At 44.9% G+C, this 142,813-nt stretch overlaps 6 protein-coding genes, 1 long non-coding RNA gene and 1 pseudogene across 15 annotated transcripts; 4 read left to right on the top strand and 4 right to left on the bottom strand.

Moving 5' to 3' along the window:
- Positions 1-9,094: 9,094 nt before the first annotated feature.
- Positions 9,095-13,875, top strand: LOC110503800 (high affinity immunoglobulin gamma Fc receptor I). 3 transcript variants are annotated; one of them, XM_036961191.1, is made up of 7 exons: positions 9,095-9,207; positions 9,351-9,386; positions 10,536-10,826; positions 11,785-12,051; positions 12,239-12,514; positions 12,923-13,080; positions 13,403-13,875. In XM_036961191.1, exons 1-7 carry the CDS (start codon positions 9,183-9,185, stop codon positions 13,463-13,465), a joined length of 1,116 nt encoding a protein of 371 aa, XP_036817086.1. In that variant the 5' UTR covers positions 9,095-9,182; the 3' UTR covers positions 13,466-13,875. The 3 variants fall into 3 exon arrangements, with proteins under 3 accessions (XP_036817086.1, XP_021438012.2, XP_021438013.2); XM_021582337.2 differs by having other exon boundaries at positions 9,096-9,207; positions 12,923-13,052; XM_021582338.2 differs by lacking the exon at positions 12,923-13,080 and having other exon boundaries at positions 9,097-9,207.
- otol1b (otolin 1b) lies at positions 13,867-18,581 on the bottom strand. Its single transcript, XM_021582335.2, has 5 exons — positions 18,386-18,581; positions 15,661-16,073; positions 15,469-15,558; positions 15,282-15,353; positions 13,867-15,094 (listed from the first exon to the last, which is right to left on the bottom strand). Exons 2-5 carry the CDS (start codon positions 16,052-16,054, stop codon positions 14,199-14,201), a joined length of 1,452 nt encoding a protein of 483 aa, XP_021438010.2. The 5' UTR covers positions 16,055-16,073; positions 18,386-18,581; the 3' UTR covers positions 13,867-14,198.
- Positions 18,582-36,451: 17,870 nt separating this feature from the next.
- Positions 36,452-49,685, bottom strand: nmd3 (NMD3 ribosome export adaptor). 4 transcript variants are annotated; one of them, XM_021582329.2, is made up of 17 exons: positions 49,295-49,685; positions 49,024-49,165; positions 48,407-48,479; positions 48,133-48,267; positions 47,860-47,956; positions 47,668-47,748; positions 47,023-47,151; positions 46,831-46,921; positions 46,237-46,315; positions 44,394-44,490; positions 43,459-43,576; positions 41,936-42,081; positions 40,670-40,782; positions 40,451-40,523; positions 37,505-37,611; positions 37,248-37,318; positions 36,452-37,109 (listed from the first exon to the last, which is right to left on the bottom strand). In XM_021582329.2, the coding sequence occupies exons 3-17, from the start codon at positions 48,448-48,450 to the stop codon at positions 36,976-36,978; spliced, it is 1,515 nt and encodes a 504-aa protein (XP_021438004.2). In that variant the 5' UTR covers positions 48,451-48,479; positions 49,024-49,165; positions 49,295-49,685; the 3' UTR covers positions 36,452-36,975. The 4 variants fall into 4 exon arrangements, with proteins under 4 accessions (XP_021438004.2, XP_021438005.2, XP_021438002.2 ...); XM_021582330.2 differs by having other exon boundaries at positions 49,604-49,673; XM_021582327.2 differs by having other exon boundaries at positions 49,414-49,672.
- Positions 49,686-49,761: 76 nt separating this feature from the next.
- Positions 49,762-102,432, top strand: LOC110503795 (protein phosphatase 1L). Of its 4 annotated transcripts, XM_036961283.1 has the most exons (5): positions 50,505-50,823; positions 51,543-51,698; positions 89,831-90,029; positions 97,230-97,391; positions 100,300-102,432. In XM_036961283.1, the coding sequence occupies exons 2-5, from the start codon at positions 51,654-51,656 to the stop codon at positions 100,647-100,649; spliced, it is 756 nt and encodes a 251-aa protein (XP_036817178.1). In that variant the 5' UTR covers positions 50,505-50,823; positions 51,543-51,653; the 3' UTR covers positions 100,650-102,432. The 4 variants fall into 4 exon arrangements, with proteins under 4 accessions (XP_021438008.1, XP_036817179.1, XP_036817178.1 ...); XM_021582333.2 differs by lacking the exon at positions 51,543-51,698 and having other exon boundaries at positions 49,762-50,823; XM_036961284.1 differs by lacking the exon at positions 51,543-51,698 and having other exon boundaries at positions 50,482-50,823; positions 88,281-90,029.
- Positions 102,433-102,965: 533 nt separating this feature from the next.
- LOC110503797 lies at positions 102,966-110,582 on the bottom strand. The gene is made up of 3 exons (XR_005039324.1): positions 110,045-110,582; positions 105,592-105,934; positions 102,966-103,026 (listed from the first exon to the last, which is right to left on the bottom strand). It is a non-coding gene; the product is annotated as an uncharacterized LOC110503797 (long non-coding RNA).
- Positions 109,026-122,295, top strand: kpna4 (karyopherin alpha 4 (importin alpha 3)). The gene is made up of 17 exons (XM_021582332.2): positions 109,026-109,247; positions 111,875-111,919; positions 112,265-112,354; positions 112,813-112,842; positions 112,932-112,984; positions 113,297-113,392; positions 113,681-113,766; positions 113,953-114,039; positions 114,177-114,346; positions 117,455-117,499; positions 117,672-117,803; positions 118,550-118,678; positions 119,289-119,393; positions 119,482-119,553; positions 119,684-119,846; positions 119,975-120,069; positions 120,177-122,295. Exons 1-17 carry the CDS (start codon positions 109,179-109,181, stop codon positions 120,273-120,275), a joined length of 1,566 nt encoding a protein of 521 aa, XP_021438007.2. The 5' UTR covers positions 109,026-109,178; the 3' UTR covers positions 120,276-122,295.
- A 3,152-nt stretch (positions 122,296-125,447) lies between these two features.
- LOC110503327 (tripartite motif-containing protein 59-like) lies at positions 125,448-126,370 on the top strand. Its single transcript, XM_036961069.1, has 2 exons — positions 125,448-126,106; positions 126,200-126,370. Exons 1-2 carry the CDS (start codon positions 125,792-125,794, stop codon positions 126,368-126,370), a joined length of 486 nt encoding a protein of 161 aa, XP_036816964.1. The 5' UTR covers positions 125,448-125,791.
- Positions 126,371-131,808: 5,438 nt separating this feature from the next.
- Positions 131,809-142,813, bottom strand: part of LOC110503326 — a 24,903-nt pseudogene continuing 13,898 nt past the window's right edge.

The following is a 142,813-nucleotide window of genomic DNA, read 5'->3' as shown; positions in this document are numbered from 1 at the left end:
TTAAACACTATTATTGCACACAAAGTGAGTTCATGCAACTTATTATGTGATATGTTAAGCAAATTTCTACTTATTTAAGCTTGGCATAACAAAGGGGTTGAATACTTAATGACTCAAGACATTTCAGCTTTTCATTTGTAATTCATTTGTAAAAGTTTCAAAAACATAATTCCACTTTGAAATGATGGGTTATTGTGTGTAGGCCAGTGACAAAAGATTTTACATTCAGGCTGTAACGTAACAAAATGTGTAAAAAGTCAAGGGGTGTGAATACTTTCTGGAGGCACTGTACATGTTTCAAGCAAACCACCATTGTCCCTGTGCCCAAGAACGCCAAGGTAACCTGTCTAAATGTATATTGCCCTGTAGATGCGAACGACTCACAATACCATCATTAAACCAGCATTAAGTTGGCAGACGACACAATGGTGGTAGGCCTGATGACTGCTTGGCATCTGACCGCAAGGCGCTACAGAGAGTAGTTCGTACAGCCCAGTACGTCACTGGGGCCGAGCTCCCTGCCATCTAGGACCTTTATACCAGGCAGTGTCAGAGGAAGGCCCAAAACATTGTCAGACTCCAGCCACAGGTCCCACAGTTGACCGTGCAAGTCAGGCACAGGGGATCTGGGGAAGGGTACCAAAACATTTCTGCAACGTTGAAGGTGTCCCAGAACACAGTGGCCTCCATCATTCTTACATGGAAGAAGTGTGGAACCACCAAGACTCTTCCTAGAGCTGGCCGCCCAGCCAAACTGGGAAATCGGTGAGAAGGGCCTTGGTCAGGGAGGTGACCAAGAAGCCCTAATGGTCACTCTGACAGAGCTCTATAGTTCCTCTGTGGAGATGGGAGAACCTTCCAGAAGGACAACAGTCTGAATACTTTATACTCTTTTATTCGTTATTCACTGTGTATTTATTCCTCGTCACTATTTACATTTTTTATTTAAAAAAATCATATTTTTTAACTGCGTTTTTGGAAAAGGACCTGTAAGTAAGCATTTCACTGTTAGTCTACACCTGTTGTCTATGTGACAAATAAAAATAGATTTTAAGACCAAATCCCAAGGCAAACCTAATTACATTCATCGGTGAGGCCATATAGAGGAGATCAAATCACCACACCTTAACCCTTAGCCTACAATTTCCACGCCTCTGCGGAAATCTAATTAACATACAAAAAAAATCCCCATCAAAATCCGTCTGTTTTAAGCTAGAGATATATATTGGTGAAAAGGTAGCAGAGCTAGAGCAGTATTTGTCAGACATGAGACATCTTGAAAATTGGTCTTCTCACAAACGTCTGTAGCGTAAAAAATACAAAAAAATCTAATCTCTCAGATATATGGCAGACACTTCAGAATAAACTTCCTTTTGATTTTTTTGGGGGGGGACTGTTGTTCCATGTAGTGAATCTGTTACTCAATGTGTTTCTATTGGCTAATAGCAGTAATGTTGAATTTTAAAATAAAAAAATAAAAAAGATACCTTTTTAAGGGTAAAATCAATACACTAAATAGTTGTTGGTATGACCATCGTAAAACATGTCTACGTGTTAGTTTAGAACCCTTCCCCCGGCTTAGACTCTAGAGGGTTTTAAAGACAGAACTGTTCAGATAATACAGGACAAGCCATGGTTGATGTAATTCATGTTGAACCATTTATTTGATGCGTAGCAAAAAGTAACTAGCGAAACACAAATTGCAGAAGGATGTTGTGGGAAATCACAACTCTGCAAGCTGTGCTGGTCAAGGATGAGATGAATAGAAAGCCCACCCTTGTTTTTCTGTACTTAAATCAAGCACCTAAGGAATATTGTACATACACAGGTATATCATTCCCTCCATTATAAACTCAGCAAAAAAATAAACGTCCCTTTTTCAGGACCCTTTCTTTCAAAGATAATTCGTAAAAATCCAAATAACTTCACAAATCTTCATTGTAAAGGGTTTAAACACTGTTTCCCATGCTTGTTCAATGAACCATAAACAATAATTAATGAGCATGCACGTTCTGTGTGTGATTTCCTGCAAGACAGGCATGTCAGTGTTCTGCCATGGCCAGCGAAGAGCTCGGATCTCAATCCCATTGAGCACGTCTGGGACCTGTTGGATCGGAGGGTGAGGGCTAGGGCCACTCCCTCCAGAAATGTCCAGGAACTTGCAGGTGCCTTGGTGGAAGAGTGGGGTAACATCTCTCATCAAGAACTGGCAAATCTGGTGCAGTCAATGAGGAGGAGATGCACTGCAGTACTTAATGCAGCTGGTGGCCACACCACTGTAACTGACTGTTACTTTTATTTTGTCCCCCCCACCCCCCCTTTGTTCAGGGACACATTATTCCATTTATGTTAGTCACATGTCTGTGGAACTTGTTCAGTTTATGTCTGTTGTTGAATCTTGTTATGTTCATACTAATATTTACAAATGTTAGGTTGCTGAAAATAAACGCAGTTGACAGTGAGAGGATGTCTCTTTTTTTCGCTGAGTTTATGTATCCTCCCCCCTCCCAGAATCCATCCCTGGCGAGGCCCTGTCGACCCCCAGCCCCTCAGTGAGCCGCAAGCCCTTAGAGACGGACCGCACCACACGAGAGTTCATCGACTTCCTCAAGACACTGAAACCTGGCAGGGAGATCTTCAAACAGTGCAGAGCCTTCACAGAGAGCATGGCCTACAAGAGGGTGAGTAGTACACCACAATACCATAAGGTGCTTCTGAATGTGGAGAGCCTGATGGGGGTTACCTCTATTCATTCACCCCTCCGGCTTTTGTTTGGACCATTTCACTTCCTCGTCGTAGAAGAAGGATGACAAAGACAAACGCTGAGGTTACTCTAGAGCATGGGTGTCAAACTCTGGCCCGTGGGCCAAATTTGGCCCGCGGGGTAATTATATTTGGCCCGCGAGACAACACCAAATTACTACTAGAGCTGGCCCGCCGGTATTATACAGCGCATTCACCACTAATACTACGAATCCCATAATGCTCTGCTGTTTTCGCGCGCCAATCAGGACAGGACCCAGAAACGCTCTCTCCTCTGTGACAGTAGTCATAGCAACATAGACGCTACAACTGTCAGCGAGCTAACCCTTCCCAAAAATGGCGAAAAGAAAGGCAGAAAACAGGAGCTTTCTGGACAAGTGGGAGGCAGAATATCTGTTTACATATGTAAAAGACAAACCTGTTTGTCTTGTTTGTGGAGTCAACGTGGCTGTAAGTAAGGAGTACAACATTAGACGACACTATGAAACGAAACACCATGACAAATACAAGGACCTGGACATGACTCAAAGGAGCCAGAAAGTAGAGGAGATGAAAATAAGTTTGGTTTCACAACAGAATATGTTTAAAAAAGCCACATCACAAAGCGAGGCTGCTGTAAAGGCTAGTTATATAGTGGCAGCAGAGATCGCAAAATCAGCCCGGCCCTTTAATGAGGGAGAGTTCATGAAAAAGTGCATGATGAAGGTTTGTGACCTCGTATGCCCAGAGAAAAAACAAGCATTTTCAAACGTGAGCCTGAGCAGGAACACAGTAGCTGATCGCACATGTGATCTTGCCACCAATCTGTATGACCAGCTGATGGAAAAGGGAAAAGATTTTGTTGCGTTCTCCCTCGCTGTGGATGAGAGCTGCGACGCATCTGATACTGCTCAGCTGTCAGTCTTCATCCGTGGAGTGGACTCAAATCTGTGTGTTACGGAGGAGCTATTAGGATTCAAATCAATGCATGGCACAACCACAGGAAAGGAAATCTTTGAGGAGGTTTCCAAATGTGTAACTGAAATAAAGCTGCCGTGGGATAAACTCGTTGGATTAACGACAGATGGTGCGCCAGCGATGTGCGGTAAAAAGAGTGGACTGGTGGGCATGGTTCGGGAGAAGATGCGGGAAGAGAACTGTGCAGGTGAGCTAACTGTTTACCACTGCATCATACATCAGGAAGCACTGTGTGCCAAAGCCCTAAAGATGGAACATGTTATGACCACAGTAACACAGGTAGTTCACTTTATAAGAGCCAAAGGTCTAAATCACCGCCAGTTTAAATCTTTTCTGGAGGAGTGTGGTTCGGAATACGCAGACGTGCCGTATCACACAGAGGTGAGATGGCTAAGCAGAGGAAAAGTACTGAACAGATGTTTCGAGCTGCGTGAGGAAATATGTCAATTCCTGGAAACCAAAGGGAAGGATACAGCAGAGCTCCGGGAGCAAAAGTTCCTGTGTGAGCTGGCCTTTCTCTGTGACATCTCGAGCCATCTCGATGCGCTGAACCTGCAGCTTCAGGGGCGGGGGCGCATCATCACAGACATGTACGCTGCAGTGAGGGCCTTCAAAACTAAACTGTGCCTGTGGGAGAATCAGATGCTGCAAGGAAACCCTTGCCATTTTCCCTGCTGCCAATCCATAAAAGCGCAGATCTCTACCGCCGTGTTCCCATGCGCACAGTTTGCTGAAAAACTCAGTGTTCTCGCCGCTGAGTTTAGCCGGCGATTTGCCGACTTCGATGCCCAGAAATGCAAGTTTGAACTGCTTAGTAATCCCTTCGCAGTTGATGTGGAAAATGCACCAACCAACATCCAAATGGAGCTGATTGAACTCCAGTGCAACGACACGCTGAAGTCAAAGTATGATGCTGTGGGCGCTGCACAGTTTCCACGGTTCATCCCTGACACAATGCCTCAGCTCCGCACCCAAGCTGCTCAGATGCTCTCCATGTTCGGCAGCACTTATCTATGCGAGCAACTTTTCTCCTCGATGAAGATGACCAAAACAACTCACAGGAGACGTCTGACTGATGAACATCTTCGCTCGATACTAAGGATTTCTTCAGCTCAGAGCTTGAGCCCAGACATTGATGAACTAGCATCCAAGAAGAGATGCCAGGTATCTGGCATGGGCACATCAGATTAGACCAGTGTGCAATAATTAACGTTTTCTTTATGCACTTTTTCTTGCTACAAGGCATGGGCTTGAATGGTTGATTGATTTATTATCATTTTATTTGTAAAATTATTAGCCATTGGAAAAAGTTTATTTTGGTATTTAAATCAGAAGGCTGCAAATAGAAAAGAGGCATACAATTTTTATTTAAATTTTATTTATTTAATAAATGAATGCCATTGATGTGTTTTTTCATTTGAAATTCGATTTTGCATGTCTCCACTATTAAATTATATATTGTATGGTAATAAGCGATGCTTGTTCCATATTCAATGTTAAAGCAAAACTTGTTTGGGTCCATATTAAAAGGTTAATTTGTTCAATGTTGGCCCGTGACTTTGTTCAGGTTTTACATTTTGGCCCACTGGGTATTTGAGTTTGACACCCCTGCTGTAGAGCATTGAGTGAATAACCAAATGAACTCGCCCTTGAAATGAATGAAAATGTACGACAATCCCTTCATGCTAATAGTGAGCTTGTTCCCCAGGACCTGGGTGCTGATGAGCTGTCTGAGTGCGTTCAAGACTTCTACCAGAACCTTTCAGACCGCCTGCACACACACTTCAAAGGTACACCTTTCCTTTCCTCACCTCTACTACTCTAATACTGGAACATTAAGGATATCTTGAAGTAGGGGCTTGATTATAAAGTTGCTGGTGACAATGAAGAAGAAGGAACACACTTTTCTTTCAGAGAGCTCTCCTATAGGTAGGCCTTGAATGACTCACATTTGCTGTTTTCCCATCTGTCCGTGTTGACCCCAGGGTCGTCGGAGCGCGTAGAGAGTGTGATGGACGAGGTAGAGAGGTACATGATGACACGTCTCTACGAGGAGGTCTTCTGTCCTGAGACCACAGACGATGAGAAGAAAGACCTGGCCATTCAAAAGAGAATCAGGTAAAGACATTGAAACAGATATGGTACTGAGTTTAAGTATTAAAGCTGCTGTATGCCTCCTTGTTCATCTGTTCACTAAAGTGGGTGGGGGTGGCTGGGTTGCAGGGCCTTGCATTGGGTCACCATCGAGATGCTGTGTGTCCCTGTGGATGAGGAGATTCCAGAGGTGTCTGATAACGTGGTCAAAGCCATCACAGGTCAGACTTACAATGTATTAATTTGTTTTTAGTTTTTTACAAAGAGACACAAACATTGAATGAACATGCATGTGATGTAGAATGTCATCATAGCACATTAACTACCACTCTGTTCCACCCTGACTTCCTGTAGACGTGATCGAGATGGACTCGAAGCGTGTGCCCAGGGACAAGCTGACCTGCATCACACGCTGCAGTAAGCACATCTTCAATGCCATCAATACCACCAAGAAGGAGGCGGCATCTGCTGATGACTTCCTGCCCACCCTCATCTACATCGTCCTGAAGGCCAACCCTCCGCGACTGCAGTCCAACATCCAGTACATCACCCGCTTCTGTAACCCTAGCCGCCTCATGAGCGGAGAAGACGGATACTACTTTACCAACCTGGTGAGAGGGCTGTGTCGACAAAGCAAACAGACAGACGAGCTGTACCAAACAAACTCAATTTACACATATTAAGAATGTATTTTCTGATTCCCCTAATTCCCCTCTGTCTCTCTCCTCCCTCTCTCTGCAGTGCTGTGCGGTGGCCTTCATAGAGAAGCTGGATGGCCAGTCTCTGAACCTGAGCGTTGAGGAGTTTGAGCTCTACATGTCAGGCCAGGCGTCTCCCCAGCGTCCCCAGGCTGCCACCTCCCCCACCTGTAGTGCTGCTTTCAGCCAGATGAACGAGAGTCTGGACCTATTGACGGGGCTGGGCGTGAGGCAGGAACGCGTCATGGAGGGGGCTCGCCGCCTGGAGAGTGACCTCATCGACTGGAGGGATGGGGTAGAGCACAAAGTGCAGGATGTGATGGAGAGGTTCCCCCTGGAAATGCACCCCACCACTCCCCCCACCGCCTCTTCTGCCATAGATGCTGACAACGTGGAAAACGACCACCTACCTTCTCCTCTCCAACCCCAGTTGTTTGCCGGCTGACCCCCCCCCCCCACCCACCTTCCTCCCTCCCTCTTTGGACTTGTTACTCTCTCTCCACCCTGGAAAGTGTCTCCTGTCCTTATGCACATATAGGTTCCTTCTAATGGATCCAACAAATATAACTCCAACCCTCCCCATTGTATGCACACTTAAAATAGATGCTTGCAGTCGCCTGAACCCCAGTACTCCTAAATAGCCAACTTTCTCGGTCTGTCTTCCCCACTGATTGGTAAGAGGACAAGATGAGTTGCAGGCATATTACCTTCATCCATGGTCATGAAGGAAAGGAGATGAGGAAAGGAAGCTTTAAGAGTATTGGGACACAGATCATTGATCTTGCCCTCCTTTGTCCCCTATATTACTCCTCCTGACTGAATCCAAGTCAGAGTACAGAAGCCCAAGCGAGAGGGATCTGTTGGGGTCACGTGAGTGTATGTGACCCCGACCAAATTTCCCCTGAAGATGTCTATAAATAAGTATGTGTGTGTGTGTGTGTGTGTGTAGTTTCATTTCCCTGCCAAACCTGTTCAGTCATGTGCTTAGTTTGAGGAAGTTATTTTATTTTTATATTGTTCAGGCTATAGTCTTCTGAGAGGGGATAATGATCTTTAACCTATTAAAATGGCTAGATTGATACTGTAGCTCAAAGTTTACATTTTGTCTCTAAGAAATACGTGATTTGCAATTCAGAGTATAGGAGATACTAACAGTCCCTTCTCTCTTGTTTGGCCTTGTTTGACTGCTGAACAGCTGCTTCTTCAGAAGAACAGAGAAAGGGTGCATATTTAGAATGGTTATATCTAAGAAGAGTACTTTTAGTAAGTTCTTTATATTATTTTACAGTGGTGTATATTATTTGTACAAATGTATTGGGGGTAAATGTTGCCAAACAGAATAGCCATAACAATGTTGATCTCAGCTCCATGTAGTAACCATTCATTCTGGATCAGATGGATATATGAAGGAAGAGTAGACATTGAGTTGAATGAGTAGTATCTTTGATACAACAGAAAGGTCAATTTACATACTACCTAATATATTTTCTGTTCTTTTATCATGTTTCATTTTATTACAATTGTAACTATCAGAACCGTGTACAAATGCTGGCCAAATCCTGGTTGCCAAAATCCATTCAATCCAATTTAAACACTAACTGAAATAACTAGGCATTGGATAGCACACAGCAATCAATGATCAGGTATTTTTGAAAGGAATGTTAAAAAAAATATATATATATCACACACACACACACACACACATCTGTACAACCTTGTAGGTTTGTTTTTGTATGTTGAAGGAGTAACTCAACATTGTCTTGTATTTTAATGTAACTTATTGAGACAGTTTTGTTTTATAGTGTCCATGGGTTTGTGTTGATGAATAAAATAACTCAAAAGCTGTTCTGTGTCTAGAAGGCTTTGTCACCACTGTAACATGACTATCTATGGTAAGTAGAGAAAGCAAAGGTGTGTTTGCAATGCACACAGTGTACAAAACATTAAGAACACCTGCTCTTTCCATGACTAAATGACCAGGGGAAAGATGATCCCTTGTTTATGTCACCTGTTAAATCCACTTCAATGAGTGTAGATGAAGGTTAAATAAAGATTTTTAAGCCTTAAGACATGGATTGTGTGTGTGTGTCAGAGGGTGAATGGGCAAAACAAAAGATTTAAGTGCCTTTGAACTGGGTTTTTCATGCTCAGCAGTTTCCCATGTGTATCAATGGTCCACCACTCAAAGGACATCCAGCCAACTTGACAACTGTGGGAAGCATTGGAGTCAACACCGGCCAGAATCCCTGTGGAACGCTTTCAACACATTGTAGAGTCTGTGCCCTGATGAATTGTCTATTTTGAGGGCAGAAGGAGGTGCAACACAATATTAGGAAAGTGTTCCTAATGTTTTGTACACAGGCTATATTGATTTGAGTACTGTGACACAGCTTCAAAATGATATACTTGCTGGACTGGCAAACTTTTTGCTGTTTTTTTTTTACATCACACATGAGGTTGCATCCCCGGGCTTTCGTAATTCCATCCTTCCTAAAAAGGAACTTCCCCAAAGTTATTTGTGATGTCAGGAAGAGCATTATGCAATTATTTCATAAAAAATGAGATGGTATTTTTTGCGATCGAAACTGAAAACTAGTCTCATTTCCCCTGACAATATATAGAGATTGTAGTGTAATCATCCCCATCAGAAGCACAAGCATAACATTCAACATGAAGCTGTTACTGAGCCTCCTTGGTGAGTTCCTTTCAGTCTACTTTAAGAGATTACAGACAATTATTTATGTGTATAGATGATCATTGATCATTGATTGATTGACAGAATGATCACTGGATTTATTTTTGGTTATTTTAATGATTAATGGTTATTTATTTTTTCAGTTGTTTCGACACTACCTACATGGGCTGTACCACAAGGTATGTGTTAAGTACACTACTCTCTGGCTACATTTACACTTTTTGACCAAGTATTGGCAAACGATCTGATCTGATTGGTGAAAAATACTAAATAGTGGCAAAGGACCCGAATTGGGCTGCCTGTGTAAACGCAGCCTCTGAGATTCAAATCCTTCTCTTCAAACCAGTTTTGTCTTGTATAATGGCAACATATGAAATACAGTATGTATTTCCCGAGTGGCGCAGCGGTCTAAGGCACTGCATCTCAGTGCTAGAGGCATCACTACAGACCCTGGTTTGATTCCAGGCTGTATCGCATCCGGCCGTGATTGGGAGTCCCATAAGGCGGCACACAATTGGTTTGGCTGGGGTAGGCTGTCATTGTAAATAAGGATTTGTTATTAATTGACTAGCCTAATTAAATAAAGGTTAAATAAAAATACATGTAAATTGTCTATTTTCATGATTTGAGTTACGTAATAGTTATACACTACTGAACATTAGCTGTCTTTTGTAATGTTAGATGACCATGTAAATAAGACTTAAGTTACCATTTATGCTCAGAAATTATGCTTAAGTCTCTCTAGTAGGCTGCGTTTACACAGGCAGCCCAATTCTGATATTTCTTTTCACTAATTGGTCTTTTGAGCAATCGGATCAGCTTTGAAAAATATCTGATGTGAAAAGATCTTATGTGATTGGTCAAAAGACCAATTAGAGGGGGGCCTCCCGGGTGGCGCAGTAGTACCATCAGAGACTCTGGGTTCGCGCCCAGGCTCTGTCGTAACCGGCCGCGACCGGGAGGTCCGTGGGGCGACGCACAATTGGCCTAGCGTCGTCCGGGTTAGGGAGGGTTTGGCCGGTAGGGATGTCCTTGTCTCACCGCGCACCAGCGACTCCTGTGGCGGGCCTTAACCAAGGTTGCCAGGTGCACAGTGTTTCCTCCGACACATTGGTGCGGCTGGCTTTCGGGTTGGATGCGCGCTGTTACAGGAGTTGTAGCGATGAGACAAGATAGTAGCTACTAAAAAAATTGGACACCACGAAATTGGGGAGAAATTAAAGACCAATTAGTGGAAAAAAATTTCAGACTTGGGCTGCCTGTGTAAACGCAGCCATAGTAATCTACTCAAAATGTCAGAAAGACTTACCTGTCAACATTTCTTCAAGTTCTCCCCATGAGGGCTCCGCTGACAGCCGTGGCTGAGCTAGTTAATGGGGGACCCCGGATCTTCTCAGGGGAGAGAGTACGTCTGAAGTGCAGTGTTCCTGGGAAAGTGTCGGCCGAGTGGAGGTACCAGTGGTTCAGGGGGGGAGAGCAGCTCCAGGAGTCTGAGTACTTTGTCCTATGGAAGGCCAGGCCACAGCAGAGTGGGAAGTATTACTGCCAGGGCCTGAGAACCACATGGATAAGCACACAACACACCCTCCACAGCCTGCCTATAGAAATAGAGGTGGACGGTAAGAGAACCCATATGAATATTGAGCCGTGATGACATCTATATTGAACAAAAATATAAATGCAACATGCAACAATTTCAAAATTTTTACTGAGTTACATATAAGAAAATCAGTACATTTAAATAAATTCATTAGGCCCTAGTCTATGGATTTCACACAACTGAAAGGGGGCGCAGCCATGGGTGGGCCTGGGAGGGCATAGGCCCACCCACTTGAGAGCCAGGCCCACCCAGTGGGGAGCCAGGCACAGGCCCAGACAATCAGAATGAGTTTTTCCACACAAAAGGTCTTTATTACAGACAGAAATACTCCTCAGTTTCATCATCTGTCTGGTTGGCTGGTCTCAGACGATCCCACAGGTGAGGAAAACAGATGTGGAGGTCCTGGGTTGGCGAGGTCACATGTGGTCTGCGGTTGTAAGGCCTGTTGGACATACTGCCAAATTCTCTAAAACATTCAATTCTCTGGCAACAGCTCTGGTGGACATTCCTGCAGGCAGCATGTCAAAACTGCACATTTTAGGTTGGCCTTTTCTGGTCCCCAGCACAAGGTGCACATGTGTAGTGATTATGCTGTTTAATCAGCTTCTTGATATGCCACACCTGTCAGGTGGATGGATTGTCAAAGGAGAAATGCACAACATTTGATATAAATAAGCTTTTTGTGCATATGGAACATTTCTGGAATGTTTTATTTAAGCTCGTGAAACATGGGACCAACGCTTTATATGTTGCGTTTATATTTTTGTTCAGTGTAGTTTGGTTGACCTTCTGTTAGCAGTCTGTATTAGACGACTCCTTTCTTGTTGTCACACCAAACATGTGTGACAATAGCAAAAGAAGCAGAAACAGACTAAGTTATACCTGTAGCACACCAGACCATAGAGGGTACTTGTCAACAGGCCAGACAGGGACTACACCATCCCGTTAATTAAAATGACTTACTACTCTTTGCCCAGGTGGGTGGGCCATCTTGCAGGCCCCGCCCCTGCCCATGCTGGTTGGAGAGACAATGACCCTGATGTGTCGTGTCCGTGGCAACCCTAGACTGACTGAGGTCATACTCTACAAGGACGGGGTGGAGCTTCAGAGACAGTCTGGACCAGAGCTGTGTGTCACTAACCTTACCCTGCAACACCACGGATCCTATTGGTGCAGAGCATCCTGGGATGGACTGAGGCAAACCAACTCTGTGATCTCAGTGGCTGCTTCGGTGTCCATCATAGGTGAGGTTGATAGCCAGGTGTGGTTTGTCATTTTGAGTTTGTGTAGGATGAGGAATCAGATTTCAAATTAGATTTGCCCTCATCATTCCATTATCATCACTATCATATCATATTTAATGGTAATTGAATAGCAGTAGGTATGTGAGAAATACTTTTCAGTATTAATGCTCTGTATTCTCCCCTGTAGAGGTTCTGACAGAACCCATGTTGGAGATTGTGCCCAATGACCCTCTGATCCATAAAGACCGTATGCTCCTGGTGTGTCATGTTCAACTGAACGCCCGTGAGCCCGTTTCACACATCCACTACTACTTCTACCAGGACGGGCTGAGTCTGGGGCTTGCCTCTTCCCAGGACAGAGTCACAGTACTGAGGGACTCAGGCCGGTACTGGTGCAAAGCCAGCATTCCTACTCTGGGGCTGAAGAGGCTCAGCGAGCCCGTACCTTATGGGCGAGTGACAGGTGAACACTCAGAACACACGAGAAACCAGAAAAAAATTGTAGTGATGCAGTCTCTCTTTAGGAGGATTCATAATGCTGACCAGTGGCGTTAGTTCAGCTAAACTTAGGGTATGGCAGGGAGGGGGGGGGGGGGACAGCTTCTCTCTGAGCAACGCTCCTCATGGTCCTGAAGCCAGCCAGCCAACCAACACGCTAAACAGCAGTTGCATTTTAATTGGGTTTGGAATGATTTTATTCAATTTTTTGTAGCCTAGTTTAACATTTTTGGTCTTGAGCTAGGGTATGACGCCAAAGGAGATGGCTGCCGTTCTACGATTATGCTATTGTGTATGTTTTTTATGCGTTATTTGTAACTTATTTTGTACAATGTTTCTGCCACCGTGTCTTATGACCGAAATTATCTTCTAGATATCAGGACAGCGATTACTCATCCCGTACTGGAGGAACACTTTTTCTACAACGAGTCAGACAGGAAGGTTTTACTTCATGCGCCTGACAAGGACCTCATGCCCGTCATTCGCAGGAGAAAGAGACGGAGGTATCGAGGACGAAGGTCCGGGTGCCTTGTAAGGATCCGTTGCCGAGAGAGTAATCTACCATTACCATCGATCCTATTAGCCAACGTACAATCAATCTAAAATAAAATAGACTAATTACGATCACGTATATCCTACCAACGGAACATTAAAAGCTGTAATATCTTATGTTTCACCAAGTCGTGGCTGAATGACGACATGAATAACACACAGCTGGTGGGTTTTAAGCTTTTTCAGCAGGATAGAACAGCGGCATCTGGTAAGACAAGGGGTGGGGGTCTATGTATAAATGTTATGTGCCATACTCTGACATACCCAACTGACACCCCTGATGCTGACTCTGTGTTAACAGGGATACATCAGGGACCAGCTGTCTCACTCCAACCCAGAGCTCCATCTCATCCAGATCCTATGAAAGGACCTCCCCAGACCACCACCTCTATCCAGCCTTCTGAGCCCCTTACCTTCCCCGATGTATCCGGTGATTCTCCAAACACACTGGCCCCTGGTGTTGGTTCAGATGATGGAACAGTGGTGTGGAAGGACTTCTAAATTCCTTAAGAATTGTTAATTAATATGTTATTTGTCTTTTAGGTTGTGAATGAAACAATGAATTGTATTTGAACTGTCGATTATAAGTTCAATGCAAATAATTTCAGTCAAAGTCAAACATTTACATATTGATTTTATTTCAAAAGTGTACAAAAGCTCATTTTCAAAAAGCTCCTAATACAGCGATACGATGTACTGATTCCTTAACCTAACCTGGGAAACATTGTGTGATTAGTATTCCTCGAGTAATAAACATTAACTATTCCAGTGCTATCAGTCTTACTTGCATTATTTTTCATTCTACCAGATTGACAGTCTTGTAAAGAGGCCTATATGTTGATGAGCCTATACAGGGAGTATGAAGAGAGATGGGGTGAGTGCTGCCGCCTCATATAGAGGTGTTTTACAGTCCCTGGTACTGTGGTGGTATAGTGGGCTCCATTGTCATAACTTGTCTGTGTAGAGCAGGAGTACAGATGGGCTGGTCTGTGGGGTACTGTATGGGTGGTATGGAGGACTGCCAGTAGAGATTGTTTAGGTACTGTGGAGGTACAGTAGAGTTACAGTGTAGATTGTATTAGATATCAGATCGTTTGTCAGGGCTTGTCAGCATAGAGCAGAAAGCCAGAGAACGTGCTGTCGTCCTCACTACTGGCATAGACACCGTTCCAGTCCCTCAGTGTCTCCAGCCATACCTGGTCCCCCACCGCCAGCTGCAACAGCACCAGGCTGGACGCTTGGTCGATGTCCTGGCCATAGAGAGAGTCCCGCGTCCGCACCTTCCTCACCCCATTGACTACCAGGGCGGCACGCAGGGGCTTGTTCCGCACGGTTATGTGGTAGGAGAACACGTAGACCCCCCCGTGGGCACAGGTGAAGCTGTTGGAGGAGGAGTTGTAGTGGTTCTCTCCGTTATAGAAGACCTTGTCGAAGCGGACGGGGAAGCCCGATGGAGGGAAGGACTTGCTGGGAGAGAGGCCCACACTGAAAGCTGAGCGTTTCTGAATCACCCCGTTACCCTTCGCCCCTCTGATCCCCCGAGGGCCCCTGTCCCCTCTCATCCCAGGGGGGCCTCTGTCACCCTTTGGCCCAAACATCCCCCTCCCTCCCTGGGGTCCAGGCAGCCCTCGCACCCCTGGCTCACCTTGAGCCCCTGGGGGTCCTAGATCCCCCTGGTCGCCCGCCACACCAGGGGAGCCCTGCATGCCATCCACCCCAGGAAGACCCACCTGTCCCTGAATACCTGGAGGCCCAGGGTCCCCTCTATCGCCCTTCAGTCCTCTCTCTCCAAATGTCCCACACTCTCCTTTGTCCCCCTTGTCCCCCTTCTGGTCTTGCACTCCAGCCAGCCCTGGGGGTCCTGTTGGGCCTTCCATTCCAGGTTCCCCTCTCTCACCCTTAGTCCCATTTTGGCTTTCACCCTTCTCCCCCTGGTTACCTTTGACACCAGGGGGCCCGCTGTCACCTTTTTCACCTTTGAAGCCAAATCCACCTGCAGAGCACAGTGTAAGTGGACCATTTCAGCATCTAGGCCCAGACAGAATCTATGAGGAAGACATTAATTGATTCTATGTTGATTTAATAATCAGTATATGGAGGCTTGAACAGGTACAGGTAGCCTTGTTTCATGATGTTCTATGTTGTACCGATCACATGTGTTAAAAGGAATGGCTTGTTACCTCTCTCTCCTGGTTTCCCTGGGTTACCTGGAGTTCCTGCCATTCCACGGTATCCTAGGTCACCTTTAACTCCTGGAAAAGGGAGATAGAAAACAAACAACTTTGAATAATCAATAAATATACTGTTTGCTCACACGGCCAGTAAAGTGTACATATTTCTAATTTTAAAAAATTGTGTTGTGTTCACCTCTGTCTCCTTTTGGCCCCATAGTTCCATTTGAACCAGCCAGTCCAGAAAAGCCTCTGGGTCCTCGCTCCCCCTCTTCTCCAGGTGAACCTGTGAGAAAATTGTTTCATCAAGACATCAAAATCCATGGATCACCACTACAGCACACTGGTATTGTGAAATGTCCCTATGTTGTCATAGTGATTTCAATACCTGGTAGTCCTCTGTCCCCTTTTGGCCCTCGAGGGCCCCTCTCTGGTGGACAGCACTCACAAAAATTAAAGTAGCACTCGTTATAATCCATGGTGTAATTATCATGCCCAACACCAGGGGGCCCTGTGGTTTCAGTATAGTAATCCTGGTAGGCATCGCTGGGATAGGTTGTGGTCTCTGTGGTAGCCAGAGGGTAGGGGTCCATGGGATCTGATTTCTCCACTGATTTCAGTGTCTTAGGGAGGGTTAGGGGCTGCATGGTAATCTGGGGCTGCTCGCGGTAAGGCATAGGCTTCTTGGTGTATTGGTACTTTGGCCGCTGAGTGGTCTTCGTCGATACGCTGGTCACTGTGAGTGACAGCACTGCCAAGAGTGCCGAGTGATAGGGGAGCATCCTGATGTTGAAGAAGGATCTAACGAGGGAGAAATTGAGAAATTGTCACTTCTTCTACACTGATGTAGCGTCACTGTATGTAAAAATACTACTTACTACAGCCTCTGCCAAGAGGTTTGGAGCTTTATGGCACAGGATATACTGAGTTTACCCTGCCACTGCATGGTTTTTGGTTCAAACCCAGCTGTGGTTGTTCTTCCTAAATCGCTACACTGCTCTGCATATGGGGAAATTACAATCGAGACTAGGATTGAGGAGAAACTTTGCTCCAATGACTTTAGTGAGGATCTCAGTAGCAGATTACTCAACTAAAGCCTTTTTCATGAGATGCTCACCTGTTCTGACCTGTAAAAACAATATTTCAAAACGGATTATATGAGGTGTACATCCCACGTTAATATTTACAGTAGCTCAAAAGTAACGTTATTTCAACTCAGGGCAGTGGAACATTTGAGACCGAACAACAACAATCCTCCAAAAAAACATCTATAAAACATCTTATCAACTCTTCAGATAAATTAAGTTTGGCCCCTTTCTTTTTTGCTCTCTTTTCCATCCATCTCTGTTGCAGACTGTTCTGCTTTACAGTGGCAAGAAGAAGGTATGTGAACTGTTTGGAAATACCTGGATTTCTGCATAAATTGGTCATAAAATGTATCTGATCTTCATCTAGGTCACAAAAATAGACAAACAGTCTGCTTAAACTAATAACACAAACAATATGTTTTCATGTCTTTATTGAACACACCGTGTAAACATTCACAGTGCAGGTTGGGGAAAGTATGTGAACCCTTGGATTTAATAACTGGTTGACCCTCCTTCGGCACAATAACCTCAACCAAACTTTTTCTGTTGTTGCGGATCAGACCTGCACAACGGTCAGGAGACGTTTTGGACCATTCATCTTTACAAAACTGTTTCAGTTCAGCAATATTCTTTGGAAGTCTGGTGTGAAGCGCTCTCTTGAGGTCATGTCACAGCATCTCACATCGGGTTGAGGTCAGGACTGGGCCACTCCAGAAGGCATATTTTTTTCTGTTGAAGCCATTCTCTTGATTTACTTCTGTGTTTTGGGTTGTCCTGTTGCGTCACCCAACTTCTGTTGAGCTTCAATTGGCGGACAGATAGCCTAACATTCTCCTGAAAAATGTCTTGGTCGACAGAAAAATGAATTCCCAAGTCTATGATAGCAAGCTGTCCAGGCCCTGAGGCAGTAAAGCAGCCCCAAGCCATGACGCTCCTTCCACTATACTTTACAGTTGGGATGAGGTTTTGATGTTGGTGTGCCTTTTCTCTCCACAGATAATGTTGTGTGTTCCTTCCAAACAACTCAACTTTAGTTTAATCTGTCCACAGAATATTTAGCCAGAAGCGCTGTGGGACATCCAGGTGCACTTTTTCAAACTTCAGACGTGCAGCAATGTTTTCTTTGGACAGCAGTGGCTTCTTCCGTGCAGTCCTCCCATGAACACCATTATTGTTTAGTGTTTTAGGTATCGTAGACTCGTCAACAGAGATGTTAGTATGTTACAGAGATTTCTGTAAGTCTTTAGCTGACTCTTCTTAACCTCATTGAGCATTCTGCGCTGTGCTCTTGCAGTCATCTTTGCAGGACGGCCACTTGTAGGGAGAGTAGCAACAGTGCTGAACTTTCTCCATTTATAGGCAAATTGTCTTACCGTGGACTAATGAACATCAAGGCTTTTAGAGATACTTTTGTAACCCTTTCCTTTATGCAAGTCAACCATTCTTAATCTTAGGTCTTCTGAGATCTTTTTTTTTGTTTGAGGCATGGTTCACATCAGACAATTCTTCTTGTGTTTTTTATAGGGCAAGGCAGCTCTAAAAAAAACATCTCCAATCTCGTCTCATTGGTTGGACTCCAGGTTAGCTGACTCCTGACTCCAATTAGCTTTAGGAGATGTCATTAGCCTAGGGGTTCACATAATTTAAACATTCACAGTGTCGGTTGGGAAAAGTATGTATTCAATATAAACAATAAAAAATACAATAATTGTGTGTTATTAGTTTAAGCACACTATGTTTGTCTATTGTTGTGAATTAGATGAGGATCAGATCAAATCTGATGACCAATTTATGCAAAAATCCAGGTAAATCCCGAAGGGTTCACCTACTTTTTCATGCCACTATATATGAACGACTCAATATTTCACTGTCACAGCACAGCCAGACATACCTTCATCACAAAGATGTTGATTGAGAACTTACAGGCACTCAACCTATCACCTCCCAATGGTTTGTCAAACAAAAACAGAAACCGCTTATGGAACAGAGCTCAGTATAAAGCAATAAATCCAAATGGACACTTACCTAATTATGACGGGCCCGTCTAATCATTGATCCCCTGTCTAACAGTACCATGGAGACTGCAGCAGCAGCAACACTGGAACTCTTGATATCTCTTTAAGGCTTTGATGATGGACATCCCCACCAATGAGGAGTAGAGCTGTGAGCCCAGGGGGAGGTTTGAAACATGCTAATCTAGCTGAGCCTGGAGCTGGACCAAGCAGAACCACTGCACCGCACCGTGGCCCACTCTCTGTACCCGTTGTGTAAAATGTGCTTTTGTGACACTGGATACAGTGCCTGTGAGAAGCACTACCCCGGTGTGGGCCGGGCGAGGGGAGAGGGGCGACGGGTCACCTGATATAAGAGAAATTCCTCCAGCAGCCACCCTGCTGCCCCACTCTTACTGGGAGACAAAAGCCAAGCTGGGAGGTTTCCAGTGGCCCCATAGTGGGGTTCATACACGTCAGTCTTACTACAGGTGGAGGGAATGCAGCACAATACAAGAAGGTACATTTCTCCTGGCCATATTGGTCAAGTCCTTGTGAGCATGTGGAAAGGAGTATAGGCGTGATAGTGATTACAGTTGTAAATCATTAGCTACAGGTGCCCCACTCACCCGCCTACTGAGCCCAAATCCTCTCTCTATATCTACCGCAGGACAAGGATCTGTATCATTACTATCTACTTGGTGATTGTCCAAGAAAAGCTTTAGTCTAAAGAGCACTGATAATCTCACTGTCTCACTCAACAGTTACTAAACCTGAGCTGTCGTCAAAGGAAACTGCTTATCTCTCTAGCCCTCTCTACAGGTGAACACACAGCCACACTGCACAGTCAGTGGGACCAACTATCCACACAGCCATGGAAAGACACGGTATAATTGCCAAAGACCATGTACATACATTATGGTATAGTAAGAGAAAAGGTTTACATCTCCTCAGGATATGGGTTAGGGTTCAATTTCACACTTCTCTTGTTAGAAGAATGGTCCTCCTTTCCATAAATGATATGAAACTCAATCTCACAGGGGTAACAAGACAGCTTATGGCTGATACAAATGAAACTACTACCACCAGAGGTCATGGTTCAGTAGTTAAAGACCTCCACCTGAGGGATCTATGACCAGCCAAAAACATTTGCAGGAAGAGGGGAAATGAAAGAGGGAAATAGAGAGGGGAGATGAGGTGGAGGGAGAGGAATCGAGAGAGGGGGGTTGATTCCAGGTGTAGTGAGAAAGAACTTTGTGTGTACTTACATGTTCAAGTTATTGAGTATATAAGACTGTGCTTTGACCTCCCACAAAGACATACATTTGCATATATACAATTTTCACCTGTTTCTTATTCTTTCTTTCTCCATCTTTCTCCTTCTTGCATTCTCTTATTAGCCCTCTCCCGCCCCCTGCTCTCCCTCTGTCTCTCTCTCCCTTTGCTGTGGTCTGTCCCTGAGATGGCCCGTTGAGGTTCCACCCCTCAGTCTCACTCCTCTATTCAGTCCACACAACAGAACCGGTCAGTTTACTGGCCCCACCACAGGGAGCCAAGCGCCGCTCACCTGCCCACTCACTTAACACTGGCACTGCCCGTGACCCCAGGCGCTCCCACAGTACAGCACCATGGAAAAAAACATATACAGCCAAGAGTTAAGCAGCAGCAGTGGAGCAGGGACAGAGGCAGGATGACTTGCATGGATACTTTACATGAACTAAGACTCTAAATGGAAAGAAGATCTCCAAGTGTCAGTATAGAGGATGTAGGAGTGCAGGTGGGAAGATGTGTGAGTGTGTTTGCGTGTGTGAAAGACCAGACAGTTGTTTGCCTCCTGGGTGAACATTTCCTTTTAGCCCTAGTGAGAAGGATGACAGTTGTTTACCTCCTGGGTGAACATTTCCTTTTAGCCTTAGTGAGAAGGATGACAGTCGTTTGCCTCCTGGGTGAACATTTCCTTTTAGCCCTAGTGAGAAGGATGACAGTTGTTTACCTCCTGGGTGAACATTTCCTTTAAGCCCTAGTGAGAAGGATGACAGTTGTTTGCCTCCTGGGTGAACATTTCCTTTTAGCCTTAGTGAGAAGGATGACAGTCGTTTGCCTCCTGGGTGAACATTTCCTTTAAGCCCTAGTGAGAAGGATGACAGTTGTTTGCCTCCTGGATGAACATCTCCTTTCAGCCCTAGTGAGAAGGATGACAGTTGTTTGCCTCCTGGATGAACATCTCCTTTCAGCCCTAGTGAGAAGGATGACAGTTGTTTGCCTCACAGGTGAACATTTCCTTTAAGCCCTAGTGAGAAGGATGACAGTTGTTTGCCTCCTGGGTGAACATCTCCTTTCAGCCCTAGTGAGAAGGATGACAATTGAAGTAAACTATGATCAAAATGTCAGCATTAGTTTCTGATTCAGAGAACGAAATTGCCACTACCAAAACACCAGATCATTTCCCTCTCAGATTATCCCCTCGTACACTAACCTGGCCATAGACAGCTTCTTGTTTTGCAGCCCAGCCTGCCTTATCAAGTGAAATCTAGAGACCTTGGAATTAGCAACTAATGACTTTTGCACTTGAAGTCTTGGCAAAGAAATGATACGCCTCTTATGTAGTGAGACCCAGCAATACCTTCATATTATCTTTCACACTTTTCTAGAGTTGTTCAATACTGAAATGGAAATACCAATCTAGAACAGGTACACCCTATTTTCTTATGAGATCTTGGTTGTTGGTTTGCCATTGAGCGTTACTGAAGAAGCCAGCGTAAAAAAGTATTTGCTTTTTTTCACTCAAGCACAGAGCCTAATTGTCTTGTGAGATGGAAGCTGAAGCATTGCAAGGGTATCAGAGACCCAGGTGGACTCCCCAGAGACACAGAGGGGTGTCTGTGTGGAGAGAGACCCCAGGAGAGTGATCCCTGAGTAGGGGGTTGTGGGGGCTGAGAGATGGAGGGTGGGGAGCAAGGAGCCTTAGCTACAGGGGGTGGGGTTAGTGGGGGGAAACAGGGTCCGGGGGTGGGTTACAGGGGAGAGAGGGGGGGGGGGGGTCATGGTCAGGTGAGTAAAGGGAGATGGGGGGAGGGGGGGACAGGTGGAACAAGGTGAAGGTGCTCTGGTAACACCCACTTGTTTCCCCCCACCTCCGTTCTCCACCTGTCCCATAGCCCCAGCTCCGACCCCGTCCCACGGTAAAGGTAGACTAGCATAGACTGTGATCAGGTGTAGAACTCCTAATGGACTTCTCTATGACCCCGTGGAGAAAGGACAGGCTTTAAGTCCTCAATGAACTATAAGAAAAGCTTTTAAAAACAACCTCACTTTCACGCTCTCTCTCCAACACACAGGGTTTGGTGTTCTATCCATTGCTTTTAGGCCCACATCTTACTAATAAAGAATAGCCACACACATTTTCCAGAGAATATGCCAAAACTTCATATTTTACAGAAGTTTTAAAAACCCTAGGGTCGGGATTCAAGGCAAAGCACATAGCCTACAGAATAGTTCATTCAGGCAAACATTCTACAACTTATCAAATGTCCATTACTAACAATTTTTTTTATTTTTTTAAGTTAGATTTATTTTGATGATAAACAGGCAAATGTTTAGTATAAAGGTCTAGTTCACCTAAAAATAAATGTAGTCCTATTCCACTTTGACATAGAGATACTTACTTACAAGCATGCTTTAACTTTGCTAAAAATTAGGTTATAGTCAGATTTGCCTCAATATCTACAAAAGGACGGTAAAAATGCACGTTCACCAGCGTCAGGTGTTGGTCTTGTGTCCGGACAGTCTGGCGGTCAGTATTCACTGTTGATGGAGAAGAGGAGAGAACAAGAAATGGAGCAGACGAGAAGAGGGCTGAAAAAAGTGGGAAAGAGAGAGTGACAGAGATTTTTCTAAACAGCACTGATGGTCAAATGATGCTTGTATATGTCACATTAGCAGTATGTCTATGAGAACAGATTGACAAGGGGGGGGGGGGGCATTGCTTATGGTTGAGCGATCTGTTCTACCATCATCTGTAGTGGAACACAGTGATGTCAAGCCACACACTTAATGGTAACCCTGACCTACAAACCTGACCTGACCTGTCCCTTGGGCTCCTCTGTGTTCAATCTGCTCCTTCTCTATCCCTCCCCCTCTCTCGCTGACATTAACACCCTGTTCCCACTACATAGCCACTAGGTGACAGTGTTGTTTGATCAAATAAGTCACTGAAGTACACAACTTGGAACAACAGGACCCAAAGCGTGTCTGTCCTGAGCTACTCCTGTATGTTATCTCATCATAACATAGATAGGTCTGCAGTGTGAAACACCATGATTCATATTGATTTATCTGCTGTCTTTTATCTATAGGTAGAGTACAATCTCATTATGTGATGGTGCATGACAGAAAGACAAGAAGTGGAACTGGGTAGGCAGTTTTAACCCTAACCATCTTTCCACATGAATAAACATATAAGTGGTGACATGTCCACCTCATCACTATCTTGTACTTGCTTGACTAAACTACTCTAATGCAGCCTCATTTGCCTGATCTATGTGTGCTGTCGTCATGTAAAGCTATAGGCTAGGGGCCTCCCGAGTGGCGCAGTGGCCTTCAAACCCTGTGCCACTAGAGATCCTGGTTCGAGTCCAGGCTCTGTCGCAACCGGCCATGAACGGGAGACCCATGGGGCGGCGCACAATTGGCCCAGCGTCATCCGGGTTAGGAGAGGTTTTGGCCGGCAGGGATGTTCTTGTCCCATTGCACTATAGCGACTCCTGTGGCGGGCCGGGCACATGCACACTGACACGGTCACCAGGTGTGGCTGGTTTCTGGGTCAAGGCATTGCGTCAAGAGGCAGTGCGGCTTGGTTGGGCTGCATTTCTGAGGACGCACGGCTCTCGAACTTCGCCTCTCCTAACTCCGTACGGGAGTTGCAGCGATGAGAAAAGATTGTAACTACCAATTAGATACCATGAAATTGGGGAGAAAAAGGGGTAAAAAATATATATTTAAAAAAATCACCTATAGGCTGGCTACATACTGCACTTTGTACTGAAATTAACTTCCTAGCCTACGCTTCTGGGTGACTATCGGCAGTGGTGTAAAGTACTTAAGTAGTATTTTAAAGTATTTTTACTTAAGTATTTTTTATCTGTACTTTACTAATTTATATTATTGCCAACTTTTACTTCACTACATTCCTAAAGAAAACAATTTACTTTTTACTCCATGCATTTTCCCTGATACCCGAAAGTACTTGTTACATTTTGACAGGAAACAGATTAAATTCATGCACTTATCAAGAGAACATTCCTGGTCAATTCCATTTACTTTTGATACTTATGTATATTTAAAACCAAATACTTTTAGACTTTCACTCAAGTAGTATTTTACTGGGTGACTTTCACTTGAGTCATTTTCTATTGAGGTATACATCTTTACTTTTACTCAAGTATGACAATTGAGTAATTTTCCCACCACTGACTATCGGTCCCACTCTCCCATGCCTCCTTTCCTCTTTAGTTTGAAACCAGTATTTTTATTTTATTTATTTAACTATTCAACCTATTTAACGGCCTAGCAAAAGGCAAAACGCCTCCTGCGGGGATGGGGGATTTTAAAAAGTATTATATTATATATATATATATATATATATATATATATATAAATATAGGACAAAACACAAATCACGGCAAGAGAGACAACACAACATTACATAAAGAGAAACCTAAGACGAGAACATAGCAAGGCAGCAACACATGACAACACAGCATGATAGCAACACAACATGACAACCAACATGATAGCAACACAACATGGTATCAGCACAAAAGTATTGGGTACAGACAACAGCACAAAGGGCAAGAAGGTAGAGACAACAATACATCAATAGTGATCATGTAAGGTTGAGTTTGCTCAGGGCGTAATGGAATTCTATAACTCCATGGGTCAGTCTATTCACCTAGCTCACCTGATCTCTGGAGGGGACAGCAGGGGGGCATCCAGCTGTCCACAGAAACAGGTTCTCACCTTGATCCCCTACATCTTTGCATTGTAGAAGGGAGTTGTACACCTGTTCAACCATAGATTACCCTTTCTTCCTCTCTCCCATGAACACACAGGCACGCACGCATGTACAAACACCAGTCTTGTGACTGACCTCAATGATCTCTTCATCCAACCTGGCAAAGCAAACACACTACCCTCAAAACAAACAGTAAAAATGGCGCTAGGCTTTTTTTGCTGTCTGTGATTGTGTGATTTATCTGTGTGTCAATCTGTGGGGACCAGAACACACCCAAAGAGATGAAACCGAACAAAGAGAACAGATAGATTCACTAATAAAAGAATGATCCATGAACATTGTAATTTACATGGCTATGATAGTAAATCTGTATCATGTTTAGATGTGGCTTTCTTTCTCTCTGTGAGTGAATGAAATTGGCTCCCTCTGCTCCTTGTCAATCACAGTTCTGACTAAACAAAAACTTTGCTCACTACCATGGGCATAATGTTAGGAATGCCAAACCTCTACACTCCACTAAAACTTAACAAAGCAGCGTGTGTGTATGAGTGAGTGAATAGATAGGTGGAATTACAGCAGGGTTTCCTAAACCCGGTCTTCGGAACCCCAAGGGGTACACGTTTTGGTTTATGCCCTGGACTGAGAAACACTGAGTTACAGACTCTTGGGGTGCCTTAAAAAGATAGGGGTTAGGTTGAAGGTTAGGGTGTGTGTGTGTGTGTGTGTGTGTATGTGTGTGTGTGTGTGCGTGAGAGAGAGAGAGAGCGCTTGTGTGTGAGATGCTAATCATTTTCCTGTGAGAAGCAGCAACAAAGCAAGCCAAGCGAGCTGAGAGTTTCAAACGTAAACAGTGTTACTTAGCATTGGGCCCACTGTTGATGTGTTTATTGAGTCAGCATGAAGACAGATAGCTCTCTTTGTTTACATTTGATCATTAGATAAGGGATCTCTGATTTAATCTCCTGACATAAATGAAGCATAACCAAATCTGGTGGGGAGAGGAGAGGAGAGGAGAGGAGAGGAGAGGAGAGGAGAGGAGAGGAGAGGGTTCCCGTGCATTGTCACACTTAATATACTTTATTGGAATTAAGCTGCAGCACTGAGGTGGCATATCATTTTGATCAGGTAGTTGTTTTCTCTAATTGTTTTTCTGTTCACTTCCATTGCCTAGCTCTTATCAGTAGCTCTTATCATATCAATTTATACATTACAGTGCATGGAGAATGGTGTTATTTCCAAAAATGTATGCTTTTTCCACCCTATTCATGGTTTCCTTGCACGTAAAGGGTGGTGGAATTATTAGGGAATTAAGTCCAGGTCAGACATATTTGTAGACACACAAGAAAGCCCTCTACAACCTCCGATGAGACATCAAACACACAAAAGGACAATATAGGAGGAAGGTGGAATTCTATTACACTGGCTCCGACGCTCGTTGTATGTGGCAGGGCTTGCAGACGATAACGGATTACAAAGAGAAACCCAGCCATGAGTTGCTCAGCGATGCAGAATTCCCAAACGAGCTAAATTCCTTTTATCCTCGCTTCTAGGAATATAACACCGGGCCTTGCATGAAAGCCCCTGTTTTTCCTGATCACTGTGTGATCTCGCTCTCTGTGAGCAAAACGTTTCAACAGATTAACAATCACAAGGCAGACGGAACACCAGGGTGTGTTCTCAAAGCATGCACAGACCAGCTGGCAAGTGTCTTCACAGACATTATCAAACTCTCCTTGTCGCAGTCTGTAATCCCAACATGTTTCAAGCTGATCACCGTAGTTAACCTGCCTAAATAGCACTCACAGCTGTAATTATGAAGTGCTTTGAAAGGCTGGTCATGACACACATCAACACCATCATCCCAGACATCATCATAGACCCACTCCAATTCGCGTACCGCCCCAACTGAGCCACAGATGACGCAATCTCAATTGCGCTTTACACGGGCAGAGGGGAAATAAGTATGTGAGAATGCTGTTCATAGACTACAGCTCAGTGTTCAACACCATCGTCCGCTCCAAGTTGACCCTCAAGACGGGGGCCCTTCAGGGATGTGTGCTTAGTCCCCTCCTGTTCTCCCAGTTCACCCACGACTGCGTGGCCATGGACGACTCCAACTCCAGCACCATCATCAAGTTTGTTGACGACATAACAGTGGTAGGCTCAATCACCAACGGTGATTAGTAAGCCTCTAGGGAGGAGGTCAAAGACTTGGCAGTGTGATGCCAGGACAACAACCTCTCCATCAACGTCAGTAAGACCAAGGAGCTGATCGTGGGCTACTGGAGAGAGGGGAGAGCCCCCTCACCATCCACAGGAATGTTGTGGAACGGGTCGAGAGCTTTAAATTCCTTGGCATCCACATCACTAAGGATTTAACATGGTCCACACACACCCTCATTGTCATGAAGAGGGCACAGCAGTGTCTCTTCCCCCACAGGAGGCTGAACAGATTTGGCATGGGTCCTCGGCAGTGGTGGAAAAAGTACCCAATTTTCATACTTGAGTAAAAGTAAAGATACCTTAATACAAAATTACTAAAGTAAAAGTGAAAAAAAAGTCACCCGGTAAAATAGTACTTGAGTAAAAGTGTTAAAGTATTTGGTTTTAAATATACTTAAGTATCAAAAGTAAATGTAATTGCGAAAATATACGTAAGAATCAAAAGTAAAAGTATAACTGATTTCAAATTCCTTATATTATTCAAACCATTTTCTTATTTTTATTTTATTTATTGATAGCCAGGGGGAAACTCCAACACATAATATTAAAACCAAGCATTTGTATAGTGAGTCTGCCAGATCAGAGGCAGTAGGGATGACCAGGAATGTTCTCTTGAGAAGTGTGTGAGTTAGACAATTTTCTTGTTCAGCTAAGCATTCAAAATGTAGCGAGTACTTTTGGGTGTCAAGGGAAATGATGGAGTAAAAAGTACATAATTTTCTGGAGGATTGTGGTGAAGTAAAATTAAAAATTGCCAAAAATATAAATAGCTCATACTTCTAAACATTGATCTGGTACTCCCTGTATGTAGCTCCATTATTGTGTATTTTATCCCTCGTGTTACTATTTTATTACAATGAAAACATTTTATCTCTGCGTCGATGGGAAGGGCTCGTAAGCAAGCATTTCACGGTAAAGACCACACCAGTTGTATTCAGAGCATGTGACAAATACAATTTGATTTGACCTCATTCTGGCTTACACGTAGAGAGAAAAGTGCATAAAAATTGAAAAAAGTTACATTTACACACGTATAACTCGAGTCTGAATTTCCCCCATAGAGAACAGAAAATAGGGCTGTGGTGTCTAGAAACAGCCACTGATTCTCTTTAAAAACAGGAAGGTAAACGTGAGCATGTTCACCCTCCACCAGAGGGTGGAGAGTGACCTGTATCAGTGATTTTGACAAGATAGACAGCTCATCTGCAGAGATACGGCTTTCCATGTAATCGCCTAAGATTGTACTTTTTATACCACATATCGTATAACTATGTACAATGTACCTTATTTTTGTACATATAATTATCTGCCAATGGTATACATAATATAACTGCAATACAGAACTTAGATACACTCTGAATCTACACTGAGAGCTGTACAGGTTATTTCTTGCCTGTTTGGCCATGTCCGGGAGTATCGTCAGACAGGGCCACAGGGGTCTCCTGACCCTTCCTGTCTCAGCCTCCAGTATTTATGCTGCAGTAGTTTATGTGTCGGGGGGGCTAGTGCCATGTGTACTCCCTCTCCGACCTCTAGGTCACCAGGCTGCTCATTATGGAGCACACCTGTCACCATCGTTACGCACACCTGCGCATCATCAGACTCACCTGGACTCCATCACTTCACTGATTACCTTCCCTACATATGTCACTCCCTTTGGTTCCTTCCCCAGGTGGTTCTGTTTCAGGTCTGTGTGTTGTTCATGTGTTCTTGTTTTATATTGTGTTTATTTTATTAAAATACTCACTCCATGAACTTGCTTCCTGTCTCTCAGTGCACATTGTTACAGCTAGGGTCAGTCTGTAATATCTGGAGTATTTATCCTGTCTTATCTAGTATCCTGTGTGAATTTTAGTGTGCTCCCTCTAACTCTCTTTTTCTCTCTCTCTCTCGGAGGACCTGAGCCCTAGGACCATGCCTCAGGACTACCTGGCCCGATGATCACTTGCTGTCCCCAGCCCGCCTGGTCATGCGGCTGCTCCAGTTTCAACTGTTCTGCCTGCGGCTATGGAACCCTGACCTGTTCACTGGACGTGCTACCTCTCCCAGACCTGCTGTTTTCTCTCTCTACCGCACCTGCTGTCTCTAACTCTGAATGATCGGCTAAGAAAAGCCAACTGACATTTACTCCTGAGGTGCTGACCTGTTGCCCCCTCTACAACCACTGTGATTATTATCTGACCCTGCTGGTCATCTATGAATGTTTGAACATCTTGGCCACGTTCTGTTATAATCTCCACCCGGCACAGCCAGAAGAGGACTGGTCACCCCTCATAGCCTGGTTCCTCTCTAGGTTTCTTCCTAGGTTCCAACTTTTCTAGTGAATTTTTCCTAGCTACCGTGCTTCTACAGCTGCATTGCTTGCTGTTTGAGGTTTTAGGCTGGATTTCTGTACAGCACTTCATGACATCGACTAAGCACTCTCAATGCCCTGGACCGACAGCTGTCCCTTATAAATGGAACGTGCCACCCAGGCTTTTGTTGTCATTTTGATTTGTTTTCAGTCCCAACCACTCTGCAACCCCATTTACATTATACAGTAGGTTAGAAGGCTATAATCTTTCGTGTTGTTTCATAGACTGTACACAAACATATTCATACATAATGAACTGTGCAAGTTTAAATCAATACACTCAAAACAGCTGCACACAAATCAATACTACTCTGTCCCTCTAGTTTAGGTCTTCCATGCAAATATAATTCAATGTAAACACCAAAAGATCATTCTTTCATATTTGTAAAATGTATATATTTCTGAAGAATCCAGTCATGAGAGAGAAATATAACATAGATATCAATAAATGTCTGAGGCCACACAGTGATCTATTGTCCAAATGCAACTCTGTGATCAAGCTATCATAAATGTCTCAACCGCTAACGATTAGGCTTACTGAAATGATATAAAATAACTTTCATTTGAGGAAAAACAAATTAAATTATTGTATATAGCCATGAGAAAACACACCGTTTTGGTAATTGACATTTTAACCAGCCAAGCTTTACCAGAGCATATAAATATAGTTACAAATCATATACAGACTAAATCAGGAAGCCCTTAAGCATATAAACTCAGCAAAAAAATAAAGATCCTCTCACTGCGTCGCCACCAGCTGCATTAAGTACTGCAGTCCATCTCCTCCTCATTGACTGCACCAGATTTGTCAGTTCTTGCTGTGAGATGTTACCCCACTCTTCCACCAAGGCACCTGCAAGTTCCCAGACATTTCTGGGGTGAATGGCCCTAGCCCTCACCCTCCGATCCAACAGGTCCCAGACATGCTCAATGGGATTGAGATCAAGGCTCTTCGCTGGCTATGGCAGAACACTGACATTCCTGTCTTGCAGGAAATCACACACAGAACAAGCAGTATGGCAGGTGGCATTTTCATGCTGGAGGGTCATGTCAGGATGAGCCTGCAGGAAGGGTACCACATGAGGGAGGAGGATGTCTTCCCTGTAACGCCCAGCGTTGAGATTGCCTGCAATGACAACAAGATCAGTCCGATGATGCTGTGACACACCGCTCCAGACCATGACGGACCCTCCACCTCCAAATTGATCCCGCTCCAGAGTACAGGCCTCGGTGTAACGCTCATTCCTTCGACGATAAACGTGAATCCAACCATCACCCCTGGTGAGACAGTGAAGAGCACTTTTTGCCAGTCCTGTCTGGTCCAGCGACGGTGGGTTTGTGCCCATAGGCGACGTTGTTGTCGGTGATGTCTGGTGAGGACCTGCCTTACAACAGGCCTACAAGCCTTCAGTCCAGCCTCTCTCAGCCTTTTCCTTACAGCCTGAGCACTGATGGAGGGATTGTGCATTCCTGGTGTAACTCGGGCAGCTGTTGTTGCCATCCGAACATCACCCGCAGGTGTTGTTACACATGGTCTGCCACTGCGAGGACGATCAGCTGTCCATCCTGTCTCCCTGTAGTGCGGTCTTAGGTGTCTCTCAGTACGGAGAATGCAATTTATTGCCCTGGCCACATCTGCAGTCCTCATGCGTCCTTGCAGAAAGGCTAAGGCACATTTACGCAGATGAGCAGGGACCCTGGGCATGTTTCTTTTGGTGTTTTTCAGTCAGTAGAAAGGCCTCTTTGGCGTCCTAAGTTTTCATAACTGTGACCTTAATTGCCTACCGTGTGTAAGCTGTTAGTGTCTTAATGACCGTTCCACAGATGCATGTTCCTTAATTGTTTATGTTTCATTGAACAAGCATGGGAAACAGTGTTAAAACCCTTTACAATGAAGATCTGTGAAGTTATTTGGATTTTTACAAATTATCTTTGAAAGACAGGGTATTGAAAAAGGGACTTTTTTTTGCTGAGTTTACATGTTATCACCAAAACAAATACATGTTAACAGATCTTCTAGTCACGCAGGGATAAGTACTAGGCTTGTGTTTTCTTCTCTCAGACGTTACAGTTCAACTGTAGGGTCACAAGAGAGATGAGGGTGGGTTGGCCACTCAAAGACATCGGTTTTCATTCAGGCCACTTTGACTGTTTTTGATTCATATAATTCCATTCAACTCTATGCCTTCTGAAGAATGATGGTTGATCAAGCAAAGTCAATGACGAAACAAAGCCTGAGCCAGAGAGCTAATACTTCCTCTTGCTCAACATCAACCTTCGTGACATAGCAACAGTGAAAACACTGCAGATAGGGACAGGACTGTGTACACAAGGATATGATTGTTTAGTTTGATAATGTATTTATTGAGTAATCACCGAATAAATGTAGGGTTGGGAGAAAAATTTCACAACCTTGTATTCTTTGCCAGGACTCAATATCTCAATCTAATTAGATTGTATAGCAGGATACTCTAGTCTTGGGAAATATTTGGTTAATGACTCAGTCATTGAAGTACAAGATGCCACCCATTGGTCAATGGTCATCATTAGCCATGTCCAGTGGGTTTAAGTGCATGTCAATGTGTTGGGATCAGTAATGTCTCCCTCTATATCAGACAGCCGTCAACAGCCAGTGATAAGTGTCATTACCTGCAGGCAAATGCAAAACACAGAGACGTGATCTGCACTCACACAGGATACCTGGGGCCTCATTTATAAAACGGACTAACAATCCATTTTGATCTTAAGTATGACTTCACGCAGAAAACCACGTATAAGTAGTTATTTATAAAAACCTTACTTTGACGTGGAAATTATCTTATCTCTACTCAAAGTCTAGACTTGACGTAAGTGATTTTCCTGCTGGTTATGTTGGGCTATTATTTTTTTCCCTTGCAGTTTGTCAAACCATTTATTTTTCACTTCAGCCACAGTTCTGTCTTGCTGCCCCACGTCTTTCACTGCAGCGCGACACACTCCCAAGCTACCTGTCTGGCTTGGTTTGTCAACACACTATTTAGTCCACCAAATAATATGTGTTGCCCGTCTTCAATCTCCTCTACCATCGCCGGGATCTCGTCTTCCAAAGAGTTTGCTTTTCTCTTTTGGTCCATGGCTATTCATGACGAAACCCTCATTTGTGCTAGCATTCTATAACGGCAAATCGCTGATTGTAAGGCACGTTCAGGTGCTGTCAATTTTAAATTAATTTGAGATTTATAGATCACAGGTGCGTAAATTACAAATGGGCTTCTTAGAACCTGCGTAAGCAAGTTTTTTTATTATTTTATGAATCGAACGTAAGCACACCGTCGGAAATTATTTTACGACTAAGGTCAAGTATAAATCTAAAAGCATTTTTATAAATCAGGCCCATGGCATGTTATAAAATGATTTAAAAAAAACAAGAACAAACAAGGCGTTTTACAGCAAAGGTGTGAAAGTAGTGTACAGTGATGTACAGTATAATACCGTGGGTAATGGGAGGTATACTGCCAGAATATTTCACGGAAACATCCTAAACTCAGACTTCTTTTGCTGAGTAGGTAGTAGAGTATTGTGGTTCGGGAGAGTCGTGGGTGACTGTGTGTGGGTAAGGGCTTCTCATTCCCAATCTCCCTCCCTCCCGCTATCCATCCATCTATCCATCCACTGCTTAGTTTATGAGAATCTGCATACACGCATGTCTCTGGCTGTTCCCCGCAGAATAACTTGATTGCCAGACGCACGTGGACAGGCACAAAGACGTAGGGGGTGTAGATAACCATGGCCATGGAGGAGAAGAGGACAGAGTTGAAGATGGACTGCTCCCAGGGCTCAAGCACATATATGCCTGTGATGAGCAGGTACTGGTAGTACAGCCAGCCCAGGTACTCATTTGGGTATTTAAAATCCATCCTCATGCTGCTCCAGTGGTCAGGGTGAGGAGGGGGGGGGGGGGGGGGGGGGGGGGGCTGAGAAAGGAACAGAGAGAAAGATAGAGAGGAAAGGGGGAGTGATAGGAAGAGATAGGAGACAGAAGAGAGAAAGGAGGATGGCAGTGATAATGGCAGCAGGGGACACATAATGGGCATAAACACACAAACAAATACACAAGACAGACGACACAACATCAATCATGTGGAAAGATATACAGTTAGTCGCTTCACCTGCACTACCTGATAGAATTAAACCTATTTTCCCAGGAGGAAACACCAATTGTAAAAGGGAAACCACTTAGTAGGTGAAAGATGAACTTACCATGTGTGTGGGTGTTTTGTGGGGGGAAAAAAGTAGTTCAGTGGTATAACCTCAAGTTTTTGTCGTAGTCTCATTTTAAACCCTAGTCGTCTTCAGCTTTCAGTGCACCTGCTACTATGTACTTACCCATGTCTTACAGACCTACTATGTCCTTGGGGGAGGAAACAATGGAAAATGGTGTTAGAAAACACATTACATGTGGGTCTGTGTTTATTAATGAGAAGGTCCGGGATCAATCACAGCCCATGGCCCCTGGGGGGCACTGGGGTCTCTCAGGTGGGGAGGCACTGCAGAAATTAGCTCCTGAGAGCTAAGGTAAATGAATCTGCATACACGCATGCATGAACAGTACATTCACACATAGTATCCCACTCAAACAGCACACATGGCACCTTTTTATTGTCAATGCTGTCAAAATGTCCACCACCGTACAGATGGTGGAAAGGAACAGACATTTACTCTACTTCCACACAGGGTAGTTGACATTAAGTATCTAAGGGCATAATAGGAAAGCCTCTGTCTCACAGAGTCAGTGCCTCAGTGTGCGTTGACAGGTGTCAGGTAAACTCAACTGACACCAGTGCACACTTCTTCACCAGAGTAATAGCCTACTCATTAATAAACAGTTATGGACCAAATAGTTAACGACACACTGTGGCATGTCAATAAATAAACCTGAAATATAATGTAACAAGCATGTTTGCTTGTTTTCCGGGTCCTATCCTGTCACACAAATAAGTATGGCTAAACTAATGCCGTAGAGACATTGTAACAACTGAATAAGCCTTCTCACATTAAGGTAGTCGACATGCTAGCCTACATGCCTATATGACACAATAATAATCTGTAGGACAACAAAAAACAATAAGGATCATATAAAAGTGAGCTTACCTGTCTGATAACATGCTGCTGCCCGTGCTCCCCCGGTTCAGAGAGAATGGCCTGTGTCCCACTACTGTGGTGTGAACTGCACTACCAGTTCACAAATATAGACTACCCGTAGCAGGTCATACAGTCTACACCACACCCACTACTCTTTACACTCACCCGGCGTTCACGTGGAGTTGGGTATGGGTTTTTAAGGACAGAGCGTTCGGCGCACGTGTCTTCAAACTATAAATGAGGCACGATTATTCACAAATACGACTAATCCTTAGTCATTTAGTCAGTGGAATAGTCATCAAAACTCTGTCCTGCTTTATTGTATAGGAGACACCTGAGGCGCGTGTCCGCGCAACTTATGAATGGCATCCTCATAGAGATACAGGACTCGTGTCCAAAAGCCTGTTTTAGCATGGGCAGCGCCCATTTTGAAGTAATCAACTGAGAGGAACTTCCTATGGGTTAAGGAAGAATCATATAATTGTTTATACTTGTGAGCAAACATTCCATAACTGCAGGTGTCAGTAAATAGCCAACCATGGCTTCATACCTGTTCAAACAACACTCTCCAGGTAGCAGTATGCACCCTTCCAGTTTGTTTGAGAACTCGTAGTAGAAGAAAATGGACTACTTCAAAATGGAGATGGCCTCAATAGCACTGCCCACGCGCACAGACACTGGCAAAATGACTGAGATTGCTCCAAAATGTTGAGTGAATGGATAGCCTATTTAGCTGATAGCCTTTATTCTTTTATAAATCAAATGAAGATATATTTTCAGCACATTGATATCCCAGTACTCTCTTTCATTGTGTCTATGGGAATAAAATGTGTTTTTACAACTTCTCAGCTGCTTACATTATTGATGCGTAAAGACATGGCTGAGCCGCTCTGTCAAGTTGACTGAACAGCATACAAGCATACAGACTCTGCACAGGGTGGAAGTCTGGAAGCCAAACTCACCACATGAAGGAGCATGTCATTGTCTGGGACCCTGAACCGCTGAACAGTCAGGTAGCCCAATGATCCTTCAATAGTATTCTTGGAAGAGTGGACATACGGGGTCAGAAAAAAAGGGGATGATAAAATGAGGTGAGTGGATGACAAGAACAGGTCGACAGAGACAGCATATACCGTAGGTGTGGAGGGGAAGTGGATGACAAGAACAGGTCGACAGAGACAGCATATACCGTAGGTGTGGAGGGGAAGTGGATGACAAGAACAGGTCGACAGACAGCATATACCGTAGGTGTGGAGGGGAAGTGGATGACAAGAACAAGTCGACAGAGACAGCATATACCGTAGGTGTGGAGGGGAAGTGGATGACAAAAACAGGTCGACAGAGACAGCATATACCGTAGGTGTGGAGGGGAAGTGGATGACAAGAACAGGTCGACAGAGACAGCATATACCGTAGGTGTGGAGGGTAAGTGGATGACAAGAACAGGTCGACAGAGACAGCATATACCGTAGGTGTGGAGGGGAAGTGGATGACAAGAACAGGTCGACAGAGACAGCATATACCGTAGGTGTGGAGGGGAAGTGGATGACAAGAACAGGTCGACAGAGACAGCATATACTGTAGGTGTGTGGAGGGGAGGTGGGTGAGAAAAGGGAGTCAGGGGGAGAGAGTGGGAGGGAAGGTAGAGAACCCCTCACTCTACCTTATTGTCCTCCTCTGACTCGAAGGAATCTAAAGTTACTTTCCCAAGGATCTGGTTACCCCTAACAACCTGTTTAAGTTGCCAAAAAACAAGATCCCACCTCCTCCCTCTTCAAGCAAGACTGTGAAGTGGCACATAACACACCTCTCTCTCCCCTAAAATATCTAAGCCCCCAAGATAAAGTCTCCTCAGAAGCACTCAACCTCCCCCTGCACCAACCTCTCCCCTTCAGCCCCTACTATAATTACAATGTCTACCCGGCAACAATAGAGCAGCTGTCATTGGATAAGGCTAATAGTAGGGGACATGTGCCCACAGTCCGAGTCCCAAATGATTTTTGAATTGATTCATTTCTGAAGTTTAGCAAACTCATTTCAGCTTGATGATGGGGAACCAATTTCACAAGGCAATGGCTCTGCATGTGAGTGGGGCTGGTTTTGTTAGGTAGAGAATCTAGATGCCAGTCTGCAGCCTATTACAAGCATAAGCATACCCAAGCCAGAATGCATACACGTATACCCTGGGATATCTACACATAGAACTAGCTACTCATAGAAGGTGCCCATGCATTCCCAACTGGTACATTCTACCACAGGGTTCTCATGTGGCCAGTCTCTGCTTTTAAGTGTTAGGTACCATATTGAGAGTGAGGTCCATGCTTATAGTTCAGTAACATCATCGCCACTTCCTTAATGGATACTGTGCATCTCTGAATGAAAAAGTCATATTGTAACCAGGTTATATTTTATTTGGTGTACATCACCACAAGCCACTGCCTCTAATATGGAGACAGGGAAGGGTCACACAAAGGGCAGGATCCACTCAATAATTCAGCATCCTCAGAAGTGACCCTTCTGCTACATTCTGAGTGGCTGCTGTTGGGGGGAGACTGTAAGCAATGGTAGCTGACAGCGCATGGCATTGCCATTCTTATTGGACTACTAATCACTCATGTTATTAGTAGGATTTTTATTGAACCTTTAACTAGGCAAGTCAGTTAAGAACAAATTCTTATTTACAATGACGGCCAAACCCGGATGACGCAGGGCCAATTGTGCGCCGCCCTATAGGACTCCAAATCACGACCAGTTGTGATACAGCTTGGATTCAAACACTGCACTGAGATGCAGTGCCTTATACCTCTGCTCCACTCGGGAGCCCATTTGTCTAGTCAAACATCATGTTGATGTTGTTAAGACCCTGATTGGTCTGAACAGTCATTATGTGGATGTAAGCATGCTGGTGATTGGTCTATTCGGTCAGCATGTCGGCTCCCTCTCCCCCGGTGGCATCTGTCAGGCTGAGGTCCTCCAGCATCTCCATCAGAGAGATCCGAGGGGCGCCCTCGTCATCCGTATCACTCTCCACTGGGATCTTAGACGCATCTGCGATATAAAACAACTTCATCATGAGGCTACAGCTAAAATAGATCAATAGAAAGCTATGGGTGACAATTGAGGAAAACATCCAGATTCTTGCAAGAAGAACTATAAAGACCAGCAGAAAGCTGCGGTCCCACTCACCTCGGAAGATGTTGACGTTCTTTCTCAGGGCTTCATCCTCCTCCAGGTCCTCTAGGAAGTCCTGGTATTGTCTGAAACAGGAAGAGAGGAGAACAAATAAATCACCGCCAATGTTGTAGACAGACACCTTTCACAACTTACAAAGTCATCACCTGGATATAGAGCATATCCATCCTTCACTTTCTCTCTCCTCATCCTTTCCTGCTTCTACCCCTCTACATTCCTCCTCTCTCATCAGCTCTTCCTCTCCTCCTTACCTCTCATCTTCAGGCGCCATGCCCTCTCTATCTTTGTCCATCTCCTTCAGCTTCCAGTTCCTGCGCTTCACCCTCTTGCTGCGGTTGTAGCTCTTCTTGATTAGCACCTGCAAGTCCACAACAAACATGCCCAAATGGCTTCAATACATGCATTTATTTAGTTTTGTTATGATGTATTATGTCCTTTGCAGTCATGTGCTGACAGGTATGCAGTTGAGCTCTCATTTCAAAATGAAGTGAACAGTACGTGGTCAGGTGGCCAATTTTCCCATTAAAGAATTGACATTTCAACTCAACGCAGCAAACAAAATCAAACCAATACCACAATGTCCACCAGGGGGCAATGTGATCTTATACAGACAGTACATGGTAAAAGAGGTCTGGGTTTGAGCAGGGTTCTCCAATCTTGAGCTACATACATACATACATACATATATATATATATATATATAGTGCCTTGCGAAAGTATTCGGCCCCCTTGAACTTTCCGACCTTTTGCCACATTTCAGGCTTCAAACATAAAGATATAAAACTATTTTTTTGTGAAGAATCAACAACAAGTGGGACACAATCATGAAGTGGAACGACATTTATTGGATATTTCAAACTTTTTTAACAAATCAAAAACTGAAAAATCGGGCGTGCAAAATTATTCAGCCCCCTTAAGTTAATATTTTGTAGCACCACCTTTTGCTGCGATTACAGCTGTAAGTCGCTTGGGGTATGTCTCTATCAGTTTTGCACATCGAGAGACTGAAATTTTTTCCCATTCCTCCTTGCAACACAGCTCGAGCTCAGTGAGGTTGGATGGAGAGCATTTGTGAACAGCAGTTTTCAGTTCTTTCCACAGATTCTCGATTGGATTCAGGTCTGGACTTTGACTTGGCCATTCTAACACCTGGATATGTTTATTTTTGAACCATTCCATTGTAGATTTTGCTTTATGTTTTGGATCATTGTCTTGTTGGAAGACAAATCTCCGTCCCAGTCTCAGGTCTTTTGCAGACTCCATCAGGTTTTCTTCCAGAATGGTCCTGTATTTGGCTCCATCCATCTTCCCATCAATTTTAACCATCTTCCCTGTCCCTGCTGAAGAAAAGCAGGCCCAAACCATGATGCTGCCACCACCATGTTTGACAGTGGGGATGGTGTGTTCAGCTGTGTTGCTTTTACGCCAAACATAACATTTTGCATTGTTGCCAAAAAGTTTCATCTGACCAGAGCACCTTCTTCCACATGTTTGGTGTGTCTCCCAGGTGGCTTGTGGCAAACTTTAAACAACACTTTTTATGGATATCTTTAAGAAATGGCTTTCTTCTTGCCACTCTTCCATAAAGGCCAGATTTGTGCAATATACGACTGATTGTTGTCCTATGGACAGAGTCTCCCACCTCAGCTGTAGATCTCTGCAGTTCATCCAGAGTGATCATGGGTCTTTTGGCTGCATCTCTGATCAGTCTTCTCCTTGTATGAGCTGAAAGTTTAGAGGGACGGCCAGGTCTTGGTAGATTTGCAGTGGTCTGATACTCCTTCCATTTCAATATTATCGCTTGCACAGTGCTCCTTGAGATGTTTAAAGCTTGGGAAATCTTTTTGTATCCAAATCCGGCTTTAAACTTCTTCACAACAGTATCTCGGACCTGCCTGGTGTGTTCCTTATTCTTCATGATGCTCTCTGCGCTTTTAACGGACCTCTGAGACTATCACAGTGCAGGTGCATTTATACGGAGACTTGATTACACACAGGTGGATTGTATTTATCATCATTAGTCATTTAGGTTAACATTGGATCATTCAGAGATCCTCACTGAACTTCTGGAGAGAGTTTGCTGCACTGAAAGTAAAGGGGCTGAATAATTTTGCACGCCCAATTTTTCAGTTTTTGATTTGTTAAAAAAGTTTGAAATATCCAATAAATGTCGTTCCACTTCATGATTGTGTCCCACTTGTTGATTCTTCAAAAACAAATACAGTTTTATATCTTTATGTTTGAAGCCTGAAATGTGGCAAAAGGTCGCAAAGTTCAAGGGGGCCGAATACTTTCGCAAGGCACTGTATATCAATATATATAAATATACACCAGGGTCCTTGGTGTACAAGATATCTGTTTTCTGTCAACATACCTGGTCAAATAATGGTTGATAAACAGTATTTGGCATGACAGGCCCCATAAAATTATATTTGATATTTTCCAGAATTGTATTTTTCCTGGTTTTGGATATTTTTTATGTTTTCCACTCTCAATATTACAAATATGTCCATGTTTAAATCACATCCGAACAACATTTATGATGTCTGGAAAAAGTGTGTAATTCCCCTTTAACTGAGCATCAGGCAAGAGTGGAATGTGTCGGTCTAGCGATGTTTCTGCTGATAGGCCTACTGCTGAAGCACATGCCATGGCAGAGTTTGAAAAACAATGGCCACCCAATTCAAACAAATAATCATGATTTATAGTTCTGACAGGTAAGCTTACTTTGAGGTTAACATTTAATAGAGAACGTTTTTGGGGAAGTCTGTCCACCCTACTGCATTAAAATGTGCACAATGTACATTATGTGGGGTTGAACCTCAAACACACAAACCAATTGAAAAAAAAACTTTATCATTAGCGTCGCTAAATGGCTACATACGGAGTAAGACAAATGCACGTACAAAACACAGACAGGGGCAACATTGCTGGAAATGAATATGTAGATGTTATATTACTTTAGGCTTTTTAAGCCAATAGTGGCTAACCAGGGGTGGGAAAATGGCAATGTGACTGATTGAATAGTAGCTGGGAGCTTTATGTTTATGACAGTTTGTGATGGAAAACTGAATGTACTTTCAGAATTGATTGGCAGCTACTCATATGTGGGCTGCGAGCTACAGTCTACCTGTTGGAGATCCCTGTTTTGAAGGATACATGAGTGTGTCCACACAGTAGTATGTACTGGTTCTTACCACGTCAGGAATATGACTCGGGCTCATCTTGTTCAGAAACTCATCATTAACGTTGGAATTGGCAAAGTCAAAGCTAGAGTGAAACAAAAGTGAAATCATATTTTCTCTAACTTCACAATCAAAAGAGTAAGGTATTGTTTTGATTCTCTTATACAGCAAGAAGTTAGATGAACATTTAAGAGTTTAGTAGCTGTATAGCAGCCCATGACAGTCACCTACCCCTGAACCAGGTCTCCTATGTTGAGCAGGTGGCCCAGGTGGGTGCGACAGTGGTACTGCTGAGCCGTGTCCATCTCTGAGGTCTTCTGCACCCACACCTCAGCCAGGGTGTGCTGGAAACACACAAATCAGAACACATACACACAAGATTTACACTAGCACCACCATTACTTCTATTTCTTTACACTAAACGGATGAAGGGTGTTTCGTTGTCCAACACCCTTAGATGGGGGAGGGGACATTATCGTACCGTAGCAAACCCATTTCCTGTTTCATTTTACAGAAACACTTCCATTTATTGTGGAGGGTTTCTCTCTTATCTGATGTGCTGCTTCAGGAATAATGTAATGGTTACCCATTGACATTTCTTCCAAGAAAAGAGAAATGATCCCCATAACTCAATCTGTTTCAAAACACTGTCATTAAAGCCACAAACACATCAAAGCCCCGCAGTCAAGTGGGAAGTTGCACGCATGAATACACACAGTGGTGTAAAGTACTTGAGTAAAAATACTTTAAAGTACTAATTAAGTCGCCTTTTGGGGTATCTGTACTTTACTATTTAAATTTTTGACAACATTTACTTCACTACATTCCTAAAGAAAATAGTATACTTTTTACTCTATACATTTTCCCTGACACCGAAAAATACTCATTACCTGTTTTGAATGCTTAGTACAGGAAAATGGTCCAATTCACACACTAATCTAGAGAACATCCCTGGTCATCCCTACTGCCTCTGATTTGGCAGAATAACTAAACACAAATGCATCTTTTGTAAATAATGTGTTGGAGTGTGCCCCTGGCTATCCGTACATTTTGAAAACAAGAAAATGGTGCTGTCTGCTTTGCTTAATATAAGGGATTTTAAGTGATTTATACTTTTGATAATTAAGGATACTAAAAACCAAATACTTTTAGACTTTTACTCAAGTAGTATTTTACTGGCTGACTTTCACTTGAGTAAATTTCTATTGAGGTATCTATACTTTTATTAAAGTATGAGAATTGGTGGGCCTCCTGAGTAGCGGAATGGTCTAAAGGCACTGCATCGCAGTGCTAGCTGTGCTAATAGAGAACCTGGTTCGAGTCCAGGCTCTGTCGCAGCCGGCCGCGACCGGGAGACCCATGGGGCGGCACACAATTGGCCCAGCGTCATCTGGGTTAGGGGAGGGTTTGGCTGGCAGGGATGTTCCTGTCCCAACGCGCAGTAGCGACGGGACAGCCCAATTCTAAATCACTGGCCATTTCCCTCAGAACTCCTACCTTATTGGACCTTATGCCTGCTCCCGCCCCCAGCTTCTGGTTCCTGATGATGTCAGTATCCATGACGATGAACTCCTCCAGTTGCCGTGGGCTAACGAGGCTGTTGAAGGGGTTGCGCCAGTATGTGCCCCCATCCACCTCAGCGACTGAGAGAAATAGAATTAGATGTTTATCTCTATGGACAGTCCAGAGTTTCAATTTTCACTGCTCAAAACCCCAAAATTTCTTACACATGCTTGTGTGCACACGCAAGATAAATTGATTTATTTGAACTTCACTCCCTCTTGCAGTCGAGTGATTTGGCTCGCATGGATCATTGTTCTGCCCAGAGGCTGGGGTTGAGACTGGAGCAAAAATATCCTTTCTTTGAACACTAATTAAAAACATGTGCCCTGCCTTTCGAAATATTCAAATTAAACAGAGGGATTTTTATTTTTTTACACACACAGCACACAGGCAGTAGTGACAGCAAATGAGTGTGTGTGTCATGTGTGGAATGCCCTGATTAGACAGAGGGAAGCTGTGGAGAGTGAAGGGAGGGTGATGAGCATGTGGTGAACAGACACACTGTAAACGATACTGGGTTCAGTTCAGTACAAAAGACTTAAATCAAGTGGAATATAATCACATTCCATCAGTCTAATCAAAAACTGATGCTAAACATTTGGAACAGATGGTAAACTGTTGATGCTTTACCACACAAGCACAAACTCATGCACACACTCTCATCCAATCGCCTTGAAACATTGACTTGTCAACACATCAGCAATACATCAATCAAAGAAGCAAAGCATATCTGTAAAATACATTTTTCAGTAGTCATAAAATCATGTGTTGAAACAGCCTCTGTCCCCTGGCAGCTAGGGGCCAACAGTAGAGGTGGTGCTGGTGTGTACTGTACTCACTTTACAGGGTGTTGGGGTCAATGAGGTGGATGGTGCTGGTGTTTACTGTACTCACTCTGCAGGGTGTTGGGGTCAATGAGGTGGATGGTGTGTACTGTACTCCCTCTGCAGGTTGTTGGGGTCAATGAGGTGGATGGTGTTTACTGTACTCCCTCTGCAGGTTGTTGGGGTCAATGAGGTGAATGGTGTTTACTGTACTCCCTCTGCAGGTTGTTGGGGTCAATGAGGTGGATGGTGCTGGTGTTTACTGTACTCACTTTACAGGGTGTTGGGGTCAATGAGGTGGATGATGCTGGTGTTTACTGTACTCACTCTGCAGGGTGTTGGGGTCAATGAGGTGGATGGTGTGTACTGTACTCACTCTGCAGGGTGTTGGGGTCAATGAGGTGGATGGTGTTTACTGTACTCCCTCTGCAGGTTGTTGGGGTCAATGAGGTGGATGGTGTTTACTGTACTCCCTCTGCAGGTTGTTGGGGTCAATGAGGTGGATGGTGCTGGTGTTTACTGTACTCACTTTACAGGGTGTTGGGGTCAATGAGGTGGATGGTGTTTACTGTACTCCCTCTGCAGGTTGTTGGGGTCAATGAGGTGGATGGTGCTGGTGTTTACTGTACTCACTCTGCAGGGTGTTGGGGTCAATGAGGTGGATGGTGCTGGTGACTCGGGCGCACACACACACCTGGCCCATGTTCCCCAGGCTCTGAGCCAGACGCGGCGACAGACACACCACGTTGTCCTGGGCAATGAGATGAAACATACCAGGGGTCAGACTGAGGTCAGGTCAGAGGGAACTTTGAAACCTCTTCCCAATGCCAACCTTCCCACCGGATTATTCCCCAGAGAAACCCACAGTAAACTGTAGTACAGCAGAGATTAACATTCAACTCTGGAATAGGCTACACCTTCATGAACAATCTGAATAACAGAGGCTGTCATTGCCAGTTTGGTTATACAAGGGGTCGGCTATGTTCTCTTTGTTTCATCAGCGTGATTACAATTTGTCTCACAATGCAAAAGAAAATAAGATGCTGATTAGGAACGCATTTCATTGATCTTGAAAATGTTAAGTCATTCAGTCATTGGATAGAAATGCATAAAAACACATGGATAGAATTGGATATTAACTAAAATCACTCTTCACATGTATGGTCAGAAGCCAAGCATCGATACGTGTGTACTCAGTCTACATGTTAGAACCTATGAGTAGATGAATCTACTACATGAATCCAACAGAAGAGCATTGACAAGAAACCTTCACTCAACAAAAGCGTTTGCTTAAAGACTTGCGTAAAGACTTACACACCCAGATTGATTCAAATTTAGTTTCCATTGGACAGTTCAAAATCATCTTTTAAAACATTACAGTTCTATCCAAGGGAAGCTGTGTCTGTTATGATAAGAACGGGGAATCTGTATAGGTCTGCCCTGGCCTGTTTGGACCTGAGCATTTGAGTAAAGGTGCACTCTGTTCACCTATTCAACTAAATGTTCAGCCCCTTGAGATACATGTAGAGCATTTGACCTTCAATATTTTTGAGGAAAATGCTATATACCTTGCAAACAGGAACAATCTCAATGGAGTAGGTGCTCTTGTAGTTGAATGTGTTTGAGTGGATGTCGTGGGAGATGAGGCGCTGGGAGGTCTTGGACCTAAACAAGACAGGGTGACAAAGAAACCATAAAGAACACTACAAGAATATATCTTGTCAGAGAGAAAATAAGCAACACTCTCGAGCATCTCCATGCAAAGCTAAAAATAAATATTGAAAAAAATGATTTACAGTACCAGTCGAAAGTTTGGACACCTACTCATTCAAGGGTTTTTCTTTATTTTTACTATTTTCTACATGGTAGAATAATAGTGAAGACATCAAAACTATGAAATAACACACATGGAATAATGTTGCAATCAAAAGAGTTTTGAACAAATCAAAATATATTTTAGGTTCTTCAAAGTAGCCACCCTTTGTGCAATGCTGTCATCAAGGCACTCTCGGGATTCTCTCAACCAGCTTCATGAGGAATGCTTTTCCAACAGTCCTGAAGGAGTTCCCACATATGCTGAGCACTTGTTGGCTGATTTTCCTTCACTCTGCAGTCAGTGCCAACTCATCCCAAACAATCTAAATTGGGTGGAGGCCAGGTCATCTGACGCAGCACTCCACCACTCACTCTCGTTCTTGGTAAAATAGCCTTTACACAGCCTGGAGGTGTGTTGAGTCATTGTCCTATTGAAAAATAAATTATAGTCCCACTAAGCACAAACCAGATGGGATGGCGTATCACTGCAGAATGCTGTGATAGCCATGCTGGTTAAGTGTGCCTTGAATTCTAAATAAACTGACACTGTCACCACACCATCTCCTCCTCAATGCTTCACTGTGGGAACCACACATGCGGAGATCATCTGTTCACCTACTCCGCATCTCACAAAGACAGGGCGGTTGGGATCAAAAATCTCAAATTTGTACTCCAGACCAAAGGACAGCTTTCCACCGGTCTAATGTCCATTGCTCGTGTCTCTTGGCCCAAGCAAGTCTGTTCTTCTTATTGGTGTCCTTTAGCAGTGGTTTCTTTGCAACAATTCAACCATGAAGGCCTGATTCACACAGTCTCCTCTGAATAGTTGATGTTCAGATGTGTCTGTTACTTGAACTCTGTGAAGCAGTTTTTTGATCTGCAATCTGAGGTGCAGTTAACTAATTAACTTATCCTCTGCATCAGAAGTCTGGGTCTTCCTTTCCTGTGGCGGTCCTCATGAGAGACAGTTTCATCATAGCGCTTGATGGTTTTTGCGACTGCACTTGAAGAAACTTTCAAAGTTCTTGACATTTCCCGCATTGACTGACCTTCATGTCACAAATTAACAAGGCACACCTGTTAATTGAAATGCATTTGAGGTGACTACACCTCATGAAGCTGGTTGTGAGAATGCCAAGTGTGTGCAAAGCTGTTATCAAGGTAAAGGGTGGCTACTTTGAAGAATCTTAAATATATTTTGATTTGTTTATTACTTTTTTGATTACTACATGATATGTTATTTCATAGTTGATGTCTTCACTATCATTCTACAATATAGAACAGTAAAAATAAAGAAAAACCCTGGAATGAGTAGGTGTGTCCAAACATAAGTCTATAGACATTGAATAATCATAGCACTAGCCACACAGACTGCACTTACTGTGGTTAGTGCAGTCTAGTTCATCACTGTTCAATTCAACATTAACATGTCTCAACACCAAATGAACATTGCATGGGCATTATACAATAACCATGAAGGCGCCATCCGGAGTAAGATGATGTTACCCCCTAGACACTGACCTCAGGTCAGACAGTTCTGTCACTACAGGGCAACCTCTAAACGTAGTGGAGGGACTCTGGTGAACTGGTTCCTACCTGCAGGGGACTGTGCACTGGAGGAAATCCACCATCTTCTGAGCATGCTGCTTGGTGGCATAGTAGAAATCAATACCCTCTGAGAGAGGAGAAAGATTAAAAACCAATCAGTCTTCAATTGATAGATCAATCACAGGCACACACACCACACGTAACCGCCGTCATCACCATTCCAACACTTAACACGCCAGCCTCAGTAATATAGCCCAGATGGGCACCGCGGGGGGAAATATGGCCACCACATGTTGAAACCTCAAGGCTTTTAACTCAGGCTAGAGGGAGGTCATTTATATTGAACTGTCAAAGGGCAGCTTTTCCCTTACAATCTGGTCCAACCACACTGGGTGCTGTTTCTGAAATATCTCTCACTACACAGTGTGTGTGACTGAAAATAGGACTGAGTCCAAAGCATTGTTGGCATGGTAAATGGAATGCTCAGTACTATGATCCTACCACAGTGATTATAAACACATGGCCATGTCGTTCTAAAGCCCAGGATAGGAAAGCTTTTAGAAAATCATCAATATCAATGGTCTGGTGTCTCTTCCTGGATGAAACCCCACTTTAGAGCAGTATATTGTATCCCAAACCCACCATGGATCTCCTTGATGTTGAGTGCGTTCTGATGGAGTTTGTGCTTGAGAATCAGCTGCTCCAGGTAGTAGAAGGTCTTTTTGTGAGAAGTCTAAAAAGGACCAGCCCAATATTAGGTTACCAACACAACATGTTAAAAATGATTGTTGTGGTGAGCAACATGAATAATATAATTCTAATCATCAGTGGTACCTTCTGTCTGACTTGCACCACAGAGTTCCAGAAGTCCTTGGCCTCGACACGGTGGCAGTCGTCACACATCTGGCCCTGGATGACAAACTCCACCACAAACACCTGCTGCAGGATGGCTCCGTTCATCACCTGGACAGGACAGGCCAAACTACCATCAACCACTATTCTCTTATATGACCGACTAATGCGACACACCAGGTAAACACTTGTTTGTTTAAAAAAAATACAGAACTAGGCTAGAAAGCTGTGACCCACCAGCGGATCATTACCCACCCATCATTTGGGAAACACTGATGTGTCAGACTTTATTCATCAGGGTTTTGTGCTGCTATTTCTGGTGACTAAAGGGTATCTAGATACAAGATCACTGGTCACACAAAACCTCCCACACTCCAGGCTAAGGCCTGGGCCCTGAGGAGCTCAGATTCCTCTGAAAGGTCATGAAGTGAAGATGACAGCCACTGGTTAATCTTCACCCAATCACTGTGCTCTGAAGTCAGCCCTTTACCCCTTTACTGTCACCTGGATTAAATAATGACAACATGGAAGTCAGTGGTGGGACACGTCCACCTAATCAGGTTCCTAATCCACACTAATCTATTCTATTAAATATCACACACTGACGCCTCTTATTTCTCCTCTCACCTCTTTCTGTATGGTCACCTTTAACTTGATCCGCTTGGAGTGGGGTTCCGTCCACAGGAATCCAGCATCGATCAGACGCACCTGGATTGGGAGGTCACGAGTTTCTGAGGTGAATGGCTACAGCCCTGTTGAAAATGTTGAACAAGTGTATGTTTGAATGTAAATAGAGCAGAGTAGGGAAGGGATACTCACTTTGGTCATGTTGCCCTTCAGTTTTTTAAGGCAGAGGGCGAGCAGTTCCCTGGACTCCAGAGCACACTGCACCCAGGAGGCTGGAGGCTGCAAGTACCTGCATGGAAGAGAAAGAGGCGCAATCAATCCATCTGAACTAATGTTGGAGCCTTGCTAAGATCCCACAGTTTACTGACTAATGAACCTTGGGCAGTAAGAGCACAAGACTGGGATTTAAACGTCTTAGCTGTGGCACTAAATTTGACAGGCTTGTGATGGTGGTCTGGGCAGTACCGTTCACACTGCTTGCAGAAGTGCAGATTGACTTGCTTGGGGATTCCCTCGGAGATGTCCACTGTGGTCCGGAGGCAAGACACACACATGTTGGCTGGGTTTGGGGGGATGGGGATGCCACAGGTGCAGCACAGGCTAAGGAGAGAAACCATTCCTTGATTAGTACTGTGTACCAGCTGATACCTTTGAAAAGGTTAAGAATCTACACCTTCACACTGAAGGTAAAGGACAATTATTTGTAGCATTTAGGAGGCTGAACATATATTCTACTTACATGTTCCCCTGACTGCTTGTAGCAGGAGCTTGCATGTACTCCATTATAAATGGTGTGGGTGTTGTAGTGAGATCTAGAAAAATGACAGATCAGATTGATGTTATGAATCAGATAAATATTTACTTTTTAGGTGATATACAAAAACGTAATGCTATTAGCATACAACACATCCACATGGGTAATGTGTATTGATTATGGTCAATACATGGTAGCCAGCTAACGTTATCTAGTGCACTAACTTCACTGGTAAAGATGTTTACCCATACGACACTTAGCCAGACTTAGCTACAATTCTATGATATCGCTCAGGTAGTTAACCATTTATCACAATGTCACAACTCATCTGACAAAGCACCTTTTGCTGCCAGTTGTCGTTAGCTATGTATACAATTGGATTAACTTCACCAAACAGTAACCGTTAGATAGAAAAGGGCAGATTTAAAAGGCCGGTAACTTTACTTGCTAGCCAGCATTAGCCTAGCTAACAGGGAACAGCTTTCCTTCTGACTAATTTGCGATGGTCGTGACAGTTTTGTCATTACATAGGAGGCACCGTGTTAAAAGGTTTCGGGGGGGCTTCGTGCCATTTAATGAGACAACTGATAAACAACACGTACTTGCAGAATGTTTTTCCAAGCCACGTTGCGGACCTCCACGTTTCACCACCACAAACTGGAAAGGAGGAGCAGGGTGATGACGACACACCACTTTCTGGTGAGAAAAGGACCCAGTCCCCTCTCGTTTGCCTGAGTGCAGTAGCTTCAGAAACCATTCAAATTAAATACAGACAGAATAAACTACACTACCGGTATGATTGACACATTTTGATATACATTGGACAAGAACGCAATACGTATTTTAAAAAATATATAAAGTCAATAAATTTACCCAAAGAAGATCGATTTATCGAACCAAAGGCATTATCAATATCTATACCTTCCTCCTCTATCTTTCTTCATCGCCAATATTAAAAACAACAACAAACACAGTAGAATTTTACAAAGTACCTTATCCATAGAGTTTCTAAACCTTTGCCTTATCTGTTTTATAACCGAACTGGGGTCATGTCTAGATACAGTTTTTGTCCAATTGACGTCAAAGTCGATTTTTTTTTCGTGCATTTTAGTTTACGCTAACTCTTTTCCTGACCTTAACCCAATTCTCCCAAAACCTGTTAGGTTCATTCTCATAACCTACTGCGTAAATTCTCCTAACATGCTTCGACCGAAAAGTCAATTTTCACCACAGCTCTATCCCTTAGTAGACAAACCCCTGGTCTGATCCTCGGGGCTTGCCGTAACAAATATAAACAGGTGGGCTCAGATTTTAAAAATCCGCTGTGGGGGGTGCGTGCATCCGTCAATAAATTACGTAGGTCAAAAACGAATTTACCCAAATTCTAGAAATGGTCTATTCAGCCAGTATAAAGTTGCAAATGACATTTAGTTTGCCACTCCAGAAATATGATGTATGTTATCCTAAACAAGGTTGAATGGTGCACACCTCACGTGCTCCAATTGGTTCGGTCCTGAAAAGGAACACTTCCTCGGCTTCAAATTGAGTGCACTATTTACAACTCAATCGCAACCTCGCTGCCAAAGGTTGAGGGAGCATGCAGTTTGTTTTCAAGTCAGCGTTAAACGAGGTACTTCAAAGTGGGGTCTCTCCTATTGAGGTTTAATATAGCTACCATTCTCCTCCTTGCAACGGTTGTGATTCACTGCCTCATATGGACAAGGGACAATCGCTGGTTCATGGGGCTTTATGCTAGAGTGAGCCAGCCAAGGCAGAGTCTTACACCCCGCAGTGTCTAACGTTACGGATTCTCCAATACATCAAGCCGCATTGCTACATTGAGCTATCAGTGTTGGTTTGAATTAATTCAGCTTTTCACACCAGATGTGCTGTAGACTACGTTTGAATTTGGTTTCGCTGATTATTTACTCTAGCGTCGATAATAATGGACTGAAAGTTGCGGGTAAACAATAACAACCTGCAGTGATTTCTTGTTTGTATAAATGATAGAGGATACGATGACACTGTTGTCTCTTTTGGGTCGGATCATGCGTTATTTTCTGCTCAGACCAGAGACCTTGTTCCTCCTATGCATAAGCCTGGCTCTGTGGAGTTACTTCTTCCACACTGACGAGGTGAAAACCATCGTTAAGTCCAGCCGGGATGCTGTCAAAATGGTCAAGGGGAAAGTGGCGGAGATTATGCAGAATGACAAATTCGGTGGTCTCGACGTTCTGGACGCAGAGTTCTCCAAAACCTGGGAGTTCAAGAGCAACAATGTGGCGGTGTACTCCATCCAAGGCCGGAGAGATCACATGGAAGACCGCTTCGAGGTCGTCACTGACATCGTGAACAAGAGTCACCCTTCTATATTTGGGATATTTGATGGACATGGGGGAGAGGTAAGACAAATGGGCTAATATATTTCATTTGTTGAGAGGCTATAATTGTTTTGGTTTGGTCAACACTTGCACATGCACGTGCTATGCATCAAATGAATCCCTCTCCACAGGGACATGCAGAAGGCACTTTAGCACTTTACTTTGTGAAGTTGTGCCAAACATAAGAGACCATCATTCATGGTCTTACACGTTTAAAATACTTATAGACATAACAAGATTGTGTAGTATGCTGCAGGTAAAGTCTAAACGGATTGTACAAGAGAGCTGATCATTTCCAACCCCAGTGAGAGGTGCTTTCAGATATGGGTCATATTCTGGTCTGAATACAGTAAATCACTGGTGTCCTGTGCATGACCATAACTTGTCATCTGATACCCATGCACCTGTCACCCTCTCCATGTTCTGGTCACAGACAATTCCCTGGCAGCTGTAGGTCTTTGACTCCATGACAAGCATTGAGTGGCACAGATCGAGCAGCTTGTCTCACAGAAATAAACTTCCTACTTTCATCAGCCAGATGTCCCTATAGAGGGGCAAAGTGTGTGTGTGTGTGTTAGAGTGTAATAGTCAGTCAATGTATTGATCATACTCCATGCAAAAGATAGAAAGTGGTATACTGGTCTTGTTACTTCTCGACCTGACCAGAAGTGAAAATGTGTGTATTTTTTTAAAAATATATATATTTTTTTTTTGGGGGGGTTTATCTCCATCGTTGGCAGGGTAACAACACTGATTGATCGTGATGGCCAGGCCTGCCTGAACAGCGACCTTGTCTCCGTGGGCTGCAGCTGTGGCCACGCGGGCCTGACAGCCCAGTATTGACTGATGCCATGGAGCTACGTGAAGAAACTCACTGGCAAATTCTTTCTGACAAGGTGCCCCTCTCTCTCCCCCCCCCTCACACCGCCTCTCTCCCAGACCCAGTCTATGGGCTGCCAGTTTTTTTTCTAAGGAGCTCTACTGCTCAGGCCTGCTCTAGTCTGTTTAATACAGAAGTTGACTATTCTGGCCTGACCCAGGCTGAAAGATAACATTCTAAAAAAAGACAGCGATGGAGGATAACCATTATTTTCAGGGTAGATTAAACTGTGGGCTCTAGTGCTGCAGCTCACTGCTTCCCTTTGATCAAAACTAGCCATTTGTCTGGTTGTCCCTGCAGCATGTTTGAGTTTGGGCCTTCATTTGTCCTTCCCTAGATTCCTTCTAGAGGATGGTAAACCAAGCTATAAAAGCCATCCTCTGCTCTGTGAGGGAGAGCAGAGAAAGAGGGTGTTCACTTCAGATTTGCTCATGTAGGCGAGGGGATTTTTTGCCCCCCTCGCTTTGGCCTTGGGTGACAATTTTGTGTGTTTTTATTCCTTCACTCTCTATTGAAGTGTGTGGAACTGTTGCCAGACACCAGCTTTTCAAATGGTTCTGCTGCTACAGTATGTCATTGTTTATGTATTCCTGGCCGGGGGCGGTGCGTCAGCAGAGAGCTGCAGTGTAGACCAGGCCTGGAGGAGGACTCAGCCTATTGGTTAGTTCCCTCTACCTCTCTAAACAGGTCAATGATTTGTCGATCTTTTGGGCCAGATAGCCTCTCTCTCACTCTCACTCTCACTCTCTCAAAACGAAGTTGACATGATTCGCCAAGCCCTAGTGGCAGGAGAGGGGTTGAAGGCTGAGGTAGGATTGTGGGAGGTGGGTGAGCGGGTTGGTAGCCAGAGTTACCAGCCAGAACACCTTGTCCTAGCTCTGACACAGGCCTGGAACGAACCGATTTACCCACAGAAAGATACATCGCTTCTCGGAGAAGAATAGTAAGCTAGACACACACGACATGCAATACCTTACAAGGATACCTTGCAAAGAATGAACATGTCTTTCCTTAATTGCTGGTTATTTGGTATGCATGCATGTGGATGTGTCTGGAGATGGCAATTAATGATGTTTAAGTAATCTATCCATTCCAGGCTGTTTGTTCTATAAAAATAACCTGACTAACATTCATCCCTTGTTGATATTCTGTAGAGAGAGATGCTCTCTACATGGGCGATGGTCTTTTAGATTTTACCCTGGGGGTCTGGCTGAAGAGCCTGTGATGAATAGTCCTACTACTCCAAGCTCTACACAATTACTGTATGTCCCCAATAGAATACCAAGTGGAGACATTTAGAACTCCTTACTTTCCTAATATGTTATCTTTCCTTTTCTCTGAATGGCTCAATGGAGAAAGGCAGTTCTGAAAATGAAGTCATCTTTTTCCTTTTGTGCTGATATTTCCTCTCCCTCACTCCCCCAACTCTGCCTTCTTCAAGTTCAGTTTAGAGGAGAGTGGTGTGGCTGCGTGTGCGTAAGCAGTTTCTGAACAGGAGAAGATGGAGAGAAGTATTGTGTTGAGGGATGAGAGGAAAGAACACAAGGCTGACCTTTTTTAAGTGGGTCTTTAAAAAAATTTACTCGTTCCCTTTCTTACCTTGGCCCTCACCGGAGTTCACCTTCCTTTCGCACTAACAATAAAGGCCTCTGTTAGTGGAAAGGGCACCGTTTGCATTTTAATCCTGGGGAGGGACAGAGTATGTGTGTAAGAGAATGTGAGTGTCTGAGACGGTGTGAGTCGAGGGCATGCGTGAGAGACTCTTACAGAGGGAAGCCCTTTCCTTGCAGTTAGCTGAACCCTTGAATTTTATAGTTGACCTGCTTTCATTCTCATCCCTCTCTCTCTCTCTCTTTCATTTTCTTCTCTCTTTTATCCTCTCAGGTTGTCAGTGTGATTACAGCTCAGTAACTGCAGTCTGATTACTGGAGCACTATTTGAGGAGCTTTCAATTGAATTCCTTTCATTCCCATCTCACTACTGCCATTTTCTCTCACTTCATCTCTATACTGTGGCCCTGGTGCAGAATGGCTCCAGTGTGTTTCTCTGCATCAGGCTCATGGTTCCCTCCCCATGGGAATAAACCCTCTTCACCTGTTATGGAGGGCTGCTGGGCTCAGTTGGCTGGTCTCCAGGAGTGTGTCTATTTGTTATTGTGGACAGTTGTGTCTGCAGTGGTGTATGCATTTGTGTCAGGCTCTGTGTGTGTGTGTTTGTGGTTTAGATATTCAGCCTCCTGGATCCCTCTTGAGCCCACTCACACTGGAGATGAAAGAAGCAGCATGACTAATTGTAGTGTCAGCATTCTAGAGGATTACTTCGTGTGTGTGGTGTGTTCCCTCGTGCAAATCTAAAGTAATGGATTTCCAGGGGACGTTAAATGATGTGAACGACCAGCAGCGATGGCAGTGGCATTTCACGATAACACGCCAATCTGGGCTTCACACACCTGCTCCAGACGATGTCATTTCCTGCCGATTGTCCCCCGCAAGCCTCAGACCCCCAAAATCCAAATGAAATGTATTCCTCCAGGAGCCATAAAATAATAGAATTGATGAGAATAATATACAAAACGAATACACCCTTCACTCTGGCTGACCAAAAATACTCTGCACCGCTCATGGTGGTTCTGCTCAAAACCACCCTTCATTCTGGAGGCAGATTCCTGGACATATTTTTTTATTGCTTTTGGCAAAAGCAGATGCTCAACATTTTTCAGCCTGCGTTGATGTTATGGAAAGAGCAGTGAGCAGGAAAGGTGATGTTTTGTTGGAAAAACACCCTGTAGAGATGGACTGGAAGCTTTTCTACAGTTCTGACCTTTTACTCATTCTGCACCAGTTGGGCATAAAAAAAGTTGTCTTCAATCTAGATTGGGCGTAGAGTTAAGACCAGGATGGTGCAACTGGCCCCAGAAGACTGTCACGGATTGTTTGAGAAGCGGAACCTGACAAGTGGAACAGTGTAAATACGGAACCCAAATGTCAGAATTCCCCCATTTGCCATTTTAAGTATTTTCTGCCATGGGCAATTGTTTCGTACAGTATTGAACTCGCATTGAGTGTAATATTTGTTTTTCCCACCAACATTCTTTTCCATTAAGCAAGTACAGTGGCAAGAACAAGTATGTGAACCCATTGGAATTACCTGGATTCCTGCATAAATTGGTCATAAAATTTGATCTTATCTTCATCTAAGTCACAACAGTAGACACTGTCTGCTTAAACTAATAACACGCAAACAATTCTACATTTTCATTGAACACACAGTGTAAACATTCACAGTGCAAGGTGGGAAAAGTATGTGAACCCTTGGATTTATTACTGGTTGACCCTCCTTTGGCAGCAATAACCTCAACCAAACATTTTCTGTATTTGCGGATCAGATCTGCACAACGGTCAGGAGGAATTTTGGACCTTTCCTCTTTAAAAAACTGTTTCAGTTCATCAATATTCTTGATGTCTGGTGTGAATAGGGATGGGTATCATTAAGATTAACGGTATTGCTATTCTTACCAATACTGCTTATCAATCTGGTACTTTTAACAGTATTCTTACCGGTTATTTAACAAATTAAGAACTGAATTAACATTGCTTTATTTTCTGAAATGTAAAATAAACAATTATTTACAGCAAAATAAATTGCAGTAGTATAGAGCAACACAGGTGGGGCATGCAGGTAGGCTGCAGGTAGGCTGCAGGTAGGCTGCAGAAGGACTATCAGTTCTTCTGGAGAAAGATCAACATATTTGCCTTCTGGCAGAAGTCGGGACCTCTCCTGGCTTATTGTGTTCCCTGCAGTAGAAAATACCCTCTCTAGGGGTGGAGGAGGCTTGAGCACAGAGGTAGCTTGTTGCAATGTTTGTGAGGAGGGGCTCTCTTCTCCCACCACTACATCACAGGATCTTCAGCCATCGGGATGGGAGGCAGGCCTTTGTAGAGCTCCACCTCTAGGTCAACAGGCTCGCTGCGGGTGAGGGACGAGGTGTCCTGTTGGATCGTCAACCTCAACTCCTTAACCTCTGAGAACAGCTCCTCTAAGGCACTCCTTGTTTTGTACAATGGAGGGACTGTCTCCTCCATTTCCTTCAGACGACTCCTCCTGTTGCTGGTGCTCTGTGTCTGTCTGCTCCAGCTCCTCTGACAGTCCTGGTGTTGCTCCTGTCACGTTGGCCTCAACAGTTGTCTTCCTCAGCCTTCTGTTGTTCACTGCCCTGGTGTGGAGGACCTTCTGTTGTTCACTGCCCTGGTGTGGAGGACCTTCTGTTGTTCACTGCCCTGGTGTGGAGGACCTTCTGTTGTTCACTGCCCTGGTGTGGAGGACCTTCTGTTGTACACTGCCCTGGTCTGGAGGACCTTCTGTTGTACACTGCCCTGGTCTGGAGGACCTTCTATTGTACACTGCCCTGGTCTGGAGGACCTTCTATTGTACACTGCCCTGGTCTGGAGGACCTTCTGTTGTACACTGCCCTGGTCTGGAGGACCTTCTGTTGTACACTGCCCTGGTGTGGCGGACCTTCTGTTGTACACTGCCCTGGTCTGGAGGACCTTCTGTTGTACACTGCCCTGGTGTGGAGGACCTTCTGTTTTACACTGCCCCGGCTTGTTTAGTGCACTGTAACAGTGAGAGAGTGGTCCTGACAGCGGCTGGTCCACCTGTCTGATGTGATGGCCAGCTTTGGCACGTCCTTCAGCTCAGTGATCACATTGGCCTTTTTCTACACCATACCAGGTAGGAATGAATGTGCCACTGAGGTAACTCCTGGAGGGAGGGGTATATTTGGGGTTGAGTGCCTTACTCATCTCCTTACAGTAAAATAGTTTTCATGTGTTGAAATATTGTATTGTGGAGTGATGGGACAAATATACAACTATATCCTAAAAATGATTACTAGTCAATATATACTGACTATTACCTAAAGCCCTTGGACTCCACTGTTGCAAAGGGGTGTAGGCCTTTCACTATGAACTTGGTCACGGCTAGGTGTCACTCATTCACCCTTTCGTCAGTCATCCTCCCACTAGCTGCCAGTGTGAAGGGGCTTTTGGCTTGGCCCAGCTGTATTTAGAGGGAGGAGTGGGTTGGTTCATTGTAGCTGCAACTTTAACAAAAAAAGTAGCAAAATCTTTAAATGGGTGATTTGAATTTCTGAATGCACCCATGGCTAATAAATCAGATGGCTAGTGGTTCCTTTTGATCATGAACCCATGTTCTCATAATTGAGTTAACTTCGTGTGTGGGATCTAGGCTGCTAGCATACGTACCTAACAGATCGGGCAACGAGAGATGAGATGAAAGACGAGCTAGGCAGTCAAACTGTGCATTTCTCTGCCGGTACACAATGCACTTTCGATAGATGTTTGGACAGATTGCTCATGTTTTCGGCCTTAAGCAAAAGTCTTGTTGCACTTGTGGCAACGAGCATTGTCAGCATCGACTCAGAAGTATAACCACACTTTTTAATTTTTAGTTCTCGCCGCCGTCGTCACTAATTTAAGAGCAGGGTCGTGCTCTACTCTCTTTGGATAATTCATTCCAATCATTTAAAAGTTAACAGCAGGTATTTTGCATGTAAGTTTAAGTATTTTGATATGTTCACAAATCTACAAAATTTTCTATTTGCCAGAGTCCCACTCGACCTGTCACAACTCTCATTCCCTGGTAATAGAGAACAGTAAAACTCCAGCCAACATGTTTAAAAAGTGAGAGACAGGCTCCGTGCGAGAGAGCTCTCTCTTCTGGTTTGGGAATGGCGAAAATGCATCATAGACGAATGTCTTAATCTCATTGCAAATTAGAAACGGTTGGTGAGATGAAAATGTGCAAGATGTTTATGTAGCAATAATAAATAGGAAATGTATTTTTTTTATTTTTCTCCAGTATCGAAAGCAAAACTGATAATGTCGGAGTTTATCGATACCACAGTCTTTCATAATTTATCCCCGGGGCCTGTTTTAATACCGGGTTTCAGCATCCATCCCTAGGTGTGAACTGCTCTCTTGAGGTCATGTCACAGCATCTCAATCGGGTTGAGTTCAGGACTCTGACTGGGCCACTCCAGAAGGCATGTTTTCTTCTGTTGAAGCCATTCTGTTTATTTATTTCTGTGTTTTGGGTCGTTGTCCTGTTGCATCACCCAACTTCTGTTGAGCTTCAATTGGGGGACAGATATGTCTTGATAAACTTGGGAATTCATTTTTCCGTCAATCGTAGCAAGCTGTCCCGGCCCTGAGGCCCCAAACCATGATGCTCCCACCACCATACTTTACAGTTGGGATGAGGTTTTGATGTTGGTGTGCTGTACCGTTTTTTTTATATTTTTTTTACTCTCTCCACAGACAACAACTTTTAGTTTCATCTGTTCAAATAATATTTTGCCAGTAGCGCTGTGGAACATCCAGGTGCAATTTTGTGAACTTCAGATGTAAAGCAGTGGCTTTTTCCATAATGTCCCCCCATGAACACCATTCTTGTTTAGTGTTTTAGGTATCGTAGACTCGTCGAGATGTTAGCATGTTCCAGAGATTTCTGTAAGTCTTTAGCTGACACTTTAGGATTCTTCTTAACCTCATTGAGCATTCTGCGCTGTGCTCTTGCAGCTTGCAGGACGGCCACTCCTAGGGAGTGTAGCAACAGTCCTGAACTTTCTTCACTTTCATAGACAATTTGTCTTACTGTGGACTGATACTTTTGTAACCCTTTCCAGCTTTATGCAAGTCAACCATTCTTAATCTTAGGTCTTCTGAGATCTCTTTTCTTTGCGGTATTGTTCTCATCAGGCAATGCTTCTTGTGATTAGCAAACTCACATTTTGTGAGTGTATTTTTTTTTTTTATAGGGCAGCACTAAACATCATCTCCAATCTCGTCTCATTGATTGGACTCCCATGTTAGCTGACTCCTGACTCCAATTAGCTTTTGGAGAAGTCATCAGCCTAGGGGTTCATATACTTTTCCCCCCCTACACTGTGAATGTTTACACGGTGTGTTCAATAAAGACATGAAAACATATGGTTTGTGTTATTAGATTAAGCAGACTGTTTGTCTATAGTTGTGACTTACATTTTGATCTGATCTTCATCTATGACTGTATTATGCAGAAATCCAGGTAATTCCGAAGAGTTCTCACCTACTTTTTCTTGTGTGTGCTGCATGTGGAGCCCCCCAAAAAGGTCCCAGCATGGTGTCCCTCCCGGTGGTTCAATAATTCAACACTCCCTCTGCCAGCTAGGTGCTTCTTCTGCTAAAAGCCCCCTATCTAAAAATCTGTAATGCTGACTATTGTCTGCTCCCTGTAATGTTGTTTATGAGGCTTGTGGATGGGCTGAGGAGGGACTGGTTGGCCTTGTTTCTGATTTTGGACAGAGATGAGGGAGATGTGGAGAGGAGACCCCTCATATTCTATCTCTCTCACACACACACGCCTCTGTGGTTCTATAGAGGGCAGGGGTATGTTCTGTGCTGCCAGGTCTCTCTGCTTTATGCTTCTGTGGATGGTGGGCAGGACACCTATTTGTCCTCTCCCTGTGGGGTTTGGGGAGGTGCTCTGTTTAACCTGTTCTTTCTCACTGTGTATCGGTTATGAATGAACAGGGCTAAATGGCCATGGTGACTTGAGGCTCCTGCTGAGTGGACTGGCGTCAGTTGCCTTTTACATGCTTAAGAAGGTGTGAGGCAGTGGAAATGGATGTTTCTATTTTTGATTGGTGCTGTCTTGGCAGTGGGGAGAGCAGGCAGAGGAATGTTGACACAGTGTGTTTGTGATGGATATACAGGTAGGTTTGTGTGATGCTCACTGGTGTATGCGTCTGTCCCAGCTGTCACTTCTACCAGACTCCTCTTTGGGTGAGCTGCTGACCAGTGGGTTGGCACGGATGGGGCAGGTGCATTCTTTTTGGGGGCAGTGTGTGTAGTTCACTCTGTACAGTGTGTGTGTGTGTGTGGTTCACTCTGCACACTATGGTGCGTGTGTGTGTAGGAGGGGTAATCTATAACACAAGACTGTCTGCAGGGCATGTGTGTTGGCTGGTCAGACCGGAGGAATGCAGCACATATGAGTGGCTGATGTGAGCAGATGGTTTCTATCTACTACAGCATGGACCTGAACTCTCCTCTCCTTAGTGAAGAGACTGGGCTTCTCAAGGATATGAATACTCAATGTTCTAATCTGTCATGAGTGTGTCAACTCCTCCTAGTGGGAGGAGCAGTTGTATTCATTTTAGGGTTAAAGGTGCCTGCGTCCCATACTGGTAGAACTGTTGGAACTCTGCTATGTACTTCTGATTACGTCTCTCTGAGATTTTTCATTCTCTTTTTTTGTATTCTTCTAAATGTGTTCAGATGGTTTGTGGTGTATGTGACCCCCAGTGCACTGAGGCCTGAGCTAAAAACTCCCTCTGTTAGACCAGGCTGGGAGTTTAGAGAATAACCATGATGAAGTTATGGCTTAGCTAAATTGACTTGGATCCTCAGACATGCTTCTGAATCCATGCCCACTGAGTCTTCCATAGGCAAGCAAGCATTACTGTTCAGCTTGACTGACTGATTATTTTACTCTCTGTAGGTCACCTTACATGATCGTCTGCCAAAGAGGAACTCCTTATATTACAACCAAATGTCCTTTTTTTTTCTTGGAATTTCCCTGGATATTTTCTATGCGGAGACCGGAGAGCTAGGTGGATTGTAGAGCTGAGGGTGATGGCTTATGAGTGATGGGCTGGTGGCTCAGGGCTGAGCTGCTAAATTGATTAGTGAAGTAAGGGGTGGCGTGGCTAATGGTAACCACTGAAGCCGCAGGGAAATTCTGCTTTCTTCCTCCTGACTTGTGACTGTCTCTCTAAATCGATGACTGCAGGGAGGAGAGGAGACTGCAGGGCGGCTTAGAACTACACTAATCCCAGTTCAGAGATTGGAAATATGTTTATAATCTTTTTAATTGGAAAGGTATCAAACATATGGAAGCCACATGTTTGTTTCTGTTCCATTTATTCCATTCCAGCCTCCACTGGTCTGTCTTCATCTTTCTGACTATCTCTCCATCTCACTGTTGGCTTTGCTCTTCCTCTCTTCTCTACATCTCTCCTACAGGGAAGGCCGGTGGCTATAGGAGGCTGTGCGTTGCCTGTATAATGAGCTTAGCCAGCGGCAGAGCTGTCAGCGAGGTTTTCAAGCTGCTCTTAGCAGGCTTACACCATCCACGGGAGGAGAGGGTGAAGGATGGAGGAGAGGGTGAAGGATGGGGAGGAATGAGGGGAGAGGATGGTGAAGGATGGAAGGATGGAGAGGGTGGAGGAGATGTAGGGGGAGGATGGAGGGGGAGGGTGAAGGAGAATGAGGAGAGGGTGAAGGATGGAGAGGATTGAGGAGAGGGTGAAGGATGGGGAGGAATGAGGAGAGGGCAGGGTGAAGGATGGGGAGGAATGAGGGGAGGGTGAAGGATAATGAGGAGAGAGGGTGGAGGATTGAGGAGAGGGTGAAGGATGGGGAGGAATGGGGGGAGGGTGAAGGATGGAGAGAGGGTGAAGGATGGAGAGGAATGAGGGGAGGGTGAAGGATGGGGAGGAATGGGGGGAGGGTGAAGTATGAGAGGGAGAATGTGATAATGAAGGACAAAATTTGATTGGAAAGTCGCTATAAGTTTACAGCTGTTTTTAACAGGCTTACACCATCCACAGGAGGAGAGTTGAAAGGGGATGAGTAGAATAGTCAAATAAGGGAGGGGAGAGTCCAGCTTTAGAACTTGTGTTTTGTTGTGGACTTACAACCGCCGCAGGAGGGGAGAGTCCAGCTTTAGAACGTGTGTTTTGTTGTGGACTTACAACCGCCGCAGGAGGGGAGAGTCCAGCTTTAGAACGTGTGTTTTGTTGTGGACTTACAACCGCCGCAGGAGGGGAGAGTCCAGCTTTAGAACGTGTGTTTTGTTGTGGACTTACAACCGCCGCAGGAGGGGAGAGTCCAGCTTTAGAACGTGTGTTTTGTTGTGGACTTACAACCGCCTCAGGAGGGGAGAGTCCAGCTTTAGAACGTGTGTTTTGTTGTGGACTTACAACCGCCTCAGGAGGGGAGAGTCCAGCTTTAGAACGTGTGTTTTGTTGTGGACTTACAACCGCCTCAGGAGGGGAGAGTCCAGCTTTAGAACGTGTGTTTTGTTGTGGACTTACAACCGCCGCAGGAGGGGAGAGTCCAGCTTTAGAACTTGTGTTTTGTTGTGGACTTACAACCGCCTCAGGAGGGGAGAGTCCAGCTTTAGAACGTGTGTTTTGTTGTGGACTTACAACCGCCTCAGGAGGGGAGAGTCCAGCTTTAGAACGTGTGTTTTGTTGTGGACTTACAACCGCCTCAGGAGGGGAGAGTCCAGCTTTAGAACGTGTGTTTTGTTGTGGACTTACAACCGCCTCAGGAGGGGAGAGTCCAGCTTTAGAACGTGTGTTTTGTTGTGGACTTACAACCGCCTCAGGAGGGGAGAGTCCAGCTTTAGAACTTGTGTTTTGTTGTGGACTTACAACCGCCGCAGGAGGGGAGAGTCCAGCTTTAGAACTTGTGTTTTGTTGTGGACTTACAACCGCCTCAGGAGGGGAGAGTCCAGCTTTAGAACTTGTGTTTTGTTGTGGACTTACAACCGCCTCAGGAGGGGAGAGTCCAGCTTTAGAACTTGTGTTTTGTTGTGGACTTACAACCGCCGCAGGAGGGGAGAGTCCAGCTTTAGAACTTGTGTTTTGTTGTGGACTTACAACCGCCTCAGGAGGGGAGAGTCCAGCTTTAGAACGTGTGTTTTGTTGTGGACTTACAACCGCCTCAGGAGGGGAGAGTCCAGCTTTAGAACGTGTGTTTTGTTGTGGACTTACAAACGCCTCAGGAGGGGAGAGTCCAGCTTTAGAACTTGTGTTTTGTTGTGGACTTACAACCGCCGCAGGAGGGGAGAGAGAGTCTTCCTGCCGCTCTCACTTCTATGTAAGATAAGAAGGGGATGAAGTGAACGGGTGGAGAGGAAGAGAGACTGAACTGTGTAACTATATTTTTATATCTGGATGAGAAGACGCATGTCTGCAGGGTGTATTTATGTGCTGTGTGTAGCATGCAGAAGGCTGCATTAGCAGCATCAAAGCAGATGTAAAGAGTGAGTGTCAGTGGAACATGCAGCCAGTCAGGTGCTCGTCTCGTCTTTGATCTTCTGCTTGAGTGTGCAGGAGAACATTCCTACCTCAAAGGCTTAGCAGCCCAGGGACACCGACTCGCAACAACAACATTAGTGAGGAGTGGCAGCGACAATTTTCTTTATTTGTCTGTTAGTAAGGGAGAAATGGTGTGTGTGAAAGAAGAGGCACCAGCCCTTTTCTCTTTGATCATGAGTCATTTCAACTGTGGGGCAGACTGATGAGCGTTCTTCTCTCTAGTGTCAGACAATATGAACATGGCATTCTCTCTTTGTCTGTCTTTATATTCTCTCCCCCTCTTCCTGTCTGTTTTGAACTTTTGCTCTATTACTTTCTCATTTTTTTCTCCATACCACACACTATCTTCGGTTCCATGTCTCCATCCCTCCCTCCCTTCCAGAAATCAAACTGTTCTTCACCTTGAGTGTCTGGGAGACTAATGCCAGGGAAGTGCAAGCCGAGCCTCCTGCCTGCCTGTGTTGTAAGACAGGAAGTTGGGTGACACAGACAGAGGTCTCCTACTGTACTCACTTCCCACTGTCCTGTTCAGACACCCAACATGTAGTGCATTCGGAAAGTATTTGTACCCCTTGATTTCCCCCCCCCCCCCCCCCCACATTGTTATGTTATTCCCCCCCCCCCCCCCCCCCCCTATGTACACACAATACCCCATAATGACAAAGCGAAGACAGGTTTTTAGAAATGTTTGCGAATGTATTAAACGTTTTTTTTTTTTTTACATAAGTATTCAGACTCTTTGCTATGAGACTCAAAATTGAGCTCCGGGGCACCCTGTTTCCAATGATCATCCTTGAACTGTTTCTACAACTTGATTGGAGTCCACTTGTGGACATGAAATTCAATTGATTGGACATGAAATTCAATTGATTGGACATGAAATTCAATTGATTGGACATTTGGTAAGGCACACACCTGTCTATATAAGGTCCCACCGTTGACAGTGAATGTCAGAGCTAACACCAAGCCATGAGGTTCAAGGAATTGTCTGTAGAGCTCCACGACAGGATTCGTGTCGAGGCACAGATCTGGGGAAGGGTACCACAAAAATTCTACTTTTTTTTTCATCCTAGAACTGGCCGCCCGCTCAAACTGAGGAATTGGGGGGAGAAGGGCCTTGGTCAGGGAGGTGACCAAGAACCCGATGGTCACTCTGACAGAGCTCCAGAGTTCCTCTGTGGAGAAGGGAGAACCTTCCAGAAGGGCAACCATCTCTGCAGCACTCCATCAATCAGGCCTTTATGGTGGAGTGGCCAGACGGAAGCCACTCCTCAGTAAAAGGCACATGACAGCCTGCTTGGAGTTTGCCAAAAGGCACCTAAATGACTATGAGAAACAAGATTCTCTTGAATGGCCCAGCCAGAGACCGGACTTGAACCTGATCGAACATCTCTGGAGAGACCTGAAAATAGCTGTGCAGCAACGCTCCCCATCCAACCTGACCAAGCTTGAGAGGATCTGCAGAGAAGACTGGGATAAACTCCCCAAATACAGGTGTGCCAAGCTTGTAGCATCATACCCAAGAAGACTCGAGGCTGTAATTGTTGCCAAAGGTGCTTCAACAAAGTACTGAGTAAGGGTATGAATACTTATGTAAATATGTTTTTGTTTTAATCAATTTGCAAATATTTCAAAACTGTTTTTGCTTTTTCATTATGGGGTATTGCGTGTAGATTGAGAACTAATACATTTTAGAATAAAGCTGTAACATGGAAAAAAATGTAAGGGGTTTGAATACTTTCCGAATGCTCTGTATACCCGTTATCTGCCTCGCTCTGCTTAGAAGTTGCAATTTACAACTTCTGGAACAATAAATCAGACCTTTTTATATCAGCATCATCCCACTCCAATTCGGCTCTCCTCACTGATTGGCTGTCTGGCCTTGGTCAATGTTATCTGAATCACCGCACCACTCCCAGAAAGGTGGTTGCGGGAAATACATACGTGTGTGTGTGTGTGTGTGTGTGTGTGTGTGATATGCACTGCATTGTTAATCTCTGAGGCTTGCCATATTACAACCCCATCGATATTGTGTTCTGCTCTCCACGGGAGAGGAAATGTAATGTTTGTTTGCTAATTAGTTTTCTTTTAGCTTTGTGTGTTTTTGTTCATGGTACATCTCCATGCTGAGATGAGTGTTTTCTAACCCCTGTAGTGAGAGAGGAGGTTTTTCTCTCTTCCTCTGCAGAGTTACCTTATCTCCCTGCAGTCTCTGTTTTATCACTTCTCTGCAATATTGAAGAGTCTGCTGCTTACAACCCTGAGGGGTCCATGTCTAGACACACGTATGCTGCCTGTCAGCTGCCCTTATCTTTTCCTGAAAACACACTCCCAAATTGGTATGACATCACAGAAACACACATTTAGCCATGGATTTCCAGTTGGTGTATATTATCTTCACCGAGAATTCTTATTTCTCTCCTCATTTGCTATAGCATGTCTGTGGATGAGCGTTTCCACATCCGCAGGTGTGTGTGCAGATGAGCGTGTGTGTGCAGATGAGCGCGTGTGTGTGCAGATGAGCGCGTGTGTGTGCAGATGAGCGCGTGTGTGCGCAGATGAGCGCGTGTGTGCGCAGATGAGAGTGTGCGCGCAGATGAGCGCAGATGAGAGTGTGCGCGCAGATGAGCGCGTGTGTGCAGTTGAGTGCATGTGCGGTGGCAATGCCAGGACTCTGCTGGTGGGTGTAATTGCTGTGCGTCTCTGTGCCTCAGTGAAGCTAGCCTGGGAATCCTGACTCATCTCTACTGGCAACGCTGCCTGGGCCGTCGGCTGGACGGACTGATAATCACAATGCTGCTGCCTGCTTGCTGCTGTACTTAGAAAGAGCAGGCTTTCCTCTGGTTCTGGGTTGAAACTGAACAGGCCAAACTGGTTTCTGACCAGGCACCTGCTGTGGAAACAGGGCTTCAGATGGCAGTCAGCCTGGCCTGTACTACCTGTCCCTGGGTGTTCACTTCCCTAGATCCTAACTGGACCAACCGTTAGCTACAGGACTGTTCCTATTGGACAATCAATAGAATTGCCTGTCGTCTGAAAGCAAAGGGTGGGCCTTAGCCTAGCGATGAGTAGATTTACTCATATTTATGTAATAGTAAATAAAATGGCCATTTGTTTGGAAAGGGGAAATGGCGATACCTAGGCAATTGTACCACTGAAATGTAATTTAATTCAACCCCTCTGAATCAGAGAGGTGCGGGGTGGTGGACATTGATGTGATTTGTAGGTTGGTGCTGCTCAGTGATATTTGGACTGTGCCTACCTCAGGCTTTGTTCAGGCTACCGTGTGGAGGCTTTCTGAAAAAGACTTATGGTATGGATTTGAGCCAAAATGGAGTCACTTGGGGATTGGCTTTGTGTAAGGAAACTGCTGCACTGTTGGTGTTTGGCTGTGCTCTCTTCCCTGATTTATTGGCACGGGAAACTTGGCTGTGGTCTGAGTTAAAGCCCATATGGAGTCAATGTGTGGCTATGGGCCTCCCTGGTCAATGCTGGTCTCATCTATGTAGCCCTGGAGTTCACCTGTACACACACACACACACACATACACACACACACACACACACACACACACTGTTCATATAGATAGATGTTGTGGCATCTCTCTCACACACACACACACACACTGTTCATATAGATAGATGTTGTGGCGTCTCTCTCTTGCCCATGCATCATAAATGCCCACATTCACTTTCTGTAAGATTTGTCATTTTTCACTAGCATCTCCAATCCTAGACACTTTCATACAGACACATTCTCTCTCATCTCTCATTCCCATACATCATCTACACCCTATCATCTAAACAAAATGTTCAACCTCCGTCTCTCGTTCTCTCGCTCTCTCTCTCTCTCACACACACACACCGAGTTGGAGAGGCTCAAAGCACTGACCTGCTGAGAACAATCAATCCACACTTTCATGAACTCTCTCACACACCCACACACACACACACACACTCACTTACCCCAGTGGCATGCGTTTAATTCCGTCATCCTCTCTCCCAGTCATGATTTTCATGAGTCTGAATGTTTATCAGCTAATAGCTGAGCTCTGCGTCATGCGGCGTTTACCTGGGCTGCTGCATTGATCTGTGTTTTTCCTGCTTATTGATGAATGGGGATTCAATTCAGTGATAGAGTGATCAATGTCAGGAAGCCCCAGTCTGATCAGAAAAGAGCCAGGTCAGGGGTTAAGTCTGCCACACTGGGTTGATGAGGGGGAACAGGTTCACATTATATTATACAGGCCTAGTATAGGAGGAGGAGCAGCCTCAGTCTCTGAAGTATTTGTTGTCTTTGCCTCTGTCTTCATCACTGCTGTTCTTTCTCACCTGTCAGCGCTCAGTGAGCGGAGGCAGTTTCTAATGTGATATATGCTGCATCCATCTCCAGAGGAAGACATGGAGGGAGGGACATGGAGGGAGGGACATGGAGGGAAGGACATGGAGGGAAGACATGGAGGGAGGGAAGGAATGGGAGGACATGGAGGGAAGGAATGGGAGGACATGGAGGGAAGGAATGGGAGGACATGGAGGGAAGACATGGAGGGAGGGAAGGAATGGGAGGGAAGGAATGGGAGGACATGGAGGGAAGACATGGAGGGGAGGGAAGGAATGGGAGGACATGGAGGGAAGACATGGAGGGAGAACATGGAGGGGAGGAATGGGAGGACATGGAGGGAAGACATGGAGGGAAGGAATGGGAGGACATGGAGGGAAGGAATGGGAGGACATGGAGGGAAGACATGGAGGGAAGGAATGGGAGGACATGGAGGGAAGACATGGAGGGAAGGAATGGGAGGACATGGAGGGAGGACATGGAGGGAAGGAATGGGAGGACATGGAGGGAGGACATGGAGGGAAGGAATGGGAGGACATTGAGGGAGGGAAGGAATGGAGGGAAGACATGGAGGGAGGACATGGAGGGAAGGAATGGGAGGACATGGAGGGAAGACATGGAGGGAAGGAATGGGAGGACATGGAGGGAAGGAATGGAGGGAAGACATGGAGGGAAGGAATGGGAGGACATGGAGGGAAGGCATGGAGGGAGGACATGGAGGGAAGGAATGGAGGGAAGACATGGAGGGAAGACATGGAGGGAAGGAATGGGAGGACATGGAGGGAAGGAATGGGAGGACATGGAGGGAAGACATGGAGGGAGGACATGGAGGGAAGGAATGGGAGAACATGGAGCCATGGAGGGAGGACATGGAGGGAAGGAATGGAGGGAAGGAATGGAGGGAAGGAAGGAATGGGAGGACATGGAGGGAAGGAATGGAGGGAAGACATGGAGGGAAGGAATGGAGGGAAGGAATGGGAAGACATGGAGGGAAGGAATGGGAAGACATGGAGGGAAGGAATGGAGGGAAGACATGGAGGGAAGGAATGGGAGGACATGGAGGGAAGGAATAAGAGGACATGGAGGGAAGGAATGGGAGGACATGGAGGGAAGGAATGGGAGGACATGGAGGGAAGGAATGGGAGGACATGGAGGGAAGGAATGGGAAGACATGGAGGGAGGACATGGAGGGAAGGAGTGGGAGGACATGGAGGGAAGGAATGGAGGGAAGGAATGGGAGGACATGGAGGGAAGGAATGGAGGGAAGACATGGAGGGAAGGAATGGAGGGAAGGAATGGGGGGAAGGAATGGGAAGACGTGGAGGGAAGGAATGGGAGGACACGGAGGGAAGGAATGGGAGGACATGGAGGGAAGGAATGGGAAGACATGGAGGGAGGACATGGAGGGAAGGAGTGGGAGGACATGGAGGGAAGGAATGGAGGGAAGGAATGGAGGGAAGGAATGGGAGGACATGGAGGGAAGACATGGAGGGAAGGAATGGAGGGAAGGAATGGGAAGACGTGGAGGGAAGGAATGGGAGGACACGGAGGGAAGGAATGGAGGGAAGACATGGAGGGAAGGAATGGGAGGACATGAGGGAAGGAATGGGAGGGAAGACATGGAGGGAAGACATGGAGGGAAGGAATGGGAGGACATGGAGGGAAGGAATGGGAGGACATGGAGGGAAGGAATGGAGGGAAGGAATGGGAGGACATGGAGGGGAGGACATGGAGGGAAGGAATGGGAGGACATGGAGGGAAGGAATGGGAGGACATGGAGGGGAGGCAGGACATGGAGGGAAGGAATGGGAGGACATGGAGGGAAGGAATGGAGAGGAAGACGGACTAATAATATTGGTACAAAAAAGGTGCAAGTTGGGTTATTTATGGAGGGAAGGAATGGAGGGAAGACATGGAGGGAGGGAAGGAATGGGAGGACATGGAGGGAAGACATGGAGGGAAGGAATGGAGGGAAGACATGGAGGGAGGGAAGGAATGGGAGGACATGGAGGGAAGGAATGGGAGGACATGGAGGGAAGACATGGAGGGAAGGAATGGAGGGAAGACATGGAGGGAAGGAATGGGAGGACATGGAGGGAAGGAATGGGAGGACATGGAGGGAAGGAATGGGAGGACATGGAGGGAGGACATGGAGGGAAGGAATGGGAGGACATGGAGACATGGAGGGAGGACATGGAGGGAGGGCCATGGAGGGAAGACATGGAGGGAGGACATGGAGGGAAGGAATGGGAGGACATGGAGGGAAGCAATGGAGGGAAGACATGGAGGGAGGACATGGAGGGAGGGAAGGAATGGAGGGAAGACATGGAGGGAGGACATGGAGGGAAGGAATGGGAGGACATGGAGGGAAGACATGGAGGGAAGGAATGGGAGGACATGGAGGGAAGACATGGAGGGAAGGAATGGGAGGACATGGAGGGAAGACATGGAGGGAAGGAATGGGAGGACATGGAGGAAGGACATGGAGGGAGGACATGGAGGGAAGGAATGGGAGGACATGGAGGGAAGACATGGAGGGAAGACATGGAGGGAAGGAATGGAGGGAAGGAATGGGAGGACATGGAGGGAAGGAATGGGAGGACATGGAGGGAAGACATGGAGGGAGGACATGGAGGGAAGGAATGGGAGAACATGGAGCCATGGAGGGAGGACATGGAGGGAAGACATGGAGGGAAGGAATGGAGGGAAGGAAGGAATGGGAGGACATGGAGGGAAGGAATGGAGGGAAGACATGGAGGGAAGACATGGAGGGAAGGAATGGAGGGAAGGAATGGGAAGACATGGAGGGAAGGAATGGGAAGACATGGAGGGAAGGAATGGGAGGACAAGGAGGGAAGACATGGAGGGAAGGAATGGGAGGACATGGAGGGAAGGAATGGGAGGACATGGAGGGAGGACATGAGGGAAGGAATGGGAGGGAAGGAATGGGAAGACATGGAGGGAAGGAATGGGAGGACATGGAGGGAAGGAATGGGAGGACATGGAGGGAAGGAATGGAGGGAAGGAATGGGAGGACATGGAGGGAAGGAATGGGAGGACATGGAGGGAAGGAATGGGAAGACATGGAGGGAGGACATGGAGGGAAGGAGTGGGAGGACATGGAGGGAAGGAATGGAGGGAAGGAATGGAGGGAAGACATGGAGGGAAGGAATGGGAGGACATGGAGGGAAGGAATGGAGGGAAGACATGGAGGGAAAGAATGGAGGGAAGGAATGGGAAGACATGGAGGGAAGGAATGGGAGGACATGGAGGGAAGGAATGGAGGGAAGACATGGAGGGAAGGAATGGGAGGACATGGAGGGAAGGAATGGGAGGACATGAGGGAAGGAATGGGAGGGAATGGAGGGAAGACATGGAGGGAAGGAATGGTGGGAAGACATGGAGGGAAGGAATGGGAGGACATGGAGGGAAGGAATGGGAGGACATGGAGGGAAGGAATGGAGGGAAGGAATGGGAGGACATGGAGGGAAGGAATGGGAGGACATGGAGGGAAGGAATGGAGGGAAGGAATGGGAGGACATGGAGGGAAGGAATGGGAGGACATGGAGGGAAGGAATGGGAAGACATGGAGGGGAGGCAGGACATGGAGGGAAGGAATGGGAGGACATGGAGGGAAGGAATGGAGAGGAAGACGGACTAGTAATATTGGTACAAAAGAGGTGCAAGTTGGGTTATTTAGATGGAGTGAGGGGACATGAGGCTTTGTTTTTAGTGTGTGGTGGTAAGATGTTATTGAAATGAAGAGCCATCAATTTATTCATAATATGCATCCCAGGAAAGCAAATCACCACGGAAACCAGGCTTGCCTCAGTGGGAGACACACATCTGCCCTACAGGATGATGCTTTCTCTCTCTCTCTCTCCCTCACGCTCTCTCTTTAACAGTACCTCTCTTTCTCTCTCATTTCTGCCCTTTTTTTAGGGGTGCCTGTTCAACATGCATCATATACAGTGCCTTGCGAAAGTATTCGGCCCCCTTGAACTTTGCGACCTTTTGCCACATTTCAGGCTTCAAACATAAAGATATAAAACTGTAATTTTTTGTGAAGAATCAACAACAAGTGGGACACAATCATGAAGTGGAACGACATTTATTGGATATTTCAAACTTTTTGAACAAATCAAAAACTGAAAAATTGGGCGTGCAAAATTATTCAGCCCCCTTAAGTTAATACTTTGTAGCGCCACCTTTTGCTGCGATTACAGCTGTAAGTCGCTTGGGGTATGTCTCTATCAGTTTTGTACATCGAGAGACTGACATTTTTTCCCATTCCTCCTTGCAAAACAGCTCGAGCTCAGTGAGGTTGGATGGAGAGCATTTGTGAACAGCAGTTTTCAGTTCTTTCCACAGATTCTCGATTGGATTCAGGTCTGGACTTTGACTTGGCCATTCTAACACCTGGATATGTTTATTTTTGAACCATTCCATTGTAGATTTTGCTTTATGTTTTGGATCATTGTCTTGTTGGAAGACAAATCTCCGTCCCAGTCTCAGGTCTTTTGCAGACTCCATCAGGTTTTCTTCCAGAATGGTCCTGTATTTGGCTCCATCCATCTTCCCATCAATTTTAACCATCTTCCCTGTCCCTGCTGAAGAAAAGCAGGCCCAAACCATGATGCTGCCACCACCATGTTTGACAGTGGGGATGGTGTGTTCAGCTGTGTTGCTTTTACGCCAAACATAACATGTTGCATTGTTGCCAAAAAGTTCAATTTTGGTTTCATCTGACCAGAGCACCTTCTTTCACATGTTTGGTGTGTCTCCCAGGTGGCTTGTGGCAAACTTTAAACAACACTTTTTATGAATATCTTTAAGAAATGGCTTTCTTCTTGCCACTCTTCCATAAAGGCCAGATTTGTGCAATATACGACTGATTGTTGTTCTATGGACAGAGTCTCCCACCTCAGCTGTAGATCTCTGCAGTTCATCCAGAGCGATCATGGGCCTCTTGGCTGCATCTCTGATCAGTCTTCTCCTTGTATGAGCTGAAAGTTTAGAGGGACGGCCAGGTCTTGGTAGATTTGCAGTGGTCTGATACTCCTTCCATTTCAATATTATCACTTGCACAGTGCTCCTTGAAATGTTTAAAGCTTGGGAAATCTTTTTGTATCCAAATCCGGCTTTAAACTTCACAACAGTATCTCGGACCTGCCTGGTGTGTTCCTTGTTCTTCATGATGCTCTCTGCGCTTTTAACGGACCTCTGAGACTATCACAGTGCAGGTGCATTTATACAGAGACTTGATTACACACAGGTGGATTGTATTTATCATCATTAGTCATTTAGGTCAACATTGGATCATTCAGAGATCCTTACTGAACTTCTGGAGAGAGTTTGCTGCACTGAAAGTAAAGGGGCTGAATAATTTTGCACGCCCAATTTTTCAGTTTTTGATTTGTTAAAAAAGTTTGAAATATCCAATAAATGGTCTATAGAGTGCATCTAGGTGATTGCGTTGGATTCGGTGTCTTTGTGAGTTTCTGCTTGTGTGAGGTAGGGGCCTTTTGCTGCACGAAGAGGCAGAAAAAACATAGTGGTAGAGGGGAGATGACTTCAGAGCAATGGGGGTCTTTAGTTCCTCCAGGAGAGGGCTTAACCCTTGCCCTGTCACCCCCACAGCAGGCGAACCCTTGCCATGTCACCCCCACAGCAGGCGAACCCTTGCCCTGTCACCCCAACAGCAGGCGAACCCTTGACCGGCATGTAAGGGTAGGCAACTGATGAAGTGCACGAGTGTGCACTGTGTGCGGTCAGTTTTTGGCCACCTCAGTGACGCGTCTAGGGCTGTCAGACAGACCATAAAGAGGCGTTCAGACATGAGCAATCAAACGGGAGATCATTCCAGGCCAGATTAATCAAACATGAAATGATTGATCAGGGGCTTGAGGGTTATTTATGACTGCACAAATTTTTCTGTGTGAGCGATACAGTGGGTGAACAGGTAGTTCATCAGCCAGAGTAATGTCCCAGTTGACAGGGTCAGGTCCAGAGGAAAGCCCAGTCTCCCCTGCTACTGTTGAATCATCCATCCGTGGGGCTCATCAGGACTCATTCCTCTGTTGCTCTGTCTCTCTGTGTCTCTCTCGGAATCTGAATTCTGGGGGGGGGGGGGGGGGAACACTAAGATGTTTGTTGCTGACATTTTTTTTCTACTGTGCTCCAGGAAAAGGAATCGTGCTGTCTTCATCACACATCCCCACTGAAATGGTCACCTTGGTCACCTTGTGAAATCGAGATGTGTGTAATCACTATACTCAGAAACTAGGGTTGGGGTGTTGCTGCTGGACTATACTCAGTAACCAGGGTTGGGGTGTTGCTGCTGGACTATACTCAGTAACCAGGGTTGGGTTGTTGCTGCTAGACTATACTCAGTATCCAGGGTTGGGGTGTTGCTGCTGGATTATACTCAGTAACCAGGGTTGGGGTGTTGCTGCTGGACTATACTCAGTAACCAGGGTCGGGGTGTTGCTGCTGCTGGACTATACACCTCTTTGCCGTACCGTGGAGGCATCCACCAAATGTGTTTCAGGGAACTTCAATTATTGTCCATCTCCTACTTCTTAAATATTGAGCACAGAGAGCCTGAAGGGGAGTAGAGGAAAATAAATGTCAGCATTCTCACACACACTCACATCATGCGCACACACAAACCTGCCACAGAGGTGTGTATAAAAATAGACTGGGGATCGGATAAGGGGCGGGAGGACAAGTGAATGTATAACGGAGGTCTCAGGTCAGGCCTGTGGAGAGGAAACTTTGAACTTCTCACTCATCTATTCTGTCGCAAACCTCTCGCTCTCTCTGTCGGTCTGTGTCACTCTCCTGTTATACCTCTCTCTACCTGTTTTATAGGCCAGGTATTATCTTTAGGGTGCAGACAGGGACAGAAGCTGGGGGTTTATTGAGTAAGCAGGTTTTTCATGGAGCTCTATGTGTGTGTGGGGGGAGATGGAGCAGAGTACAAGAATGGCTGTGAGTGGTAATGGCAGGATGGTACCAAGATGACTGGTAAGCCTAGTAGTTCACTGCTCTGTTAGGAGATATTGAACAGTGTTGTTCTCAGCCCAAGGATGTTTGTTGGGTGAGATACAGATCTCAGTGCTCCCGGCTGTGTTCTAAAAGGAAATACTCACAATTATCTTTCTGTTCATTTTGAAAAATGGCTGTTGTGCACAAGTTCAATCTGCTTCCTACAATAACCGTGTGTGTGCGTGTGTTTGTGTGTGTAAGCATCAAGTTCACGTTCTGTCTCTCGTTGTCTCAGGCTCCACCCCCGTTCTCTCTTCTCTCTCTCACCCCTACTCTCTAACCTCTATTCTCTCTAGCCTCCTCTGTCTTTCTCAAGCCCTCTCTACCTCTGTCACTTCTTTCTTCCTGTCCATCTCTCTGTTTCATGGTGAGGTTGTTCCCTCCCTCGCTCTCCTCCTCAGCAGGGTCCACAGCTAAAGTGTTTTAATGGCCAGTGTTGATTTGTCAATAGGAGTCTAATTACTGGCCCCAGAGCCATAGCGCCGAGGTGGGTTGGGGTGCCCATGTGAGAGTAATGGCTGGTTTTACCTGTTCCCTTAACGCCAGCGTGTCTGTGTTATTACACACACACACACTGCAGTACCAACACTATATAGATCACAGAAATTACAGGCCTGCAATACCTAACGAAAGGCATTCTGTAAAAAGGTGCTTTCTGTTAAAGTCTTAGCATTTTGGCAGCTGTGTGTATGTGACTTTGAGAGATGGGAGTAAATCTTGCTTACATCCTTGCTGTAATGTCTGTATATCAGCACATCTCTGTGCATTACAGTCTTTAACACACACACACACACACACACACACACTGGAAAGCATGACAGACCTTGAATTCATTGCATGCTTCAGCAGTATACATGTATTTCAGCATTCTTTAGTGAGTCTTTTGTTTCTCAATCCTTAATCCTAATTGAAATAGTCTACAAAGACAATTTCCTCCTGTTGTCTAGTTTGTTTAATGTGCCTCACCTTCTGTAATGGTGTCCTCTGTCCTCACAGGGACACACACTGATCATTCCGAAGGTGCGTATGAAAGCGCACGCATGCTTGTGCGTGTGTTGCTTTCATAATTCCTATCACTTTATGGGTAAAGAGGTTGTGTGTGTGTGTGTGTGTGTGTGTGGATGGATGGGGTCAAACTGACAGATGTCTCCTTCCTTTCACTGAATGTGAATCACTTCTCAGTGAATATTTTCCCATCCTTATGAGTAAGCAGGGTGTGCGTTGCTGTCATAATGCCCATCTCTTTATGAGGAAGGAGGGACGTGTGTCGGTTTAGAAGTTGACTCCCCTGAATGTCATGATTTTAAAGGTGGAAATGGTCACCTTGACTGTTTATTGGCATTCAAAAGAGCCAACCATCTGTGCCACTGACCCCTGGGGGGGCGGGCTTTTGCATGTCAAAGAGCTTGATTGTGCCGAAGGGACCTGGAATGTCACAGCTGGCAAGGTCGGAAAGAACAACCAATTGAAGGGATTGCTCTGATGACGTTTGTTCATGTCAACACAGTCTTCACACCAATCTCAACAGTCCATACTGGGGCTTTACTTCACCTCACACACCACTCATAAGAGGAAGAGCCATCAGTCTGTGGGCTTCATTCAGTAAGCTTCTTCCGTTAATGTTGTTAGTCACCTCTCCACTTTCACAGCCCAGCGTTTTAGATCTCAAACCTCCATTCACTTTGAATTTACAGCATTTCACGCCCCCAGTCCACTCTGTCACAGAGCCCAGTGTAGGCTACCACAGCCTCAGTCTTCCTTTTCTGAAATATGAATATTACATTTGAATCTGATTTGCCGGTGGAATGGTGTGTGTGTGTGTGTGTGTGTGTTATCATCATCTGCCAGGAGTGCTCCCAGTCATGAATAGAGCTCCCTTCTGTCCTCATCTACAGCTCTCTCCTCACTCAGACCCCCCCAAGCTCTCTCTGCCCATCACCTTTCCTTCCTTTCACCCCTACACCCTCCTTAGCTCTCTACTCCCACTCTTCTCCTCCCTCGCCTCCTTTCCCACTTCACTCTTATATTAAAGGGGCATTCCACCTCATTCCACAACACGAACGGCAACTGAATGTAAACATTAAAGGGTTGTGTTTCAGTTTGGACCGAGACTTTGACAGGCAGAGGACACACGCACATAGAGGACACACACATTGGTGTTGGTAGGCATAAAGGAGAGATCAGGGGTTGATGGTAATCCCCAGGTCCTACTGACAGATGGGTCTAGTCGTAGTACTGTAGAAGCATTCCAGGACTGAAGCCTGGATCCCTCAACGGTTGGTCTGGATCAAAGACCCAGGACGAGGAGAGTTATTCCCAGAAGGTCAGACACAACCAGCTGAACAACACCTAATGACTTCCAGTAACACTGGAGCTGGGATTGACTATAGACCTGCACCTACTGTGGTTTATTGGCTAAGCACTGGACCATGACCGCACTGACTGTTGTGGTTAGGGTTCAGTCTCTGGCTTGTCTGTCGTCAGTCAGTCTGTCTGCACTGGGGTGCTTGCAGTGTTAGGGTGAACAGGGACAGAAATCAACAGAACAGTTTCACTCTTATTAAAACATCAAAACAGCAGCGGTTTGCTTTGACGATATGTTGGGAAATATACAGACAATGCACTTTTTATATTCTTCTGAAACTGCAGCCTGAAGAGAGAGAGAGAGAGAGAGAGAGAGAGAGTGGGTGCAGACCAGAGTGTGGTTTATGCAGTTCTAAAGGTTCGGGGGGGAGAGTGTAGGGCACTTATTACATTGCCACGGATGTTGGGTTTGAATGGTTTCTATATTTGGTACAATGACCCCCTCTTTCTCACATACGCACTCCCACTTAAAACCTGTACTTGACGCAGTTTTGACACATGATGCTAGCCGAATTAAATTGGCTCTCACCGCTAGGCTAGCACTCTCCACTGCTAAGGACAGACCTCTGCAATGTCACTGTAAGGATATAGTTACAGTACGCTACACCTCTGCAGCAAACTAACCTATAGAGTTGCAGTACATTGTCATGGAGCCAGATACATATACAGGAGGAGTGGTGGTAAACATGGGCCTGTTGAGGTTAAACATCATGGCTTTTCCAGACATTTTTTAAATGATTTATTTATTTCACCTTTTATTTAACCATGTAGGTTAGTTGAGAACAAGTTCTCATTTACAACTGCGACCTGGCCAAGACGAAGTAAAGCAGTGCGACACAAACAACAACACAGAGTTACACATGGAATAAACAAGCGTACAGTCAATAACACAGTGGGAAAAAAGAAAGTCTCTATATACAGTGTGTGTAAATGGTGTGAGGAGGAAGGCAATAAATTGTCCATAGGAGCAAATAATTACAATTTAGCAGATTAACACGAGTGATAAATGAGCAGATGATGATGTGCAAGTAGAGATACTGGTGTGCAAAAGAGCAGAAAGTAAATCAAAACAGTAAGGGGATGAGGTAGGTAGATTGGGTGGGTTATTTACAGATGGACTATATACAGCTGCAACGATCGTTTAGCTGCTCAGATAGCTGATGTTTAAAGTTAATGAGGGAAATATAAGTCTCCAGCTTCAACAATTTTGCAATTCGTTCCAGTCACTGGCAGCGGAGAACTGGAAGGGAAGGCGGCCAAATGAGGTGTTGGCTTTGGGGGTGACCAGTGAGATATACCTGCTGGAGCGCGTGCCTCGGGTAGGTGTTGTTTATCGTGAGCTGAGATAAGGCGGAGCTTTACCTAGCATAGACTTATAGATGACCTGGAGCCAGTGGGTCTGGTGATGAATATGTAGCGGGGGCCAGCCAACTAGAGTGTACAGGTTGCAGTGGTGGGTGGTATAAGGGGCTTTGGTGTTAGACTGCATCCAATTTGCTGAGTAGAGTATTGGAAGCTATTTTGTAGATGACATTGCCGAAGTCGAGGATCGGTAGGATAGTCAGTTTTACTAGGGTAGGTTTGGTGGCGTGAGTGAAGGAGGCCATAAATGTTTCCATCCAAAATGGATGATTCAAGATTAGACATTTTTTAAAATCTTAATCGCTTGTTTTGCTATGTTGCAGTGCATTCGGACAGTATTCAGACCCCTTCACCTTTTCCACATTTTGTTACGTTACATCCTTATTATAAAATGGATGAAATAAAATGTTTTTCCTCATCAATCTACACACAATATCCCATAATGACAAAATGAAAACAGGTTTTTAGAAATGTTTGCAAATTTCTTAAATAAAAAAAACAGATACCTTATTTACATAAGTATTCAGACCCTAGACTTGAAATTGAGCTCAGGTGCATCCTGTTTCTGTTGATCATCAACATTTCTACAACTTGATTGGAGTCCACCTGTGGTAAATTCAATTGGACATGATTTGGAAAGGCACACGCCTGTCTATATAATGTCCCAGAGTTGACCGTACATGTCAGAGCAAAAACCAAGCCATGAGGTAGAAGAATTATGTTGAAGCACAGATCTGGGGAAGGGTACCAAAAATGTCTGCTGAATTGAAGGTCCCCAATAACACAGTGGCCTCCATCATTCCTAAACGGAAGAAGTTTAGAGCTGGCCAAACTGAGCAATCTGTGAAGGACCTGGGTCGTGGAGGTGACCAAGAGCCCAATGGTCACTCTGACAGAGCTCCAGAGTTCCTCTGTTGAGATGGAAGAACCTCATAGAAGGACAACCATCTCTGCAGGCCTTTGTGGTAGAGTAGCCAGATGGAAGCCACTCTTCAGCCACTCCTCTTTAAATCTGCATATTCCTTCAAAGCTCAGTTGTCCCGAGTCTGCACAACTCTGCCAGGACCTAGGATCAAGAGGGACACTCAAGTGTTTTAGTACTATATCTCTTGATACAATGAGGAAAATAATCATGGCCTCTAAACCCTATTCCAACTAAACTACTGAAAGAGCTGCTTCCTGTGCTTGGCCCTCCTATGTTGAACATAATAAACGGCTCTCTATCCACCGGATGTGTACCAAACTCACTGAAAGTGGCAGTAATAAAGCCTCTCTTGAAAAAGCCAAACCCTGATCCAGAAAATATAAAAAACTATCGGCCTAATCGAATCTTTCATTCCTCTCAATTTTTAGAAAAGGCTGTTGCGCAGCATCTCACTGGCTTCCTGAAGACAAACAATGTATACGAAATGCTTCAGTCTGGTTTTAGACCCCCATCATAGCACTGAGACTGCACTTGTGAAGGTGGTAAATGACCCTTTAATGGCATCAGACCGAGGCTTTGCATCTGTCCTCGTGCTCCTAGACCTTAGTGCTGCTTTTGATACCATCGATCACCCCATTCCTTTGGATAGATTGGAAGCCCAAATTGGTCTACACGGACAAGTTCTGGCCTGGATTAGATCTTATCTGTCGGAAAGATATCACTTTGTCTCTGTGAATGGCTTGTCCTCTGACAAATCAACTGTACATTTCGGTGTTCCTCAAGGTTCCGTTTTAGGACCACTATTGTTTTCACTATATATTTTACCTCTTGGGGATGTCATTCGAAAACATGTTTGCTTTCACTGCTATGCGGATGACACACAGCTGTACATTTTAATGAAAACATGGTGAAGCCCCAAAATTGCCCTCGCTAGAAGCCTGTGTTTCAGACATAAGGAAGTGGATGACTGCAAATGTTCTACTTTTAAACTCGGACAAAACTGAGATGCTTATTCTAGGTCCCGAGAAACATAGAGATCTTCTGTTGAATCTGACAATTAATCTTAATGGTTGTACAATGGTTGTCGTCTCAAATAAAACTGAAGGACCTCGACGTTACTCTGGACCCTGATCTCTCTTTTGACGAACATATCAAGACTGTTTCAAGGACAGCTTTTTTCCATCTACGTAACATTGCAAAAATCAGAAACTTTCTGTCCAAAAATGATGCATAAAAATGAATCCATGCTTTTGTTACTTCTAGGTTAGACTACTGCAATGCTCTACTTTCCAGCTACCCGGACAAAGCACTAAATAAACTTCGGTTAGTGCTAAATACGGCTGCTAGAATCCTGACTAGAACCAAAAAATGTGATCATATTACTCCAGTGCTAGCCTCCCTACACTGGCTTTCTGTCAAGGCAAGGGCTGATTTCAAGGTTTTACTGAGCATTACATGGGCTTGCTCCTACCTATCTCACTGATTTGGTCCTGCCGTACATACCTACACGTACGCTACGGTCACAAGACACAGGCCTCCTAATTGTCCCTAGAATTTCTAAGCAAACAGCTGGAGGCAGGGCTTTCTCCTATAGAGCTCCATTTTTATGGAATGGTCTGCCTACCCATGTGAGAGACGTAGACTCGGTCTCAACCTTTTAAGTCTCTTCAGTGGGTCATATGAGTGAGTGTAGTCTGGCCCAGGAGTGTGAAGGTGAACGGAAAGGCTCTGGAGCAACGAACCGCCCTTGCTGCCTCTGCCTAGCCGGTTCCCCTCTTTCCACTGGGATTCTCTGCCTCTAACCCATTTACAGGGGCTGAGTCACTGGCTTACTGGTGCTCTTTCATGCCGTCCCTAGAAGGGGTGCGTCACTTGAGTGGGTTGAGTCACTGATGTGATCTTCCTGTCTGGGTTGGCACCCCCGCTTGGGTTGTGCCGTGGTGGAGATCTTTGTGGGCTATACTCAGCCTTGTCTCAGGATGGTAAGTTGGTGGTTGAAGATATCCCTCTAGTGGTGTGGGGGCTGTGCTTTGGCAAAGTGGGTGGGGTTATATCCTTCCTGTTTGACCCTGTCCGGGGGTATCATCGGATGGGGCCACAGTGTCTCCTGACCCCTCCTGTCTCAGCCTCCAGTATTTATGCTGCAGTAGTTTATGTGTCGGGGGCTAGGGTCAGTTTGTTATATCTGGAGTACTTCTCCTGTCTTGTCCTGTGTGAATTTAAGTATGCTCTCTCTAATTATCTCTTCCTTTCTCTCTCTCTCGGAGGACCTGAGCCCTAGGACCATGCCTCAGGACTACCTGGCATGATGACTCCTTGCTGTCCCCAGTCCACCTGGCCATGCTGCTGCTACAGTTTCAACTGTTCTGCCTGTGATTATTATTATTTGACCATGCTGGTCATTTATGAACATTTGAACATCTTGGCCATGATCTGTTATAATCTCCACCCGGCACAGCCAGAAGAGGACTGGCCACTCCTCATAGCCTGGTTCCTCTCTAGGTTTCTTCCTAGGTTTTGGCCTTTCTAGGGAGTTTTTTCCTAGCCACCATGCTTCTACACCTGCATTGTTTGCTGTTTGGGGTTTTAGGCTGGTTTTCTGTACAGCACTTTGAGATATCAGCTGATGTACGAAGGGCTATAAAAAATATTTTGATTTGATTCAGTTAAAGGCACATGACAGCCTGCTTGGAGTTTGTCAAAAAGGACTCTCAGACCATGGGGAAACAAAATTATCTGGTCTGATGAAACCAAGATTGAACTCTTTGGTCTGAATGCCAAATGTTATGTCTGGAGAAAAACTGGCACCATCCTTACGGTGAAGCATGGTGGTGGCAGCATCATGCTGTGGGGATGTTTTTCAGCGGCAGGGACTGGGAGACTAGTCAGGCTTGAGGGAAAGATTACCGGAGCAAAGTACAGAGAGATTCTTGATGAAAACCTGAGGGGGGATACTCAGAGTGCTCAGGACCTCCGACTGTGACGAAGGTTCACCTTCAACAGGACAATGACCCAAAGCACACAGCCAAGAAAACACAGGAGTGGCTTCGGGACAAGTCTCTGAATGTCCTTGAGTGGCCCAGCCAGAACCTGGACTTGAACCCGATCTAACATCTCTGGAGAGACCTGAAAAGAGCTGTGCAGCAATGCTCCCGCTCCAACTTGACCAAGCGTAAGAGGATTTGCAGAGAAGATTGGGAGTAATTCCCCAACTACAAGTGTGCCAAGCTTGTAGGGTCATACCCAAGAAGTCTTGAGGCTGTAATCTCTGCCAAAGAGGCTTCAACAAAGTACTGAGTCAAGGGTCTAAATACTCATGTAAATATGATATAAATTTGCAAAAAAATGTAAATGGTTTTTGCATTGTCGTTATTTTGTATTGTGTGTTGATTGAGGGGGAAAGACCATTTTTTAAATACATTTTAGAATAAGGCTGTAACGAAATGTGGAAAAAGTCAAGGGGTTTGAATACTTTCCTAATGCACTGTAAGTTTTTTTAAAATATATATTTTTTATTTTACCCCTTTTTCTCCCCAATTTTGTGGTATCCAATTGTTTTTAGTAGCTACTATCTTGTCTCATCGCTACAACTCCCGTATGGGCTCGGGAGAGACGAAGGTTGAAAGTCATGCGTCCTCCGATACACAACCCAACTGCTTCTTAACACAGCGCGCATCCAACCCGGAAGCCAGCCGCACCAATGTGTCGGAGGAAACACCGCGCACTGCGCCCGGCCCGCCACAGGAGTCGCTGGTGCGCAATGAGACAAGGACATCCCTACCGGCCAAGCCCTCCCTAACCCGGACGACGCTAGGCCAATCGCCCCACGGACCTCCCGGTCGCGGCTGGTTACGACAGAGCCTGGGCGCGAACCCAGAGTCTCTGATGGCACAGCTGGCGCTGCAGTACAGCGCCCTTAACGGGGAGGCCCCTTGCACTTTAAGTTTGACAGTAGTTTACAACAAAGTACAGCTGCCTTTCTGTGTTCCAATCCTTCATGTTGGACAACATTGGCACTGGGTAGCTAAGAGGTGAGCTGAGACGAGTATCCCCCACATCTCTGTGTTCCATCAAAGATGGCCACAGACTCTTCCTCTGTAGCATTCTATCCTCATTGTCAGCCAGGCCTTTGACTCTTACTGATATCTGAATATCTCGCTCACTGTCTCTGTACAAATAGAGAATCTTTTTTAATGATGTACTTCAGCAAAGCTAATCCACTGCCTTCCTCTCGCTCTCTACTCTCGCTCCCTCTACTTCCTGCTCTCTCGTCCTCTCTTTGTACAAATGGAGGATGTATTTTAATGATGTACTTCAGCAAAGCTAATCCACTGCCTTCCTCTCGCTCTCTACTCTCGCTCCCTCTACTTCCTGCTCTCTCGTCCTCTCTTTGTACAAATGGAGGATGTATTTTAATGATGTACTTCAGTTATGCTAGTTAACTGCCCCCTCTCCCTTTCTCACTCTGTTGGAGAAACAGCAGTTCAAATCAGACAGACCCACCCCCCTCCTTATGAAAATATAACTTTCCCCCTTCCTTATCCATCATTAAACCTGGCAGTAGAGAAGCTGTTCAGTCCTCTGTCTTGCGGTCATTCTGTTCAGTCCCCCTCTCTCTTCCTCCCTCAGTCAGCCTGAAGAGACGTACAGTATATAGCTCTCCCTGGATCTAATAACCTCACTGTCTGATGGATGTCTATGGTAAAGAGATCTGTCTGTTATCATTGGATGAGTGTGGATGGGTTATGCATTTGGATTGGGCAAGGAATATGGTGATGGTATGGGGGGCAGAGGGGATTTGGAAAGTGTACATTTGGGGGGGGGGGGGTCTTCAGTGTTTGGATATTTAAGGGGAGCTATGTGTGTTCATGTGTGTAGGGAGGGGGGATCTCCATGTAGAACAAAGCTGAAGAACACTGGGCATACTCCCCTGTGTGAGGTGATAAATGTGTATGTCTCATCAGGAGAGCATGTTTGCTGCCTTTCCATCTCTTTGCTGACAGACGCCTCTCCTATGATCTGCTGCGTTGTTGTTGCCTTGGTGAAGCATCGCCTCAAGGCCAACTCCCAATACATGGTCATTTTGCTCATTAGGCTAGGCTATTGAGCCTTCTGCTACTGCCGTCCACCAATACATGGTCATTTTGCTCATTAGGCTAGGCTGTTGAGCCTTATTCTACTGCCGTCCACCAATACATGGTCATTTTGCTCATTAGGCTAGGCTGTTGAGCCTTATTCTACTGCCGTCCACCAATATATGGTCATTTTGCTCATTAGGCTAGGCTGTTGAGCCTTATTCTACTGCCGTCCACCAATACATGCTCATTTTGCTTATTAGGCTAGGCTGTTGAGCCTTCTGCTACTGCCGTCCACCAATACATGGTCATTTTGCTCATTAGGCTAGGCTGTTGAGCCTTATTCTACTGTTGTCCACCAATACATGGTAATTTTGCTTATTAGGCTAGGCTGTTGAGCCTTCTGCTACTGCCGTCCACCAATACATGGTCATTTTGCTCATTAGGCTAGGCTGTTGAGCCTTATTCTACTGCCGTCCACCAATACATGGTCATTTTGCTTATTAGGCTAGGCTGTTGAGCCTTCTGCTACTGCCGTCCACCAATACATGGTCATTTTGCTTATTAGGCTAGGCTGTTGAGCCTTCTGCTACTGCCGTCCACCAATACATGGTCATTTTGCTCATTAGGCTAGGCTGTTGAGCCTTATTCTACTGCCGTCCACCAATACATGGTCATTTTGCTCATTAGGCTAGGCTGTTGAGCCTTCTGCTACTGCCGTCCACCAATACATGGTCATTTTGCTCATTAGGCTAGGCTGTTGAGCCTTATTCTACTGCCGTCCACCAATACATGGTCATTTTGCTCATTAGGCTAGGCTGTTGAGCCTTATTCTACTGCCGTCCACCAATACATGGTCATTTTGCTCATTAGGCTAGGCTATTGAGCCTTCTGCTACTGCCGTCCACCAATACATGGTCATTTTGCTCATTAGGCTAGGCTGTTGAGCCTTATTCTACTGTCGTCCACCAATACATGGTCATTTTGCTTATTAGGCTAGGCTGTTGAGCCTTCTGCTACTGCCGTCCACCAATACATGGTCATTTTGCTCATTAGGCTAGGCTGTTGAGCCTTATTCTACTGCCGTCCACCAATACATGGTCATTTTGCTTATTAGGCTAGGCTGTTGAGCCTTCTGCTACTGCCGTCCACCAATACATGGTCATTTTGCTTATTAGGCTAGGCTGTTGAGCCTTCTGCTACTGCCGTCCACCAATACATGGTCATTTTGCTCATTAGGCTAGGCTGTTGAGCCTTATTCTACTGCCGTCCACCAATACATGGTCATTTTGCTCATTAGGCTAGGCTGTTGAGCCTTCTGCTACTGCCGTCCACCAATACATGGTCATTTTGCTCATTAGGCTAGGCTGTTGAGCCTTATTCTACTGCCGTCCACCAATACATGGTCATTTTGCTCATTAGGCTAGGCTGTTGAGCCTTCTGCTACTGCCGTCCACCAATACATGGTCATTTTGCTCATTAGGCTAGGCTGTTGAGCCTTATTCTACTGCCGTCCACCAATACATGGTCATTTTGCTCATTAGGCTAGGCTATTGAGCCTTCTGCTACTGCCGTCCACCAATACATGGTCATTTTGCTCATTAGGCTAGGCTGTTGAGCCTTCTGCTACTGCCGTCCACCAATACATGGTCATTTTGCTCATTAGGCTAGGCTGTTGAGCCTTCTGCTACTGCCGTCCACCAATACATGGTCATTTTGCTCATTAGGCTAGGCTGTTGAGCCTTATTCTACTGCCGTCCACCAATACATGGTCATTTTGCTCATTAGGCTAGGCTGTTGAGCCTTCTGCTACTGCCGTCCACCAATACATGGTCATTTTGCTCATTAGGCTAGGCTGTTGAGCCTTATTCTACTGCCGTCCACCAATACATGGTCATTTTGCTCATTAGGCTAGGCTGTTGAGCCTTATTCTACTGCCGTCCACCAATACATGGTCATTTTGCTCATTAGGCTAGGCTGTTGAGCCTTATTCTACTGCCGTCCACCAATACATGGTCATTTTGCTCATTAGGCTAGGCTGTTGAGCCTTCTGCTACTGCCGTCCACCAATACATGGTCATTTTGCTCATTAGGCTAGGCTGTTGAGCCTTCTGCTACTGCCGTCCACCAATACATGGTCATTTTGCTCATTAGGCTAGGCTGTTGAGCCTTATTCTACTGCCGTCCACCAATACATGGTCATTTTGCTCATTAGGCTAGGCTGTTGAGCCTTCTGCTACTGCCGTCCACCAATACATGGTCATTTTGCTCATTAGGCTAGGCTGTTGAGCCTTATTCTACTGCCGTCCACCAATACATGGTCATTTTGCTCATTAGGCTAGGCTGTTGAGCCTTATTCTACTGCCGTCCACCAATACATGGTCATTTTGCTCATTAGGCTAGGCTGTTGAGCCTTATTCTACTGCCGTCCACCAATACATGGTCATTTTGCTCATTAGGCTAGGCTGTTGAGCCTTCTGCTACTGCCGTCCACCAATACATGGTCATTTTGCTCATTAGGCTAGGCTGTTGAGCCTTATTCTACTGCCGTCCACCAATACATGGTCATTTTGCTCATTAGGCTAGGCTGTTGAGCCTTCTGCTACTGCCGTCCACCAATACATGGTCATTTTGCTTATTAGGCTAGGCTGTTGAGCCTTCTGCTACTGCCGTCCACCAATACATGGTCATTTTGCTTATTAGGCTAGGCTGTTGAGCCTTCTGCTACTGCCGTCCACCAATACATGGTCATTTTGCTCATTAGGCTAGGCTATTGAGCCTTCTGCTACTGCCGTCCACCAATACATGGTCATTTTGCTCATTAGGCTAGGCTGTTGAGCCTTATTCTACTGCCGTCCACCAATACATGGTCATTTTGCTCATTAGGCTAGGCTGTTGAGCCTTCTGCTACTGCCGTCCACCAATACATGGTCAATACATACGCACACAAACGACAACATCTCCTCTGCCCAGACCCGCATGCTCACCCCCCCCCCCATCCCTAGAGCCTGCATTATTGTTTGCCACATGGCCTTAAATTGGACCAATCTGTTTTTCTTGGTCGAACTTGCTATTTCAATAATTAAACATTACATTTTTCAATTGTGTTAATTAAAGACTTCCAAGTTTTTGGTATACATTTCTTTTCAAGGTGAGTGATGTCATTCTAACTGACAGACATGTAGAATGTTAGGAACTAAATAATTAAGAATACATAAAGTTAGGAACTAAATACTTAGGCAGTAAATTAGGAACTAAAGATTGTTAAGCATAATTAGAGAATACGTAGTCCTGAAACCCGACTGCCATCAGACGGTGTGGTAGGATGATGTAGTTTGGCTATTGAAACCCTCCAGTCAGCACGCACACTAGTTAGTCACTGTAATGATTAAGATGTCCCTGCAGCAGCAGAACTGTCGGCTGCTGGAGTCGTGCGTGCCCACACAGCAGATAACACCACTCTGCTCTCTCACACACACTCCTTTAGCATCCTTCCATCATCCCTCTCTCCACCCTTCCATCATCCCTCTCTCCACCCTTCTATCATCCCTCTCTCCACCCTTCCATCATCCCTCTCCCCATCCCTCTATCATCCCTCCATCATCCCTCTCCCCATCCCTCCATCATCCCTCTCCCCATCCCTCCATCATCCCTCTCTCCATCCCTCCATCATCCCTCTCTCCATCCCTCCATCATCCCTCTCCCCATCCCTCCATCATCCCTCTCTCCACCCTTCCATCATCCCTCTCCCCATCCCTCTATCATCCCTCTCCCCATCCCTCCATCATCCCTCTCTCCATCCCTCCATCATCCCTCTCTCCATCCCTCCATCATCCCTCCATCATCCCTCTCCCCATCCCTCCATCATCCCTCCATCATCCCTCTCTCCACCCTTCCATCATCCCTCTCTCCACCCTTCCATCATCCCTCTATCATCCCTCTCCCCATCCCTCCATCATCCCTCTCTCCATCCCTCCATCATCCCTCTCTCCATCCCTCCATCATCCCTCTCTCCATCCCTCCATCATCCCTCTCCCCATCCCTCCATCATCCCTCTCTCCACCCTTCCATCATCCCTCTCTCCACCCTTCCATCATCCCTCTCCCCATCCCTCTATCATCCCTCTCCCCATCCCTCCATCATCCCTCTCCCCATCCCTCATCATCCCTCTCCCCATCCCTCCATCATCCCTCTCTCCATCCCTCCATCATCCCTCTCCCCATCCCTCCATCATCCCTCATCATCCCTCTCTCCATCCCTCCATCATCCCTCTCTCCATACTTTTGTCATCCCTTTATTTTTCTCTCTCCACAGACCTCCCTTCTGCTCTCCATCACTGGACACAGCAAATAACACAGCCCAGATAAGTCACACACACACACTCTGTCTGTCCAAACCGTGACTGCTGCCCCTTCATCTGTTTCCCCACCACCCCACTTTCTCCTTTCAGGCGTCTGATCATATCTGGGTAATTGTAGACACGTTGACATCCCAGTAGGTCTAAAGTAGTGTACTACATGCGGTGTTGATCAGTGTGCAGGCAGTGGGAGTAGGACAGGTCAGAGGGTGCAGTGGGAGTAGGACAAGTAAGAGTAGATCAGGGATCAGAGGCTGAGCTCTTAACAGGTGTCTGATCATCCACTCTGTTACTTAACAGGATAACTAAGACATATCCCTGTGTTGTTTCTTTGTTTGTTTGCTTATCCAAGCTTTAATGGCTGTGTTCACTCACTCATATACACACACACTCACAGCTGCTCTTGGGATGTCTGAAAGGATGAATTGCCATTGTCAACCCAGACAGGCCTCGTAAGTCACAATAACAATGTTCCAAAGCAGCTATTCATGTGGTCATTACTGTCCCATGTAGTTCCTCCAGAAAGACTTATCTTTCTCTCTGACCTATGTTTATGATCCCTGTGGTCGCTATGGTAATCACAGGAGGGAAGGAATGTCTGAGACTGCGTCAGATACGTCCCCATGCAGCTCCGAGAAAGGCCAGAGAAAGAGGCCTAGACGGCTATTCTACCCGTAAGCCTCTGCACCAAAGAGAACACAGAGGACTGAGGGGTTGTGGGAACAGCAGACAGAGGGGAAGGGGTCAGACACTGAGAGCAAGGGACATTCAGAGGGAGGGAGAGAGTCAGAGAGAGAGATTGTGAGGGAGAGTCGGAGAGAGATATTGTGAGGGAGAGTCAGAGAGAAAGTGAAGCGAGTTGAAATGTTTGGCAGAGGTTTCAGAATGATGAGGCTCAGGCACTTTCTGTGGCCCTTGACCTCGTATACAGACGCTGAAACAAGGCTAGTGGATGGAAACATGGCGAGGCAATATAACAGGCCAAAAAACCCTCATTAGCTTACACTGCCATCTTTCTCTTTTGGCTCGGCTTGAATTTCTCTCGCTCTCTGGCCATGTTTCAGGAAAGGAGTTGAGAAACGAGCCAATCTTTTTGCCGGGAAGCGTTGCATATTTGCCCGTAAAAGGGTGTGCAGTGCCGTTATCATCTGGCTGAAATGGATAGGGGAGGATTGAGTTTCTCTTGCTCAGCTGTATTCCACAGCGGAGGGAGGGGAAGCGAGTTTGGCTAGTGGGGTAGTTTCTCCCCCTCATCTCTGGCTTTTTATCTCCTGCTTTATCTGGGTTTCAGCAAGGAACGAAGGACAGCCAGGTCACCGCTACTGTAGCCTCGGTCTTCTCCCCCAAGTGTGTGTGTGTGCTCGCATGCACTGTAGTCACACAAAAAGTTTGATGCTGCGAGGCAGAGCTGTGAACATCACTTGGCTTACAGTTTACACCATACTTAACTCTGACTTCAGTATAGCCAGCTCACTGTAGCCCTCTCTCCCCTCCCTCTTCCTCCCAGGCGGCGGCTGACTTCGCCAAGGCCCATCTGTCTGAGGCGTTGCGTCAGCAGCTCCTGAGCTACGACCGAGAGAAGGAGAAAGAGAAGGATGAAAAGGAGCACAGCGATGGTCTGTCCTATCCCTCCATTCTGGAGCAGCAGATCCTGGCTCTGGACAGGGACATGTTGGACAAGCTGTCAGCCGTCTACAACGAAGCAGGTCAGAGGGCAGGGCAGCCAGGGGTTAAAGGTCACAGCCACACCCCTGTGGGCAGACAGCTGCCCCTAGCCACTAATCTAGCAACAGTTTATACCTTAATCCTGAATTTAACCATTCAAGGGAATTATTTTAATTATTTCACACAAACTTCGCACAGAAAAATAATGACTAGGCTAGAATATGTAGAGTTGACTTAACTTTTAGTTGGATGCGTCAGTCTTGAGATCCGTGTTCTACAGTGACCACAATTCCTTGTTTTGGATTGATTGCACTCATTTCTGCATGCTTAAATAGTGTTGTCTAACACGTAGGCTGTGAAAAATGCACAAATGATGGCTCTGGTATGTTTGGGGACAGGGCAGAGAGTTTGTTGAAATAGCTGTGGTGTTTGTGACAGTGAGAGCTAGTGGAAATTAAGTCTGTATAAATAGCTGTGGTTCAAGGGTGTGCGTTTGTGCGTGCATTTGTGCATGTGTGTGCGTGCGTGCACGTAAGTGTATGCATTAGTTTTTGTGTACATGGGTGGGGTAGGCTAGGTGCAGACATGGGTTTCTCTTGGACTCTTCTAAGGAAGGATCCCATTACTCGTGCAATGTTTGCTCACATGGGGTTGCCCATTCCTACTCTAGTTGTTTTTGTAGAAGCCCTAAATTTCATCTTGCATAGAGTTTCTGAGTTGTTCACGGTTGTTTACAGTGGGCTCAGGCTCCGGCCGTGCTGCTTATTCAGCTATTAAAATACAGCTTTATCTTCATCAGACATGTAGCAATTATCTCTTCTGATTCCAAAGAGAAAAGAGGGAGCGAGATGGTGCCCACGCTGCCTCTCCTCAGGGGGCTTGACAGATACAGGGGCTTCAGAAAGTATTCATATACCCTTGACTTATTCTACATTTTGTTAAAGCCTGAATTCAAAATGGATTCAATTGATGTTTTTTTCTCACCCATCTACACACAATACCCCATAATGACAAAGTGAAAACAAGTTGTTTTTTATTTTATTGCAAATTTATTAGAAATGAAATGGGAAAATATCTCATTTACGTGGGTACTCACAACCCCGACTAAATACATTGTAGAAGCACATTGAGAGTCTTTCCAGGTAAGTCTCTAAGAGCTTTCTACACCTGGATTGTGCAATATTTTCCCATTTATTCTTTAAAAATCCTTCAAGCTGTGTCATTGGTTGTTGATCATAGCTAGACAACTATTTTCAGGTCTTGCCCTAGATTTTCAAGCAGATTTAAGTCAACTGTAACTCGGCCACTCAGGAACATTCACTGTCTTTTTGGTAAGCAACTCCAGTGTAGATATGGCCTTGTGTTTTAGATTATTGTGCGGCTGAAAGGTGAATTTATCTCCCAGTGTCTGGTGGAAAGCAGACAACCAGGTTTTCCTCTAAGATTTTGCTTGTGCTAAGTTCTCTTCTGTTTATTTTATATCCTGAAAAACTCTCCAGTTCTTAACGATTACAAGCATACCCATAACATGATGCAGCCACCACTATGCTTGATAATATGGAGAGTGGTACCCAGGAATGTGTTGTATTGGATTTGCCCAAAACAACTTTTTTTCTTGAATACAATGTTAATTGCTTTACCACATTTTTTGCAGTTTTACTTTAGTGCCTTATTGCCAACAGGATGCATGTTTTGGAATATTTTTTATTCTGTACAGGCTTCCTTCTTTTCACTCTGTTATTTAGGTTAGTATTGCGGAGTAACTACAATGTTGTTGAGCCATCCTCAGTTTTCTCCTATCACAGCCATTAAACTCTTATTAAACTGTTTTAAAGTCACCATTGCCCTCATGGTGAAATCCCTGAGTGGTTTTCCTTCCTCACCGGCAACTGAGTTTGTAGTGCCTGGGTGTATTGATACAACATCCAAAGTGCAATTAATAACTTCACCATGCTCAAAGGGATATTCAATGTTTTGTTATTAAAAAAAAACGTTTTACACCCATCTACCAATATGTGCCCTTCTTTGCTAAGAATTGGAAAGCCTCCCTGGTCTTTGGTTGAATCTGTTTAAAATTCACTGCTTGACTGAGGGACCTTACAATTATCTGTATGTGTGGGGTACAGCGATGAAGTAGTCATTCAAAAAGACCATGCAACTTATTAAACAAATGTGTATTCTTGAACTTGTTTATACTTACCATAAAGGGGTCGCACGCATACTTGATTTGAGACATTTCAGCTTTTCCTTATTTTTTTTATTTTTTTTTAAATGTCTAAAAACATAATTGCACATTGACATTATGGGTTAGTGTGTGTGTGTGTGTGTGTGTGTGTAGGCCAGGGACAAAAGAAATCGCAAATGTATCAATTTAAATTCAGGCTGAAACACAACAAAATGTGGAAAAGTCCAGGGGTGTGAATATCTCTGAAGGCCCTGTACATAGGGTGAGAGGGTATAGAGTTACATAAAAGGGAAAGAGGACAAAAGGAGAACAAAAGGCTGGACAAAGGGCCAGTGTACGGAAAGGCGAGAAAGAGATGTGAGGTTGGGGGAGAAAGCGAGAGAAGAGGGTGTTAGCCAAGGGACAAAAATAGGGATGAGACAGTGATAATGATAAAGAGATGAGAGAAGGTGATAGTGAAAGGGGAAGGGTGTAGTCCTGAACTCCTAGAGAGGGAAGGAGCGAGAGATGGAGCTCCATCCGTCTTCACCTCCACCCACACTCATCTAGCACCTACAGGACCAAAGAGCAGTGGGAGGGAAAGCCTTGAGGGAGAGAGCGTGGGGGAGAGAAGTTGTCACCACAGATGCACTGATGGTTTATTCAGAATGTAGGGAAGAGAAAAGAGAGCTAAAATATTCATGATAAGCTGGCGGTAAAGACTCGCTTCACACACTGCGATTTCAGGAATGCAGCACATGGAACGTCTCTGCCTCTCCACGCATTCCTGATCCTGACATTCTACCTTAATGTTCAGAGTGGGAGGTGGAGAAAGAGGGAGAGTCCGAGGGAGAGGAAGAGAACAAACTAGTAAGAGATTGAGAGGGAGGGTGTCTACGGAATATTTACATAACAAAAATATAAACGCAAATATACAAAAATATAAACGCAACATGCAACAATTTCAAAGATTTTTACATGACTTGGAATACAGATATGCATTTGTTGGTCACAGATACCTTAAAACAAATGGGCCTCAGGATATCATCCCAGAATTTCTGTGCATTCAAATTGACATTTTCTAAAATGCGATTGTGTTCATTGTCCGTAGCTAATGCCTGCCCATACCATAACCCCACCGCCACCATGGGTTTGTCACAATGTTGACAAACCACTCACGCACACGATGACATACACATGGTCCTCGGTTGTGAGGCCGGTTGGACGTACTGCCATATTCTCTAAAACCACGTCGGAGGCAGCTTATGGTAGAGAAATGAACATTCAATTCTCTGGCAACAGATCATGCTGTTTAATTAGCTTCTTGATATGCCACGCCTGTCAGGTGGATGGATTATCTTGGCAAAGGAGAATTACTCACTTACAGTTTATTTGAGAAAAAAACATTTGAGAAAAGCTTTTTGTGTGTATGGAACATTTCTGTAATCTTTTATTTCGGCTCATATATTTTTGTTCAGTGTAATTCCTTGCATGTTAACTTTATTATGAGGTGGAGAGTGCGGGTGGGAGAGGGCGATGGAGTGTTCCTTGTAGAGTGTACAGAACACTATAGTAGTTTATTCACAGCACAGAACCTCACATGACTCAGATGAGTGTGTAATTGAATGAGTGGCTGGTATAAAAGGGCCATTCAAGCTGTCAGTCACATTCTACCGGAGGTCATGTGACACCCTGATTGGAAAAGTAGAATGGACCGGTGTTGAACCCAAGACTGTAAGTTAACTCACGGGCAGGGGGCGTCATTTGACTTTTTTTTAAGGTACTCCCAGGCAAGGTTACTCCTCCTGCTACGTGCCCACTTAGCGAAGGTACTACCGCTGTTAAACTAGTTTACATTTTAGTCATAAAGCAGACGCTCTTATCCAGAGTAACTTACAGTAGTGAGTGCATACATTTTCATACTGGTCCCCCGTGGGAAACAAACCCACAACCTTGGCATTGCAAGCGCCGTGCTCTACCAACTGAGCTACACGGGACCACCCACCTTCCTTTGACCTCCTACACTCCGGAGCAATAAATCTCTATTGTGTGATCTGCTTCAACCTCCAAGTCTAGTGGAAAAGACTAAACTAGCCCATCCACTGATCCAGTCCCATCTGCCTTCTTCTCGCACATCCCTCCCTCTTTCCCACCCCACCGTCCCTCCCTCTTTCCCACCCCACCGTCCCTCCCTCTTTCCCACCCCTCCGTCCCTCCCAAGCAGCATGACCTGTTGATTCCCAGACAGGTTACAACTGTCCCTCCTAGACCCATTCTGTTCATTTATCCTCACATATTTCACTCCCCCCTTTGTTTGGACAACAGTAAGGATTAAGATTGAGCCCAAAGATAATCTTACCGTAAAGCTACACTACATAAACAATTTTAAAAAACTGCTTTTGTGTTTCAAAGCATTAGCAAATGACTATTGCCCCGTAGCACTCACTTCCGTCATCATGAAGTGCTTTGAGAGTAAAGCACTTCATGATGACGGAAGTGAGTGCTACGGGGCGATAGTTGTTTAGCTCGGTTACCTTAGCTTTCTTGGGAACAGGAACTATGGTGGCCCTCTTGAAGCATGTGGGAACAGCAGACTGGGATAGGGATTTATTTTGTCTGTAAACACACCAGCCAGCTGGTCTGAGCATGCTCAGGAGGACGCGGCTAGGGATGCCGTCTGGGCCGGCAGCCTTGCGAGAGTTAACACGTTTAAATGTTTTACTCACGCTGGCTGCGGTGAAGGAGAGTATGCAGGTTTTGGTAGCGGGCTGTGTCGGTGGTACTGTTTTGTCCTCAAAGTGAGCGAAGACGTTGTTTAGTTTGTCTTGGAGCAAGACATCAAGGTCCACAACGGGGCTGATTTTCTTTTTGTTGTCTGTGCTTAACTGTAGACCCTGCCACATTCCTCTCGTGTCTGAGCCGTTGAACTGCGACTCTACTTTGTCTCTATAATGATTGCCTTGCGGAGGGAATAGCTACACGGTTTATATTCGGTCATGTTTCCTGGTTGCCTTGCCCTGATTTTAAAACAGTGGTTCACACTTTCAGTTTTGCGCGAATGCTGCCATCAATACACGGTTTCTGGTTGGGGAAGGTTTGAATAGTTGCTGTTGGTACAACATCACCGATGCACTTGCTAATAAACTCGTATTGAATCAGCGTGTACATCAATGTTGTTGTTAGACGCAATCTGGAACATATCCCAGTCCACGTGATCGAAACAATCTTGAAGCATGGAATCGAATTGGTCGGACCAGCGTTGAACAGATCTGAGCACGGGCATTTCCTGTTTTTAGTTTCTGTCTATAGGCTGGAAGCAACAACATGGAGTCGTGGTCAGATTTGCCCAAAAGGAGGGCGAGGGAGGGCTTTGTATGCGTCACGGAAGTTAGAGTAACAATGGTCCAGAATTTTCCCAGCACCGGTCGCGCATTCGATATGCTGATAAAATTTAGGGAGCCTTGTTTTCAGATTAGCCTTTCAAATCCCCAGCTACAATAAATGCAGCCTCAGAGGATGTATGGGGAAGCCATATTATTATTTATTTTTTAAGTGGGTAGACAATGTCATGGACATAGTCATGCGCACACACTAAAGTAGACTAATTGGAGAAGTTGACGTGCCCAGGCCATAACTAATGCTCAGCAAAAAGAGATCGGAACATGGTAGAGCCTAACTAATTGAAGAAGCGAGCTAGCCTAGGTTTGTTAGGTCAATTGAAGACGTGAACTAGCGCAGATATGCTAGGCTAATTGAAGAAGTCAACCTGTGTAGGTATCCTTGGCAAATTGAAGAAGTGAACTAGCGAAGGTATGCTAGGCTAATTTGGAGAAGTCAGTCTGTGTAGATATGCTAGGTTTAATTGGAGTTATGGATGTGCACAGGGTAAAGTTTAGCTAATCAGAGAGTGCTATGTCTGCTAGGATGATGGTTTCAATGGAGAAGGGTAGGTGTGTGTCTGTGCGGCTCGTGAAGCTAATTGGGGAAGGGTGCGCTTGCAGGGCAGTGCAGCCCATTTTCTCCATCACCACGGGAACCTGATAAAAATAATTAGCTGGACGGCATGGGACAGAGGTGCCAGCTGAACACCGGAGCAGGAGAGGATTAGGCACACACAGAGATGAAAAGATAGAATAGCTAACTTTGTCTCCCACCTTCCCTTGTTTCTTCTCTCTGTGTGTGTGTGTGTGTGTGTGTGTATGTGTGTCGGTTTTCTCAGTTTGTTTTGTCATTTTCCCCTCACTCAAAGCTATACGTGGGAATAATAAAATCACTGTCCTGCTGAGAAGTAATCTAATTTTCCCCTCACTCTCTCTCTCCTTCCCCTTTTATTCACCATCTCTCTCTCTGCATCTCACCCCATTTTTCTCTCTTCCCACTTTATTTCTTGGTCAGCTTCAGGCGGCTCTGTGCATCTTTGCCTCTAAATGATTGAAGTGAATGAAAAAACATCACCAGGGAGCTGGACCTGTTTAATTTCCTCACTAAGCCCTCAAACTGCAGAGTATATCACAATCATAAGTATGGACATGCAAGGTGGAAACTAAAGGCAGGTTCAGTTCATTCAATGAAATGGACCTCCCCTCATTCACTCTCTCTGCCATTCCCAAAGCCTCTCTCCTCCTTGGGGTGGTCCAGTCAGACGTCCCCATCCCCCCTATGTTCTGAGTTGTGTGGTGTGCAAACAGACAGATGGTCAAACAGACTGGTCTGTTCTCACTGCAGGGCCTTGGATCTCAGACAATGGGATTCAGTCTCAGCCCAGAGACTGGGAAACCAAACAAAGAAGGGAAAGGGAGAAGACAAGTAGAAGAGGACAAGCAGAACCTATATAGATCACGTGTCAAACTCATTCCACGGAGGGCCGAGTGTCTGTGGGTTTTCGCGCCTCCCTTATACTTTGTTTGTTGAACTAAGGTCACTGAGTAGAGGAACTTCCCTCACCTGGTTGGAATGAGGTTGACGCTCCTGCTATAGTGTGTCTTTGGCAGTCTTTGACAATAGGATGTTCAAGTTCTATTCTAGACGAACATGGAAGTATTATTTTTCTCCTCCTCTTCTATCCTGCCTCTCTCAGGTACCACATGTCTGGTGGCCCTGCTGTCTGATAAAGAGTTGACGGTGGCGAACGTTGGCGACTCGCGCGGAGTCCTCTGTGACAAAGACGGCAACGCCATCGCCCTGTCACATGATCACAAGCCCTACCAGCTCAAAGAACGCAAGAGGATCAAGAAAGCTGGTAAGCAAAATAACATGCCTTAATAACTGGTTTAGGATCAGTTATCTCCACCACTAGCCCTGATCTTAAACATTATAGATGAAACTACACAACTATCCCTGGTTCAGCTGTTATATTGTAGCTATACTGAGGTGTAAAAACCAAGCCTCTGCCAAATTAAGATTTTAAAAAATTATAATCAGGAGCAGTATCATGACTATTCGCACGACCTTGATATCAGATTATTATCTTAATGTTTCCTTGATTTCATTATAGCTCTAACCACAGGTAGCCTAGTGGTTAGAGCGATGGGCCAGTAATCGAAAGGTTGGTAAAAGGTAAAAACTCTGTCGTTCTGCCCCTGAACAAGGAACCCACTGTTCCCAGGCCGTCATTGTAAATAAGAATTTGTTCAAAACTGACTTGCCTAGTTAAATAAAGGTTACATTTTTTTTATATATATATACAGTGGAGCAAAAAAGTATTTAGTCAGCCACCAATTGTGCAAGTTCTCCCACTTAAAAAGATGAGAGGCCTGTAATTTTCATCATAGGTACACTTCAACTATGACAGATAAAATGAGAAAAAAAATCCAGAAAATCACATTGTAGGATTTTTAATGAATTTATTTGCAAATTATGGTTGAAAATAAGTATTTGGTCACCTACAAACAAGCAAGATTTCTGGCTCTCACAGACCTGTAACTTCTTCTTTGAGGCTCCTCTGTCCTCCACTCGTTACCTGTATTAATGGCACCTGTTTGAACATGTTATCAGTATAAAAGACACCTGTCCACAACCTCAAACAGTCACACTCCAAACTCCACTATGGCCAAGACCAAAGAAAAGGACACCAGAAACAAAATTGTAGACCTGCACCAGGCTGGGAAGACTGAATCTGCAATAGGTAAGCAGCTTGGTTTGAAGAAATCAACTGTGGGAGCAATTATTAGGAAATGGAAGACATACAAGACCACTGATAATCTCCCTCGATCTGGGGCTCCACGCAAGATCTCACCCCGTGGGGTCAAAATTATCACAAGAACGGGGAGCAAAAATCCCAGAACCACATGGGGGGGACCTAGTGAATGACCTGCAGAGAGCTGGGACCAAAGTAACAAAGCCTACCATCAGTAACACACTACGCCGCCAGGGACTCAAATCCTGCAGTGCCAGACATGTCCCCCTGCTTAAGCCAGTACATGTCCAGGCCCATCTGAAGTTTGCTAGAGAGCATTTGGATGATCCAGAAGAAGATTTGGAGAATGTCATATGGTCAGATGAAACCAAAATATAACTTTTTGGTAAAAACTCAACTCGTCGTGTTTGGAGGACAAAGAATGCTGAGTTGCATCCAAAGAACACCATACCTACTGTGAAGCATGGGGGTGGAAACATCATGCTTTGGGGCTGTTTTTCTGCAAAGGGACAAGGACGACTGATCCGTGTAAAGGAAAGAATGAATGGGGCCATGTATCGTGAGATTTTGAGTGAAAACCGCCTTCCATCAGCAAGGGCATTGAAGATGAAACGCGGCTGGGTCTTTCAGCATGACAATGATCCCAAACACACCACCCGGGCAACGAAGGAGTGGCTTCGTAAGAAGCATTTCAAGGTCCTGGAGTGGCCTAGCCAGTCTCCAGATCTCAACCCCATAGAAAATCTTTGGAGGGAGTTGAAAGTCCGTGTTGCCCAGCAACAGCCCCAAAACATCACTGCTCTAGAGGAGATCTGCATGGAGGAATGGGCCAAAATACCAGCAACAGTGTGTGAAAACCTTGGGAAGACGTACAGAAAACGTTTGACCTCTGTCATTGCCAACAAAGGGTATATAACAAAGTATTGAGATAAAATTTTGTTATTGACCAAATAATTATTTTCCACCATAATTTGCAAATAAATTCATTAAAAATCCTACAATGTGATTTTCGGGATTTTTTTTCTCATTTTGTCTGTCATAGTTGAAGTGTACCTATGATGAAAATTACAGGCCTCTCTCATCTTTTTAAGTGGGAGAACTTTGCACAATTGGTGGCTGACTAAATGCTTTTTTGCCCCACTCTATATATGAGATCGGGGGAGCCAGTGAGTGAGGAATGGAATGCACTCCAAGAAAGCCCCAAAAATGTCTACAGAGCCCATTGGGCTGTGATGTAATTATCATTTTTCTCCTTTATGTGAATGTGATTTTGATTAAATTTAGCCTTCAGTCAGATGAGTAACAAATCAAGTAGGACACTACTCTTATTGATGGCTGTCCATAGCTCACCATCTACAGGTTGCTGTGGGTAGTGGAGCTCCAAATAAGTAATGACAGCAAATTACACACAAACTGGGTAAGCTAGTTGGCTAGCGGTTTCCAATAACTGACTTAAATAACTGTGTCAGTGGTCATAAGTTCACACCAACTGCCATGACTGTCTACATCTGCTCTGTCATTATTATGATAGGGCTATTTATATAGCTATTATGATGCAGGTTTCAAGTTCAGGGTAACCCCGTTTCCCTCCCGTTGAGTATGGCTTCCAAGTAAAGCCTTTTATCCAGTGTGTTACTCTGATTCCTCTTCATGGGTAATTATCTGGTGCTCTGGCAGTGGGAGAGAATACAAACACACAGAGACACGCAGGCAGGGTTGCGCAGACCTCTGTGTGTACTGTTTATTGTTCTGCTTTTCTGCAGTATGTGAACTGTCCAATAGAAACCATTCTGTCAGTGAAAAGATGTTAAACCAAAGAAACGGTTGGTGCGCTGATCCATAGATTAATTTTTTTCACCCTCAAAGGCTTGATACTGTTGTTGATAAAGATTAATGGATCTGCTCATGGGCTTAGGAACACAATGCATTTTATCTCTTCATCCCGTCTGCTGTAACTAAAAGCCATCAGTTTCTCCTCTTGTCCTCTCTCTCCCCATCCTCCCCCCTCCAGGTGGCTTCATCAGTTTCAACGGTTCGTGGCGTGTTCAGGGCATCCTGGCCATGTCTCGCTCGCTGGGCGACTACCCTCTGAAGAACCTGAATGTGGTCATCCCTGACCCTGACATCATGACCTTTGACCTAGATAAGCTGCAGCCAGAGTTTATGATCCTGGCATCAGACGGGCTGTGGGATGCGTTCAGCAACGAGGAGGCCATACGCTTCATCAAAGAGCGCCTCGACGAACCCCACTTTGGCGCCAAGAGCATCGTCCTGCAGTCTTTCTACCGTGGGTGCCCAGACAACATAACTGTCATGGTGGTCAAGTTTAAAGGTGCCGGTGGCAAGGCCACAGAGCAGTAGACCTACTGATGCATCCAAACGAGAGATCTATATTATATATGTACTGTATGTATATGCACAGGTTTAAGAGAAAAGACAAAACAAGCCCGCAGTTTTTGGAGCGATAACTGTTTGTATCGAAGATATTTACAGAAATTAGCCGTTCATCACCATAATGCAAACACTAAAACGTACACTTACAAATTCACTCACTCCGACAGTCACTTTTTTTTTTCTTCAATCTACATAACGTGTCATTTACGTTTTTAGTTTTTTTAAGCAGTCATATCCTCCAGGCCCTATACTGAGTCACTGTTTTGCATAAGAGGTACACCGAGATATTGACATCATTTGAAGTCGAAGCAGTAATTTGTACATCTCCGAAATAACCTTTATCAGCAGATGTCTCATCTGATTGGTGCTTACATACATCAGAGCACCTGTAACTGGGCACCTGTTTGGTTAGCTGGAGGGGCTAAATAGTTTGTATGTTTTAAAGAGAGCTGAGACTAGACAAACTTAACTGTTCTCTTCTGTTTTGTCTGGCATGGCCTATTTTTGGGGAGGGCCAATTAAACAGACAATGTGACTGATTGGATTTAAATGGCATTGGAGATACGTACATGCTCTGCAGTCCAGTGCATGCGTGAGTGCATCATATCAAATGAGTCTTATAGAAATCACATTCAGTTTGATGATTCACTGTCCCCCCTTGATTTCTAATGTTCTGTCGTTCTAAACATTCCATCTTGTTTGTCGGCTCCATAGACCTTAAAACCTGTCAGCTCCCGATCTCCATGTTGATTTTTGACCTGCAGTTGAGTGTACCCCCCCCCCCCCCCCCCCCAAATGGCTGCACTGAAAATTGCAATTGTATTTTGAAGTTCTGAAGTTCATTGGTACTAAATATAATATTCCTTTCCTCATTCATGCAAACTACTAATGATATCATTTATGCCTGTCTGTCAACAACAATCTGTGTATAACCCTCTGCCCAGAATGCATTTCTATAACTCTAATCCCAGAGTTAACCCTGATCTAGGAATGAGTGGCACTTTGACAAAAGTTGCACAAATGTTTGCGCCGTGCTGTTATTGTGATAGTCTTTTTGAATTAAGTATACAAATACATTTTCACAGGCGCGATGGCATTGTACTGTTTAAATAGTCTATACGTCTTTTATTCTTATCATTGGCAGCCGATTGTCTTTCTGAAGTTGGGTTTAGTTCTATGGTCTCATGCTCCCTCTACATCAGGGTTCTCTGGGGTGGGAGAGTACACAATAAAAAGACCCTGTCATATTGTACAGTTAACTTAAGTTTTTCTGTCAACTGACGGACTCAACGTAATATGAAGCCTTTGAATGAAATATGTACTTGTTGCCTTATTTTTTAAAATATACATTTCCTCATTTGTTGCCAAAACAAACTCCTTGGTTTCTAATTTAACGTTTTACATGCCATTCACATATCATATGTCACGTATATAATACCCTCACAGATGTCTCCATGAGACAAGGAAGTGTAACATGAATGTACATGCTGTTCCCATGTTATCCTCCCCCTCCACGTCTGCAATTAAGAAAGCAATGCACCAACTCTTTGGTAGATTAACAAAAGCAGTATGTACTAGACTAGTATGTTTTTATGTGCTTTTTCAGTTGTACATTCTTCCAAAATAATGTATGTTACAGAATGTTTGTGGACTTTGTTTTTGTTGAATTTAAGAAACTGTAAAAAAATAAATGTGAATTTTAAGAAAATCAAACGGATGATAACAATAAAAGGATTAATGATCATAACATTGTCTTTCGTCTTCATTCATGGGAGAAAAAACTGATGTTGATTTTGAAAGATCTGCAAATACAGTATTTCAATGACCATGCTTAATAGTGCTGGTGAGTAGCCTAAAGAAGCCTGATCATGCCACCTGTTGGTTTGTCACCAGCACTTGTTTTGTACGGTATTTATTATTGTATTTTGTACAGTAAATGGGATACATGGTGGTAGATGTTGACTGGGTAAATCCAGGTAACACTTTACATTAAGGTGTACTTTAAATGATTTATAATGGGCTATATTTGTTTTATAAATCTAAACTGTTAAAATACAGTTTTTTGATCTGACAATTTGTGCCCTGTTTTCAGCATTTTGAACTGCACTATGTATAATGAACAATAATATAAATGCAACACAACAATTTCCAAGAGTTTGCTAAATTCATAAGCAAATCAGTCAGTGAGTTTTTCTCCACTAAAGGGCTTTATTACAGACAGAAATACCCCCCCCCCCCCCCCCCCCCCGACGATCCCGCAGGTGAAGAAGCCGGATCTGGAAGTCCTGGGGTGGTTACATGTGGTCTGCGGTCTTGGGGCCAGTTGGATGTACTGTGAGGTGGCCTATGGTAGAGACATGAACATTCAATTATCTGGCAACAGCTCTGGTAGACATTCCTGCAGTCAGCATGCCAATTGCACACTCCCTCATCTATGACTAGAGTGGCCTTTTATTTATAGCACAAGGTGCACCTGTGTAATGTCATGCCATTTAATCAGCTTCTTGATATGCCACACTTGTCAGGTGGATGGATTATCTTGACAAAGGATAAAATGCTCACGAACAGGGATGTAAACCCATATGTGCCAACATTTGACTGAAATGAGCTATTTGCGCGTATTAAACATTTCTTGAAACTTTTATTTCAGCTCATGAAACATGAGAGCAACACTTTACATGTTCATATTGTTGTTCAGTGTAGATAAATGGGTGTAGCCTTAGCCTATGATATACAATATATATGATTTATTATATGATTTTTACTGGTGTTCCTTCTCATGACTTATGTTTGAACAATAGACCAGCCTATTTATATGGGGGGCTATGAAAGTTATCATGCTATGCTGCCTGAAATCAACACCCTCAGCTAAATGGTTTTGTTGTGACGGAGCGCTGGTCTGGCATGTTGTGGCTTCAAAGATACTGTAACTGTATGATGTAACCCATTAACCATACAGGCCAGATGAGTACCCATGACCTACTGGTCTAAAACTGTCACTCTGATGCCATTTCCAGGAGAAGGTCACTCAAGAAGGAACACAGACCCCCCTACACCCTAAAAAGGACTTCCTGCTGAGTTTGATGGTCTGAAGCAGGTGACTCTCAGCAGTGCAATAGTAATAGAAGACACAGACTCTAACCTGAACCATCACCAGCTGAAAGCTGCGTAATGACTTGGGCATCTTACTAAAACGGGGGGCGAGGTCTTGCTGCAACCCTCTGTGTACATACAGTGCCTTGTGAAAGTATTCGGCCCCCTTGAACTTTGCGACCTTTTGCCACATTTCAGGCTTCATACATAAAGATATAAAACTGTATTTTTTTGTGAAGAATCAACAACAAGTGGGACACAATCATGAAGTGGAACGACATTTATTGGATATTTCAAACTTTTTTAACAAATCAAAAACTGAAAAGTGCAAAATTATTCAGCCCCTTTACTTTCAGTGCAGCAAACTCTCTCCAGAAGTTCAGTGAGGATCTCTGAATGATCCAATGTTGACCTAAATGACTAATGATGATAAATACAATCCACCTGTGTGTAATCAAGTCTCCGTATAAATGCACCTGCACTGTGATAGTCTCAGAGGTCCGTTAAAAGCGCAGAGAGCATCATGAAGAACAAGGAACACACCAGGCAGGTCCGAGATACTGTTGTGAAGAAGTTTAAAGCTGGATTTGGATACAAAAAGATTTCCCAAGCTTTAAACATCCCAAGGAGCACTGTGCAAGCGATAATATTGAAATGGAAGGAGTATCAGACCACTGCAAATCTACCAAGACCTGGCCGTCCCTCTAAACTTTCAGCTCATACTAGGAGAAGACTGATCAGAGATGCAGCCAAGAGGCCCATGATCACTCTGGATGAACTGCAGAGATCTACAGCTGAGGTGGGAAATTCTGTCCGTAGGACAACAATCAGTCGTATATTGCACAAATCTGGCCTTTATGGAAGAGTGGCAAGAAGAAAGCCATTTCTTAAAGATATCCATAAAAAGTGTTGTTTAAAGTTTGCCACAAGCCACCTGGGAGACACAAACATGTGGAAGAAGGTGCTCTGGTCAGATGAAACCAAAATTGAACTTTTTGGCAACAATGCAAAACGTTATGTTTGGTGTAAAAGCAACACAGCTGAACACACCATCCCCACTGTCAAACATGGTGGTGGCAGCATCATGGTTTGGGCCTGCTTTTCTTCAGCAGGGACAGGGAAGATGGTTAAAATTGATGGGAAGATGGATGGAGCCAAATACAGGACCATTCTGGAAGAAAACCTGATGGAGTCTGCAAAAGACCTGAGACTGGGACGGAGATTTGTCTTCCAACAAGACAATGATCCAAAACATAAAGCAAAATCTACAATGGAATGGTTCAAAAATAAACATATCCAGGTGTTAGAATGGCCAAGTCAAAGTCCAGACCTGAATCCAATCGAGAATCTGTGGAAAGAACTGAAAACTGCTGTTCACAAATGCTCTCCATCCAACCTCACTGAGCTCGAGCTGTTTTGCAAGGAGGAATGGGAAAAATTTCAGTCTCTCGATGTGCAAAACTGATAGAGACATACCCCAAGCGACTTACAGCTGTAATCGCAGCAAAAGGTGGCGCTACAAAGTATTAACTTAAGGGGGCTGAATAATTTTGCACGCCCAATTTTTCAGTTTTTGATTTGTTAAAGTTTGAAATATCCAATAAATGTTGTTCCACTTCATGATTGTGTCCCACTTGTTGTTGATTCTTCACAAAAAAATACAGTTTTATATCTTTATGTTTGAAGCCTGAAATGTGGCAAAAGGTCGCAAAGTTCAAGGGGGCCGAATACTTTCGCAAGGCACTGTAAGCCATTCAGATTTGCACCTTGCCTTTATAAGAGGGGATTCATCACAGCCAGAACTTACAGAACTTACAGAGCAGAGCACAAAGTAACTGCAGGCAGGGCAGGGCATTGCTGCACAGAGCTGAGGCAGCAACAATAACACAAGCCAGCCTTCTTCTCCAGACAACAGGGCCTGTGTTTGGGTTGAGCATGGGACTGCATGGGTCTAAGCATGCTCAACAGGCTCAGGTTGTGATGCTGGGCCTGGACGGCTCGGGGAAGTCCACCCTGCTGTACACGCTCAAGTACAGCGAGTAGAGATGCTGGAGACGGAAGCAAGGGGTCTGGGGTTGGCCATGTGGGACGTGGTAGGCCAGTAGAGGATGAGGCCCCACCGGAAGCACCACTGCCTGGGCACGGAGGTCCTGGTGTCTCTGGAGGAGGCAAAGGGCTCCATCAGGTAATACTTTTTTATTCATAGTAAAACTTTTTTATACAATTCAGCCAAATCCTGATGCATGAATGTAAATAAATGACAGGTCATATCCAGTTCTCTTTCTTGTCATATTGGGCCAATTGGGTATTGGGTACAATAATGTGTATACTGATCTTTTCACCCAACAGGTACTGAGGAGCGGGAGTCTAAAGAGCGTTCCTCTGGTGGTGCTGACCATTAAGCAGGACCTCAGCAAGCCCACAGGAGATCACCCACAGGTTGGACCTGAGCAAGGTGTGGGAATAAGGACTGGTTTGTCCAGCCGTGCTCCGGGAGGACTGGCTTGGGCCTGGAAGGCTTCAGAAGGGTTGCCTATCTGTTGAAGACTTCGCTAAAGCAGACTGAGGCGGATATAAATATATATTTTTATTTATTTAACCTTTATTTAATTAGGCAAGTCAGTTAAGAATAAATTCTTATTTACAATGACAGCCTACCCCGGGGAAAACTCTAACCAGGACGACACTGGGCCAATTGTGCGCCACTCTATGGGACTCCCAATCACGGCCGGTTGTGATACAACCTGGAACCGAACCAGGGTCTGTAGGTGCCGCCTTTAGAACTAAGTTGCAGTGCCTTAGAACGCTGCGACACTCGGGAGGATATAAAGAACACAATAAAACAACCGAAACCCAAAGCCATAACGATGATGACCGAGACAAAAGGACTGGGCTGCAGCTAAGACCAGTGACTAAAAAACTCTGGATGGGTATAATAATCTCCCTTGGATTATTTTGTATTCTTCTTCTTATGTTGAGCAGAGTAGGTTAAGATTCAGAATGCCCAGTGTTGGTTCATTCTGACCCACTCATACTTGAATATGGGAATAAGACTCTCCAGAACAAACTTGAGATCACAACGTATCTCACGCTGAAAGCTAGTATTTTGCACGTTTGCTGATTATTCAAGTGTGAATTTCTGCATTTTCTTGTCATTTTTTAAGTATACGGCAGCAGCTACTCTTCCTGGGGTCCAGCAAAATGAAGGCAGTTTGTACAATTTAAAAACATTACAATACATTCACAGATTTCACAACACACTGTGTGCCCTCAGGCCCCTACTCCACTACCACATATCTACAGTACTAAATCCATGTGTATGTGTGTGTATAGTGCGTATGTTATCGTGTGTGTGTGTGTATGCATGTGTCTGTGCTTAACTTTGTGTTGCTTCACAGTACCCGCTGTTCCATAAGGTGTTTTTTAATCTGTTTTTTAAATCTAATTTTACTGCTTGCATCAGTTACTTGATGTGGAATAGAGTTGCATGTAGGCTCTATGTAGTAATGTGAGCCTCCCATAGTCTGTTCTGGACTTGAGGACTGTGAAGAGACCTCTTGTGGCATGTCTTGTGGGGTATGAATGGGTGTCCAAGCTGTGTGCCAGTAGTTTAGACAGACAGCTCGGTGCATTCAACATGTCAATACCTCTCATAAATACAAGTGATGAAGTCAATCTCTCCTCCACTTTGAGCCAGGAGAGATTGACATGCATATGATTAACATTAGCTCTCTGTGTACATCCAAGGGCCAGCCGTGCTGCCCTGTTCTGAGGGCCAGCCGTGCTGCCCTGTTCTGAGCCAATTGCAATTTTCCTAAGTCCTTCTTTGTGGCACCTGACCACACGACTGAACAGTAGTCAAGGTGAGACAAAACTAGAGCATGTAGGACCTGCCTTGTTGATAATGTTGTTAAGAAGGTAGAGCAGCGCTTTATTATGGACAGACTTCTCCTCATCTTAGCTACTGTTTTATCAATATGTTTTGACCATGACAGTTTACAATCCAGGGTTACTCCAAGCAGTTTAGTCATCTCAATTTGCTCAATTTCCACATGATTTATTACAAGATTTAGTTGAGGTTTAGGGTTTAGTGAACGTTTTGTCCCAAATACAATGCTTTAAGTTTTAGAAATATTTAGGGCTAACTTATTCCTTGCCACCCACTTTGAAACTAACTTTAACTCGTTGTTAAGTGTCATTTCAGTCGCTGTGATTTAGAAATTACAAGTTTAGTAAAAGTAGTAGTCGGCCTATACCAAATACACTAATTGAGAGATCTCAAAATAGTGTGTAGGAGCTGTGGATTAGAATGATAAATATGTCCCAAAACAGTGCTTCCATAATGGTATGTCCCATACAGTTCAATTAGCTCTAACATCCAATTTAGTTTTAGTTCCGTGTTCAACCTTCTAGAATCTACATAAGTGGGACACATCATTATTTTGATAAAACTGGAGAACTTTGCACTTTAGACAACTTGGTATGCCCTGGAAATATTAATTAAGTGTTCCTGCAGGTATGTTGGCCTATACACTATGAAGCTCACTATAATGCACAACAGTTGTTTTATGTTGAAAACAACATATTTGATGGTATATATATATATATATATATATATCTATCTTACTTTCGTTAATTATAACAGTCATAGCTAACGTTAACTTACTGTAATGTTACTAGCTATGTGCTTGTAGCCTATTTTGAATGTTCATTCACATTGTTAACGTTAATGTATCAATTGATATAGATATGCAGTGTAATTTAGTATATCGTATGTTGTCCTTGTGTGTAATATTATAATTATAAAAAGATTGTGAAGTTAAATAACACTTTTGACATTGGCAGTTGGTGCCTAGCGACATTTGATTGTTGCCATAGTGATTACTATTGAAAGTTTCAGGCTCCAAAAGGCATTAAAACGTAACTTGATATGATTTACTGATGGGCACCGACATGGAAGAAGTCTATATCTATATTTCAGTATAGGACTAGTAACTATTTAGGCCTAACGCTTGACCAGAATGGACTCATTGACAGATCATAACGTTACTCAATCATGAGACTATAGAATAACTTTCATTCCCACTATTTGTAGAATTTATTGATGATAATAATCGGAGATACAGTGTGGTGGTCTGAACTACCACAGCGCAACCTAGTGAGGGTTTAATAGAATGATAACCTATTTCGCAAGACCAATGAGTGAGCAATAAGGGGAATTCCCCACCCTTCCACGCCAGAGCGAGGCTGTGCCTCTACCACCGGCATTCCCAGTATGCACCGCGGACAGACCAGCAAAAAATAGTCCGGTAACTGAAAGGCCTGAGAAAAAAAGAACTTGAAAGGGGTAGCTGCTAGCTAATTAATTTCTAACGGTGTTAAAACATAGCTAAAATTGCTAATATGGCTGACAACGAGAAACTAGACAACCAGCGGCTGAAGAATTTCAAGAACAAGGGTCGCGATTTGGAGGTAAAGTATCTGATTCCGTCGAGGGGTCCCTTTTCATATGCGCTATTTTGTGGCTTGGGGCTGCGCTGTGTGACGTCGTTTGTAATTTTCAGGATCTGGAACTTTGCACCCAGACCAAACCAGGCCTTATCTGATCGTCAAATCAAGTAATTTCTGTCAATCCACCCGACTTTCTGAACCTAAATAAAAGTAACCATCAACACGTTAATCGTCCCATGCTAACCAAACTAGCAATGACTTCAAGTTTCATCTAAGCTAGCTAGCTAACTACAGGCCGTGATAGCAAACACGCTGTTCGGGATAGCTAGATTTGCTATTCGACTGTCATCGGAAATGTAGTTAGGTACCTGTGTCAGAGAGCCCACCCAGTTTGGTATTGAGGTTTGGAATTGACATACCTAACCACATCTTTTCGGGGGATAATTTCATTAAACGAGATTCGTATCCCTTTCAAACAACGGCGCTAGTCAGCCATCTCAGTGGGTTGGATTAGTTAACGTTAGCTAGCCAGCTATAGTACCACCCCTCCCCGACTAACGTTCTACTTTGCTAGTTGACTAATTTATACGCAATTATCAGATGGTATACATCGTTAGTTATAGCAAAGTAAAATGTTGAAACTAGTGGGTACCGTTGGCCAACTTGGCTAACTAATGACCTCAAAATTACGCAGTAAGAACCTCAACTATACTAGCTAACGTTAGCTGGTCAGCTAAGTTAGCCACAATACTAAGTTTGTCACAGAACAAACTACGAATATAAAGTTCAAAGTGTCAAATGTAATGGTAAATGTTTACCTCATACTCGTTAGCAGCGTCCTTAACTACAAATCTTTAACCATTGTAATGGAGCAGGTCTCGATCCCTCGACCTTCTAGCCGAAGTCCAGCGCGCTATCGACTGTGCCCCAAAAGCATGCTCAAGCGGCAGAGTCGAAATCCGCGCTTATAAACCCAGGATCGTTACACTAGCTAGTTAGCCAGTACCCGTTGACGGTAGCTAGGCTAGTATCTAATATATATAGTATCTAGTATCTCATAACAACGGCGGAATTTAGCTGGTCAGTGCCCCTTTACAGGCCTTGGCACACCCATAACGTAAGTTATAAGCATTGTGAGGTAGATGGATGGATAGGCAACAAGTGTAGAGGAGTTTAACATTAGCGTTACATTATACTAACCAGTGTTTTTCCCCAAGTTTTGGAACACAACATCGGGAGTCAGTGTATTGGTTGGACTCCCTTAGTTGTAAATCGTTCTGGTGGGTGGCGACAGAAAATCAGTTTCCTGTCAACAAATGCAAATGTATAATCTCTAGGAACTCTATTTATTAGATATATTGTGAAATGTTACCCTCGCTATCAAATAAAAATCTTAATCTAACTTTTGACCGAACTGCACAATATTCATGCTGTGTAATGTGGTAGGATGTGTTGTGTGTGTGTGATCTAATGTCAGCTCACTGTCTCACTAAACAGTAGTATGGTGCTGTTCAGACAAAAGTTGGATTCAGACGTTTATTTGATAGCGAGGGACACATTTCACTTTTACATCTGGTATGTAGAGTTCCTAGAGATTATGCACATGCATTTGTTGACAGGGAATGTATTTTTTTTGTGAAGCAGGCTATATTGTGGTAGGGTTATTTTACACTCCGGGAGTCCAACCAATACAGACTCCTGATGTGTCCCAAAGCTAGTTTGCACCCCATCTGTAACGGTCTGGAGGAGGAGGGCGCCACACCAACACACAAGGCTTCTTCAACTTTGAAACATTTTCAGTTCAAACTAGTGGAAGCAACATGATTATAGGCAAGGGAAACAGATGATAGAGGAACACCTATACTAGCTAGGCCTATGTGTTATTGTGTTTCAGCTAGATGGTCAGGAAATCGTGTTGTCTTTGTATCGGTTTAACAAGAAGTGCCTGCCTCTTTTTAATTAAGTAATATGACTAGTTAACGGCAGAGGCATTGTTTGCGGTGGGAACAAGCATATTGCTTGAATAACAACTAATGTGCATGACTAGGCTAAATCACACCAATACATGATAAAGTGCTGAACTGTCTCCCACTTCACCGTGGAGAGGGAATATAAGAATTTTCTAAGAAGGAAATGGGTAGTGCCCTTCTAGACCGAAGGAAGAATTTAACTTCATCCGATCATGACAAATGGCCAAAGGCCAGTATGGGATGACAGCAAATTACTTAATGAGGCCTTGTCAAAAATGTAATGTCTGTCAATCAGGTGCTTAAAAATGGTCCCTTGTATTACCACCCAATATTAACATGAACCATAACATATAAAACACCAGCCCTGGAGCAGTTGAGATCTGTGGTAAGTCATTCTATGTAAATTGTGTCAGTGTCCTAATGTGAGTGTGAGCTGGTGATTTCAGGCATTGGTATGGCAGGCTGCTTCTATCACTGTGCCATCCATGGCTGTGGATGGAAACTAATGAAATTGGACTCTGAACAGCTCTAGGCATGAGTACACCGGATGCCGTCATCTCATCATATTGGGAGAATAAACATCTGATTTATGTTTTGGGCTTGGTTTGTGGAAGAATCAACAAACAATCAGGCACACAGTGTATATTTGGACTAATGTATGCGTTTCCTCCCCTATAGACGATGAGAAGACAGAGGACGGAGGTGGTGGTGGAACTCCGCAAGGTAATCATTCACTTTCTTTCCTTTAATCTGTCAGACAAGATACAAATGCATTTCAGTCAGGTTATCGAAGATGAGTTTAAAGGGATACTTCGGGATTTTGGCATTGTGGCCCTTTAACTGCTTCCCAAGAGTCCGATGAACTTGTGGATACCATTTTTATGTCTGTCTCCTGTCTGAAGGTAGTTTTACGAGCCAATGCTAACTAGTGTTAGCGCAATGACCTGAAGTCTATGGGTATCTGCTAGCATCCCGAAGTATCCGTTTAAAATTCCTGTTTAATAGTTGAGCCTGTTGCCATGCTGATGCATGTATGTTAAGACGGCTGTCTTTCCCTGCTCTATGCAGAACAAAAGGGACGAGCACCTTCTGAAGAGGAGAAACGTGCCCCACGAGGACATCTGTGAGGACTCTGATGCAGACGGAGACTTCAGATCGGTACGTGGCTCTGTTCAAATACTTTGAAAAGGCATCTTTCTGTCCTTCCTTGAAGTAATGACTGATGGGGATTGAGGTCTATGTTAAGACTGAGTTCCTTGAACTGTTAGCTAAAAATATCCACACGCAGTCCTAGTCAAATGGGAGGGGGCCTCTTGCCGTTGCAGTAAAAAAAAAAATAAAAAAAAAATAGGATGAATATCGACTGTAATGGGTTTTTTTTATACATTTTTTGTAACGATTTGTGACATACAAATTTTTATCCACTGACGTTCCTCGGGGACTGGTTAGTGTCTCCATAGATTCTGACTTATTTTTCCCGGTCAGGACTGCCTCTTAAGGCCTGACTAATTACCCTGAGGTGTGGCCACAGTGCAAACAAACACATGACAATACCCCTGGTCATGTTTGGCAAAATAAAATTGTTCCCTAACCAAGTACCTACTTTTATTTTGCAGCAAAACACCTCTCTTGAAGCAATAGTACAAGTAAGTGAATCTCACTTCCATGTTTGAAAAATGTCTTAGACACTGATTTCCTTCCCATGTATGTGATCCCCTGTGTGCTGTTGTTGCAGAATGCCACCAGTGATAACCAGGGAGTTCAGCTGAGTGCCGTGCAGGCTGCAAGGTAGGAACTCTATCCTCCTATACCCGGCTCTGCTGGTTGCCATGGTGATTCACACTCAAACATGGTCCCAAAAACCATCTCTAGAATGTTGTGCAGTTAATTGTTTCATGGTTTCCGGTGAGCATGCTGACTTAGTTCTGTGTCATTGTCACCGGTTTTGTGTAATCGTTGTGCGATTGTATTGCTATGTCGTGTCTGTACTCAACAGCTCAATGTCTACATTTCACATTCCTTTATTTTGTGTCAGTGTTTCAGTGTGTTATGGGTATCGTAAGTGCAAACGTGTGAAATAATAGCTTTTTCTCCCTGCAGGAAGCTGTTGTCTAGTGACCGTAACCCTCCCATAGATGACTTGATCAAGTCTGGCATTCTGCCCATCCTGGTGCACTGTCTGGACAGAGATGACAAGTAAGCAGGGCTTTACTTTGTTATAGATATTCTGTCTTACATAACACAACAGTGGTTGTGACCTAAGCATTGCTGCAGTGAATGTAAGCTAAGCATCACTGCACTGGCAACAGATCTTTTCAGATGATGATGAAAGTGCAAATGTTCGGATTTTCCCGAATCAGGTGTGAGGATTGTCAAAACCCTTGTATTACCATAACAACCCTTTCCATTTCTTGTTTCTTTATCTCTCCCCTCTCTTCCTCTCTACCCTTTTTTCTTTCTACCGCATCTTACTCCTGCCTCCAGTCCATCTCTACAGTTTGAAGCTGCCTGGGCTTTGACCAACATTGCCTCAGGAACCTCAGAGCAGACCCAGGCAGTGGTCCAGTCCAGTAAGTACCAGCTCTCAACCTTTGCGCTACCACTGCCAGCACTCTCTGGGGGCTAGGTGGGATTTTCGATCGTCATGCCTACCAAGTCTTGGATTTGTTGGTTATGTTACCTTGAGAAGTAGATTATTTGTGGTCTTTGGTGATTGAGTTAGCTATTGAATATTGAGAGTATTCCCTCTCCTGCAGATGCTGTGCCACTGTTCCTTAGGCTGCTGCACTCTCCTCACCAGAACGTGTGTGAACAGGCGGTCTGGGCCCTGGGCAACATCATAGGTGAGTCTGGATCCTTCACTATGGGACACTAACAATGGAGGCTGATTTTTAGGAATGGCTCAGGGATTCTCTGATGTTTGTCTTGAGGCATTATCGGTGAGTGTTTGTGACACCGTCTGTTCTGTGTCTGTTCGTAGGCGACGGTCCCCAGTGCAGGGACTATGTGATCAGTCTTGGTGTGGTGAAGCCCCTGCTGTCCTTCATCAGCCCCTCTATCCCCATCACCTTCCTCCGTAACGTCACCTGGGTCATGGTCAACCTCTGCCGCCACAAGGACCCACCACCACCCATGGAGACCATCCAGGAGGTAAGAGAGGGAGTGTGTTTGCCACCTGAGTTATGGTCAATCTGTCCTAGCAAAATTACCTGAGGACACTGTCCAGGAGTTACTGGCTCTGTTTGTTTGTCTCTGAATCTCTGTCGGTCAGTATGTTGTTGAATCTGAGCATTATTTACAGTAGTGTACAGTGTCTGTGTGTGCCCCTGGGGTATATGTATCCATCTGTCTGTCCTCCTAGCTCCTGCTGTACATTCCTGTTTCCTGCCAATGTCACTCTCCCCTCATGTGAGAGATGGAGGAATTGATCAGTAGTTGGCTGGTTGTCAGTGGGATGAATGGAGGGAGGGAGAGAGCAGGATTAGTCAGTACCCAGCAGGTAAGCTGGGGAAATGAGGGCTGATTTAGTGCTCAGAGAGGCATGTCTGTGGAAGAGGCACCACTGCTGAATAATACTGGACCATGTCTCTAAACTGCCATAAGCCCCTTAGAAAAAAGGCGTGGGAAATTGTGATCCTTAACGGAAAACAATCGCAGTGCATTTATCACAAAACATTATTTTCAGTGTTATAGCCTAACTAGATGATGGGCTATAAAGGCTCTCCCCTTCGACCTCCTCCCTCCGCTGACCTCACTCAAGCCATGAACTTTCTCAACCTTCAGTTTTTTGTCCGTCGTTCAACTCATGATGATTTAATGTTGTTTTTAAATTGCTTGTTTTGTTGTTGCTTTAAATCCGTTTGAGATTTCTGTATGTACTGGAGGTAGACTCTGTGATATGAAGTAGATGCAGAAAGTAAACAGCAGTGTGTCAATTTTAGCTTGAGGCTCAACTTCTCCACTGTTTTGGTGCCCGAGCTACCACCCTGTGAATGGCGTGAAGTGAACCCACGCAGATACTGTGTGTGGCTGTCAGAGAGCGAAGTGTTCCATCTCAATATCCTAATCTATTCAGTGATGATAGGCCCTGCTTTACTGAAGTTGCGAGACATGGCAAGCCCCACACATTGTGAGATACAGCTTGCTGATAGATGAGCCTAGTGCATGGTTCTGACTCTGTCTGCCTGTTGGCTGACCTGCCTAAACTGTGCCCCTCCCCTTTCTTTCCATCCCTCGCTAGCTCTTGTTTGTGTCCTCGGAAATACAGCAACTAATAAGTCCAAAAATACTGAATCTTAGGAGTCGATTTCCTAGTGGACTCTAATCTTGACACTCGGAAATGGGAGTCAACGTACAAGGAGTTGGAATCAATTATTTTGGAGTTGACTCGCCACCACTACGTCGTCATCGTTAACAGTTGGGAAAATGTCAGCGAAAGGCAAGCAACAGCAGTTGAAGTCGGAAGTTTACATACACTTAGGTTGGAGTCATTAAAACTCATTTTTCAACCACTCCACAAATATCTTGTTAACAAACTATAGTTTTGGCAAGTCGGTTAGGACATCTACATTGTGCATGACAAGTAATTTTTCCAACAATTGTTTACAGATGGATTATTTCACTTACAATTCACAATTCCAGTGGGTCAGAAGTTTACATACACTAAATTGACATGGCTTTAGAAGCTTCTGATAGGCTAATTGACATCATTTGAGTCAATTGGAGGTGTACCTATGGATATATTTCAAGACCTACCTTCAAACTCAGTGCCTCTTTGCTTGACATCATGGTAAAATCAAAAGAAACCAGCCCAAAAATTGTAGACCTCCACAAGTCTGGTTCATCCTTGGGAGCAATTTCCAAATGCCTGAAGGTACCACGTTCATCTGTACAAACAATAGTACGCAAGTATAAACACCATGGAACCATGCAGCCGTCATACCGCTCAGGAAGGAGACGCCTTCTGTCTCCTAGAGATGAACGTACTTTGGTGCGAAAAGTGCAAATCAATCCCAGAACAACAGCAAAGGACCTTGTGAAGATGCTGGAGGAAACAGGTACAGAAGTATCTATATCCACAGTAAAACCAGTCCTATATCAACATAACCTGAAAGGCCACACAGCAAGGAAGAAGCCACAGCTCCAAAACCGCCATAAAAAAAGCCAGACTACGGTTTGCAACTGCACATGGGGACAAAGATCATACTATTTGGAGAAATGTCCTCTGGTCTGATGAAACAAAAATATAATTGTTTGTCCATAATGACCATCGTTATATTTGGTGGGAAAGGGTGAGTCTTGCAAGCTGAAGAACATACATCCCAACTGTGAAGCACGGGGGTGGCAGCATCATGTTGTGGGAGTGCTTTGCTGCAGGAGGGACTGGTGCACTTCACAAAATGGATGGCATAGTGAGGATGGAAAACTGTGGATATATTGAAGCAACATCTCAAGACATCAGTCAGGAAGTTAGCTTGGTTGCAAATGTGTCTTCCAAATGGACAATGACCCCAAGCATACTTCCAAAGTTGTAGCAAAAAGGTCAACAAAGTCAAGTTATTGGAGTGGCCATCACAAAGCCCTGACCTAAATCCTATAGAAAATTTGTGGGCAGAACTGAAAAAGCATGTGCGAGCAAGGAGGCCTACAAACCTGACTCGGTTACACCAGCTCTGTCAGGAGGAATGGGCCAAAATTCACCCAACTTATTGCGGGAAGCTTGTGGAAGGCTACCCAAAACATTTGACCCAAGTTAAACAATTTAAAGGCAATGCTACCAAATACTAATTGACGGTATGTAAACTTCTGACCCACTGGGAATGTGATGAAAGAAATAAAAGTTGAAATACATCATCCTCTGCTATTATTCTGACATTTCACATTCTTAAAATGAAGTGGTGATCCTAACTGACCCAAGACATTTTTACTAGGATTAAATGTCAGGAATTGTGAAACTGAGTTTAAATGTATTTGGCTAAGGTGTATGTAAACTTCCAACTTTGACAAGTTAAATGAGAAGTGAAGGCCAACTTTCTGAGAGGTACAGTAATGGTAGTACAGGTGCAATGCTAACCATCTGAAGGGGATGCTCTGAAAACCGTTGCTGGCAGCAGCAAAGCCGCATTGTGAATTCACAGGGCTGTTTTAATAATTGTCCAGTTGTCACATCCATAGTGGGAATATCCTATTCCTGTCATTTTGTTGGCATCTCCCTCATTGACTATCTTGCTCTCTCTCTCTCCTTTTTTCCTCTCTCAGATTCTTCCAGCTCTCTGTGTGCTGATCCACCACACTGATGTTAATGTGAGTATTCCTGATTCCATGATGGTATCCAGAAAGAGACAACCCGAATAGTAAACATTGATAATATTGATTTTTTTCTCCCCATTTAATAGCCACAAACAGATATTGGTATATGATCCATGTGTTGATGAATGAGTGAATATTTGGTTTTTGGGACCTTTGACCCCTGTAGATCCTGGTGGACACGGTGTGGGCTCTGTCCTACCTGACAGACGCTGGCAACGAGCAGATTCAGATGGTCATCGACTCGGGCATCGTTCCCAACCTGGTGCCCCTGCTTAGCCACCAGGAGGTCAAAGTCCAGGTACGGAGACACAGATCTAGGATCAGCTTATCCCCCCCAAATCCCATCGTTAACTACAAAACTGTCCGTAGAGCAGCATCTAGGAGCAGCTTCATCCTACTAAGTGGGGCTCAGGAAGACCGATGCACACCAAATGGAATGGTTGCTTTTGTAAGGCCTGAGCCTTTGCCCTACCATAGCTGTTTTTACAGATGTGATGGAATCAGATGGGTGTGTAAGCAATATGGAGGTGGCTTCTCTATGCTCATTAGAATGATGGGTAGAGCGTCATATTACTTATCCATATCAGTTTCCTTCAGGTCTGCAAACACTGACGGTCGTGGCTAGGGGTGGTCAAGTACTTGGAGACCTGTGCACTGTGGTGGCAAGATGAAGTTATGTTTGGGGGGAAGGGCAAGTGTTAGGAAAAGAGCTCTTGTCCTGAGCTGCGGTGTTTTGACTGGAGACTGATTCCTGTCTGGCCTGTTGGGGGTGGGGAGGGGGGGTGTGTAAGACAGTTACTATGGTGGAGTAGGTAATTGGCCCTAGATGATACTGCTCAGGACTTGAATGGGTCTTACTCCTGGCCATGATCCCCAGTCTGGTGCTTACTGTGCTGATATTCATACTCAAGTCATTCTTTGGGTGGCGGTTGCATTTATTGGTTGGTTTGCTTACTATAGTTTGTTGCATGAATGTTCATTGATGCTTGGAGTTGTTTGCATTGACTGTTATGTGAAACTTCGATTGTGTGTGTGTTTTTCTAGACTGCTGCTCTGCGGGCGGTGGGCAACATAGTGACTGGAACAGATGAACAGACCCAGGTGGTGCTCAACTGTGACGCCCTGGGACACTTCCCCTCTCTCCTCACACACCCCAAGGAGAAGATCAACAAGGTAACACACACCGTAAAACATCCACTCCGCACTGCTTCACCTTGCCACAGCATAGTAGGTGTGTCAGTGGGACTGATCATGCTAGACGTGATGATATCAGAGACATGGTGCTAGTGTGAATGTGGATACAACTATTAGTTAGGTACTCGCATCATGGAAGACCTGGATCAAGAAGCTGATGAAAATTGCAGTTTAAGTAGATTTTGGGGTGGTCTGGGATAGTGGGTAGAGTATGAGATGTGAGTGTGTGTGTAGTATTTCTGGGTGGAGGATAGTGGGCGTTGAAGACCCATTGGTCTCTGCTGATATCGGAGTGCATCTGAGGCCTGTCACTCAGAGGTCCCTCCCTCAGTGACTGAGCCAATGATTAGGGCCTCACGACCGCCCCTGCCCCGCCTCCAGCACCCCTCAGCTCTGAGCAGGCCCCTGGAGTCTGATCTAGCTCAGTCCTCACTCCTTTGAATTCCACATAGGAACTAATCACCATGTCTGCAGTCCTCCTGACACATGCACACACTGACTGCTTATTCAGTCTCTGTAAGCCCTGGCTCTATCACACAACACTTGAAGGAGTAGTCAGACTGAGTACTGCTGTTCTCCCATCCTGCAGGAGGCAGTGTGGTTCCTGTCCAACATCACAGCAGGCAACCAGCAGCAGGTGCAGGCCGTCATCGACGCCAACCTGGTACCCATGATCATCCACCTTCTGGACAAGGTCTGTCATCACTTTCACGGCTTCATTCATCACTTCATCAGTGCTTTCTGTCACACAAAATGACAAATTAATACAAATGTTTTTGCAGGGAGACTTTGGAACACAGAAAGAAGCAGCCTGGGCCATCAGCAACCTGACAATTAGCGGGAGGAAGGACCAGGTGAGCTCAACTGAGGCCTACCTGCTTTACCACATACCTCACCTGACATCCAGACATACACTCAAATTGCCACTTTGTAAAAATGTATTTTGTAAACCCTAAAGCTGACCCTTCTCCTCCGGTCCTGTAGGTGGCGTACCTGATCCAGCAGCAGGTGATCCCTCCCTTCTGTAACCTGCTGACAGTGAAGGATGCTCAGGTGGTGCAGGTGGTCCTGGACGGACTCAGCAACATCCTCAAGATGGCCGACGACGAGGCCGAGACCATCGCCAACCTCATCGAGGAGTGTGGAGGTGAGTGCCCAGCCCACAGTTACCTTTCAAACAAACAGTAGGTAGGAACAATTATGTTGAAGTATAGTGTTTGTATCTCAGTGGCTGTGTAGATTTGACTTGAACCATCTCTCTTTCCTGCCCCTCAGGTCTGGAAAAGGTGGAGCAGCTCCAGAATCATGAGAATGAAGACATCTATAAACTGGCGTATGAAATTATTGATCAGTTCTTCTCATCTGATGATGTAAGTCAGTTCACTGATATGGTCATGTCTTGGTTGGGGAAGGTACTCTATACTCCATTGTGGGGAATGTCTTATTGGTACAGATTAACTTATTGTCTGATGTTCAGATTGACGAAGACTCCAGCCTGGTTCCGGAGGCGATCCAGGGGGGAACGTACAGCTTCAATTCCTCCACCAACGTGCCAACAGAGGGGTTCCAGTTCTAGAAGGCATCTCGGGAGTCTGGAGTTTTGTTCGCGATGCAGCACTCTGTTCAACATAAAACAAATTAGGAGAAAAAGAGAGCGAAAGAGTGTGAGAGAAATTAGATCCATTGTGCTTGGCTCGTGGGATCCATGGCTGCATCTTATCTGAGAATGTGTGGATTTCGTTTGGCATTCCGGGGGAACCAGCCCAAATGAAGTTTGAGATGGCGAGTGGGTGCGAGTGAGTGAGTGGCTACATGTTGCAAAAAACAAACATCTACATCGAATGCGTTGAGACACGCCAAGTAACTTCCATGTTATTGGAGCTGTCGACTAAAACGGAAAACTACTACAATGACAACAAAAATGCGGTGTCAGCCCGGGGAGAACCAAATACATCAAAATCAAGAAATTGAGGCAACAAATCACAAAAACACAAAAGGAAAACCAACAAAACAAGCATAAGATGAACCATATGACAATTCTGCGGTCCTCCGACCGGAGGGGGCACCACCTGTGCGCCCATCCCCAAATCGGCCACGCCATCAGACGTGTGTGAATGGACCCATTGTGTATGAATGTCTGGACTCAGTGCTGAGGAGCCAGGTTCATCTCCTCCAACCAGAGGCCCTCGATGGGGCATCCCCCCCCCCCCCCCCCCCCCCCCGCGGAGGTGGGCAGGGCCAGAGTCCAGCTGCGCTTGTGCGAGAGAATGGACGAGTGGTGTGTGTGTGCGCGTGTCTGGAGAGTGCAAGAAGACTGGATGTGAACGCATGCAGAGAGAAAAAAATACATAAGAGTAACAAAACCGAGAAGCGCAACCGAAGGAAAATACCAGAAGAAATTCTGCCTTAAGAGGCAGATACAAATCCCTGAAAAGAAGAACTTTGAAAAAAAAAAAGACATCATCATAAGGGTTTTGATTGTTAAGTTAGTATTAATTAACACTGGACAATGCTTTTGGCAGGTGGAGCAGTGGGTGCATTGTATTCAGATGCATTTGGTGGCTTTTCTTTTTGCATCCAGTGTACAATTTTTTTTCTTTTTTTTTTCCTGCTTTTACTTTCATTGCTTATGGTGATAAGGATCATATTCCACCTTCCCACAATAACCATACCTTTGCACCAGATATGGGGTTGATGCTGTGAAATTCTGACATGACTATTGTCAACCAAATGACTTATATACTCCCCTAGCATGATTTGATGTTTTTTTCTTTCTCTTGAAGCAAAAATCACTGCTTTGCAGTATTGTTGCCATAGCTTTGAGCTTTGACTTAACATAAGGGGGAATGAAAAATGGCAGTTATGTAACATCGATTCATAACCTTTGCATGTACTAAACTATAGCACAGTTAATTACAACTTTTTTTAGTTTCTTTAGGCTGTTTACACAGTGTCATTTAAACATTTTTGTAAACTGTGCTGTTTTAAATGTTACATGTCTCCCCCTCCCCTACTGACCTAAATTTCTGATTTGAAGATTAAATCTGAACAGTTTTGCACATGTACTGCAGAGTGAGAGGCCTGAAGTTGTTCAGAAGGTGTGGTTAGACTCAAAATCATACCTGCTAACACCAACAATATGCATCATCCAACCACAATCTTTGTTTTATATTCAGTTGTAGCCATGATAAACTCATGTTGAGCCATTTTAGTGAGTGAGAAACTTTTAAGGGGGGCAATAATTGTTTTGCCTCTGATGTTGAGGCACCCCTGAGTTGGGGAAAGGTAAGTATCGGGGATTGGACCCCCAAGCCTCGACAAGGTGTCTCAATGATACATGTTGAGCCTTATTCCTTAATCTAAAACTCATGAACAAGTTTGCAGTACCTCCCAACCCCTTGCTCCTTCCCCCTCTTTACCATTAGGTGCACCATCTTCCCCTTCTGTTGAACATAGTTTTTTTTTTTTAGCAGCAGCAGCATTCCTTGTTAGCAAAGATGTGGTTTCAAAAAAAAATGGAATGGAAGAAGGTGGTTATCCTGTTGAGTTAGATCTACAGGCTAGGTTGTCTTCAAGAAAATAAATAGTGAAACCTACAGGTATGGTCTGTCATTTTGTGTTGTTGCCTTTGATATTTCATTGAGGATCCGCATTTGGCATTTGCAGCATTTCAATATCTTTGTGAAAAATAAACGTCCTTAATGCAGTGCTATGGTGAAAGAAGTTACGCATTATTGTATATATTTTACTACAAACATCTCATCTACCCAGACCCGCAGTCTCACACCTCCATCCCTAAGGCCTGCATTGTTTTTCCTCGATCGCTCATGCTATTCAAAATTAGATTTTCCATTGTGTTAATGATGGCGGATGTATTGATTGATTTTTACATTTTTAGTGTACGTTCTCAAGATTAGGATCGTCAAGCCATTGGGTAATTCGCATGCGCACTGAGATACTATAGTCAGGGACCAAACCGAGGACGGAACGGTATTTTGCGCACGTATTCACGAAGTCCGGGCATCGGTGAGTGTTTTTAAAATTACATACTGTACTTTGAAAGTATAAGTTTGAAACCGTTTTGAGTTTGATTAAAAATGCATAGTAACCTCGTTGAAATGCAGCCCAAATAACCAGCTGTGTCAGGCAGATATACTGGTACGCTGGAAACACCACATTTTTAACTATGCTTTTCTGATAACCAGTTCTTTGCATCCGCCGTGGAGGCCAGTTTCATAATATCGCCATATGTCTCAGCTGCTTGCCGTAGTTGGAAGTAATCACGAAAAAACCTGCCTTATTTTAGGGAATTTATAACCATGCCAGCTCCTATTATTTCTATTGAGCACCGTGGCACCAACTCGCCTTCGGAACGTTCTATTCCCAGTTTATTGTTCTACGTCACAATCTCTGCTTTGCTATTGTTGGCAATGAGACCTGCCCACGTTGGTAGTTCAAATGTAAACATTTCCTCGTGCAATTTTGAGATCCCATTGTTTACTATAGGGAAATGTCTATTTTGCCAAATCTCGCTTGGGATTTTTTGAAGTCGGACACCATTTCTAATTAAAGTTTGTCAGCGTACTCTTGCTGTCATCGATCGCTCGACCAGAAATAGTCAAGTTGACATTTTTTCCCTACCTCGATATGCAGACATAAGCACACATGGCACCATCAAGGTGCGGGTGTTGACTTTCTACGCGAGTTATTTTTCAGTTTCGTCCAAAGAACATATTGGAGTGGTAAAATAATGTATACATTATTTGTTGCTATTTAGGCGAAATGGAATTCTAAGCGTCACTTCAGTCAAAACAGACGCTGCAATCGTTCGATTCCATTCATTTGATATCGGCTCGCGCTAACGTTCTTTTGCCATTTTTCGGCCTTGGGCGAATTTTGACTCGGTTTTATTTTCCAGCCTATACTGGCATCACTGTTTTCTTCCAAAAGCAAATACTTCCGGCAGCGTTTTTAAAATGCTTTATGCCAGAAATATTAGGAGTGTGAACGAAGTCCATGGTATAGGCTACTATGTTACACGCTGTCTATTGCCAACAGTGCCGCACAAATAGGAAGTTAACACCTGTAGCCCAAATTGTGATAAATCCAAATCAACACCTTTAATAAGCGAAATATCATTCTAGACCTGGTCAGACCGCCATGATATTATTTCAACTAGAATAGTGTTACTCAGGTGTTGGGCAGCATCACGTGAGCGAGCGGTGCAATCTAGCCTGAGGTGCCAATTGAACAAACTGCTCTTGTACAATTAGTTTAGTGCAACCTGCCACCAAAATGAGTAGGCTCTTCAAACCCCCACAGTATCAATGTAATACAGTACTAGTAGTCTTGATCTCTGGTAGTTGGAGCTTTTACTGTTTCCTAGATTTATTTGTTCTGTTACATTTCAGGCAATTGCACTACACCAGCCCAACTGACTGCATTATACTGTAGTTGGGAAACCTGTCCCAGGAAAACCACTATTTAGTCATTTTGTAACCAGGGCTGGTATAAGGCATAACCTGTAGTAATCCTGTCCGAATATCACACAGGCACGCAGGACACATGCCCAGGGGCCCTGACCTGCACTGGGCCGCCATTGACTTAGTCACTCAGTCAAGGCAAAATGTGTAGAATTGCAGGAAATTAGCTTTAAAACTGCAACATAAAAAAATCACTCTGCCCCATGGCAAACCATGTAGAATTTCATGAAATGTGTAGGACATTAACATGTCAATTCTGTGAGGGACACTTTTCTTCCACTTGGTGGTAAGAATCAGGACCCCCAAGCAGCCCTGTATATTGCATCCCCATTTGAATTAATTATTGTCCTGGAACAATTCTCATGTGGGTCTGTGTTGTTCATCTCAGTCAACCAGCCTTATTTATTATATGCAAGTGCCAATAATTGTAGTGCCCTACAAACCGATACATGGGTTAGACCGAGACAGTAGAAACTGAAGATCATCCAGTCAGACTGAAATAGCTTCTAGCTGTGAGGTGGGAGTCATCCAGTGTGAAGTCGTCATCCACCGCTATTCAGGTTTGGAGGTACGGGTTTGACAGTCATTTTAATATGCTAGTTGGCCACAGAAGTACCAACCACTTAACTTTGCAAATTGTCATGAAGCGACTCCACATTTTATTTAACTAGGCAAGTCAGTTAAGAACAAAATATGTACAATGACGGCCTACCAAAAGGACACCTGCGGGTATTAAAGATAGCATGACAGCAACACATGACATGGAAGTAGCACAAAACATGGTACAAATATTATTGGGCACAGACAATGCATCACATGAAGCAGCCACAACTGTTAGTAAGAGTGTCCATAATTGAGTCTTAATGTAGAGAGGGAGATAAAACTGTCCAGTTTGAGTGTTTTTTGTAGCTTGTTCTAGCTGCAGAGAAATGAAGAGTGACCAAGGGATGCGTGTGCTTTGGGGACCTTTAACAGGATGTGACTGGCAGAACAGGTGTTGTATATGGAGGATGAGGGCTTTTATAAATAAGCATCACCAGTGGGTCTTGCGACAGGTATAGAGAACCAGTTTACAGAGGAGTGCAGTGATGTGTCCTATAAGGAGCATTGGTGGAAAATCTAATTGCCGAATGGTAAAGAACACCTAAAGAACCAAACACTCACTCATCAATTAGTTTACACATATCAAGCCAAGTGAGGTTGGAGTCTGTCAGGACAACACAAACCTTTGAACTTCTGTCTTGATTTAGAATACTCAAGTGTTGTTTGCTTCTCCAATTACAGGCTAAACGATGCATTGAATTGCAAGGGAAGAAACAAGCTAGGTACGCAGAGCCTCATTGTGCCATCACCTCAGCATGGATAACCTAGAGGGGGACCTGTTCAGTGTGCTAGTCCCTCAACGCTGATCCTCGGGGCCTGCCCTGCCTGGACAACATACTCCAAGTCTCTGCCATCTACTCCATCTGGCGTCCGCTGCGGCTCCCACTCAAGTACCCCAACTGCCACAGTGTGGTAGAGCTACCACCAACAGGTGTTGACGCATTGCCCCAAAATGTCTCCCTCCACGCCATCATTGAGAAGGAAACCATTTGTTTAATACGTTTTTATGAGCTTATGCCCCGATGGGACAATGACCTATCTTTACAGTGTACAGTATAATGAAGTGGTATATCATTTATTTTATTCCCATCCTTACCTGTCAGTTCCAGAAGGACAGCCACCCAAGGCCCCCTCCTGCCCTGCGCACCACCGACAGCCCCTCAACATCTGTGTCCAGGACCGCCAGCTCATCTGTGGCATCTGCCTAACAGTGGGCCAGCACCAGGGACACCCCATCGATAACCTGCAGGCAGCCTTTATCAGGGAGAGGCAGGCGCCCGCTCACCTGCTGGCGAGGCTCTCAGACCACCGCCGGGCAGAGGTGATTTACCAGTAATAATGGATTTAATGCATTTGACCAATTAAACATTTTGTAGTCTTCTGGATAGTTCACCTGAAGTGTTATTTCCTGAAGGTGTGTGAGCTGGGGGAGCAGGATAAGGCCAGCTGTGAGGGCCTAGTGAGGCAGGCCGTGGAACAGTACTTCCAGGGGCTGGAGCTGGTGCTTGCCAGGAAGAAAGACTTTCATGGGGGCCTTGGACACCGCAAACGTGGAGGTGTCTCTGGCCTACGATCCACTCATTGAGAAACTGAAGGAGCTGCAGGTAAGGATAGCCTGGGTCGGTGTTGCCTGGGTCACCAGGCAGAGGTGATTTACCAGTTAATTTCAAATAACATTTTATTTCTCACATGCTTCGAACTGTGAAATTCTTACAAGCCCTTAACCAACAATGCAGTTCAAGAAATAGTGAAGAAAATATTTAGTAAATAAATGAAAGTCGAATCAAAAAGTAACAAGAAAATTACATAACAGTAACGAGGCAATATACAAGGGGTACTGGTACCGAGTCAATGAGCAGGGGTACAGGTTAGTCGGCATAATTTGTAATGTGGCTATGCATATAAATGCTAATAAACAGCGAGTAGCAGCAGTGTAAAAACAAAGGGAGGGGCTGATGTCAATTTAAATAGTCCTGGTGGCCATTTGATTAATTGTTCAGCAGTCTTATGGCTTCAGGGTAGAAGCTGTTAACATCTCTGGGATCGTTCGGGACGTGAGCGTCCCACCTCGCCCACAGCCAGTAAAATTGCAGTGCGCCAAATTCAAAACAAATATACAAGTATTCTACACCATTTTAAAGATGAACTTCTTGTTAATCCAGCCAGTGTCCGAGTGTCAAAAAGGCTTAACGGTGAAACCACATCATGCGATTATGTTAGGTCAGCGCCTAGTCACGGAAACCCATACAGCCATTTTCCAACCAAGGAGAGGTGTCACAAAAGTCAGAAATAGCATTAAAATGAATCACTTACCTTTGCTCTTCATCTCATGGCACTCCCAGGTCTCCATGTTAGACAATAAATGTTTGTTTTGTTCAATAAAGTTAATCTTTGTCCAAATACCTTTTTGTTAGTGCGTTTAGTCCAGTAATCCAAATGCACAAAGCACCGGCACAAAGTCCTGACAAAGTAAAACATTTTCCATTAAAGTTTGTAGAAACACGTCAAACGATATCATAAATCTTCAATATTCCAACCGGACAATTCCGTTGTCATAAGAAAGGAAAGAATGAGCGTTGCGCTCATGCGTGAGACTAAACTAATGTCTTTCAGCTTGACCACTTGTTGAAACAGCTTTTATTCGATCCCCTTCCACAATACAAGCCTGAAACAACTTCTAAAGACTGTTGGCATCTACTGGAAGCCTTAGGAAGTGCAATCTGACCCCACAGACAAGATATTGGATTGGCAATAACATAAAAACTACAAACCACAGATTTCCCACTTTCTGGTTGGATTTCTCTCAGGTTTTTGCCTGCCATATGAGTTCTGTTATACTCAGACATTATTTTAAGTTTTGGAAATTTTAGAGTTTTCTATCCAAATCTACCAATTATATGCATGTCCTAGTTTCTGGGCCTGGGTAGCAGGCAATTTACTCTGGGCACGCTTTTCATCCAAACTTCCCAATGCTGCCCCCTATCCCAATGAAGTTAAGGAGCCTGTTGGCCCTGGACTTGGCACTCCGGTACTGCTTGCCGTGCGGTAGCAGAGAGAACAGTCTACAACTTGGGTGACTCTGGAGTCTTTGACCATTTTTTGGGCCTTCCTCTGACACCACCTAGTATATAGGTCCTGGATGTCAGGAAGCTTGGCCCCAGTGATGTCCTGGCCCGTACGCACTACCCTCTGTAGCGCCTTACGGTCAGATGCCGAGCAGTTGCCATATCAGGCGGTGATGTAGCCAGTCAGAATGCTCTCGATGGTGCAGCTGTAGAACATTGAGGATCTGGGGACCCGTGCCAAATCTTTTCAGTCTCCTGAGGGGAAAGTGTGTTGTGCCCTTTTCACAACTGTCTTGGTGTGTTTGGACCATGATAGTTCGTTGGTGATGTGGACACAGTGGAACTTGAAACTCTCGACTCGCTCCACTTCAGCCCCGTCGATTTTAATTGGGGCCTGTTTGGCCCTCCTTTTCCTTTATTCCACGATCAGCTCATTTGTCTTGAACTGTAGTCAATGAACAGCATTCTCATAGGTGTTCCTTTTGTCCAGGTGGGAAAGAGCAGTGTGGAGTGCGATTGAGATTGCGTCATCTGTGGATATGTTGCGGCGGTATGCGAATTGGAGTGGGTCTAGGGTTTCCGACATGATGATATTGATGTGAGCCATGACCAGCCTTTCAAAAGCACTTCATGGCTACCAACGTGAGTGCTACAGAGCGGTAATCATTTAGGTAGGTTACCTTCGCTATCTTGGGCACAGGTTGGTGGTCTGTGAGAAACATGTAGGTATTACAGACTCGGTCAGGGACAGGTTAAAAATGTCAGAGAAGACACTTGCCAGTTGGTCAGCGCATGCTCGGAGTACATATCCTGGTAATCCATCTGGCCCCGCGGCTTTGTGAATGTTCACCTGTTTAAAGGTCTTGCTCACATCAGCTACCGAGTGTGATCACAGTCGTATGGAACAGCTGGTGCTCTCATGCATGCTTCAGTGTTGCTTGCCTTGAAGCAAGCATAAAGGTATTGAGCTCGTCTGGTACGCTCGAGTCACTGGGCAGCTCGCGGCTGGATTTCTCTTTGTAGTTGGTAATAGTTTAAGCCTTTCCACATCCGACAAGCGTCAGAGCCGGTGTAGTAGGATTCAATTTTAGGCCTGAGGGCATGGTGGGATTTCATATAAGCGGCAGCTGTAGCCTTTAGCTCGATGCGGATGTTGCCTGTAATATATGGCTTCTGGTTGGGATATGTATATACGGTCCCTGTGGGGACGACGTCGTTGATGCACTTATTGATGAGGTGGTATACTCAATGCCATTGAATGAATCCCGGAACATATTCCAGTCTGTGCTAGCAAAACATTCCTGTAGCGTTGTATCCACGTCACTGGTACTCCCTGCTTTAGTTTTTCCTTGTAAGCAGGAATCAGGAGGATAGAATTATGGTGAGATTTGCCAAATGGAGGGTGAGCTTTGTATCCTTTTGTGTGTGGATTAAAGGTGGTCTAGAGTTTGTTTTCCTCTAGTTGCACATGTGACATGCTGGTAGAAATGAGGTAAAATTGATTTAAGTTTGCATTAAAGTCCCTGGCCACTAGGAGTGCCGCTTCTGGATGAGCATTTTCTTGTGTGCTTATAGACTTTATACAGCTCGTTGAGTGCGGTCTCAGTGCCAGCATCGATTTGTGTTGGTAAATAGATGGCTACGAATAATATAGATGAACTCTGCTGATGGTTCGTAGGACAGAGGCAGGGAGTCACCCTGGAGGCTGGGCCCATGATCTGTTGCTGCAGCTCCAGCTGGCCGTGTGGGTGAATCCTGTTGGGGGAGCATCTCTGGGCTTCTCCCTGCTGTCCAAGCTCAGTAAGCTGGTACACGGCCTAAGTAGCGAACTGACCGCCTCACTATGGGAGACTGCAGGCTTCCTGTACGCACAGACAGTGGAGGTGCAGCTCTTTCTTCTCCACACTGAGGGAGAACACCTACCATCCTTCAAGCTCATGACAAAGACACGTGGGTCTTCACTACAGGAAGGACCCAAGCACCTGGTGATGTAAGGTTACACTCTTTTGGTTTGGAATTAATGCTAACTGTGCCTAGTGATTGGAGCTTTCCTGATGCAGCAGGATACAGTTGACAGAACATACAGGTTTTACTTCTGGAACTAACCCTGGCCCCAGCTAAAGCTCGTCACAGGAAGATACTGCCTCATGTACCACAAAGTAAAAACCAAACTTTTCAAAAATCCCAAAATGCATTCCGCAGATTGGAAGCTGTTATATTTAACCATAAGCCTTAAAAAGGTACAGCTTTTTCAAAGACATTCTATAACTCTACATGTAGTATCAAGTCAACTACAATGTGTACTTCAAAATATTTCTTACAATAATATCGTGATACCTCTCAATTAAATTAATGGGAAGACAGGACAAGTCTCCATCTCAGGATGAGTGGTTTGTGTGTTGCTCCAGAGACATCCCAATTGTAGTGCACTTAGTTGTATGTAAACTTGACTCCACACCTTAGCCAAATACATTTAAACTCTGTTATTCACAATGCCTGACATTCAATTTTAGGTCAGTTAGGATCACCACTTTATTTCAAGAATAATAGTGATTCATTTCAGCTTTTATTTCTTTCATCACATTCCCATTGGGTCAGAAGTTTACATACACTGAATTAGTATTTGGTAGCATTGCCTTTAAATTGTTTAACTTGGGTCAAATGTTTTGGGTAGCCTTCCACAAGCTTCCCACAATAAGTTGGATGAATTTTGGCCCATTCCTCCTGACAGAGCTGGTGTAACAGGTTTGTAGGCTTCCTTGCTCAGAAAAGCTTTATCAGTTCTGCCCACAAATATTCTGTAGGATTGAGGTAAGGGCTTTGTGATGGCCACAACTTTGGAAGTATGCTTGGGGTCATTGTCCATTTGCGACCAAGCTGTAACTTCCTGACTGATGTCTTGAGATGTTGCTTCAATATATCCACATGATTGTCCTTCCTCGTGTCATCCATTTTGTGAAGTGCACCAGTCCCTCCTGTAGCAAAGCACCCCCACAACATGCTGCCACCCCCGTGCTTCACGGTTGGGATGGTGTTCTTCGGCTTGCAAGCCTCCCCTTTTTTCCTCCAAACATAACGATGGTCATTATGGCCAAACAGTTCTATTTTTGTTTCATCAGACCAGAGGACAGTTCTCCAAAAAGTATGATCTTTGTCCCCATGTGCAGTTGTAACCTGTAGTCTGGCTTTTTTATGGCAGTTTTGGAGATGTGGCTTCTTCCTTGCGGAGCAACACTTCAGGTTATGTCGGACTCGTTTTACTGTGGATAGATACTTTTGTACCGGTTTCTCCACCATCTTCACAATGTCCTGTTCTGGGATTGATTTGCACTTTTCGCACCAAAGTACGTTAATCTCTAGGAGACAGAACGCATCTCCTTCCTGAGCGGTATGACAGCTGGGTGGTCCCATGGTGTTTATACTTGTGTATTATTGTTTGTACAGATGAACATGGTACTTTTAGGCGTTTGGAAATTGCTCCCAAGGATGAACCAGACTTGGAGGTCAAGCAAAGAGGCACTGAGTTTGAAGGTAGGCCTGAAATACCTCCAATTGACTCAAATGATGTCAATTAGTCTATCAGAAGCTTCTAAAGCCATGACATTTCTGGAATTTTCCAAGCTGTTTAGAGGCACAGTGAACTTAGTGTATGTAAACTTCACCAACTGGAATTGCGAATTAATCTGTTGGAAAAAATTACTTGTCATGCACAAAGTAGATTGCCAAAACATTTGTGGAGTGGTTGAAAAACAAGTTGTTCAGTACGTTTTTTGCATAAGCAGTGCTTGCTAGAATAGTCCTTGAGGCATGCAATCCATATCAATTATCACTCAGCTCCTCACTGATGAACATAGCCAGTCTTCAGGGTTTTTACCTAAATGATGAATGAAGACCAGCAGCTCATTGTGATAGTACTTCCCCACAAGTTTTCCAGTGCAACATGTCCAATTTAGGGTTATAGTTAAAGACCGGTGATAAAATATTTTATTAGCTTCATCAGTAAAAGAGTGATGACATAAGAATACATTAAAGCCATGGTTTTATATACATGGTGTGAAAGAACAGTAAACTCAAAGAGACCTACATTTAATATTTCTATGTCTTACTAGGAGTGGCTCAGGGGGGAAACCAGAGTCACTGCTGTTCTAAGCTGAGATTGTCTGTTTGAAGACAATGGTTTTCGAGTTGATTCCCTAACTCTTGGTGGTGTTGTGGGTTTTGTAGATGCCGATCAGACGGTCAGCAATCTCAAACATGTTGTTCCTCAGGGAGATGAACTGAGTTTATTTATTTATTTGAGTTTATTTTTACAGGGACAGTGCACATTAATCAACGTTTCAGTAAATGTGCCGGTTTTAGCCAGCCGGCTAAACTGAGCATTCTTGGTTTGCTCCTGTAGGGGAAAAAAATTAACATTCAATCATCAAATGGGAAGTCAAAGGCTGTTAATCTCAAATATCACATTTTTTACGAGCTTATGTGAGTCAAGCTCTTTTAAACAGTGGCCTGGGAAGAATTAACCACCAACCGCCATGACAGGAGTAAACAATGGACCAACATGCAGCCAACAGAGGGCTTTGCAAAACGGGTGATTTCTCACAATAGGCTGTACACCTTACCATAGCGCCTTCAATAAGCTCCCATTATACAATACTAACGATTAACACAGATGAGCTGACCCCATGTCCCTCACTAAGTCAAGCACAGGAGTAAAATGGCAAATACTATTCAAAGCTGTTTCACGTGGAATAGAGTTCCCATGAACTGCTGTGTGTGCATGTGAAACTCACATAAATGTAACAGGCCACGATGGAGACATTCTTGAAGTCCAGGGCTGCATTAATCTCATCCATGAAGTAGAGGGGCGTGGGCTTGAAGTGGTGCAGAGCAAACACCAGGGCCAGAGAGCTCAGGGTCTTCTCCTCCAGACAGGTTGAAAATCTTCTTCAGCTCTTCTTAGGGGGACGCACACTGTGGTCATGGACAGAGAGAAGAGAATGAGCCATTCATAGATTTAATGAACACAGCAATAAAACAATGAAATTAGAAGGGGATATTGGGTTGGGGCTAGGTATGTTTGATGATAAAATTCACACGATTGAAAGACCTATCCAGTGCTGTCTTCACAAATCATAGATGTCAAACAGCCGGTTGGGCTAAAGTGTCTGCTGACCTGAACATGATGCCCTCAGAGAAGGGGTCCAGGCTGTCGACTAGCTCCAGCTCAGCGTCACCCCCTAGTGTCAGCATCTGGTAGTTCTCCAACATCACCAACAAGCTGAAGAAGCCAGCCATGAACTCGTTGAGCCACTGCTTGTGCAGGTCCTCACATCCACGCTTAAAGTTGTCTCTCTGATCTCATCCAGCTCAGGTACAGTTCCTCCTACAGAGAGACATGACCCACAATGACTACCTTCTCTTAGGGGGAAATAAACTTGAGCGCAGACGAGAGTAAAAACAGGGTGTCAAGGTGCTTGATTAGACCTAGAGAGAGCTGGGTGTGTACCTTGTTTTTGTATTCTGCAATGGCTCCCAGGTTGGGCTTCATCTGGGAGATCTGGTTGGTGATAACGTCAGGCCCCTTGATGGCCACCAGGTCATCCTCAATGGCGTGAACGGAGAGCTTAGAGGCCTGGGGAGGACGGGACTCAGATGGTCAGTCCTAGCTGACAGCTACTTTGAGGGAAAATGTTCTTACTATGACAGCTAGGTGGGACAACCACACAAATCTTAAGATGAATGGAACTGCTCTGGATAAGAGTATCTGGTCAATGACTAAAATTAAATATCAGAAGAGGAAAAATATTTAAGTCGGATGATACTGTTCCCCAGGTAATGCATAGAACACTGATGCACTGTAACTAGCTGAGTGTTTGGTTGACCTCTAAGACACAACGAAGCATGCATGAATCTCACATGCACATAACTCTCCGCCAGTGTTTGATCTTGTTGGTGATGGAGGTGTCCATCTGCTCCACCCGAAGTCAGACGCTGAGGGACTCTTCCTGTAGAGCGTGCTCCTGCAGGGCCTTGATCTTCCTCACCACCCCCTGGTGCCGCTTCTGCACCACCGGCAGTGCCGCCTCAGCCTCCCGGCAGGCCTTCATGATCTCCCCAGCCTCCTCCTCCAGCCTCTTAAGATGATCTGTCAGCTCTCCCAGGCTCTTCTCAGTCTCCTCCAGGCGACTCACACTTCTTCAGGTTACTGTGGAGGAGAGCAGCAGCCATCAGCTGGGGCTTATCTGAGCTTTTCCCTAATAGCTTCACAACCAGAAGCCTTTGCCAGATGGGAGCTGTGTATGTGTGTGAGAGAGAGCACGTGTATAAACACTTACCGCCCTGCGGTCTTGATGGCTACCTGGGCCTTGGTGATGGCTGAGGTCGTCCAGCTCCTTGTTGACCTTGTCCAGTTTGTCCTGCTGGGCCTTCAGCTTGTGACTGTTGATGTCCACAATGAGGGTGTGGAGCCTCTCCACCTTCCCTGCCTTACTGGAAGCTGCCTCAGTCAGAACGCGAGAAAAGAGACCGGGGGGGGGGGGGGGGAGAGGAAGTTTATATATATATATATATATATGAGAAAGGAGCAGGGTTAAGCCTCATAGGTCAAGTGTGTATTAGGGGTGTACCAAAGACTCGGACAAAACCATTATCGTAACGGATCTAGAGATCTCAGTCATTTAGTGTGGAGAAGGGTGCAACTGCAGCCTGCAATTCGGTGCGTTCCGCCTCCACATTTCCCCCTAGCTAGCACACAGTGTTGCCCCAGACGTGTGCGTCCTGGAGAAGCCGGCGGCAGGCTGCGTCCTGGAGAAGCCGGCGGCAGGCTGCGTCCTGGAGAAGCCGGCGGCAGGCTGCGTCCTGGAGAAGCCGGCGGCAGGCTGCGTCCTGGAGAAGCCGGCGGCAGGCTGCGTCCTGGAGAAGCCGGCGGCAGGCTGCGTCCTGGAGAAGCCGGCGGCAGGCTGCGTCCTGGAGAAGCCGGCGGCAGGCTGCGTCCTGGAGAAGCCGGCGGCAGGCTGCGTCCTGGAGAAGCCGGCGGCAGGCTGCGTCCTGGAGAAGCCGGCGGCAGGCTGCGTCCTAGAGAAGCCGGCGGCAGGCTGCGTCCTGGAGAAGCCGGCGGCAGGCTGCGTCCTGGAGAAGCCGGCGGCAGGCTGCGTCCTGGAGAAGCCGGCGGCAGGCTGCGTCCTGGAGAAGCCGGCGGCAGGCTGCGTCCTGGAGAAGCCGGCGGCAGGCTGCGTCCTGGAGAAGCCGGCGGCAGGCTGCGTCCTTCGCCTGGTTTTCTCTGGTACACAGCAGGTGTCGCTCCCGCCTGCTGTGCTAGCTGGGGGCGACCGGTAGGCAGTGTCCTTTGCAGACGCAGGAATGCCCACATGCAGGAACACCTGAAATTGCAGGCTGCAGTTGCACACTACTGAAAGTGTGAAGCGCTGGGCGCTCTAAATAACTAAATTGGCAGGGTGTAGGTTGAGCCGTAAGTGTCAAGAGAGAGAAGTTTTGCTCTTCTCGGAAGTGAAACAATATATGGGGCAAGCAATTTACCTAAATCTGTGTCTGGAATAAATGCAGTAGCCAGCCATGCATTATTTTTCATTTAATAGGACTAAGTAAGTAAATCAATCATGTGCATTTTCAGCTGTTGGGCTCATTTCTTTGATTTTATTTAAAATAAAATTCCACCTTTATTTAACCAGGTAAGCTAGCTGAGAACAAGTGCTCATTTGCAACTGCGACTTGGCCAAGATAGCAGCATAGCAGTTCGACACATACAACACAGAGTTACACATGGAATGAACAAAACAGTCAATAATACAGTAGAAAAACGAGTCTATATACAGTGAGTGCAAATTACGTCAAATAAGTGAGTTAAGGCAATAAATAAGCCATGGTGGCGAAGAGAAACAGTTGGTGAACCAGGCGAGGCAATTATTTGAGAAACCAAGGCTGTTGAGTCTGCCAATAAGAATATGGTGATTGACAGAGTCGAAAGCCTTGGCCAGGTCGATGAATACAGCTGCACAGTAATGTCTCTTATCGATGGAGGTTATGATATCGTTAAGGACCTTGAGCGTGGCTGAGGTGCACCCATGACCAGCTCGGAAACCAGATTGCATAGCGGAGAAGGTACGATGTGATTCAAAATGGTCAGTAATCTGTTTGTTAACTTGGCCTTTGAAGACCTTAGAGATGCAGGGTAGGATAGATATAGGTCTGTGGCAGTTTGGGTCTAGAGTGTCTCCCCCTTTGAAGAAGGGAATGACCGCGGCAGCTTTCCAATCTTTGGGAATCTCAGACGATACGAAAGAGGTTGAACAGGCTAGTAATAGGGGTTGCAACAATTTTTGCAATATGGGTAAGGAGAAATGGTGGGGGCTTGGGCGGGTTGCTGTGGAGGGTGCCGGGCAGTTGGTAGGGGAAGCCAGGTGGAAAGCATGGCCAGCCGTAGAGAAATGCTTATTAAAATTCTCAATTATAGTGGATTTGTCGGTTGTAACAGTGTTTCCTAGCCTCAGAGCAGTGGGTAGCTGGGAGGAGGTGCTCTTATTCTCCATGGACTTTACAGTGTCCCAGAACCTTTTTGAGTTTGTCCTGCAGGATGCAAATTTGTTTAAAAAAGCTAGCCTTAGCTTTCCTAACTGCCTGTGTATATTGGTTCCTAACTTCCCTGAAAAGTTGCACTTCACAGGGGCTATTCGATGCTAATGTAGAACGCCACAGGATGTTTTTGTGCTGGTCAAGGGCAGACAGGTCTGGAGTGAACCAAGGGCTATATCTATTCCTGGTTAAAAAAAAATTACAATGGGGCATGCCTATTTAAGATGGTGAGTAAGGCACTTTTAAAGAATAACCAGGCATCCTCTACTGTCGGGATGAGGTCAATGTCATTCCAGGATACCCCGGCCAGGTCGATTAGAAAGGCCTGCTCGCAGAAGTGTTTTAGGGAGCGTTTGACAGTGATGAGGGGTGGTCGTTTGCCCATTAGATGCAGGCAATGAGGCAGTGATCGCTGAGATCTTGGTTGAAAACAGCAGAGGTGTATTTGGATGGTGAGTTAGTTAGGATGATATCTATAAGGGTGCCCGTGTTTACGGATTTGGGGTTATATCTGGTAGGTTCATTGATAAATTGTGTGAGATTGAGGGCATCAAGCTTAGATTGTAGGATGGCCGGGGTGTTAAGCATCTCCCAGTTTAGGTCACCTAGCAGCACGAGCTCAGAAGATAACTGGGGGGGGCAATCAAATCACATATGGTGTCGAGGACACAGCTGGGGGCAGAGGGTGGTCTATAGCAAGCGGCAACGGTGAGAGACTTGTTTCTGGAAAGCTTAATTTTTAGAAGTAGAAGCTCAAATTGTTTGGGTACAGACCTGGATAGTAAGACAGAACTCTGCAGGTTATCTTTGCAGTAAATTGCAACACCGCCCCCTTTGGCAGTTCTATCTTGTCGGAAAATGTTATAGTTAGGAATGGAAATTAAGGTTTTTGGTGGTCTTCCTAAGCAAGGATTCAGACACGGCTAGGACATCCGGATTGGTGGAGTGTGCTAGAGCAGTGAATAAAACAAACTTAGGGAGGAGGCTTCTAATGTTAACATGCATGAAACCAAGGCTTTTACGGTTGCAGAAGTCAACAAATGAGAGAGCCTGGGGGATGGGAGTGGAGGTAGACACTGCAGGGCCTGGATTAACCTCTACATCACCAGAGGAACAGAGGAGGAGTAGGATAAGGGTACGGCTAAAGGCTAACAGAACTGGACACCTTGTACGTTCATAAGAGTAAAAGGAGCAGATTTCTGGCCACGGTAGAATATATTCAAGGCATAATGTACAGACAAATGTATAGTAGGATGTGAATACAGTGGGGGTAAACCTGTGCATATAGTGATAATGAAAGAGTCTCTAGAAATAGCATTTAAACCAGGTGATGTCACTGCGTGTGTGGGAGGTGGAACTAAATTGTTAGCCTAGGCATGTTGAGCAGTGCTAGAGGCTCTACAGTGAAATAAAACAATAGTTACAAACCAGAACAGCAATCGACATGGCATGGTGACGTTAGGGAAAGGCATGCGTAGCCGGGTGATCATACAAGTCCAGTGCGTGGCTTCAGGCGGCTAGCAGGCTAACAGAAAGGCCTTAGAGGGATGACGCGACGGAGGAAAGTCTGTTGTGGCCCCCTCGTGCAGTTACATCAACCGACGGATCAGCAGGGCTCCGTGTGGTAAACCAGGCCAATTGGCAAAATATGTATAGTAGCCGAAGAAATATGTCCGAAGGGCCTCTTAAGCCAGCAGTCCAATGTGCTTTAGATAGCTAGCAGGCCGCAGATTAGCAGCTGTGCCTTTAGGGGTCGTTAGCTGCTATAATTCCAGGTGGAAAAAAACAAATTATAAAATAAAAAAAAGTTTAAAAATTCAAAAAAATAGGTTCAGAGCTTGCGGTAGGAATCCGGAGATATGGAGAAGAATAAGTCCGACTAGCTCTGGTTTGAGTCGCGCTGTACAGACTGGCGAGAGTTGTCCGGGATAAAGGTAGCTGATGACCGCTAGCAAAGGATAGCCGACTGCTAGCTAGTGGCTTCGGAATGTATGCGATGGGCCTCGTAAGCCAATAGTCCGTTGGTATTCTAGACAGCTAGCATTCAGGGGACGTTAGCTGCGAAGGTCGGAAGGTTCAGAGCTTGCAATAGGAGCCCGGGGATATGGAGAGAAAAATAGGTCCGGTATGCTCTGGTTGAATCGCATTGTACAAACTGGCAAGAGCTTTCCGGGCTAGAGGTTAGCTGATGACCGTTAGCTGGCTGGTTTATGTTGGAGAGATTCCAGTAAGAGGCAAAGAAAAATACTTTTGAGAAAAAGCAGGTCCACACCACATTGGGTGAGGCGGGTTGCAGGAGAGTATTTTGAAGTAAGGGTTTACAGAAATATAGGAAGATATGCGAAGAAAAATATATATACATGGGACACGACAAGATGAAGGACAAATACGTCTGACTGCTACGCCTTCTTGGAATCGACAAGACAATATGTGAGCGAGTGAGCAGAGCAATACACTCTGATAGTGCACTTGAGGTATAGGCTTTACCGGCATTTAAAGCGATTACGAGTATCAAGTGTGACAAAACGGATACAATTGCAAGTAGGACGAGATCGGCACACCCCTAGTTGTATGTACCAGTTGTCTCCGCAGCAAGCCCATGAGGGAGAATGCCTATTGAAGTCAGACTGGGGTTCACTGTAGCAAAGCTCAAATTGAGCCAGATCATTGTCCTGAAGACTAATTGCTAGAGTGTAGCCTGCAATTTCTAAGTGACTTCACTTCATGTTACATTTGGGGTTGAAAGTTCACCTTTCTGGAAGTCCTTCAGGGTCTTCTCCAACTGTTTCTGTTTGTTCTTGTTGGGGTTAGCAGCCAGGACATTGTCATCTAGCTCTTTAATTTGGGGCTTCAGGTGAGCCTCCTGCTCTGCCAAGCTCTGAGAAGAAACACACACCCGCAATCACAAGCCTCAAAGTGTTGTAGTACTCGAGTCCTAATTTTCATTACTCGTGGCTCGACCATTGGTGACTCGGACTTGTACTCAATAAGCAGAATATTAGCAGCATTGGGTGCTCAGAGCGGCGAGGGTTTGGTTGTCTAGCAGTGGGAAGGACACACGACACCAGCACAGCCTACATCAGCTGGTGAACTGCGGGGGAGCAAACAATGATTGTGGGCGACAGGCAGGCTCCACCTCCAATCTTAGGCTACACATTGTGCAAGTGACTCTTGCTTCCCCGTAATCACCAATCACCATTTAGCTTTGCCTGTTTAACAAACAAACTGCTTTACAAAAATGAAAACAGTAGTATTGAGTTCAAAAGTCAAGTCTTTCCCCCATGCAACCCATGGCCAGGCTCTGACAAGTCTCCCTTTACTAGATGTCAACAGTCTTTAGAACCTTGTTTGATGCTTCTACTGTGAAGTGGGGACGAATGAGAGGGGAACGAGTCAGAGGTCTGCCAGAGAGGCATGAGTTGACCACACGCATTCACGTGATAGTTAGCTTGAGTTCCATTGCAATTCTACAGACAAAGGAATTCTCCGGTTGGAACATTATTGAAGATTTATGTTAAAAACATCCTAAAGATTGATTCTATATATCGTTTGACATGTTTCTACGGACTGTAATGGAACATTTTGACTTTGTCTGCACCTAGTGATCGCACGTCACGAATTTGGATTACTGGGCTGAACGTGCGAACAAAAAGGAGGTATTTGGACATAAATTATGGACTTTATCGAACAAATCAAGCATTTATTGTAGAACTGGGATTCCTGGGGGTGCATTCTGATGAAGATCAAAGGCAAGTGAATATTTATAATGCTATTTCTGACTTCTGTTGACTACACAACATGGCGGATATCTGTTTGGGTTGTTTTGGTCTGAGAGCTGTACTCAGATTATTGCATGGTGTGCTTTTTCAGTAAAGCTTTTTTGAAATCTGACAGCGGTTGCATCTATAATTCCATGCATAATAGTTGTATCTTTTATCAATGTTTATTATGACTATTTCTGTAAATTGATGTGGCTCTCTGCAAAATCACTGGATGTTTTGGAACTACTGAACATAACGCGCCAATGTATACTGAGATGTTTTGATATAAATATGAACTTTATCGAACAAAACATACATGTATTGTGTAACATGAAATCCTATGAATGTCATCTGATGAAGATCGAAGGTTAGTGATTAATTTCTCTTTCTGCTTTTTGTGACTCCTCTCTTTGGCTGGAAAAATGGCTGTTTTTCTGTGACTAGGCACTCACCTAGCATAATCGTTTGGTTTGCTTTCGTCTTAAAGCCTTTTTGAAATTGGACACTATGGTGGGATTAACAAGAAGTGTATCTTTAAAATGGTGTAAAATACTTGTATGTTTGAGGAATTTTAATTATGGGATTTGTTTTGAATTTGGCGCCCTGCACTTTCACTGGCTGTTGTCATATCGATCCCGTTAGCGGGATCTCAGCCCAAAGAGGTTAAAAAAAAAACATTGTGAGCCTGTGTATGAAGGACTTGAGATACATTGGCTATTGCATATTGCAGGTAATTAATTATGACCATTGGGAAGATGGTAGACATAATCCAAACCAAATCAATAGAGGGGCAAATCTAGAAAGACGAACATCGAGACAGCAAGCCGGCATTACGAGAAAGCCCAAAACAATTATACATTCAGCTTTACCTAAACAAGTCTGATGAACAAGAATTACACCAACATCAAATACATTTCATATCTGTATACTGTGTGTTACCTGCATGTTGTTGGTGTTCTTCATGTCTCTAAGCTGCTGTAAGAGTCTCTGGACTTTCTCCTCCAGCTGCAGCTTCCACTTCTGGCAGTCCTGCAGCTGCACCACCTTCTCAATCAGCTTGCTCTCCATACAGTCCAGCTGACATAAAAATAAGACAGTAGGTTGCATTGCAGAGCTTAAAGTGAGCCATAAGTGATTGGAGGCCAGCGAAAACTCTAGAAGAGTGTCCAGAAGATCTCTCACCTCCTGCTGGGTGACCTCAGTGCCGATGGAGGAGCCCATCCTGCCCCGCATCACTCTCCCTCTCTGCCGTCTCAGGCACCATGACTGGAGGTAGAGCATAGTGTCAGACATGTCATCCATATTGACATTGAGAAGAGATGCGCTCCCGCTCGGTCTACCCACCAGCCATCTCTATGATCTGTCCCTGCATGGTGACCACTCGCCAGAGTTTGTCCTTCTGGAAGGCGAGCCGTGTTGCCTGCTCCAGGTCCTTGGCCACCAGGGTGTACCTCAGGGCAAAGTAGAAGGCTGGCTTCATACTCTCATCCTGCACCCGCACCATGTCAAACAGGCAGGGGATGTTCTCTGGGGTGGAGATGGGCCCCATCTTATTCTCCCGCACCTTCATCTGAGACAGGAAAAGAGTGGATGTCAGAGTGTTAGAGGTTACATTTGAGGTTAAAGCTTTGTACCAGTTGTCTATGCAGCAAACCCATAAGAGAGAAAGGCTAGTAGAGTGAGACTGGGGTATACTGTAACAAAGTTGAAATTGAGCCAGATCAATGTCCTGATGACTCAAACTGACAGTAACCTGCAACATAGTAATTTCTGCAAGCGAGGTTAAGCATGACCAGTGTAATTAAACCTCATTTATCAATAATGCATGGGTACAAATGTGGATTAACTAGCGTGGGATCATTTCCACCAAAATGTGAGCTTTTCGGGCCTTCCGAGTGGCGCAGCGGTCTAAGGCACTGCATCGCAGTGCTTGAAGCATCAGTACAGCCCCGGGTCCGATCCTTGGCCGTGACCGGGAGACCCATAAGGCAGCGCACAATTGGCTCAGCGTCATCCGGGTTAGGGGAGGATTTGGTCAGCCGGGATGTCCTTGTTCCATCACGCTCTAGAGACTCCTTTTGGCTGGCCGGGCGCCTGCATGCTGACGTCGGTCGCCAGTCGTACGGCATTTCCTCTGACACATTGGTGCGGCTGGCTTCCAGGTTAAGCATGCAGTGTGTCAAGAGGCAGTGCGGCTTGACAGGGTTGTGTTTTGGAGGACACATGGCTCTCGAGTCCATACGGGAGTTGCAGCGATGGGACAAGACTAACTACCAATTGAGTACCACGAAATTGGGGAGAAAAAGTAAAACAAAAATCTAAATTTAATTGTGAGATTTAGCAACATGAACATTTGTGGTGGAATAAGGGAACTGTTTGTCAAGCGTAGAATGGGGAAAGTGTGAGCATGAATTAAATAATGTTTCAATTTTATTTCCATTGTGAATTCATGCAACATATCTTGACAGGGTAGCTATATCATAAAATATGACCACATCAATGCATTTGTTATGATGATAATCCATATAAAGTATAGTAACTTTTTAAATTACTGTCAGGTGTGAAACACTAAGGCAATGGGAAATCGAATGAGAGGTGGCTGATGTTGCTCTG

Source organism: Oncorhynchus mykiss, chromosome 24, assembly GCF_013265735.2.
Source record: "Oncorhynchus mykiss isolate Arlee chromosome 24, USDA_OmykA_1.1, whole genome shotgun sequence".
Classification (NCBI taxonomy): Eukaryota; Metazoa; Chordata; class Actinopteri; order Salmoniformes; family Salmonidae; genus Oncorhynchus; species Oncorhynchus mykiss.
Note: the sequence above shows the minus strand (reverse complement) of the source record. Positions and strands in the feature narration are given on the sequence as shown.

Excerpts from the sequence above, each read along its gene's own strand:
- LOC110503800 (XM_021582337.2), top strand. The coding sequence starts at position 9,183 with ATGAAGCTGTTACTGAGCCTCCTTG. Across the intron at positions 9,208-9,350 it reads GCTGTTACTGAGCCTCCTTG|TTGTTTCGACACTACCTACA; the intron begins GTGAGTTCCTTT and ends TTATTTTTTCAG. Across the intron at positions 10,827-11,784 it reads TATAGAAATAGAGGTGGACG|GTGGGTGGGCCATCTTGCAG; the intron begins GTAAGAGAACCC and ends CTCTTTGCCCAG.
- otol1b (XM_021582335.2), bottom strand. The coding sequence starts at position 16,054 with ATGCTCCCCTATCACTCGGCACTCTTGGCAGTGCTGTCACTCACAGTG. Across the intron at positions 15,559-15,660 it reads AGGGGACAGAGGACTACCAG|GTTCACCTGGAGAAGAGGGG; the intron begins GTATTGAAATCA and ends ATTTTCTCACAG. Across the intron at positions 15,354-15,468 it reads GGGGCCAAAAGGAGACAGAG|GAGTTAAAGGTGACCTAGGA; the intron begins GTGAACACAACA and ends TCCCTTTTCCAG.
- nmd3 (XM_021582327.2), bottom strand. The coding sequence starts at position 49,527 with ATGCACGAAAAAAAAATCGACTTTGACGTCAATTGGACAAAAACTGTA. Across the intron at positions 49,166-49,413 it reads TTAGAAACTCTATGGATAAG|CTACTGCACTCAGGCAAACG; the intron begins GTACTTTGTAAA and ends TGGTTTCTGAAG. Across the intron at positions 46,922-47,022 it reads TGGTGCAAGTCAGACAGAAG|ACTTCTCACAAAAAGACCTT; the intron begins GTACCACTGATG and ends GGTCCTTTTTAG.
- LOC110503795 (XM_021582333.2), top strand. The coding sequence starts at position 50,425 with ATGATAGAGGATACGATGACACTGTTGTCTCTTTTGGGTCGGATCATG. Across the intron at positions 50,824-89,830 it reads TTGATGGACATGGGGGAGAG|GCGGCGGCTGACTTCGCCAA; the intron begins GTAAGACAAATG and ends TCTTCCTCCCAG. Across the intron at positions 90,030-97,229 it reads AGCCGTCTACAACGAAGCAG|GTACCACATGTCTGGTGGCC; the intron begins GTCAGAGGGCAG and ends TGCCTCTCTCAG.
- kpna4 (XM_021582332.2), top strand. The coding sequence starts at position 109,179 with ATGGCTGACAACGAGAAACTAGACAACCAGCGGCTGAAGAATTTCAAG. Across the intron at positions 112,843-112,931 it reads CTCTTGAAGCAATAGTACAA|AATGCCACCAGTGATAACCA; the intron begins GTAAGTGAATCT and ends CTGTTGTTGCAG. Across the intron at positions 118,679-119,288 it reads CCAAGGAGAAGATCAACAAG|GAGGCAGTGTGGTTCCTGTC; the intron begins GTAACACACACC and ends CCCATCCTGCAG.
- LOC110503327 (XM_036961069.1), top strand. The coding sequence starts at position 125,792 with ATGAGCTTATGCCCCGATGGGACAATGACCTATCTTTACAGTGTACAG. Across the intron at positions 126,107-126,199 it reads CAGACCACCGCCGGGCAGAG|GTGTGTGAGCTGGGGGAGCA; the intron begins GTGATTTACCAG and ends TATTTCCTGAAG.